The sequence below is a fragment of the Dermacentor albipictus genome, chromosome 1, assembly GCF_038994185.2.
Source record: "Dermacentor albipictus isolate Rhodes 1998 colony chromosome 1, USDA_Dalb.pri_finalv2, whole genome shotgun sequence".
In the NCBI taxonomy this organism is placed as follows: domain Eukaryota; kingdom Metazoa; phylum Arthropoda; class Arachnida; order Ixodida; family Ixodidae; genus Dermacentor; species Dermacentor albipictus.
This window is the reverse complement of record NC_091821.1, coordinates 381557245-381675757: the sequence shown is the minus strand read 5'-3', so window position 1 is coordinate 381675757 and position 118513 is coordinate 381557245. Positions and strand designations below refer to the sequence as shown.

The 118513-nt window shown below is 43.1% G+C and overlaps 5 protein-coding genes across 12 annotated transcripts in view; 2 read left to right on the top strand and 3 right to left on the bottom strand.

Moving 5' to 3' along the window:
• Window positions 1–1001: 1001 nt before the first annotated feature.
• Window positions 1002–4866, bottom strand: endos (endosulfine alpha). The gene is made up of 3 exons (XM_065429798.1): window positions 4656–4866; window positions 3911–4021; window positions 1002–2047 (listed from the first exon to the last, which is right to left on the bottom strand). The coding sequence occupies exons 1-3, from the start codon at window positions 4722–4724 to the stop codon at window positions 1865–1867; spliced, it is 363 nt and encodes a 120-aa protein (XP_065285870.1). The 5' UTR covers window positions 4725–4866; the 3' UTR covers window positions 1002–1864.
• Window positions 4867–5043: 177 nt separating this feature from the next.
• Window positions 5044–7495, top strand: LOC135900314 (uncharacterized). The gene has a single exon (XM_065429793.1). The coding sequence runs from the start codon at window positions 5334–5336 to the stop codon at window positions 6264–6266; it is 933 nt and encodes a 310-aa protein (XP_065285865.1). The 5' UTR covers window positions 5044–5333; the 3' UTR covers window positions 6267–7495.
• A 3649-nt stretch (window positions 7496–11144) lies between these two features.
• LOC135900308 (cytosolic carboxypeptidase 1-like) lies at window positions 11145–75441 on the bottom strand. 7 transcript variants are annotated; one of them, XM_065429779.1, is made up of 25 exons: window positions 75225–75322; window positions 73904–73965; window positions 72893–73011; window positions 69596–69663; window positions 68101–68170; window positions 63520–63657; window positions 60489–60620; window positions 58418–58546; window positions 56651–56824; window positions 55710–55922; window positions 46784–46887; window positions 41167–41274; window positions 41007–41092; window positions 39902–40036; window positions 37424–37643; window positions 35409–35565; window positions 32992–33200; window positions 28754–28880; window positions 25454–25525; window positions 20240–20348; window positions 19224–19353; window positions 17970–18086; window positions 15719–15895; window positions 12614–12750; window positions 11145–11436 (listed from the first exon to the last, which is right to left on the bottom strand). In XM_065429779.1, exons 2-25 carry the CDS (start codon window positions 73915–73917, stop codon window positions 11334–11336), a joined length of 3048 nt encoding a protein of 1015 aa, XP_065285851.1. In that variant the 5' UTR covers window positions 73918–73965; window positions 75225–75322; the 3' UTR covers window positions 11145–11333. The 7 variants fall into 7 exon arrangements, with proteins under 7 accessions (XP_065285851.1, XP_065285852.1, XP_065285854.1 ...); XM_065429780.2 differs by lacking the exon at window positions 75225–75322 and adding an exon at window positions 75121–75166; XM_065429782.1 differs by lacking the exon at window positions 75225–75322 and adding an exon at window positions 75035–75054.
• A 117-nt stretch (window positions 75442–75558) lies between these two features.
• On the top strand, window positions 75559–99133 carry ThrRS (threonine--tRNA ligase). Of its 2 annotated transcripts, none has more exons than XM_065429785.1 (17): window positions 75559–75676; window positions 76048–76086; window positions 77191–77372; window positions 78616–78731; window positions 81063–81310; window positions 82045–82188; window positions 88598–88744; window positions 89487–89585; window positions 90479–90574; window positions 90663–90733; window positions 92285–92447; window positions 93943–94080; window positions 94171–94248; window positions 94414–94514; window positions 95227–95328; window positions 96135–96322; window positions 98951–99133. In XM_065429785.1, exons 1-17 carry the CDS (start codon window positions 75620–75622, stop codon window positions 99091–99093), a joined length of 2112 nt encoding a protein of 703 aa, XP_065285857.1. In that variant the 5' UTR covers window positions 75559–75619; the 3' UTR covers window positions 99094–99133. The 2 variants fall into 2 exon arrangements, with proteins under 2 accessions (XP_065285857.1, XP_065285856.1); XM_065429784.1 differs by having other exon boundaries at window positions 75666–75798.
• A 5388-nt stretch (window positions 99134–104521) lies between these two features.
• Window positions 104522–118513, bottom strand: part of LOC135900340 (uncharacterized) — an 18807-nt gene continuing 4815 nt past the window's right edge. Inside the window, exons 3-9 of the mRNA XM_065429826.2 lie at window positions 115852–115938; window positions 114011–114139; window positions 112688–112712; window positions 110254–110384; window positions 109413–109460; window positions 104767–104795; window positions 104522–104627 (exon numbers count right to left, since the gene is read on the bottom strand). Coding sequence (XP_065285898.1) covers window positions 104547–104627; window positions 104767–104795; window positions 109413–109460; window positions 110254–110384; window positions 112688–112712; window positions 114011–114139; window positions 115852–115938 — 530 coding nt within the window. The 3' untranslated portion in view covers window positions 104522–104546. The remainder of the gene's footprint in view (window positions 104628–104766; window positions 104796–109412; window positions 109461–110253; window positions 110385–112687; window positions 112713–114010; window positions 114140–115851; window positions 115939–118513) is intronic.

Genomic DNA, 118513 nt, shown 5'->3' with positions numbered 1-118513 from the left:
GAATCAACCCAGGTCCCTTCAGTATTCAGCACGTAAAAGATTTATTTCAACCCCAGAAGTCGCATTCACTAAATGCCACACACATCGACCACACCTTGAAGGTTGGCTCAGCCCAGTCTCCAAGTACAGGCAAATGTGTCGGAGCTGTCCTGGATTGATAAGACTTGACCCTACATCTACTCTCTTCAGCAGTAACGCTGAGTATGTTCACAATGCTTTTCTTAAGTGATTTGAACCGGCCTGTAGCGCATGATGCAAAGTGTGTTGGATGCTGGACACTGAAGCTACAGTGCAGTCTACATGTAACAGTGCTGGGCAGTTGGAAAATTAACTGTTATAGCATTGTTATACACAATTTCAATAGACAGTGCAGTATACATAGCTCTTTGTTATAGCTACTTATTGTCATGTGCATTAAGAACTATTGCGAGACTATGGAAGAGCACATGGCAGAGAAGTCTAGTTCTGATGACGCACTGTGGCCCAAATCGAAAGCACCAATATTCTGCCTGCTTCTGGCACCCACAGCAGGCGAATCTGCCTAGGTGGCCATCAAGAATGAAAAAAACAAATGGTGCATACTGTGCCATGCGCCACACATCAACACTGCGTTGCAGCCTAGAACTGAGCCAACTGTTCACCTTAATATCTTGACACGCCAACATTTAATGCGAGCAAAAAGCTGAATCAATTGTCGTCCGATGAACTCGGCCATGGCGTAGTGCACAGATATAGTATATAGTAGGCACAGACTACATTTAAGGAGGTTTTCAAAATGAAGCCAATCAAATTTGTTTGCATGAATTGGGTGTCAGCTAACGTGAAGAAGTGCATCGCTTTATTCAGTTACTTTTCATTTCAACCAGACTGCTCTCAAGGCTACTTACCAAGCACTCATGTATTCCCTTTCATAAAACTCTCATATCGTAAGTGCACAGCACCGCATTTCAAAGTCACTTGTAAAGTTTTTGGTGAGCACTGAAACAGCAGTCTTGAGCGTGTGAAGGTTTGTACAGACTTTTATTTACATGTGTTTGGCTCAAACAGTTAAAGCAGCATGCTGCATGCTTGAGAAATGCACGGGAAGCGGTGTTAACAAGGTATGACCAATCAAGGCCATGTCATTTGTCAAATTCTAAGCTACTTTACCAACAAATGGCTTTATAAATGTGCTTGTATATGCAATGGGAAACACTTGGCAGCATAAACCTTATGTTTTGTAGTGTACGAAATATTTTTTTTAACCGTGCTAGTGCAGTTACTGGCACAACACACTGCAATGTAACTTTACTGAAATTGCGGGAAATATTTTTTAAGATGACACACTTACAAGTCCTTTGTAGTTCTCATCTGACTTTGTTTGGAGGCCTGTCATTGCATAAAATTGTTGTATTTAAAAGGAGGTGTAAAATAATTAAAAGACTGCACATTCCCAGCAGGTTTAGCTGCACCACTCCAACTGTTGAACGAGGCCTTTTGCGCAAATATTTTTACAGAAACTACTACAGGGGACAAATCTATCCAGTACGATACCTGTATTGTTGGTAAATTAAGCCCAAGCACGAGATACCGTCGTAAATTGACGGCTGAAATGATCAAAAGGGGCACCGGTACATTCAACTTTGAACTTGTAACAGACCACAAAACACCAGATGCTATTAAAGTTAGCCAAGTCTTGCCAAATCGAGACCGGATGATCTCGTAAGCACCTGGCCAGTTCAGATCCAATGGCCACTGTGCTTCCAGCAGTGAGCAGCAGTGCACCAACCGAGCGCCCCCGTGTGTTGCACTCAAGGGCAACAACAACAAAGGAGTTTCATGTCACCCAGAGCCCCGTAGGACGGGCAGCCCCACTTTGCACCTTCTAGGATGAAAGCCCTGTGGCCAGCTTGCTCTGTACCAGCGAGGTCTTGCGTGGCGGCAGCGACTCCACTGTGGGGATGGTCTCCCCCGTGGGGTTCTGGGGGACGGCAGGGGGCACCCGTGGAACCACTTTCTGGCCCTTAGCCTTAGCCATGTTGTAGTCTCCGGAGTCGAAATATTTTTGCTGTGCACACGCAACAAAAACAGTGACATATTAAGAACAATGTTTCCTTTTCGAAGTTGCACCCAAACCACAGCACCGGTAGATTAGTACAAACTCACAAATTTCAATGTCATCTTGCATTTTGCATCATTTTAGGCCTGGGCAGGCACAAGAAGCTAAGACGGGAACTCCAAGCTTACCTTTCATATATGCATCTCTTCTGGCTAGCAGTAACCGACGTTTCTGGCATTCCATAAGTGTTATTCACCAATATAGTTTTACTTAGCATTCATTTTTAGAGTCCCTTCAAGTTTTGCAAGTATGTGCAGATACCAACGTAAAAGAAAACATGTAGACAAGCTGAGAAAGAAGCTTAAAAATTAAGTTATGGGGTTTTGCGTGCCAAAACCACTTTCTGATTATGAGGCATGCCGCAGTGGGGGACTCCAGAAATTTTGAGCACCAGGGGTTCTTTAACGTGCGCCTAAATATAAGTACACGGGATTTTTCGCATTTCGCCCCCATCGAAATGTGGCCGCCGTGGCCAGGATTTGATGCCGCGACCTCGTGCTCAGCAGCCTAACACCATAGCAAGAAAGAAACTTGACTGCAGCATTTAGGCAACTATGCGACATGGTGTACTGCTTGTTAAACAAGCCAATTACTATGCCAGAAACTTGTGCTTGCTCGGAAGGCAGGTATTGGTAGACAAATGCATAGTCCATCTCCATTTGTTTCACATATGCTGCAGCAGTGCTTTTAAGTGCATGAAACTTTCTGCCAAATCGTAGAGCAAGCTGTTCGTAACGTTTTAGTGCTTCAACCTACATCAGCGTCTGCTTAAGCCTCACTCACACTAGGCAGACTGGACACCGATTTTTGTCTACCGACTGTCAGCAACAGCGTTTTTATTCCTTCGTGACGGCACCTCTGTCGCACTGTGCCAATGCCAAGCTCTCCTCCGACTGTTGGCAGATTGTCAGCGTTAGTACAGCGTGACAGACACACTGACACGAAGGAAGAAACGCTGTCACCGAATGTCAGCAGATCGAAATCGGTGTCGGGTCGGCCTAGTGTGAGTGACCCTTTAGCAAGACTTCACGATTTCATTTTGCCCGATATATAACCTGCGTCTACAGTAGCTGGTCATTATTGGCAATATACCATCATACCAATATCATATCAAATGTATCCAGTGTGATCTGGTACATAGTTCCTCTACTTGGCATCTTATGGTAGGGTCTCTGTCCTAATTTCTCTTTGTTGAACATGTCCAAAAGTTGGATTCCTTGAAGCCTTGATTCATCACTTGTTGCACAAACTCATCTTGAAGTCGTTTTTGTTTCACTGTTTTTCTCACTGCTTCTGCATGGACTTCACACTACTGTTTATGAAATGCTAAAACTCTTATGTGAATTCTCACAGCTTTGTCTTCACCCACTCCATCTTTGGCAGTTCGTTACACTAACTTGTCTCAAGTCCTTTAAATTTTGGAATGCACATCTATCTTGAACTCTTTTTTGTTCCAAATTTTATCCGAATCTCTTCCTATTTCCCCAAGATGATTCCTACAAACTGGCAAAATGAATGTATCATTATGTGCGTTACTTACAAAATCCGTTTCCTAGGGCTTCGTTGCTTATCCTAGTAAAAGCATCTGGTGCTAAAACAATATCTGCAGGCTCCATATGACACGAAGCTTTTAGCTTGACATAATTCAACATGTTTGCACTGGTTAACAAAATACAGAAAAGACAATTTGGTGGACTTTGACATGTCAAGATGTAAAAGCGTTTCGGACACTTCCAACAGCTAACGGATGCACTAAGTTCTCTAATCATCAGCCCCACTTTCTGAAGAACAAGTATGTTGTGCGAGTCTCACCCCTTTGTTCAGTCGTTTCTGGAGGAATAAAGATCCTCCGGGCCTCGCGTTCGCCGGGTACTTGGACTTGAACTTTGCCTCTTCCTCCAGTTCTGCTTTCCGCATCGTTTGCTGTCAAAGGACAAGAATATGTCGGTTGACTTGCGCGACATGTTTCGACGCACAGCTACGCAAAGCAGCACTCCGCGCAGGAAAAAATTCTGCGGCATTATTAGCTTTAGTCGAGTGCCAAGTCACTGAAGCTGGAATAAAACGGCGAAAACGTGACTACATGGGAACGCAGCGCACAATCCTCGATCTATTCCACAGGTCACTACCGAGATTTCGTCGTTTCCAACGGAAGCAGCTCAGTAACGAACCGAGCAAAAGAAAATCTACAGACGTGTTGAATAAAGAATGGCCAAGCGCATGTTAGACATAAATAACTCATTTTAATTCAGCAAGTAGCTTATCATGAAGCAGTATACGGGAGTACAGGAAGCAGCATGGTATCAGGCGGCACTGGTTAAGTAAGGGCATTCAATACAACGTTGCAACTACGCGTTAGGTCTGCCCGCTACAGCCGTGGACAGTAAAAGGCTAGACGACGGAACCCACTTCTGTCCCGCAGGAAAGATGACATGGCCAACAATACTCAAAGTCGAGAGTGACACCCGTGAGTTGCGTGAAATCCCCTTTGAAAGTAATAAGTAGACCGTTACGAAGAAGCCGTTATTTGGGATAAGCCTAAGAGCGACGCTCTCACCTGTTCATCTTTCTCTGCATTTTCGGCACTTGCAGAACATCCTGCGCCTTGACTGTCATCAGTGGCCATGGCTTTACCAACGGTAAGCGAAAGCCACAGAAAACTCGGCAAAACAAAGTCTTGCTGCTAGGGAAACACAAGCGGTCGGACCGGTGAACGGTGATAACGGCTAGAACGGCGATAACGGCTAGGCGGCTGCTTTACCACAGAACACCTACATAGCTTTACGGCTTTGGATCCAGTGACAAGGAGGACAGCCAGAAAGAGCCGGTAGCACGTGACCAAAATACATTCATAAAAAATTCCCTTGTTATAAAGGCAGAATATGTAATAAACAAAGTAAAAGTCAATTAAAAACTCTGAAACTATGTAGTTAAGCCACAGACCGGGGAAAGCATAGCACAACCGCGCTCAAGCTTGCAGGCATTTTTGTGACGTGATCGACAACATTGAAGCACTCTAAAAACGTTCTTTATTCCATGTTCGAACGCCCGCGCACGCGTTCTTTTACCTGTTCCACTACACCATAGCTGTTCCATGTAGCTGATTTGGTTTTCACTTTGCCTTTCCTTTTTCTTTGTAAGTGCGGAATGGCCTGCCGCAACTGGTAAGCCACCACTGTGCGCTATTGTTCTCTGACATCAGATAAGGCTCTGAGGTCAAAAAACAAGAACGATAATGCCAAAGGCCCCAAAGGCACGGAAAAAGCTCCTGCTGGCTGCACCGGTCTCGATGCGATGGCCGACAGTTGACGACGAGTGTCGTTCCCGACTGCTGGAACGCTTCCGAAACATGACTGGAACCTGGGATTCGAAGACGCAATCTCATCTCGTACTGGGGCTGAACGCTACTGCTCGAGCTCTTGAACAGACCCATCTGTCAGCGCTGCTATTGAACTCTTCGGCGGATCCCCCAAGGCTCTTGCATGGACTCATCAGGCTTGCACGAAATCAAAATACGCCCGTACTCTGCGTCAGCGAGCTGCAGGAGTGGGTGCCCGGTCTAAATTCTTTGCTGGCGTTGGGTATGCGGCAATCGGCGCCCCCTTCGAAATCGGTTGACGATTTCTTGAACGCGGTGCGGCTGAACGCCGGTACTTGTTCCGAAAAAGTGTCTGGAAATGGAAGCACTGTGGAATCAAAAGATGGAAATGAAATCGTGGGCGAGACTGCAGTAACATCCGCAGCCTCCGAATCCACGAATGCCGAGTCGGCCATTAGTGCGAAAAGAACAAGTGAAAGCAAGAGTAGTGAGCTGTTCTCGGAAGATGCGAAAACTGCCAGCACGAAAACTGAACACTCGTCTGAAGCACAGACCGAAATATTACATTCAGAAACCTGCGCCACTAAAGATAGACTGACAGCATCAGTTGCTGTAGACATTGAGCTCTCTGAAGATGGTGGTTTAGGATTTCCAGACTATGAATGGGAATGCGGCAGCCTTGTTGAGGTAGTAGAATCGTCTTCGCATGCACCACAAAAGATAAAACCGGTTGCTGTGCATTCTGCCCACCAAGCGTCATGTTTAGCCAAGGCTAACATCAAGCAAGTTTTCTCAAAAGGGAAGTTGAAGACTAAAAAAAAGCGTGGAGTACTTAAGGCAATCAAATAAGTTTGAAGCTTCATCAGTGTGAACAGCCTTTCTGGTGTGTACATGTGCATTTGGTCACGAGTTAAGGCACCTCAGAAGTATCATTTGTGGAGGAAACAAAAGTTCTAATTGCATGCCGCCAAGACATAATAGCGACACAAGTGTGGCATGGCTTATGGCATGAGAATATAGAGTGATGTTATTGTCGATCCAATGATGTCACATAGTACGATGCAAAAGAACTTGTGCCCACTCAAGAAACCACAGGCGAGTGTAGAAAGCATGAAACCATCGTATCATCCGACTATGGTGCATCGGCTATAAGTGTACATGGGACTGTGTGTGTATGTTGGTGCTTCTTTTTTCTCTCCCCCTCTCTCTTCAGGGTTGTCTTGTGAGCCAGTAAATTAATGGCGTCATAATGCACTGTCATTTATTGGTACCAGAGCTGCAATAATGTATAACACCTTGTCATTCCCAATATTGCATTGTCATGAGCTAATCACAGTGGTTGTTGGTTCTGTATTGACCATGGTCACTGTTGTCCACTCAAGAAATGACAAGACGGCAAAACGTATTGATGCGAGGAGAAAGTCGGCACATGCTGTTTATTTCTTGGACACTACACCAACAGCATGGATCACAGCAGATTATAGATTATGCTTACAGATTGCAGTAATACACTGAGAATAACATCACTGCAAGATAAAACACGGGGAAAGCGAGATGGAAATTCAAGAGGATCAGCAAAACAAGAACAAGGTAAAAGCGGGAGCCATCATTTCAACGAATAGACTTGCCAAAAAGTTGGCTCCCACTTTTACCTTGTTCTCGTTTTGCTCATCATCACTGCAAGACTCCTTTCCAGTATTTGCATTTTCTTTATTCTGTATTAACTTGAGTGTGGCAACTACAGAGAACTAGAGGACACGTAAATAAGAGGACAAGGCTTTTTCTGAAAATTTTATGTCCTGCGCATGCTGTGGCCAATGACTCAAGACATTTGTTTACCTGTAAGCAATTTTTTCTGAGAGACTGCATGCCTTTTTTATTATTACTCAATGCAGAACACCAAATAGCTCACTACCTAAAACACTGATTTTTGGCCGAAACACATGCTAAAATTGCAAGTTTGAAAATCGTGTCAATTTAGACATGTTAAATACAATGAATGCCTAAATATGGTGAAACATTAAAGCGTACAGTGTGCACAAGATATTCACCATTGAATAAAAACAAGTGTACATGAGCGTGAAGGTTGTCATGTCAACTTACGTAGAGTGGGACAATGCACATCTTGAAATTGTGCAACAGTGCAATCTGTACAATGCATAGAGCAACATTCTTAAATGAAATTGCATCATGAGAGTAAACAGGGCACCCAACAAAGCACGACTGAGTGCTGAGGATCACCAGCATTACAAGAGAACAGCATTAAATGACTGTGGATACAGAAGTATTTGTGTCAATAGTGCTAACAATTGCTCAAGGGTTCTATGCAAGTGATAACATTCAGCTAAATTTGGACAGCTCCAAAAGCAATGTTGTGTGGTATAATTTTGATGTGCACCTTCTCACAAATATTTTTGAAATGAGTGAAGCAGCGCAAATACTTAAAGGGTCTGACAACCAATTTTCATGGTACCATGTTTCTTTTTTTTTCTTTTCTTTTTTTTGTGGAAAGCTTATTAGAGTGTCTACTCATGAAGTGGCAATGCGGACAACTCCGTGGAACAATTTTTATCGGAATTTTTCTATCTGCAGTGAGGAAGCAGTACATTGGAAACATGCTGAAAAGTAATAGGTGAGCACAATAGCAATTATATGCCAGCATTGATGGGAGGCAGATGACAAATGTGGCCGTAGCTGCGAGAATGTATTGTTCTATTTATCAAGTCGATGTTCCTGCGATTCATGCTCTCTGAAGTGTTAAATTTTTCTCGTATAATAGATGCGTGTTTTCGTGGTTTCCTATCCAACTGCTTTGGTCACTGAACAATCAAGAGTGTTTTTTAGCTTTTTAGCCAAGCCAAGTTAATTTTTTGTAAGCAAAACAATGCTTTTACATGTAATACGTAGTTCAGCATGTTGCTGCAGCCACGCATATGCTAATATTGTAGTGCTGGTACCCATTTACAGCACAACTAGTCGATCGCATTTTGTATCTCACAGGAAGACCCCATAACCCTGTGTACTTACTTGCAAACTCGCACGCATAGAACAGCATATGTTCCGCCACGCATTGTGGGACACGTGCGCCGCTCGTTAAAGGCACACGGATATGAACTATACAAACTGCAACTTTAAGCCACAAGTGTGTTGTATTTAATAACGGCTGACTTACGTACAGTAATCGTGTACACTACATCTGCTGTAACAAGACTTAACTGCCCGGCCACACCATTAACTGCTTTTTGTGAATTCCTTTGCCACTTTAAAATTGTAATTCCTGCTTAAATTGCAAACAGCATGATGGATCCTACCACTGTAAATCATGGTCATTTCATTTCCATGAATGTCTTCCAACACGTTCTGGCCAGTTGTCAGTCCCTTTAACATTAGCATGCAGCCGAAGCGTTGCGCTCCACAGGCCTTAAGTTCAAGTTCAGAATACACTTCTATAGTAGACTGTGTGCTTATGTTGCCAGGTATGCAAGCATTTTTGCAGTTTACTTATTCAAGAAAGCTTTTCAGGGCGAGTGTACTTTGCCACAACTAAAGTATCCCCAAACCTCCAGTGCAGAAACTTGAATGAAGACTACCCATGATACAAAAAGAACAAATTTGGTAATGCCAAAACACTCATGCATATATGCACACAACTGCACTTGCTATTGCTATTAATTATCCTGAGCATACCATCCTTTACTCCAAACAATTACATCATGGAAGTAATGGAAAAACTGTGCTGACAAAATTTTATTACTCTTCATGGTCTAAAACTGTGAGCAAGCTCCAGCTGCTGGAGATGTGGGCTGGTATAATGTAACAATTCTTTCTTTTTTTTTTTACTTGATTCCATTCCATTATTCACGATTCCAGTCAAGGCGGCCGATTTTGGTTATAACGTAGGTGGGTAGCTGCTCTTGCAAATGACTAAGAATGGAAAGAAAAAGAATTGTTGCATCATTCCGGCCCAGGTTACTTTAACAAATGCATGAATTGATCAGCTGATAAGAATGGCTGTACTAATGAAAGACGACATTCAGCAACAACTCACTAGTTGTACCATATTTGCATGAATATAACCTTTTTGTGTGTGCGTGTGGAACCACTAGTCAAAGTACACCTCAAGTTTAATATTCCAGACAGTACTCTCAATATAATAAGATAATTTTCACAAACTTTTGCTCTTCAAAATGCAGCACACTCTGCCACTGGGCAAGTAATCTTTGCAAAAAAAGCCACCCTCATAATGGCAGAGGGCGAAAGTGTTAGACTGGCGAGTGCACATGCTGAAGGGATTTTCAGGCCAGTTACAGTAATATAGCTTATCTGGCCACATTAGGTCCAGTAGCCCAACTCACTTTAACAATTCACATTCATGCAGCCTTGCTGGACAACACAACTGTCCTGGTGTGTGCTCAGCCAGCTAATGAGTGAAGAGCACTGTGCATTTAGAACATGTGAACCATTTTAGCATAGCATGCTGTGATGTGTGATGTGATGCACAGTATAACCCATTTGCACAGGCCCCAGCATATGTGCTGGTGCTTTCTAGGCAAGCATTGTGCTAATGATTTGCCAAACTGTCCTATTATAACACCCATAGGTAAAGGTGTATAATGCATTGTTAGTTCATGTTTGCATTATAGTTGTAAGAGTACAACATTTCTTCATCTTCTAAGGCTTAAGTGATGCCTCCTTATGTTATGTTCATGTAAATATGGTGGTCTTGTACACTTCTCATAGTATTGTGTTTGTTTCACACTGTTCGTTGAATAACCTTCGCGAAATGATACTGTTGGAGCAATGCAGAATCAGCAGTGACATCATAAACGCATGCAGTTATTATGGGATAAATGAACACAAAAAGTTTCAGGCTGGTAATGTTAACATGAGATGAAGTGGCTATCTATAGTATTGACTACACCCGAGTCGTGCCCCACTCTGATAGAGCTAGAAATATAACTGAATGCCAGTTTTGTTTTTTGGAATGTCACTGAGGTTGTGACAAAACCAATGATAAATGCAGTAATGGCTTAATGAACCAGTCATCTGTTTCTGTTGCACGTATTTTAATACAGTCTGCCTTTGTATGGTAGGTGTTTCCTGCTTTTTGTACGTAAGAATGTTTTTAAAATTATCAATTATTTCTTTCTTGTTTGATTGCCATTAGTCCCAGCAGAAGACTTCAATTCGCTGGCTTTCAGTTATTTATTTAATTTGCCTCTAAAACTATCGCTGTGATGTTATTACCAATACTATGTGGAGCTGTTTAGCTTTAACATAATTCACAGCTAAAGAAACATTTGATCACTATGGACAGGTGCATTATTACTCGTCTTGCTTCAAAATTATACTTTACTGCTGCAATGCACAGATAATAAAGACATATGAAAAAGTTTGCTAGTAAAGGAATCAGAAGTATTGAAGAATATTGTTACCCCAGAAAAACTTAGTATTGTAAAATAGCTACACTTGGTGACTAGATTCTGTAAACTGACTAGCTGCGCACACTATGTGGCCTTTATTGTCAAGCTGTAAGCACTCGCAATCATTTTCACACAGAAATATGTTGCAAATAAAACCTTGCTGATTGGATACACTACAATAAAAGCGCTACAGGTAATAATGTGCTGCCAACATTCATGGGTGCTGATCACGTGGAACCCACTTGCAGATTGGCAACACACAGTGTGCGGCAGAGCCAGCAATACTGCTAGGTAAAATATCATCTTGAGTTATGACCAAGCTGATCTTGTTACTTTATGAAAAGAAAGAAAGAAAAGGAACAGTGCAGACTGACAAACTGTCTGCAAGTCCAACAACCATTTGATAGAAAAGGAACAATCTTGAGACAGTGCTAAAAACAGTCCGCGTAAAATGACTGTGTAAAATGTAGTAAAACAAGTGGCACCAGGCAAGCTATGGTTTCACAATGGGAACCGCATCCTCTTCCTCATCTTCGTCAATGAGCGAGTCTGTGCTGCCACTGCTGCATGGAGCACGCTTCTTCTCCCGGACATGCCTGTTGCAAGAAAGGCAGGCCAAAATGAACATCCGGACACCTTGCAGAAAAGGCAAAGCAATCGCTTATATGAAGTTTTTGCAGCCTTAGCAATTGTGTTTTTGTGCGGCGCTCACTCGCACAAGTAGGGTTAAGAAAGTCAATCCTGATGCAAGTGTCGTTCATGTTTAAACTTGTTTGAATTCATGCACAAGTTTGTTACAGAAAATTATATAACTTACGTAATTACAGTGCCTTGCCAAATGTTGCATGAGCCACTCTGTATGCCGACTAAATCAAGCGCAGGAATGATGGGCAGCATGTGGGTTTCCCCAAAACTTTTTGCTCAGGCTTCAAATAGCTCTGTCACTTCTTATATTAACCTTCTTGAAGTTGACATATCATTGCAAGTTTGTTATGGAAACAATTAGCCTCACTTAGCCCATAAGCACTAGTACTAATCTGTCTTCAACATGTTACAGCGAAAAGCAAATGTTTAGAACATGAAAAATTACCCAACGGTGAATGTTTCTGCCAAGGATTCATCTAGTTCTAAGGCGCACCTACTCTAATCACTTATTTTAGGTACAGAAAGTGACGTGCTCACATGAATTAGCAGTTTAACTAGTCTTAATAATAGTTGCTAGAAAAAGAAAAAGCATAACTAAACCACAGAGAACAAAATATTAAAGCAGATCCCATCTCACGATGACGGTCGACAATAACGCACTAGCTTTGAATCAATATAGCAACATAATCTATTGCCACCATCAAAATGAGGTGTGTATCAGACGTGTATTGTAGTGGGACTCCTCTTTTGCACTTCCATGAGAACACTCGGCACCATCTAGTGCCGCCACCACAAAGCTTGCGCTTGGCCTCTGAAATGCATGGCACCTGAGAACTGTGTCATTTAGCAACGGGGCTCCTTTACTGCACTTCTTTCTGAACACGGTTCACCACCTAGTGGCACTGCTGCGAAGTCCATGCATGGCCTCCGGAACGAGAAACGTAGTGCACTGGTGCCTGCAAACGCTGAGAATTGTTCTGTCGCTTGCTGCACACTCAATGGCACTCAGTAAACCAAGTTGGTGGAAGGTTCATTGAAAAGCAGCACACGTCTAGTGCGTTCATGGCACGGCTCAGCATTGGCCTGAAAAGCATTAATTGAAACAAGGGTAAATTTGAAAAAGCATACCGCCGACACACATCCAGTAGTTCAGCACAAGATGGGCCCAGCTGCATGTCACCTTCAGCTGTGAGTTCCAGACGACTAAGTCCTTCACAAAACTGTGTTCCCAGCTCCTCAAGCTGAGCCACACCTAGGTGATAACCCTGCAATGAAGGAGCAAATAAATAAAAAATAAATAAACCATACTTCCATAAACCATAAACTTCGTTTCTGGCACTTCTGGCAGTCGCAGAAAAATAAAAAGATGGTGCAGGCTTCACCTGATTATTAAGGCAAACCTTTAGAAGTAGTACAAGTGTAAATATGGCTGAAACCTGCTAATCAGTTAAACTTTGATATAACGAAGTCAGTAAAATCGGCAATTTGCTTCGTTATATCGAAATTTCATAGCATTGAAATTCGGCCTTTTATGAAAGTAAGTACAGTCGCTGGTCAAACTGCTTACATGGGAAGGGGTCGCACAATTTTCCGAATTATCGGGCAACCGAAAAATGCTAACTTGAATCGGAAAACAATTCCCTTTGATAAATTTAGGAGTCGGCGACAAATTATACAGTTTCATGCTACGTACGCTGACGATATCTTCACATCGGCGGTACGAATAAGCAAAGCCAGCCACGCTTTCGCGTGCACTCTGCCCCTGCGGCTGATAGCGTTGCCCGCACTGGGGCGACGCTATCAGGAAAAGCGCCGTCAGTGGGGAGTGAATGCTTCGTCTGCCTCTCGATCCATCCAACGAGTCACCAAAACTCGAAATTATGCAACCTCCAATACTAAAAGGGCGGGAAGACAACTTGCATGGTGCCACGTCATCTCGGCATGCCCACTCTTTGCACACGCGGCAGATTGCCTCTAAAGCATAGTGTGCAGTTGCGTATGCGCTAGGCTGCGCTTAGAGCCATGCGCAGCCACGACCGACACGAGCGCCAACTTACCCGCCACTCTGCACTCCCCCGCTTCCTCACGCGCATGCACTTGATCGCATTACCATGAGCGAGCTCCCCTCCCTCTGTTTCCCTTTGCTCGCGCAGGAAGGCGTCACTCGTGAAGCCACCATCCTGTCACCCTCGCACACTTTCACTAGCACCTAAAGCACAGGGCGCGATAGAATCTTATCGCACTTGGACTTTATACGGAACATGATGCGATTCCACTTAGGCGGTCGCAAAAGGTGCGTTTGCAAGTACCCGCTTTTAATTCAATAATTTGACCATCTGCGTCTGTGGAAGTTTCCATTTTGTCTCTGCATTTATTTGCGGCAACGGTTAAATTTCGTTATACTGAAATTGCATACAAACACTTTGTTATATTGAGGTTCTAAATACATGATGTTCTATAAACAAGAGGTTATGAAAAGTTAAATACTTTGTTATATCGAAAATTTAATTATATTGAAGTTCGTTATATTGAGGTTTAACTAGGTTCTTTGGTGATACCTTTCCCTGATTATAATCTTTTGGAAAGTTCAGACTCATAATGGCATTAGCATTATATGCTTCCCAGCTGCTACTATTTATTCCTGTAGTCATGTGAAAACAACTTGGAGCATGGTGCACACCTTGCAGAATGCAGTGATAGCTGAAGGCCCTTCATGCATTCTTTGATGTCAAATACCACCCATCTATATGCATGGCAAACAAGTTTTTCAACTCAGTCTGTTGCTTTAATCATAATAGTCATCACTTCAGCAACAGACATTGATCATCTACAGTAAAACCTTGTCAGTGCGTAGTTGGCAGGGAACGTGAATCAGGTATGCACTGAACTATACTACTTAACCAACAATGGCAGATAAGTGGCTCTAAACTAAAGAACTTCGTCTTCTCACTCAAACACACGCAGACAAGTTTCATTTGCAAGCAGGGAGCAAAAAAATCTGTGGTTTTCACTTGCCGCTACGGCGGCCTTGCAGCAATGACAGCATCCTTAAACTCAGCAAGGCCACGAGCCAGTTTCTCCATCAGGCCCCACTTATCTGCGAACGCCCTCATGACGGTCAACGCACTAGCCGCGTCGGATACGAAAGCAGGGTGTCTACCAACCGGGAAAACCGGGCATTCTCAGGGATGTCAAACAGTCTGGAAGTACTCAGGGAATTTGTGCTTCTATCAGGGAAAATTAGCTATAACTTTATTGAAAGGGAACGAAAGTAGTGCAAATGCTGGCATGAGTAACAGAGAGAAATAATAACGAATCATCTTTGACACCGTGTCGTTGGCTGGATGAGTAGTCAGTGTACATTCAACGACCGCTCTTCCAGACGCCTGATTTTTGGGACGTGCCCGATAATTTGGACGGCTTCAAGGCACCACCACGTGCCCCACAGAGTCCATGCATAAGAACGTATGAGATTTTGGACAAAAGAAGCCTTCGCCGTCTGATGTTCTGGCCTTTTCGCCGTGACCGCAGGTCCGAAACAGCATTAGTCAAAGCCATCACCGCCAACATTTTCATCATCTCGCCGCATTGAACCAGCACCCTCGCACGGAGACGTTGTCATCTCCTGACTGTAAGTTTACCATTATCATTGAAAAGGAAGGTGTACAATCGGTGCATTTTACTGGTGCTGACATAGGGGGTAGAAACTTGGAGACTGACAAAGAAGCTTGAGAACAAGTTACAGATCGCGCAAAGAGTGATGGAACGAAGAATGCTAAGCATAAGATTGAGAGACAGAAAGAGAGCGGTTTGGATGAGAGAGCAAACGGGTATAGCCGATATTCTAATTGACATGAAGAGAAAAAATGGAGCTGGGCAGGTCATGTATTGCGCAGGTTAAATAACCATTGGACCATTATGGTTACATAATGGGTGCCAAGAGAAGGGAAGCGCAGTCGAGGATGGCAGAAGACTAGGTGGGGGGATAAAATTAGAAAGTTCGCGGGCTCTAGTTGGAATCGGTTGGCGCAGGACAGGGGTAATTGGAGATCGCAGGGAGAGGCTTTCGTTCTGCAGTGGACATCAAATAGGCTGCTGCTACTGCTGATGATGATGATTATTATAATGATGAAACTGGGCTCAGCATTGCAAGTTCACTGTATTGGTGACATCATAAAAGAGGTACTAAATCAGTGTTTGAGAAGGAATAATGCGGAAAAGCAGCATACTCACAGCATACATGCCCTGGTCACATCCACCTGTGGAGCACTCGTATGTGTAGCTTAGTCGAATACCAAACTGGCGCCAGGCTGTCACTCGGGCTGTTGACTCCTTACTCCGTTCCACATCAAAACAACATGACTCATACGTGAAAGCAGGGCTCACCTGGTGCAGGATCGCAGCTAGCACCTGCATGACACACAGCTGGTTGTTCTCACAATGCTTTGTGCAATCTACCAACCTTGCTGCAAATATATTCCATGTACACAAATGTAATGTGAGATTCTCTATGTTTTTTCAGACCTACTAGCCTAAGAAAGCACCTCACATTATATTCTAAACCGTGCTCCACATAAAATGTGGCGACAAGCTATACGTAGGACTGCTGCACACTTACATAGTTAAACCATCTCCGAAGAGAAAATAGTCTTAGCAGAGTTCTAATACCAAGTGAAAAAAGTGAATGAAAATGGGTCGCAACACACAACTAAGCAGGGAAGGCAGAATATGAGCAAAACAGTACCTCAAATAAATTACACAGCATGAAGGCCAGCAAGAAGGCCAGAGAGAAAAGCAACATAAAAACGTCTGTCAAGAAAAAAATAAGAAGGCATAGAGTTGTTCTGAAGTTTCTTCCATGCTGGCGATAGGGCTTGCTCTTCAGTTCATCCTGCCACAGAATAAATACGTAAAGCTTGGCGCACACATTCATAACTTTGCTATCGAAACTGCCTCTCCTATTGAAATTCCATCATTGGAAATAGAATAAGACTCTAGGACACACTTCATATTTACAAATGAAAACAGCAAAACAAATATTTTTGCAAGTTTTCAAGATACGATTTATCATTCACAGCAAACAAAAATTACCATCTCTGTTTTGAAGAATGTGTAAGCATGTTACCATAAAAACCGGAATAGAAGTCGAACTTTTTTCAAAAAACCATTGCGAAGAGTCGACCCTCGTCTTATATACTGAACACTGGCAGAAAAACTACGGAAGTCTTGCAACAATCGGCGGATGAAGTAAAGAGCTGCCTTCGCCATCGCCATCAGCAGTAGCGCGGCGTGGCGACATTGTGGCACCGCCATTGCATTTACATTGTCACAAAGTTATATTGGTTAAAGGCTGCTTTTTCACATTTTGTTTCAAAATAGGCGGAAGCCGACAGCAATTCACCGTCGCCTTCAAGAAAAAGGCGATTGAGTGCGTGGAAGCCCACGGCAACCTCGCGGCACAGCACAAATTTGGAGTATCCGAAAAGAGCATTCGGTACTGGCGGAGGCAGAAGCAGCAAACCAACAGAAAATGTCATTCCGTGGGTGGACCGCAGAAATGGAAGACAAGGATGCGGAGTTCGTCCGAGAGCTGCGTGTAAGATCGCTGCCTGTGACTGCCGAATGCATACGTTTGAAAGCGGTAGAGATCGCGCGTGCCTCTGGACTGGGCAGCGAGAAGCACTCATCATCCGACTCTAGTTCAGACGACTCTGATCAAAGGCATTGCTCTGATTAAAAGTAGTGCTTGCGCACTTCATGCCCTTCTGCGTACTGTACACCCGGCCAATTTTTAACAGTATCGCGCAACCATCGACCTGCGTGTTTGTCAGCACTTTATCATCACGGCACAGAGCGGCGAAAAGTCGCCGCTCAGCGCCGTCAATAAGGTGCTGACAAGCATGCGGGTCGATGGTCGCGCGATACTGTTAAAAATTGGCCGGGTGCACATGCGAGCAGCATTTAAATAAATAATGTTACTATTGTGCATGAGTCGCATTTGTTTCAAGGTAAGGGTGTCTTTCGGTACTTTTGCCATTGAAGATTTTTTTCATTTTTAGAATTCGTTAGTTGGGGGTCGACCTATATTCCAGTCTGACCTATAGTCCGGTTTTTACGGTATATTTCATGTTATGTCACTAATTTTCATTACCACATTTATCAACCAAACGAATGACTCAAATGCATTTCTTAGATTTTGTCGATATTTGTTGTCACACTTACACGAGGGCCCAAGCCTCAGTCACATTATGAATGGCTTGCCACATAAGGACAAGGCACTTTATGTGCTCAGTTTTACTTTTTGAGCACTTAGGAGGCACAAGACTATTTGTGACCCTGAAGGAGGCCTGGCTGTAACCTGTATAATGTCACTTACAGGTGCTACATGGTTAGTATGTTTCATTAAAATTTGAAATAGTACAAGAGCTACAGAATAGTATTGTTACAAGGCACTTCTGTATGACAATATATATCAAACACCTACCTCACATATATCATCATCTTCTTGCGGTTTGTCGTGGAGCAACCATGAACGAGACGGCGAGCAACCATAGAGGAATGCATTGAAGTGTCGTGAGTGGCCATGGAAGTCGCACATCACCTGTAGCATCGATGTAACACGGTCCACAGAATCACAAATGAGAATTTGTATCTGGCATCACAAACTTTTAGAGGTGAAAAGCATCTTTCTACAAAAATATTTAAATAGTCCATACACAATTTTCAACCAGTCTTATGCAACAGTAGCAGCTAGGTTAAGCTTTGGAATTTTAACGCGACAGCATTAAGGGCCCCGTGTCATAGAAAATCAGGTGTTGGCGCCGGCATCAGATGTTGTTTTGGCAAAAAGATTTTCAAACCACCCATACCCAAGCCCTCCATGTGGTGCAAGGAAGTTACTGAATTGTATTTTTCAAGCTAAAATGCGAAGGAAAATTGTAAAGTATGACTTACACACAACCTACAGACATGATAGCTCTCGGATTGTAATTTGAATACTATATGAGAAAACATAGCTACGTTGCACAAAATTTAAACAAACCCCTTTTCCAGCGTTTCTACCATCCAGAGATCGGCGCCAGCATCCGCAATTCGCGCACGCCGGTGCGTGAATATCTCGTGGTCCAGGGAGTGGTACGCCCACTTTCTTGAAATACGTTTAGATGGCGCTCGCCTCCACCGCATCACGGCCCACGCAAGAGGCCACATTTCTACCAGAAAGCCCGACTTTGTGCATAGCGTTCGCCTCAAGCATTTCAAGTAAGCATTACGGTTACAAGTGCTGCAGCTGCCGGGAAGCGTCAGAAGCAGTTGGGGATCCTTTAATGCTATCACGTTCCACTCTTAAAGGCAAAGCTTAAGCGACCTCCAAATTTTTTTATGGCGATTTAACATATTTCGAGGCAATAAAGCTTTAGCTTTCTTACAGCGATAAAAAACAGGAAACTGTAAAGTTGCACATTAAGTGAGACAGGAAACATGTTCTGTATGAAATGCATTAATAAAGGATATAATGAACACACAATGGCTCAAACCTCCCATGTGGCTTTTTATGACATCTTACTGACTGTTAGGCAAAAAACACATTCATGACGGTCAAATTTTATAGTGTTCCAACAATGGCAGAAGTGTGGCTTGAAATTAATACTCGTAGAGCTTGCCCACCAACTCTATTTCTGATCTATATTACCGATTACATAACCATATAAAGGGATCTCAAATTCACTTAACAACTGACCAGCGGAGTGTGTCCTTGGTGTGCCAAGTAGACAAGAAGTGCCTTGGTGTGATAGATTGTGGGGTGCAAGTCTGGGTCTGGGAATGACCACTGCCGGTTCAGATCTTGGCCTGCCAACGAACAGCGGTGGCTGCACAAGAACAGTGAGGAAAGATGCATTTATTGTATTACCACAGTCAAAATGCTTCGTTTCACCTAAGCTTCTTTTTTTGTTTTGTTTTGTTTTTCATTTCAATGAGTGTTGACTTTTTCATGGTTGTAACTATTTCTTGTGTGTAAATGGTGAACTTAGCTCATCTGTGCACTTTGGCCAGATAACACAAATTAGTTCAACTTTTAAGGCATTTTCTTCTTTTAGGCAGTGTACAACATGTCTACTGTTTTCCCACAGCTTTGGGTTTGCTCAAACCTGTCATTTCACTGTCCATGGAGACATAAGGAAATGTTCAGTACGGTTCACTCTTAGAGAAAACACATAATTTGTATATTTCACCTTCGCTAACGATTACAGCTGATATATGGCATGAAGGCCTGCAGGTCATTTTTGCGTGCAACGTACGCCTGCCTAATGCATCATATTAGCCACTTTTTCTTGAAAAGGTTCAAGAAGTGCTACGGTTATATTGCAATTACCATTTCGGTGCTCCCTTTAAGAATGAACCACACTGTACATGAAATGGCAGGAAATTTAGCTAGCCATAATGAAGCACCCACTATCATATACACATAACTTTTTTACCAGCGATACCTCTTTGTTTTTCTGTACCTAATGTAAATTAAGTGTAGTGGTACAGTAGTAATTAAGGTATAGTGTTAGAAAGTGTAGAGTGTTAAGTTAGCACACAAAGTTAGAACATTCATTTCAAAGTTATATTAAGTTAGAAGGTTAAGTCATTTCCATGCTTCCATACAATGATGTGACAAATATAAAACAGCAGGAACATGGTCACACTGCCATAAGACCAAAATGATCTAGGTCTAGATTGCAACATGAAGAAAGGAAAAGCCTTCCTTACCATCCATTGATGACACCATCAGGGTTCAGCATAGGCACCAGCTTGAACACAAAGGTTTCACGGACTCGCTGTGCAACTGGCTTGTCACTCAGAAGAAAATCTATTATTCCTGAAAATAACAAGAACAGCTGTAGTGGCCACACTTTTGCAATAATAACTAATCACTAGGATGACAGCACATTCTTTAAAAACCTCATTCAGGTTGCACTTTTTGTTTCGAGTTATTAATGGTGAAGTAATAACATAAAGGGACCCTGAAACGATTCTGATGATTCTCTACCAACGTACTGAGTCGTTAGACTAGGTCCTTCTGATCATTAATTGACGCATATAAGTGCTCCGCGTAAAGCGTATAATTTATTAAGTTTTTAAAATAACACATCGCTGCCGACATCAGCACACTGCTCGGCAGAATTTTAAGCCTTCCCTACCCATATGACGCAAATCACCCATATTCAGCGTCAGCAGAGCGAGCTATCCGATTGGCTGACCAGGGCGCGTGATAGATAATTTTTCCAACTTTATGGTAAACAAATGATGTTCGTAATAGTTGGCATGTTAGTTAATTTGTTTTTATAAAAGGAAAGTAACATAAAGGGAATGCACAAGAGCCATTTTTCAGTACACTTAAGCACTTCCGGCACACAGCAAGGGTCGTCTGCTTGTGTTACAACGTGCTCAGTCTTTGACGAGAGCTCCACCGTCAGTGTCGGTCTGTCTTTTCGCGAGCGCTGATTAGACTTTCTTGCATTGTGGACTGCAAACGTAGCGACTGGCAATATGTCAAGCTGTGACATCGTGTCCCTCGGCAAGCCAGTAGACGAGCGGACTGGCTGCAGCGCATCAGACTGCCGCTATCCGATCGACGCCAGGATTTGCGTGATTGCGGCTGTCACTTTACACCGGAAGATTACAAACACAATAGTGTTTCGCGAGTCCGGTGTTAGGGTAAATGCAAGCGCAAGGGGACAGGGCCTGGCCGTGTCCCCTTGCATGTCATTTCACGGGATGAACAGAAGTGCAAATGTGAATGGTCTGCAAGGTGCAGTCACCTGGTGGCATAGAGCTCAACCACACACAGTAGCAGTAACAAAATGTATTCTTCTTTGCTGCTGGTGTAAATTTTTTGCAGGAGTGTAATTGTTAACACATTGTTTTTGTAAATGTTTAAAACGTTTTAGACATGGTAAGAGCAATATTAGCTCTTTCTTTGGCTGGTTAAGCTCTGCGCCAACAGGTGGCTGGACCGTGGAGACTGATCAGGCAGCTCACGTACGTATACGCTAAAGTTCCTTCATCAGCTTAATTTTATACCACCACCGTTCCATCGAAACGTTCAGCTAGTGTGTGGTTACCGGAATACCAGACACGTTCAGTGCTGCGACAGAATGCTCACAATGCACGTCGCTTCGATAGCTCTCTCTTGGGTTCGACGGCCAAGTGGCTAGCGGAGAGGTTTCGCACGGGCGGGGGCAGGCTCCAAAACAACCGGAAGTGGACGATGTGACGTCGCATCATGACGCAGAACCAGTGCAGGCGGAGCTTAGCCCCTATCACTCGGCGAACGAGTTGAGGAGGAAAGACATGGCTAGGGAAGAGGGTAACTTGTAATTGCTCGTAGCTCCATTAATACATAATGCTTCACTTAAACTGTGATGCGAATGAATGTTCTACATAAGCTGTACCCTACATGTCTACAAAATTTGTCCGAACTGTTTCAGGGGCCCTTTAATAAGAACTGCAAAAGCATATTTTTATAGAAGCAAGCACTGAGACACCTAATGGCCAAAAGGCTACAAATGCAACCAAAGAGAAACATGCATATTGCAGTGAAACCTTGTTACTATGAGCACCAGATTAACGAACTCCTCAGATTAAAGAACTTTTCAGAAATCTCGCACTGACTGCTCATAGTTTCAACATAATAATGTGTCAGTATTGCAAACTTCAGAATACAGACCTTTTCAGAATAACAATCGTCATTCAATTTCCATGTCATGTTAACAATGACTCATTACTACGAATTAATATTCTAAATTTCGAGGATTCTTAGGTTTTAGTGTATCTTTCACTTCAACCGGAGTGCTAGGCTTGCAGACGACATGGCATAGAAAGCGGACACCCTGCATCTTGCTACTGAACACGGTGGAGAAATATGAGAGGTGTATGAACCGCGTGGTGGTGCCGTGAAGAGAGCATCTCCACAGCTCTATAGTTTCTGGTGCTCAGCCGGTGGATGTTGCGAGTACTCCGGGCCTGCGTGTAATGGGGGAGCGGGGGGGGGGGGAGGGGGCATCGTTTACATTGAGCTAATGTAAAAATTAGACCACGTGGTCCTTTTATGCGTGCTTTCTGAGAAATGTGTTCAGTTATTTAGTGCTTAACGGGGTAAAAATGCTTTGTTCCGCGTTGTACTACGAGGCACAAGTTGTGCGAGGAAAAGCCCTTGTTTTTTCCCACTAAAGACAGTGACCGTCTGAACAGTGCATGCAATCTGAATTCTGGGTCGATTCCTTCAACCACTGAATGGAGCAGCGGTCTGGATACCTTCACGTTTTGTTGATGCCCATTTATATGCCCCGAACAATTTTAGTGGTATAGACAGTTCATTACCAGCACTCAAAAAGAAAGAAAATGCATGAAAATTAATTTCGAAATGCCTTTTATTGCTTATTATACTTGGGTGTGCTTTCCTAATGCACATAAACCAAGCCGGAAAGAGCAGAACAGATGGCCCCTGCTCTCCTGGGCCATCACTCCCAGAAAGTGCACAACATTGGGCTTCTTCGATTTTCCACTTCTGGCTACCCGCGGGCTGCCAGAGCCAGCCAGAGCGTCTTCATTTTTTCTCGGGTTGCTTCGCCCACCGCGCTACGCACTTCCGCCGGGTGTTCGTTTTGCTCGCGCTGGACAGTTCTGGCTACCCGCGGGCTGCCAGAACCTGCCAGGACGATTTTGGTCTGGCTGCTTTCTGGAAGTTCTCCGGCTAGCAGATGACTAAAAGAGGCGATGGGCGCTCGCCGCCATCTTTACGGGGACTTCACGGATTGCAACGCGGGCGCTTGAGGACTTAAATTTACCTCGCTCAGCCAACTGTCTACGGTCATCTTCAGATTTCCTTACTTCTAGCGTTATCTTTTTAGGTGCTAACGCTCTGTTCCGCATCGCGAAGCGGCGTGATACGAGCCGTGGTGAACCGTTTGAAGCTTTTGTGTGTGTGCCTATGTGTCCCCTGATTGCTTCTTCGCGGCGGTGAACAGCGCACCGCGCTCTCATGCGAGCATGTTATCTGCATCGTGTTCCACACAAGTTGTAGACGATCATTCACACATTGCTGTACATTTTGGGTTCGTCTTTCTCTGGTGGCGTTCCTTTTCACATATTTCGCGTATGTATATCTCTCCTTTCTCTGCAGTTAGCAAAGGCTTTGCAGTTAGCCCGTGTTCGCTTCGTCTCTCCATCGTATGCTTAGGTGGCAGCTCGAAACCGATATGTGTTCGAACTGCAGGCCGTTTATCTAAGAATACACTGATTGCACTCGGTACATTTAGACACACGTACATCGGCTTATTGCTCTCATGATTGCAACCAATGTTGTTTTTCGTTTGAAACGCTTCGCTGGTCACAGGCGACGTGCATTTTCATGCGCCAGCCGCGTCCCCAGCTCCTTAAATGAGAAGCACCATCAGCCACAACAAACTTTCTGAAATCGAAGCCCAAGCAGGTCGGCGCGAAATTTTATGCGTATGAGACGTACCCGATAACCTGCTTTTTCATGTCTTGGGATGACACAACGCAAACTCATCAATGTTGCCAGTGGTCGACGTGATCGCTGCGAGCAGGGATCCTCCAGCTATCGCTTTCGAGTATACAATACGATTTCGCGTCTTGTCATCCGCCTCGTCGGAGGCCATCTGTTGCACTGCGCAAGGCGAGGTTGGCAGAGTACGCGTCCTGCGCCGAGTCGCGCGAAAGTGATCGTATTCCTGAATGCAACTATATATTTTCAAGCTGGCAACGCATAAACGGGCTGACTACGCCGAGCGCGCGTCGGCCTCGACGGGTGCTGCCATGCTGGTAGCATGTTTACATTTGGCCAGCTGTACCGGCGTTCGATTTTGCGAAGTTCGGGCAGGTTCGGGTTGTCATGGGGTCCCAGCCCACGTGACTTCCTGTTAGAACCGGAACTAGCTGGCTGCCGTCTGGCTCCCAGCGGGCTGCCAGAACTCCAAAAATCAAAGAGGCCCATTAGTGAGCCCTCTCTCGCTTGGAGGCCAGTTCTTACACCTCTCATATCCTTCCACCGTGCGCCTGAGGAGGCACGGCGCATGGGCTTGGAAAACCTGAGACTGTGCGCGACAGGAGAAAAGCGTGGGAGGGGACTTGTTTTTTCGGTTGCGGAGGCAATGACGTATTAGGTTTTACGAGCACCTAGCAACGAAGGCACTTATCTTCCTTATTTCAGCGTAACCTCCATGCTCACGGTGGACACCACACAGCCCGCCCTTTCCTCACAGTCTTGTTTACACATGCCTATGCTTTGAAATTAGTTCAGGTGTCTGCCTTGAGTGAGACAGTTGCAGCATCTGCGACAAGGAATGTGGAGGGCAAAAAAAGAACACTGCTTTGGAGGCCATACGAAGCTTGGAGGCCATACGGAGCTTCCTCCTTGTTGGTGGTTTTCCTGGCATCTTTTGCATGCACTACGGTTACTATACAGCGCTTCAGCGGAGCGAGGCTGGGTGGAATCTATGGAAATTGAAACACAGAATGGGAAATTTTGTGGCTTGCACTATAATGACCTTTCGGAATACAAACAATTTGCCACAGTCCCCTGAAGTTCGTTATACTGAGATTTCACTGCATTATGCTTGTCTTCTACGAAGTCATAGAAACAGCTGCAGTGTGCAAACCAAGAAAAAGCTGTTTCACTATCATTTGTTCATTCCTTCAACATGAAGGCTTACACTGCACTCAAAAAAAGAGGAAACATAATGGCATTGTTGCGTTACAAGTTTTGATGAAAATGGGTCGGCAGGCTTTTTTGAGACAAGAGCTCAAGATGAAGGGAATGCACAGCAATACTGTACAGGGTGTTTTATGATTAACAATGTATACTGCTAACATGTTAAAGAGATGTCTTCCTGGAAAGGGTGCCTTTTTAGTCGACGTAAAGGGGTGGTAACATCAGAAGATGCTCGGATTCATGCTCACCTTTCATTATCCACGAAGAATTTGTTTCACCAGGATGTACTCGAGCCATAAGCACAACGTGGGGCCTGGATACTGTTCACAGAATAAAGGAAATTGTTGGTAGAACATCTGTGCACAACTTAATGGAAGAGAGCACTGCAGCACCATAGAGGTACCATTTGAAACAGAAACTAAATGAAAGAACGCTTCATGGGTAAGATTACTTTTAATTATGTGTAAGCAGTTGTACAACAGAGTGAATGAATAGCTGAATAAATGAGTGAATCAATCAATCAGTGATTGATTGATTGATTGATTGATTGATTGAGTGAGTGAGTGAGTGAGTGAGTGAGTGAGTGAGTGAGTGAGTGAGTGAGTGAGTGAGTGAGTGAGTGAGTGAGTGAGTGAGTGAGTGAGTGAGTGAGTGAGTGAGTGAGTGAGTGAGTGAGTGAGTGGAAGTGCTGGAGCTCAGTTCCTACTTTCAACTCCATTCACAACAGGAGACAGCTTAATTAAATGTCACTGCAGAGGTTTTACGCATCTTCACAAGGTGATGGCTCAACTACATGAGTTCCGGTGGCATTGTAGTAATACAAACAAGGAAAATAACCCAACAATTCCAGACTTCCCATATCAGCTGCAGAGCTCGCAGATCACTGTGATGCATTTCATGTGATCAACACAGAGAGTGCAGAAAAATAGGCAGCCTTCTGCGATTCAAGGTCGGCCTTACAATGTATACAGTAATTTCTCCGACATGGAACTCACGATCAATTGACATGCGAAATTGTGGAACTCATCCATCACTTGAGAGAAAAAGGCCATGGTATCACTTTTCAATTGATACCAGGCCATTGCAATATCATAGGAAACGATGACACAGCTAAAGCATCTCGGACGTCAAACCAAGAAGACCGCTGCGTCCCCATTCTTCTCTCAAGGACAGATGCTGCGAGACAGCTTTGCGTTCTATAGGACGCACACTCTCTTTAGCGGAGTGGAACACATACAAGGTGCACCAGATTGCACAGACTCAACCCTTCGCTGCAACTCAGATCTCTGGCCGGACTGCACAGACACAAAGCGTCTCTTCTGTGTCGGTTGTGGTTGGGAGTTGCCTTCACGAAAGCTTATTCAGCACTCATTGGAATGGCTGAGAGTCCTGCATGTGACGTCTACAGCTGCAAGAAAAGCACTGACCACCTATTGTGCTATTGTCCTCAGTTTGAAGCACAATGACAATCTATGACCAATGAATTCAGGAAACTAGATGATCGTCTGCTGAGTGGACAGATAATACTAGAAAACCGTCCCCACCGATCATCGGCTCAGAATGCACTAAAGGCACTTCTATACTTTCTGAGAATGTCTGGCTTGTGCGAGCACCTTTGACTCTGTTCGTGGGTGTCTCTCTATCCTCACCTCTCTCTATCCTCATCTCTCTCTTTCTCTCCCTTCTTTCTATTCCCCTACTCCTTTCCCCCAGCATAGTATAGCCAACTGGACTCTTGACTGGTTTTATCTCTCTCTCTCTTTTTCACAAGGTGCATACTGCAGCATGCCAGACTGTGCTATTAGCATAAATTCAAACATAAACAAGCAGAAATTTATTCAAATGCATTGCAGGCATGTCCAGATTTGCCTGCACTTGTCATAGCATCTAATTCAATCTTTAAAATGCACAGTTGGTGCTACACCATGCTTATACGTCAGCTACAAAATGATCCCGTGTCGCACTTGTTACCACCACCACCATGTTGCATGCTGCCTATGCATCAAGCCAAGAGCCTATGGCTCTGGCCCAGTAACATGAAATAGCATCCACGTCTACAAGCATTCAATTCTGTTGTGCAAAGTCTCGAAAGCAAGTAAACAAAAATATGCACTGAAGCACGTCGCTGTATAAGTTGCACTAACAGCAATTAAAAAAAAAGGCTACTTGTATTCAGGAAAATACAACATATTACTGCATGGATAGTCCCTAGTACGGTAACATAGTTCGAAGTCTTCATTAGCTTATGCCCTTGTTACTCACCTTACATACAGTACAAAAACTGTGTCATACATATGAAAAACAGCTTATATATCAATGAGCTTATATTATTTTCTTTAAAATTATTAACTTATCTTACACTTGACACTCCGCATGAATTCCAGTTGGAACAAAGTGCTACCCTTCAGCAAAAGAGGTTACTGTACTTCACTAATGCCCCTTGGCAATTACTGTGCCAACATCTTGTAACCAGGCGCTTCGTATGTCTGCTGGAATTCAGTGGAGTGGATGTGCATTTGTCAAGCAGCTCCTCATCACAGGAATTGTTAAAGAGCAGCAGTCTTCAAGTGCAGTGTCTATTTCACCTGATGGGCAACAGTGTCCTATACATGAGCGAGCCTAGAAAATGTTTCGAATTATGGACTGCTTGTGGTTAACTCTTTTCGTACCGTGCCCATTGGGCATAGTTAGCCTGCTAACAATGGTTTAAAACGCCACTTTCGAGACCTTCTGTGCCGCTCATGGACACACTGCATTATCGCAAATGAAGGAAAAGAACTATATTTTTGTTTTCTATGCAGTTTCACCATTGTCAAAGTAGAAAGCAAAAATGGCTGCCTCTGGGAGTAGATCTCGCTATTCCGCTGCATCTGCGACTAATTGTATCGATAGATTGGGCAGCAGCGAGTCTGAGGATGCTGCCTTTTCGGCGGACTTTGACAGCAACGACAGTACAAGCCAGCACGAAACATCAGTGGCCACAGTCCAGCACATCCTACTGCAGTGCCTGCACTTAAATTTTTGTAGTGGAACACCTGTTCAATGAAAAATTTTCATTTTTTCAGAGATAGTGCCTATTAAACAGCAACACTTTTTGTACACTTCATAATTTCTTTTACATGTTTTTGCTTAGTACATACAAGTGTCTTTACAAATTTTGTTCAATTTCGTCCCACAATCTTGACTCTGGCAATTATATCTTTTTTATGACATATATCTCATTACTAATACTTTTATGCATGAAAAGTTCATTCATTCTGCTTTTTTTTGTTAAGAATTACATAAAATATTGAGGGCAGTAGTTCCTTCACAAGAAAAAATCTGGCATAACGTATAAAAAACATTTTTCCCATGGTAGGGAAAGAGTTAAACTTATTGAAATGGTGTTGCGGGCAAAATGTGTAGAAATATGAGGACACAGTTGATACCACATCTCGAAGTGGCTTTGTGTGTCTGTCTGCAAGTCTAATGGTCTCGCCTTCATATCGAAGTGCATTGTACAAGTATCCTTCGTATGATCGTTGCCATGCTCTTGTCAAGTGACTCACATTCCAGGGGCTGGGCTGTGATGGTCAACAGAGGCACGGGATTGCCAGCCATGGTCCTGCACAGTTCCTGTCGCTCCAGGAATATGCTGCTGCGGTCATACGAGCTGAGCCAAAGCTTAAGGTGTGCCTGCACATGTAGAAGAAGAAAATGTTTGTTTTGACAACAGCAGTTTTTCAGGTACAGAAAATGAGTGCCATCAGATTCTTTTGCCAGTTCTCTAGCAAACAGGAGAGAGATGTGAATAAATCGAATTAGGCTCCTAGCAGCTTATGATATCTGGCTGTGCTTTTTTGCACAGCCAAAAGATCTGCTTTAGGGTAGTTCTTTTAAGTGGAGTAAATGATGCCTTTGTGTTAACCAAAGACAGACAGAGCTAAGCACAAAACGAAAAGGACTCCTAATGGGCGTGAAAAGTATAAAATAACATGGTGGTTTCAGATAAAGGAATGGTTTTAAAGAAAAAATGAAGACGTTTGCACCTCATTTTTGTCCATCATCTACTGCACTGCAGGTAGTGACTTAGTATTAGTAGTGACTTGAGTAAGATTTTGTGAAAGCTCTGAGGATTTTTCGCAGCCACTTGTAGTATCATGACTACATGTGGTAGCATGACGCAGATGCAACGAAGAACTGGCCAAGAGATGCCTGTTGGGTGAGGGGATCAGTATCAATATTAAAATGATTTTTCCTGCGCTGTAGGCCTTGCTTGTCACAGGCATTACTGGTAGGCACTGCTCATCAGAGAGATCTTGCTGGGGGTTCTCTTTGGTGTGATGAAAGGTGAAGTCATCAATGACATTAATCAGGATGAGACTATCCAGACTAGCAGATTGCCTAAGCAGAGATATGTCTTTACAGCTTGTACGCACCAAGTTCCTGCAGTGTACGCTTACACTGGCCCACGGAATTTCATAAGTAACTATAGTATGATACTTTCTTGTAAAACAGTGAGTACTAACAAGGTGCCGAGGTACTGCAGTTCGCACCACGTTGTACACAAATTGCACCATGCATGAGCTAGTTAATTGCACAGAATGCGCAAGCAATGAACATTGCTAAATGTTCATTACCACTTTTGTCACTCTCTCTGCACTCACCCAATGTTACTGTAAATGGATATGCTTTCAATCTGGCTTAGTTGCCTTGCCTGTAGTATTTGCTACCACAAGTAAAATGGTTCCGTGATTTCATCACGCAGCCTTTTCTGACATTGCCCATTGCTATTACAATGGAAGCTCTCAGCTACTCTCTCATACATACTGTTTGTCTATTGACCTCTCTCTTGTTCTCCTGGCAATACTCATGCATCGTAGTCCAGATGGTTTTAATTGTGACCACTATGAAGCCACAAGTCAGGAACAATGCAGTGCTCCTCAAGGTGCATGAGCTTGCTTGACAAGCACTCAGAGTGAACATTACTTTTTTTTCCAACTGCTTTGAATATGAACTGCCTATATCTCATTATGTGGGGACTAGTCCCTAATGTCCTCGCGTGCAACAAGTGTGGTTTCAGGCTCCATCACCCAAAGCCACTTGGTAATGGACCCTTCTGAATAGTCATTGACAATAATTTTCACTTGGATAGAGTAACATCAGCCATCTTAATGATTAATGATTGCTGACAGCGGCTTCCCTGCTTATCTATCTAGTATATCTAGATTAGAAGCTGCAAGCTCTCTGATAACAAAGGACCTTGCCACAATCATAAATGTGACAATTTCAAGTCGCTGTAGCCAGTCATCAGCTAACACAAGAACTGTAAATCTTTCAATTTTTCGTGTTGGGCTACAGGCTGCCATATTGAAAATGACGCACTAGCATTAAAGAAATCACAGAGGGGTTGAAGAAGCTGAAAATAAATTTTTGGACAGATATAGCAAGACTGATGGCTTTATGTTGTTGCCCTAAAGTTTTGTACTCAAATACCTCACATGCCCAACATTTCACGCCTCTAAGGAACAAGGCAACCGGTGCTTCAAGTGGAACATGGACATAGCAAATAAATGTGCACTTTTACAGCACACTCTATCAGGCTATTCACTAACCTTAGCAAACAGGTTTCGTTTGCCTGGCCTCTGAAGCAACTTCTTGGCATGGACCACTTAGAGACAGGGTAAGATTAAACATGAATTCATTATGATGTAAAACTATGTAGCAATAACCTCCGCAAGTGAAGCACATAAAAGTTGCTTTATTCCAGCAAGTTTAGGTACCTACAGGTGAGGTGTCCACTAAAGTGAGAGAGAACCTTTGAAGTAAAACATGTGGCAGAGTTTTTGACGTTACTGAGACAACATACGGAAGTGATGTGAAGTGCTCATCTCATTAGCCAGACTGCATTGCGAGCACATAGAAATGCACATACAAAAAGCCATGACTTGCATTACATTGCATTAATATATCAAACTGGTACATCAATGTTACAAATAAGAATACAATGATTTCACACTAAACCTCTCCACAAAGACCCATCGCAAGAGAAGTATGAGCTATGTGCAATTGCTTAACGAGTGCTTTTACAGTGTAAGCTGTTATGTGCTCATTCCAACAACCATTTCGGGTGACGATGGTGTCTGCTGCTTCCACCGCCGTCGGTGGCCAATGGCCATAGCAGCTATCGCCAGGAATAAGAAAAAATTACCTAGGTCTCGCCGGGATCGAGCCCGGGCTTGCTGCGAGGGAATCAGCTACTCTACCACTGAGCCACACCAGCACTTGCTAGCACGCAGCAGAAAAATACCTTATAAATGCTTTTTAGAGTGTGAGGAGACACGCAATGTGACATGCTTGCCACGTAGCATCGATACGTGCAGATTTATGCATTGCAAATGCATATTATTACACCAGGTAGAACACCATGTAGCAGATGCACAGGTAGTGGTGTAAGGCAGTTAAAGAAGGTTTGAGGAAGAAAAAGAAGATTACGGTGATGTATAAATTTAAATTAAAGAAAAACATGTATGGCATACCTGATTAATTCAAACAGGCTAGGTTACTGTTTTTCACAGTCCCGTTCCAAAGAAAAAGCCATCAAATCATCATCATTATTACCATCGTATCATGCCATTTGGCATGCATGCCGCCTAGTGTCAATACGTACAAATTTTACATTGCAGTTCCGTTATATTCCATCAGGTGTCCTGACATGTAGCAGTTGCATATAGCAGTTGGATGCTGCATGTAGCTGGACTTGGTAAACTCAGGCAGGCTAGGTAACTATTTGTCACCATCCAGTTTCGAAGGGGATGCCAACAAACCATCATTATCATTATCATCATCAACAGCAACATACTGTGCCAAGGGTCAAGGTATGTGACATGTTCGCCACATAGTCTGGATACCTGCGTTTATTCTTCGGAATGTTATGGCACCTCCTCGCAATATACGAACCGCTGCTGAAGAAGTGAATCGTAGAGCTACGTGCACGGCTGCAACCAGATAACATCGGGCTCAGCAGACAGCTGTGCAGAGAGCAGGACAAGCTGCAGCACAAGCTACAGCTTGCCGTCGATGCCGGGCAGACAATTCAGATCGTTCTCGTGAAAACAATGCAAAGAGACTTCGCCACATAGACACTGTAGTATGCGGAGCCAAAAATGTAGCTCCTACGGAGAAGCTCCTCCAGCTTACGCTGTGACTATGCTGCGTGTGCCGCGCCGGCCTGTGACTTTTTTTTCAGCACTTCTGTGGCAATAGCTTTCAATAGCATACATTCCGTATCACCATGCTGCTAATTCATAAAGATCAACACATGTATGATATAGAGCTCTATATAGAAAAATTTTTTGCCTCGCATATTTTTTCTTTTCAGTTATCTCTGCTGCTAAGTGTTAGAACTAGATTATTGCACATTAAGCCCAGGATTATTCCCCATGGCCACAGAGCAGGACTGTTCTGATATGTAAAGTGCATTCATACAATTTTTCTTGCCATATCCTCACACTATAAATGTTTGCTGCATTACACTATTCCCAAACAGACACCCAGGTGAAAATGGCCAACTGATCTAAAAGGATTATTTTCTCATGCTACTAAAAGCTGAGAATTTGACAATAATTATGTTCCAAGTATTCAATTACTTTGGCCTAAGCGTGATAAAATTAAGTTACACATATGGGCAAGAATGACTGAAAGATGATGGTATTCAGTGCAACCGGGGATTACTGGATATGACGTATCTAAAGTTAGTTTCTACCAATGTAGTGCAACCAATACAGTAAAAATAATGGTAAGTTACCTTAAGGAGAGAGAAACCATAAGGAAAGCCATTGGCAATGTAGCACACATCTCCAGCATGGGGAAAACGGACAGTGAAGCTCAGTGTGAAGAGGGGTCCCTTGTCAGCTCGCCAGTGCAGGTTGCGCTGGTAGCTGATGCCACCACCCACACGACGCCAGCCACGGCCATTGGACGCATCCCTGACCGAGAACAGCAAGGGGCACTGGCCTGGAATGGCACATTCAGCAACTCAATACCAAATTTTAAATATATGGTCTTCACTAAATCATGTTAGCCTGCACTTTATTTCAACCTCTACCTGCCAACACTGAGGATAATAATTTCTAGGGATTTTTTTGTCCCAAAGTCACAGCGAGGCCATGGGAGACTGACTCCACAGGGTAAGGCTCCAAATTAATCTCGACCACCTGGGCATTTTTGATGTACAAAGTATACCAGCAATCACTGCATTCTTATCCACTCAAATTAGGCTGCTGCAGCTCAGTACTGAACCAACAACCTATGCCAGGACCCCTTAAAAATAATTTTAAAATGAAATAATAATAATAATATATTATTATTATTATTATTATTATTATTATTATTATTATTATTATTATTATTATTATTATTATTATTATTTAATTTGCTCAGGAACAACACTGAGGTCTGGGTGCTCGGGCACAGAAAAGAAAACATGGTAAAAATATAGAACAACTACGAGTAAAAGTTATGAGATAAAAAAAATAAATTCAATTATGGGATATGATTATGGGATAAAAAATAGAATGCAAAAAAATTCTAACACTGGAATAAACAGCTACGTAATGAATAGCAATACAACAATAACACAAAATTGAGAGAACATGCACAAAAGGAGATGGGAAACTATGAGAAATCAGGAGAGAAAGTGCAAAGCTTGGAACAGAAATAAGACAATACATTTAGAAAAATATCAAGACGGAGAAAACAACAGTTGTACAGATCTTGCATTCTGTGGAGAGGGTTAGTGTCTACTGAAAGAGACAGAAACGTGAAATAGCCTATGTTCCTTGGTGGTCTTCTGCAGAAACCACAGTGAAACAGAAGCTAGTAGATCAGAAGGTATAATATTTCCATGAATGATGTTGTATAAAGAGGGGGCATCGACACGACTACGTCTACAGCTAGGTTATGGAAGTGTGGGATGGTGTGTGAAGTCACAAAACAATGTTTACATATACTCATGAAGTTTTTCTGCACATGCTCAATTTAATAGTAATAATAAAATGGTAATGTCTGTTACTTCAAACTGTTGTCTAGAGATGTTTCTCAGGATACTGTGCTGTTGTTTTTAGCTGGGCATTACCTTTTCTTTAAATGTCTTTCTTTCTTTATTAATTATGCCCTTCTTGTAATGACCCTCAATAGAGGGTTAACAATAACGAAATAAATGTGCTCGAAATGCAACATAGCGAAGTCACACATACCACAAAAAAAGTTATTTAAACCACAAATTTAATTACATTGAGTTTTCTGTGTTTTAGCAGCAAAAATTGCTTCACAGGTTCTAGGACAGTCTTGGTAAATACAGAGTACCTTGTCAGGAAGCCTCTATAAGCAGAATGTCGCAAGAAATTTGGCCACTAATTACGGAATCAGAAGTATTGGCATACTGTGAAAAAGATTGCGTTGAGGGTTGCTTCTGTGTAAAGCATGCTACTGCTAGCTGTATGTACATGGTGCCATATATATATAAATATATATATATATATACAAGTGTACCATCATGATCACATCCCACCAACATTGGGCTACCATTGTGTTTCTTTACAATAATGGTATAGTAAGCCACGAGGCCCAGTTCACTGTAACATCATTGTTAATATTTATTCACAATAACGACGTAATGCAATGACAAGAAAATACATACTGCTGTCATCACCACGGGTTGTCGCCGCATTTCAGTCATGTGAGCTCATTCCAATTGGAATTTTTCTGTTACAACTGGCTGCTCGTGTCTTTAAGAGCATAGACCGGGCATGCTGAGTGTGGCTTCTATACCAGCACAACAGATGGCGAAGCAGTATATTTCATCTTCTACTCGAGGGTCAGTGTTTTTTATTTTTTTTTCTCACTGGTGACATTTGCATGTGAAAGTGAAAATGACTAATTGACTGTCTGGCGATGCTTTTCTTTTTTTACCCACCATACAGGTTCCAGCTGTGTGCAATAGCTGTAAACTTCATTAAATTCGGACTGCAGAACAAAATTATTTCATTAAAGTGCTTAAATAAATACACAGTGTTCAATGGAACTAACAAAAAGAGAAAAATTTGTTATATCTTAAATATTGTTAAATTGAAATTCATTATATCGAAGTTCAACTGAAAGTGCCAGGCTACCAGAGCACCTACCATCAGGCCACTGATCAGTTCAGTAGCAAGACTGGCTTACCTTCTTTGTACAGGCTTCCACTGCGGTCAAAGTTTACAATGTTGAATGTGTAGTCAACATCACTGCGCATGCCTGCCACTTCAAAGTAGAACCAGCGATGGTGGAGGCTTGTGTTGATGTCTGGACTCATGAGAAGATTGTACTCATATGGCCCAATCTAAAAAAAATTATGTTTCTGGTTACTTCTTGGAGCTGTAGGTAACACATAGTTCTTCAATAACACTAACAGAGTGCACATAACATCACAATTCTCCATAACAAGTTTGCAATAGACAGCAAAATGTTTAAGCTATAATGTTAACTGCATATATTTGTACAATCAAATCTCGATATATCGAACAGCGCGGTGATCACGGAAAAGTTGGATATAGCCAGAATTCCATATTGATGAATTCCATATTAATTTCTATTGATGAATTTATTTAAATACTTATTGAAATGTACTTCAATGGTGAACTTTTCATTCACTTCACACATTTTACAGCTAAATGGCAGTCATATGCACACCACAAGATCAAAACTCTGTAAGTACATAAAATAATGCGAAAAACACATAAAAAACTTCTGCAATTCAATCAGTGAACCAAGGGCGTGATCAAGGATCATTGTTTGGAGCGTGCATTTGGTTGCACCACACGCAATTGGCCTAGGCCGTGCCGACTTTGTCAGCCAGGAGCGGTCGGCCGGTTGTACCACACGCAATTAGTGCAGGCCGCGCCAACTTCATCAGCCACGCAAAGTTGGCATGGTCTAGGTTAATCGTGTGCGGTGCAACCAAACATGCGCTCCGAACAATTACCTGTGATCGCGCCCCAGTCGTGGCACAGTAAATACTCACTTGAAGCTTCACACAAAGTTTTTATTTATTTGGAAGAAAGTAGCGCAGCAGTAAAGCCTGCTTCTTATTGGCAGCCGTGTGCTTAAACGCGGAGTCCTCAACTTAGTCAAAACGGTCCACGCCCTCTATTGCGCCATAGTAGCGGTGTGGAAGGGCCAAAGCTGCTACAGCACCAGCTGCCCCAAGTGGGGAGCGGGGAAACATCAGCGCTTGCTGGATCAACCTTGGCAACGTCTTCATTTGGCCGCTACTTCTGCTGCGATCTCCACGTCGCTCAATTGAAGCATTTTGAAACACTGTCAATAACAAAGTAATAAGCAGCATCTGCTAAGGTGTCTATGAGTACGCCCAGTGAGCGCACACTGACACGTGTCTCTGTGGATGCAAACCGCCAGATCTCGCGAGGTGTGGCAGGCGTAGAGTGCGGCACCGAGGAGGAGTCAGTGCAACAAATGCAATGCATCGTTAACATTGTCGAGCTAGTCAAACCGTCGCATGCGTACGCTGATACGTTCAAATCGTGCCCTCGATGTGTGCAGTTATAGTGCGCAGCAGTCAGGAACGTCCATGGCACCACCGCTATCTTCGAGGGTGTTGCGAGAAAGCTCACCGCCTGTCAACAAAGCACACATAGTCTGGGGTGGCGGAGGTCAATATATCCACTACGTGCAACCCAGTTCGAAATAAAAAATAAAAAATGCATGCAATTTTCCAGGTGATATAGAACATGTTCGATACGCAATAATTCGATATATCCATGCGCGATATATCAAGGTTTGACTATTTCTGGCTTCAACAAATTGTTTTTAGAGTAATGCTGGCTTGCTAGGCTCAAATCTCACACAGACATTGCATTTTATAGATTAGTTTGTACGAGTTTGTAGTTTAACAGGAAAAAGAAACAACACAGGATGTATTAATTTAGCATTTGAAGGAGCAAGTTCAGTCAGCTAAGTGGAACAGTGTCGCCAACATTTGCAGAAGCCCTCCCACCACTGCCTCCTGCATTTTTTTCTTTCTTCATACTATCAGACACTTGACAGTTTTCTATTGATGAATTTATTTAAATACTTATTGAAATGTACCTCAATGGTGCACTTTTCATTCACTTCACACATTTTACAGCTAAATGGCAGTCATATGCACACCACAAGATCAAAACCCTGTAAGTACTTACCTGAACAGCCTTACGAAGGTTTCCACCTTCAAAGCGGGACTCAAACCACAGCCGCTCAGAGACTACTTCCTGAAGAGATCGTGGCACATCATTGTTCATCAGAGGTCTCGATGGAGGTAGGCTGTGCAGGGCTAGACTGTCATAGTCATATACAACAGGAAAATTGTTTGAATCCCTCGCATTCTCCAGGCGAATCCGCACTTCTTCAAGTATCTTGTTTCTGCATAGTGCAACCAGAAATGTCAGAAGCATCAGACTGAGTTATATTGGAACATATTTGTTTTTGCCATGCCGGGCTCCATTTAGAATGAGTATGGAGGTACAGTGAAAATTCATTCAACTTATCAGGAGTTTAGTTCAACAGAAGCATTCTCAATGTAGGAAACTAGTAAAAGGTCACTGAAGTGTTTAGTTTATCAAAGAAATGAGACTTCATACTGAAGAGAGTTTGTTGCATTTAGCACATGTTTAAATCCCACTGTCATGAAATGGGATATAATGAAGTCATGGATGTAACTAACAAAATAAATTTCCCCTTCAAAGAAAGAAATGAAATGATAAAAGGTGCCCTTCACCATAGTAGTAGTGCAGTGAAATCAATATTTCTCGACTAGCTGAATATGATGTAAAGTGGCAATTGTATCAGTTTCTCACAGTCATGCACACTGGTGCAATACACTGCAATATGTGTTGTACTGAGAAGTTTCGGAGGTCTACAGCAGCTGTAAAGTGGTACTTTCACTGTAGATCTCGAAAAATAGCCAGTCAAAAAGCAATTGCTCACTTCGTCCTGTGTTCTGTCCTGTACTCCTTTCACCACGTTATGTTTGCCAGTAACATGCATAGCGAAACTTACTCGGATGTGGAAAACAAACAAGCTTCATCAGAGAGCAAGCCTCATGTTGTCACAGTTACGATCATATTGTCAGGGTGTAAAGAATTTGAGGTCAGAGCAGTACTACAGCATGTACTGGAACACTGCAGTCGCTTCACGATGGGTCTTCCAAGACTGCCTTTCAAAAAGTGCAATAATTATTAATTATCCCTTTGTCACTATCAGCATGACAGTTCGAGGCTGTAGTATTAAAGTATGTGCTGGAATGTACTGTAATATAGTAACACACTAAAGTATTGTACTAAAATACTGGAAGCTTTGACATCCATGCATCACCCAAGGCTACTGTTCAAAAGGTGTGGGCATCATCTCATCATTTTCATCCTGTTCACTGCTAGTCTCACCATTTGGCTAGCTATTGCTGCTTTGAGGCCTACTTAGTGCTTTCCTAAGAGTGGCTCCTTTTTTTTTTTCATACAATAGACTTCCATTAATTCATATCTAGTAAATACAATTTTTCAGTTAATTTGATGCTGACCAAAGGTCTGGTGCCCATACATTTCTATGGGCCATAAATTTCAATATCTTGATCCCGAAATTGGCCCACATTGGATTATTTGAACTTGACTGGTCAGCATGCACATGCTCAATTGACCCCTATGATGACCTCAATGGCAGAAGCATCTGTCTTGGTTGTGCTAGAAGACAGTGGATCCATTGATGAGACATTATTACAGCGAAGCTGTTTATGGCTAGCCTGCTGTGAAATTTTCACGTTTGCAAGCGAAAATTCGGCACCCTCCCATTATTGTCGTTCAAAGCTGATGCGTGCCTAGTTTTCTTCTGCTCTCCTGGGGTGGCAGGTATGTCGCACGTGTCTACTTTGTGCCAGTGGGCAGTCCCGTCGAAATTTCATGTGTGCCTCCTTTCTGCCGGTTTCTCAGGACAGCAGCGCTCCAATCACGTGCATGGCTAGTTTCCTCCAGCTCCCCAATGTGGTGGTAGTCATCCACACTGGAGCACAATAATAAAACTAGCAGCTGCTGAGCAGCGCATTTCATTGAGCACGAGCCATTGGTCATGCATAGATTTGACACTGGCTAAGAACGTGTTCAACGTTGTACCCGAGCCGATTAGTGTGTACCATAGCGACCACAAAGCCATCGTCACCACCATCACAACTAAAAAATATTTACCCACCAATCAAGACAAATAATGACCACTGATCAAGACAGTAAGTGTGTGCGCGTACCTTTTGTCATGATGATCACCCATCAAGACAATAAATGAGTTCGTACCTTTGTTCAAAATTCTGTGTCACCTCTGTGTCGTGTGCTAACCACCTTCGCTGGTCGTCTACCTTCACAGAGTGGAATGGCTCATGATTTTTCCCACACCAATTTTCAGCCTGCTTTTGGCAAATATCAAAGCAAAATGGGAGCTCACAACTAGCATTTGCATATTTGCTCAAACCTAACGCATCCATTCTTTTCTTCCTAGAAAATTGGTCTGAAAATTACCTGTGCTGTTTAAGATAGAATGTGATACCAAAGCTGTGTTTAAGGTGTTAGCAACACAGGCTGCATAAGCAGCATTGACTGCATTTTATAAAAACCACAAGTTTGAAAGTCTTTGCCACTCACCTTGCACCAGAATTTTGGCATGAGTGCAGCCGCTCCAATGACTCAGTGTGCAAGTGGCCTAGCATTTCTGGAAAGGCAATCTTCACCAAAGGCACAAGACTCTGGGTGCTTTGCACCACAAGCTCATAGCTACACCTGTAATAACAAGAGAGAATATGGTGTAGTAATACAACGAGAGAGCTTTCAAGAGGCCCAAAATGATCCGATTGCTTTCTAAAAAGGAAAAGCAGGTTCATGCACAAAATTTGTTGAGGAAAAGAATAGGTCAGACCAGTTAGGCATAGTGTTAAAGACGACCAGCAATTCTCCTGAGTTAGGCATGCCATCCCATTCCAAGCTTGATATAGAATAGTTCTGTTCATTCTATTCAACAACTGCGCAGTCTTAAAGGGGCACTGCATTGACTTCAACATAATAATTCATAGCAGCCCTTATCACAATCTTCCCTATCTTCATCTTCCTCTTTACCCCGTGCCACATCTTCTGCCAAGTGCTGTTCCCAGTTCAAACGTAACAATATGATACAATTTTATGACGTGTCCAGAATGCATGTGAACACGTTCACTGCGACACAGGTGACGGGTGGGCAACAGTTATTCCTCCTCTGCGACTGTGCGGCACTTTTTTGCAGTGCACAAGCAAGGTCTTTATCAGAAATCAAAGGAGAGGAAAAATTCTTGTTGTTTCCTATTCGATGTGTCTCGGCACCATCCCTTGCAGCTTGAGTAAGTTTCAAGGGAGCACAACTCCCTGGTGACTCATTGTTACATTATGATGCACCAGAAAAATATGACAAGTGACCCACCTTAAGAGTGCCTTGTTTGGCTGGTTGGTACATGTTTATAATAAGAGAATACCAACAAACTTGAAAGTGGAAATAACTCCAGTCACCTTCCTGTCGCTTTGTGTTTGCCTCTCGAGTTTTTTCTTCTTTTTTCAAGCTTGCTGGTATTCTCTTAATATAAGTGACCCACCAGTGGGCCATATGCACAGGAATCGGGATTTCAAACATTCTTGCCGCATTTAACCAAGTCAAAGTAAATTAGGACTAATTTTGATTTGCCCACACTTTTATCGCTACTTCAAGAGGTTCAGTAACTCTTACTTGAGATTTGCTAAAGGATCTCCAACTTCTGTGCTCTTTGTCGTTGCAGGCAAGGACAGCTCTGCAGTGGTAACTGGGCCAACATCCTAAAACAATGACTTACATTGTTGTGACGATACAGGAAAATGCGAACAGGAAGGATAGAGAGGTGGCTACTCACCACAGTTCCCTTATGGTCCTTCAATTCTGGGAAAAACTTTGAATATGACTCTAAGTCCACTTCCAAATGGTATTTTTCAGGCAAAGGCTCACACTTTGTTGTGTCAGGCTGCAAATGAACAATGCATGTCTCATGCTCCTGTTGTATGGTTCAATCATAGTGTCGCTTTGTGCAAGTGTCACTTGGTAATATTGTCATTTACAGGTTGTTTATTTAAGAAAGTTTAATAAAACTTGGTGCAGAGTGCAATTGACAATGAGTGCATTTGGTGAATTCACTTTACTTCATCGAGCTTCCTCAAAATGTGTAGCCTCGACAACAATAGTGGTGAAAATAAACAAAAATAGCAAAAAATTAACAGTTCCATATACTTGCACCAGTATTATTCCAAATGGTTTTGTTTAATTCAATCAAAATAACCATATTGCATTTCAAATACTCCATTTCAGTGGCTTTCACTTGCATCTGACATGCAATTGTGACCTGATGTTCGGGTGGCCTAGCTGTGACTGGAGAAACCCGGACATCTATAGGAAAGGACTAGGCTATCAGGCCCACAAATGACAGCGGAACATGCCGACTCAGCTCAGAATGAATTGCACTTATTCCAAAACAAACTGACGTGGCCAATTACCACTACTACCAGGTGTGGCACAGCTCAACTAAATAAACATAGGCGCTGCATGGGGGTACTGCATATCAGCTAACAGTCGTCCTTTGCCCAATGTGCATTACAATGAATAAGTAACAATAACCATTGAAGTGGCTTTCAAAGTGGCTATGCTAGTGCCCATTTGCCACTACCATAGATACTGAATGACACTTTGTTTAGCCTTGTAACACCGACCAAAATGGCACTCAGTGAAGCGAATTGAACTAGCTCAAAGTGGCAATAAATTTGTTCAGTCTGGCTGGGACATAAGCTGCTGTTAGTTTGGGGCCAACAATTTTTATGTGTGCTGTTCTGCACAAGAAGGTTTTGCTACAGACATTGCCTCTCCAAAAGTATGTAAAGCGCTATTTCTCACTACCTGAGCATACACAGGTTGGTTCAGCGGCAACAGCTTTTATTGGCCAATATTCATGGCAGCGGTAAAAATCACAATTTATATTGTAACTTTCTAAGCACTAACTGATTACATTTCACTAACTTCATCAACTCACACATTGAAAGTGTAGATTTAAAGCCAATCACTGCTACGGGTATATATTCATAAAGTAGGAAGCCCAAGACCAGCACCAGTTTGGTGATAACCATCTTAAAACTTTAACCGAAAAATCCTTAGTGCTCTCAGCGTTTTTCAAAAAAACCCTCTTCAAGCATTATGGTATAAAACCATGTATAGCACCAAAGACTGAACCTTGTTGTCACTAAGTTGCATGCAACATGAAAATACACTTGAACTTGTGATAATGAAACGAGATATAACAAAATAATTGAAATAATGAAGTAAATTAGTTCCCCTTGATATCCCAAGATATCCATGCCATGTATATAAAACCTTGTTTTAATGAAGTGAAATTGTCCTGCCAATGGATTTAATGAACTAGATTCGTCTCCGAAACCAAAAAATACCCAAATGTTGCCCACCAAGTACATCGCTTTCCGCGTCCAATTTGCTGTCGAGCAACGCTGGTCTTTTTCGCTGCTGCTCGTACACACACACAAGCAGCGGCTCACAATCGCACTTCACCCCTGACCTGTTTCTTTTGCACGTGCATGGCTGTGCGAGCTGCCCCATGATGCATGGTTATACGCGGTGTTGTGAAAGATTAGTGCATTCACTTATACTGCGCGCCTGCCTGCACAGTGCACCATGCAGGCAGATGCAGTTGGGCATGGCTTCCGAAATATCCCCGGCACAATCTTGGGGGTCAAGTGCAAGCCTGCACGGCTAAGCGCAGTACTGCATAAGATTAGCGTATTCACTTCTTTCTTTTTCTGTGTTGCGCCGCGCAGTCATCCATAGCTTGGCCTGACTGCCGAGAACTCTCTGGCTAAACCATGGGGGGTCACGTCCAGGTTGTGCCTGCGCCTGCCCATCTGCCTGTGCTGGCCATGCCATGCGGTGCAACTACGCACAGCGACGCGTAAGATTTGTGCATTCACGTTTCCCTCTCCCTGCGGCGCGCAGGGCGGGCTGACAGTCAAGCATGGCCTCTGAGATCACATTGGCACTGGTGCAATCTTGGAAGCCATGAGTCAGCCGAGCCAAGCCGGTGCAGCGAAGTTTGCTTGCCTCCTCAATAACACAGAGCAGCGCTGTGTTGTGTGCCACATGCTGCTCGATCGCGACCAGCCAAGTGGAAAGTGGACGCTAGAGACCATCACAATGGAACAGAAGGCTGCTATCTAAAGGCTGTTGCATCAGGTGCTAAGAAGTCATGTGTTTCACACACCAAATATTCTTTTGTTGTTTCATTCAAATTTTATTGCATGTGTGGCTGTGTAGCAGTTTCGCAGGCCGCAATGCCGCCTTCTTGTTTTAATGTTTACAATTGTGCACCCCATTAAGCATTTACAATTAAACTTCAATATTCTGAACTTCAATATAACGAAATTCTCGATATAACAAAGTATTTAACTTTTCATAACCTCTTGCCCATAGCACACCATGTAATTATAACCTTAATATAACGAAGTGTGTTTGTATGCGATTTCAATATAACGAAATATTTCTTCAGTAGCAAAGAAATGCCGAGACAATAAATGCAAACTTCTGCAGATGCAGAAGGTCAAATAATTGAATTACAAGTGGCTGCTTGCAGACACACCTCTCAAATCGAGCACTGCGCAACGAGAGCAAGCCACATCATGTTTCGTATAAAGTCCAAGTGCGATAAGATCCTATCGTGCACCCCCCGCACTTTGTGCTTTAGGTGCGAGTGAAAGTGTGTGAGGGTGACAAGAAAGATGGTGGCTTCACAAATGAGTGCCACCTCCCCATGCGAGCAAAGGGAAAGAGGGGGTGGGTAGCAATGTCGCGGTAACACAAGCAAGTACGCACGAGGAGCGGGGCGGAGAGATGCGGGGTAAGTTGGTGTGCATCGTGGTTTCTGGCGTGCGTCTCGGCCATGGCTGCGCATGGCTGCAAGTGCCTGCAAGCGTGGCTGAGCGCATATGCAGCTGCACACTCTGCTTTAGAAGTAGTCTGTGCCGTGTGCAAAGAGTGGGTATACCGAGACAGCGTGGCATCATGTAAGCTGTCTTCCTGCGCGTTTAGTATTGAAGCTTGCGTAATCTTGAGTTTTGATGACCCCTTGGAGTGAAAGGCTAGACAAAGCATTCGCTCCCCACTGCCGGCACTTTTCATGATAGTGTCGTCCCAATGTGGATGACGCTATCAGCCGCAGTGACGGAGTGCATGCGAAAGCATGGCTGGCTTCGCTTAATTCCTACCACCTATGTGAAAATATTGCTGAACTGGCATGAAACTGTATCATTCGTCTCCAACTCCCAAATTCATCAAAATGAGTTGTTTTCTCATTCAAGTTTGCTTTTCTTGATTGCCCGATAATTAAGAAAATTCTGCGGCCCTTTTCCAGGTAAGAAATATTGATTGGTGGCTGTACTTATTTGAATAAAAGGTCAAATTTCAATGCAACAAAATTTCGATATAACGAAGCAAATTGCCGATTTTACCTACTTCGTAATATCAAGGTTTAACTCTATTGCAGTAAACTGTAATAATGGATATAACAAAGAAGTAATTTCGGCTTCCCTTTCCACTTAGTTATAAGCATACACATTGATATCGGCAAAAAAGCATAAGAGATCATGTCTATGTGATAGAAACACAAGCGTGATGCCTCTGATGAGGCAGCAAAGGGCCTCCTGCAGATTTTGATAGAACACTGGCAGGTTATCCTGCCTAGACATTGCATGGGCAAAAGATACCAACAAAATGAAGCGATGCTCCGTATAAAACTTCGTACGCCTTTAAGGTTACAAAATAAGGCAATCGGGTAAAGGAAATAGCCTGCTGAGTGTCATTTCCATTAATCAGGATTGTGTGGGGGCGGAAGGAGAACCATGCGGTATGAACTGTCACAGAAAGAGCAACGCTTTCAACATTGGACACAAAGAAGAACCCACACATACACACTACAGTATGTGTGTGGTTCCTCCTTTGTCTCCCGTGTTGAAGCGCTGCTCTTTCTGTGATAATGAACCAACTAGACACAAAGAAGAACCCACACATACACACTACAGTATGTGTGTGGTTCCTCCTTTGTCTCCCGTGTTGAAGCGCTGCTCTTTCTGTGATAATGAACCAACTAGCCCGTCAGTCAATCCTTGCAGGCATAAACTGGTCCTGCCAGTTGACATGTTAAGCGCCAGCAGTGGGTGACCGCCAAGAAGATATATCGGAGTGAAGGAGACGTTCTGCTTAGATTTTTATAAAAATACCTGGATGAAAAAAATCAAACCGGAAGGATATGGACTGCTGAGTCTTACAATTTAGGATAACATGACAGTTTCAGGACAGTGAAATTCAGTTTAATGAATTAGGAATGACTCTGCTAGCGACAATTCAGTTGTGTGCTTTGTATGAATGCTCAATGCAGCACTTGTTGTGCAGGTTATGTGCTGGCTTAAGGAGAACTGGAAAACCAGCAAATGGCATGCCAATGCTGGGGACTGGCAGCTGGCACTGTGAGGGAAAAACTGGCTGTGCCAGAGGAAAACTGCCAGGCAGAAACCCTAGGCACACAAATAACAATAAATTATGTACACACATCTTGCAGCATCGCTGATATGAAACCATACGATTGATGTGATGACATAGGATTTCCACATTGTTCCATCAGCTGGTGGTCTAACTAAGCCAAGCCGCAGGCCAAGGAGTGCACTTGCGTCCAGCATGTGCCATTTCAACATGTTCTTTCCTCCATGTATTTCACATTGTCTTTGCTAAGTATTGTTGCCAACCAATTTTTTTTACACAGAGGGGGCTGCACACAGACCCAACTCGGCTACTGCAGCCATCAAGCCTAGCCGGTGAGTATGATCTCACACTCAATTGGTGACGAAGACTGCTTCTACAAACATATTGATGCAGTGCCTTTCATGACAGATTGTCACCAGCAACTATGATGGCCTAGACTGCTACGCCTAACCTGTGGTGCTTGCACAGCGCTCAGCAGCCAAAGTTGCGCTTTGGTGCCAAGTTAACGTGGTGGCAGCATTGAAAATGAATATGTTATTGGACGAATTATAATGAGTGTCGCTGTTATGATTATTGCACAGTAAATGTTGTTATTTCATCTTAAATTTCTTTGTCATAATAATGAGGCTGTCATCATTGAAACACTTGATAGAAAGGACAACTGATAATCAAGTCATACTGATAATCAGTATATGAGTAGATGATAGTGCAACTGATAATTCCATGCTCAAATACACAAAAATATCTGTAAAGAAATGAACTACAGCATCATTTAACTGTTTCGACAGATAGGTGCACACTATAGAAGTAGTAGTGCATATGTCATGGTAAGCATGTGTGCATGTTTTCATGCATCTGATTTTATCCGTGCTTGACATCCATCTTCATGCAGATGCACATCAGATCCATGAAGCTTCAATGAAGATGCCTGGACATAATATACTCACTGGGTCATCTAGCTCAGCCTCGTGCTCTGATGAAGTGGCTGATTGGGAAGACTGCAGCTCATCATGATCACTGGAAGCATGAGTCCCTGGGACCTCCTCAGCCACTGCAACAGCAGCAAAGATAATGCAGTTAAACCAAAATGTATCGAACTTGGTTATATCGAATTATTGTCTATATTGAACACACAAATTATCCCCTAGAAGGTACTGTGTAAAAGTATAGGAAGCCGTACACTTGCATAAATCTTTTATTCTCTGCCGCATTCTATATATCAAATGTTGCGCCATGCCATGCCCCTGCAAGTGCACTTATTCTATCAACTAAACTTGCATAAAAGGACGAATTTCAATATAACAAAATTTCGATTTAATGAAGCAAACTGCCGATTTTACCGGATTCGTTACATCGAGGTTTAACTGTATATAGAACTATTTGACTATTCCCTTCGATTTCAATATACCCAGTTTCGGTTGTAATATGAACGTTGGGCCTATATGTAAACATATATTGCAATATGTATGAGATGTACTCAATTTCTCTTATACAATCGACTTCCTATAATTCGACCTTGGCAAAAGCGACGAAACTGGCCGAGTCATCCGGCGGGTGAAATTAAACAAAATACAGGAAAAAAAAACACCGAAACACGTCCTCAATACACTTTAATATGAGCCTTTAAAGTTAGCTTCGCCACAGTACAACAGCGTTATGCAGCGAAGCATACTAAGCAGGAAACTGTGTCATTATTAGGAGACTTAGCACGTGTTCCCGAATTCGCACACACACATGAGCCATTTCCAGTCAGAGTACGAGCATGCAAGAGCACCTAGACGCCTATAAAATGAGGTTTTCTGGCAGGCCTTCACAGTTTTAGATGGACCGCTGCTCTTTTGTTGACCCTAAATTTTCCCTCAATTTTCTGAGCTTTTCATCTTGCTGCCTTTCTTTTTGCTAGCTTTCCCAAAACACAGCTTGTTTTTCTCTGCTTCTCGGTGCACGGCGCGCGCGCATGTAATCAAGGAACGCGTACTAGGCACCATTAACGGTCTCATATACAAGAGATGCATGGTGGGTGAAACAATGGCTCAAATCGCTACAGAAACATCAGAAACAGCACTGAATTTCTACCAGTATGCTTACTTAGCATTGAGGTGCTCACACTGTAACCGGATACGGCGCGTGCATGCGTGTATAATTGAGGAACGCATACTGTGTCCCGTAACACCAGCCCTTTCTATTCTTGGTATGTTTCACCGCATAATATGGCTGTATTGCGGCGAAGCTGATTATTCAAGTTCGAATTATTTGGCGAAAGCCAATTTTGAGTTCAAAATAACTAAAGTGTGGGCGCATAAAAATATATGGTTGGGATCGAATTAACCAAAAAATCGAATTAAGCGCCGTCGAATTAACGAAAGTCTACCGTACACCGTAGGTCTACAGCTAAGACCGAATTAGTACTCGTTACCGCAATATCTTCTAATAGGTGACTCGACATTTCGTATACGATCATTTGCACTGTGTCTCCGTGTACTTTGTAGTACTGCTTTACATGATATTGTATAATGATCATTTGGTAATTTAGCAATTCACAATGCTAACACTTACGAATGCCAGCAGAAGTGGACACGTTCAGGCACTATCAGCTCAAGCATTTATACATTACATCATTTGTGACAATCTCAAGACTTAGCTTGGAAAGCAAGCGATCAAGGAAAAAATATTGCCTCATAGGCGACATAAGCAACACACTTGCCCTGGACTGCTAATAGATGTTGCCACATTCACAGCCTACATGATGGTTACCGTATTTTCACGATTTAAGTCAACCTATTTTTCAAAATGTGAAGATCTGAAGTGGGGGGGTCGACTTACAATCGAAACCAAAACATGGCACCACCAAAAATGCAAGACCAACGCGATATCAGGGGAGCTAAAATGTAGTTACAATCTTATGTTTGCATTATGGCACTACCTGTAGCTTTTCGTGATCCCGCACGTTTGTTCACTCTTCAGTAGGGTTTTTCAAAATTTTTTAGAGTTTTACGGTGCACACAACCCTCTTGGAGGGGTGTCGATAGTTGATGGAAAAGTCGCTGTTCCATTCACAGTGGCACCCTCAGAACGGTGGCGCTTGCGGGGAGTATCAATAGTTAACGGAAGAGCAGACACCGCTCACATGTTTCTCTTTCCCTGTAGCTCTTAGTTTGATGCGTTCGACTTGACTGCCGGCTACATGCTACTCCCATGATTCCTCAGTTGTCATGAGTGCTCTAGGCCCACTAAACAATCGGTGCTCATTCACAGCAGTGTTCAAGAGGGCTGCCATCCTTTACGCCAAAGAAACTGCGCAGCAGGCCGTAACTTCGATGTTTCTGAATGGGTGGTGCGAGAGTGGCGACTGCAGCGAAGCAAAATTTTCATTTGTGACGGCAAGCAAAGAATTTCCGACGGGCTAAAGTCTAGACGCTTTCCGGAGCTGCAGGCCAAGCTTGCGGCGTACATTGCTGAAATGTGTGATCAGTCCCTGCCAGCGAAGTGTGACATGGTCATGAAACAAGCCCGGATCTTCGCCTTTTAAGGACCTGCTCCGCCATGAATATGAGTGGCTGGCGGAAGAAGACCATGAAGGTACGCCAACCAGACCTGTCAAAAGAGCCTTCCTGAGGGGTGCATGTGGTTGGGTGCATTCGGCATGGGCTGCTGTGCCACAAGATGTCGTGCCAAATGTGGAATTTCGCTAGACGACGCGCTGTGGGGCTGTAGCAGCGATGACGATGGCAGCACTAGTGAAGACGAGTAGTCCAGTGACCATGTCAGCTACTAATAAATTTTCGTTATCGAATGCGCCCTTGAGTATGCTCTTCTTCGTTTTTTTTTTTTCTGTCACGCGATATGGGGGGGGGGGTCGACTTACATTCAAGTCGACTTGCAGTCGTGTAAATATGGTGAATAAAGCACATCTCCTTATTGCTTCTCTGCATCATAAAACGCATGCTGATATCCCCAAAGATTTTGTTTCTCATCATCAATGAAGATCGCGTAGCATTTCTTCTTACATGTCCACTTGTTCCCTATATGTTAACGTTATGGATACTAAATTGTAAGAACACTCTAGTTCAGGAGGGGCAACTATATTTCCTGGGGGTCCACAGGAGAAACTAAGACTGTCTTGGGTGATTGGACCAATCCGCTGAACTAGAAATGTGCTGCAGATAAGATTACGAAAATGTGAATAAGTGTATTGAAAATACAATTGAACCCATTTCACCAGAAATAAAAATGTATGTTCAATTACTAATCAACCAACAGTTACAGAAATAATGATAAAAAGTGCAACATACCAAGAAATTAAATTAATTTTATATAAAAACAATATGCCTGTAATTGTGGCTTCTTGCGCCTTCCTACTATTTTTTTCAATAATTAGTTGTTGTTGATCACTGAGAAAAGTCAAAATTTTCTTCGGTTTGAAAAAGAGCGATGAAGACAGGCTGTATGTCTGAAGTAGTTACAGTCGAGCCCGCTTATAACGAACCTGAGCGTTACATGGTGTCTGTTCGTTATACTCCGAAGTTCGTAGTAAGTGCAGAACAGCTCAAAAAGAAAATAAAGTGGCTAATCAAAACACAAAATTAATTTCTTTGCAAAGTTTGTAATGCTCATCTGTTTCTGCAGTGAAGATCCGATGAGGGCAGTCTCCAGTTTAATTAAAACAGAAGTGTGCTCTTCGCCGAGGCCCTTGGTATAGACATGTTGCCTGAGGCTCTTTATGTAGCCCATTGCTACAGGCACGCTTAACCCTTTCGCTGTCACGGACGTACCGGTACGTCATCGCGCTTTCCCCCCACAGTGTCACTGACGTACCGGTACGTTCTCTATCGTGCATTCAAAATTTCGCGCCAGAGCGCAAAGCTGGCGCTCCTGGATTGGCCATGCTATCCATTGACTCTTTCTTCAAGTTCGTATATTCGCCCCGACCTGTGTTACTCCATGTATTGAAGAGTACAGCGCGACTGCCACTCCCCACTTTCTCTTTGCTGAGTGGCGCGGTGGCTCCACGTTCGCTGAATCATGCGTCGCGCGCGTGTGGTTATGGGTTCAAGGGCTGTTCTGCCATCTCCGCTGGTTTGAAGGTTTTTATTTTTGTTCTGTTGGTGTATCTGCTATGGTGCGTCAAGTTCAGGCACACGTGCCGTAGCCTCTCCGAAAAAAGTGACTCGACTGCTGCTTTCGCTCTCTCGCCGCACCCTCGCTTCCGACTTGCAGCAGTAAACGTAAAGCCCTTCGAACTTTGTTTAGCCTTTTTCCATCTCCCTCTGTCTTCTTGATCACGCAACGTCCCATTTCTCTACGTTGTGCGGGCGGCTGAAAGCGCATCCTCCCTGCGCACGGTTGCTTTCGGATGGCTGAGCGCGCGGGACCTTTGTCTGCTCATTGGAGCGGTGGCTCAATTCCGATTCAGAATACGAGCCGAGCTCGGATTCGGACTCGGACAGAGTCGCATGCGAGGAAGAGGGTTTCGCATCGTCAGATTCGGATGTTGAATGGATTTTATAGTCAGGTTGATGATGATGATGATGTTTACTAACAACAGCTGCAGAACAATGAAATGTGCAGATTGCATTGACTATGTTAATTGTATACCAATCATAATCAGAAATAAATTGCTATGTTCATTCCCTGTTATGCTCGTTCCCTGAAACCAAGCCGACACTGGGGGTGCGTCACGGCCAGAAAGGTCCGACAGCGAAAGGGTTAAGGGTGCTAGCTCCAAAGTTTCATTGTCGTCCGATTCCTCTGCATCGCTCTCCGCCCGCACTTCGCAAGCAATGCCCTCGTCGGTGCACGGTTCCGCAATATCAGTGTCATCAGCAGAAATAAAGTCATCCCAACCAATGTCGTAGCCCCCCATGTCGGAGTCGACGGCGTGCTGCCACAAATCACCGCCAGATCGATCATCTTCGGAAGCATCAGTCTCGGCATCAGGCACTGCGTCGACGAAGCCAACCTTGTGGAAACAGTTCCGCATGCAAACGGCCATCACCTCCGCCCAGGCCGCTTTTGCCATCTCAATGGCCGAATACAGAGAAACTCGAGGGGGCAAGTTGGCGGCCGGGCGGTCAACAGTGATGAGCAAGCGCTCCACAATGCGGCGCCTATACAATGCCTTAAATGCGCGTATTATGCCCAAATCAAGTGGCTGCACTTTTGAAGCGGTATTGGGCAGCAGGAAAAGTAGAGTAACTGCTGTCGGAGAAGTTTGCACGTTGCACACTGAGCAGTTGTCAAGCATGAGCAGCATGCGTTTTCCTTGCCTCTACATGTCGCGGTCAAAGTCGTCCAGCCACTCTGCGAATAAATTGTGCTTCATCCACACCTTATTATTGCACCTGTAGCATACAGGTACACAGCTCTGAAAGCAACACAGCTTCTTTGATTTTCCAATTACAAAGGGCACGCGCCGGTCGCACCAAAGTACTGTAATGCACACTTTACTGCGCTTTCTGCCAGCACGAGTCGCCTTTTATAATGCGTGTCTTGGCCGGCAGCATCTGATAAAATAATGCAGGTTCATCTGTGTTATACACATCCTGCTCCATGTAGCTTGCAGTAATGGCTCGGTTTATTACAAGCTAAGTGGCAACGTCTTGGTCATTTACCGAAGCCGCTTCACCGACAATCGACTTAAAAACAATCCCATACCACACTTTTTATCTATGTAGCCAGCTATTGCTTGGACAGAAGTCAGGAAAATCTAGCAGAAACGCAAAGTTTTTGGCTTTACCCTGTATCATTGGTACGCTTATTGAAATGTTGCGAACCCATGCGTCGGCAAACCACTTAAGCAGCTCGTCCTCTATGTCCGCATAAGTGGCCTTCCGCAGGCGCTTTCTGTTCGTCGAGTCAGCGGCAGAGCTGGCAATATTTTCCTTGTTCTTCAGACTCGTCGAGATGTTTGATTTAGACACATTGTACTTTTTCAGCACCTCGCAGTTTTTAGCACCTTGAGGCACTTCCTTCAAAACTGCTCGCTTTGTTGACATGTTCAGGGCTTTTCATTTCGTGACCGCTGCAGGCATGGCTTTCCCAGCCACCATCCTGAATTACAACTCGGGTCCTCGAAGAATTCAAAGTGCGGAAGCGAGGAAGCAGTGAGACTAGTGTGAAGAGGCCTGCTTCGCGGTAACGCCCAGGAAACAAAACTTCTGAACTTTAGGCGGCACGTAGCATGCGCACCAAGACAGCGAGGGAGTCGTAAGAAAAAGCGAGGAGAGGGGAGCGGGGTTGTGAGGACGGGCAGGAGGGCGATCTTGGAAGCCACACGCTGACACTTGTGGGCAGCGTGTGACGGCGGGGAGAGAGCAGAGGGGCACAATGCGCCTCCGAGGAGGCTTGGAAAAACAGACCGCGTACGCAAAAGGGCCGAAGGTCATAATTATTTTGCATTACGGTGCTGCGTTTACGCCGTCCATTCGCTGTAACTGATCAGCAGGTCTCAAGGACGTTCTTTATACATGCGATTTTATGCCATTCAAATAATGTACACTTTGATCCTCCGGGCTCAATATTAAGCCCCCTGCTTTTTAACATTTATGTGAATGATTTGTCCAATGAAGTAGGTAATTATATATATCAATATGCCGATGATACTGTTCTTGTATCTTGTGCAACTAATTACTCTGATGCACTCAGCTCCTTACAGAATGAGGCAACTAAAGCTATGAACTGGTTTGCGGCTAATTTAATAAGCATCAACCCTTCTAAAACGCGACTTGTCTGTTTCTATAACCCCATGAAAAAAATCCTGCCTACGACACCATTATTCTTGCACACATCAGACTGTTTTGGATGTACATGTCAACCTGTTAAAAATGCATCTTCTGTTAAGTATCTTGGGTTGCTTTTGACTGTGATCTTTTATGGAACTCGCAATTATCACACATCTGTAAAAGGCTGCGCGCGGTCTCCTGTGTATTATACAATATGCGATGTCTTATGCCAATCTCCGTTCGAAAAATTATTGTGCATGCTTTAGCCTACAGTGTGCTACGTTATGGCTTCACTGTGTATGGCCATTGTACTCTTAGGTGGAGCTCAAGAATTCATTCAATTTTACGTTCACTGCTGTCAACAGTGGCTTACGATTTGTGTCCAAAGCAAGATACAGACGTCTTTAGGTTGTTGAATTTGCCAAACTTCACTTCTCTGATTATCGAAAGTGTTGTAATTAAACACTTCTGGAATAACGATTTTAAAACACGATATACGCCTGTCCGCTCCTTAAGACCGAAGGAACCCTACGTCATCCCCAAGACTGCGACAAAGTACGGAAGGAGAACACGGCAATACTATGTTCCAGCCATATTTAATAAATTGCCAGCGTCTGTGTTAGAAGCAAACACAAGACGAGAGATTAAGAAACAACTTAGAATTGTCGATGTTTGATGTACCATTTTGTATAACTGTTCAACATTTTGTTCCGACCCGCTAATAGCTAACTCTGCTATTAACCCTGTGCAATTTTCTGTGACCTGACTGTCAGGCACTGCCAGTCAAGCCCTCTGAGGCTTTGGTAGGCCTGCTATATGTACTTTGTTTTCCTTATGCACAATAAAGATTGTATTGTATTGTATTGTATTGTATTGATGGTTGCACGGCTCTCGTTCATTTTAAGCGAAAGTTCATCTTAAGTGGGGCTATTGTATTTGGGCTCTGTGTGCGAAGAATACCTGACAGGATTTCATCAAAAAGGGGAGATCTACCGTATTTACTCGCATAATAATCACACTTTTTTGTCAGAAAATATAGATGAAAATTTAGGGGTGCTATCAATACGCGAGTTAAATTTCCCGCGAAAAGAAAAAAAATTGTTTTTCGTCCCACGTTTGCTGTGGGATGCGGGTGCAAGACACCAAAACAAAAATGGCGGCCGGCGGAGCAAGCCGAACGCGCCGAACAGTATTTTTTTCCCCTTCTCGTGAGTACATTACGTGCATTGAAACAGTTTCTTCCGTATCAGTGATGAATAATATCGCTAATATCGGCAAGTCTGCGGCAATAACGTAGCCATGTCCACTTTGAGGGGATAGAAACAGATGGGCGCACTTAGCTGCCAGTGACATGAAAATGCATCGCCGGCGTGCTGCGGAAACTGCGCCATCCGTCTTCACTACTGTCCTAATATGGCACGTTTCCGCTAAGGGTGGGCAAATATCTTAGCTGTGTTATGAGCATCAGCGTATGAATACGGTATACTTTTAATGTATCAGTGTAAACGTGGGTACTATCATTGCCGCGCACGATTTGTTGCGTGCCCATGAGTGCAGATGAAAAGAATCGAAAGGTGCCTTTTTTGTTTTTGTTGACCACAACCATTATAAAGCCTACCGATAATAAAGGCAAGTTTGGTTGTACCTTTTTTTGTCATGGAAGTGTGGAAAGTGATGAAAGTAATGAAATGAGGCATCTACTTAAGAATGTTTCGTGCGTGCAATCCACTTGGCTTGTCTTGAAGAGTCGTTCGGGTAGCATTGGACAGACGGTAAGCACAGTCATTTTTAGCTAGACTTGGCACACAAAATATCACTGCGGCAAGTTCGGGGTGCGATCATTACACGGGAAATAAAAAAAAATGCAAATTTTGACGACAAAATTCAGGGGTGCAATCATTACGCGAATGCGATCATTATGCGAGTAAATACGGTATATTTGGATTTCAACACTGAGAATGACTACTCGCATGTGTACGTGGATCCAAAGAGAACCCTTATCTTCTTAGCCCACTTAGCACATTTTTGTTTTAGTCATCACCTCATCAGCAGGCTAAATAGTAGCAGGTGGCTGGCTACATGCGGCACACGGGCTGTAGTTTGCCCATGTCTGCTCTAGATTATAAATGGCTGTCAAGAGTTGCTGGTTTACCTGGCAGGGCCTCATTGCTGCCTGTACCAAGAGGCCACTGCAGGGGGCCATGGGCCTTGGTGATGGGTAGTGGCCATGGAGGTAGACATCTGTGAACCACCTGGCACACTCCCCTCGTAAGACGGTCGCCTTGCTCACCGAGGCCAAGAGATGAAGCCCAACGCCACAACAACTGTGGCACCTCTTGCTTCCGCAACTCCCGTCGACCAGCCTCTGCGCATTATTACACCTTAACACCTTAACAGTCTACACCTTAACAGTCCATGATGGACAAGTTTCATTTTCAATTGTGACCAACTTTTACGGTTAACCCTTCAAATATTTTGGATAGTTTGTTCAGCCAAAACTATTTGCCTTATCAACACCTTCTCTTGTATCCACACCATCATGGACAGCTAAGACTAAACAAAATGGAGAAAAGAGAAAAAGAGCATGAGGAAAAACAAAAAAGAAAACATTTGGATCTATTGTCTTCCAGGCTGTTTCCATGTTCCTAAACTTGAACTTTGCACAAGCCTGAACTCTGCCTAATGCTACGAATAAACAGAGCTGCCCAGCCCAGGTGACACTTACTGCCAGTTTAACTAATGAATGGATGATCGTTTAACAGCAGGTGACACATAAACAGCCACAAAATTCTGCTCATTTACTCAGCACACTTGGAGGGCTTGTAGTGGCCAAGCAAGACATCTGCCAATAAAGTTGAATTATTCATGGCACCTGACAGTGGCATAACGAGTTCAACAGCTGGTGAACACTGCTAGGAGTGATCCACCCTACTAAAAGCATGAAAAGGCATTCCCATAAAGGAACTTTTTCTTTATGTGAATGTCTGTGAAGCACATTGTGACATGTTATGAAAACAAGCAGACTCAGCCTCTAATATTCAACACTATTGGAAGGCACAGGAAAACATAAGGTGCGTAGAATTATGCACATACTATGCCTCGCAATGTTGATAAGACATTCCAGGTCCGCCCGCATCATACGATAGAGAAGCCTTTCCTTGCGGTTGAGGCCAGCATCCCCTCGAAGGGCACCCACGTTGCATGTCTCTATCATAGCCAACAGATGCTTCAGGTGGCCCCGCTGAACCAGCTCGAGCACATTGCGCTCTGCACAAAATGCAGCGACACGGTACATGGAAGAGTTCCTCACTACATGGTAGGACAATTACATTCACACTATCCTTTTTTTGCAAACATAGTCTTTTGCAATCTTTGTTTGCATGTTCGTTCATGTCCTCACTCACATGAAGATCATTGGATGTTCTTTTTGTTCATGAGCTCAATATTTCAATTTTCTAGTGTTTCACAATAATCTGTTGTCTCTGAACATTGTGGAACAGGCCGATTCATTGTATTTGCATAAATATAATGAGAGTCTTCTTTTTCTTCTCAACATCTCTGGTCTCAGAAAGCACCTCACATTATGTTTGGGTTTGTGACATGAATTATAAAAAGCTTTTTCTCTTTTGTTTCAGCACTTAAAATTGACGTGTTTTAACCTACTAGGCACCACCGTAATCGCTACCACATACGGAGCCATGTTCACCGCATTCTAATGTCCTGCAAGCACTCTTGAAGTGCTGCCTGTCTGATAGCATTTGTGGCATGGAGGATGATGCCATTCTTGCCAACAGTGACAAAAACGTCGGCAGTGACAACGAATAAATTATGCATGCACTCATCCTTTCACTGTATTTTGCGATGGCAGTTCACAGTAACAATGAGTAAAGTGCCCTGTGCGCATCTGCTTTTATGCATTGTTTCCCATTTCATTGCAGCATCATTTTGCATTATAATCGTAATATAGTGCAACCCCTATATAATGAAGTGGGTAAAATCAGCAATTTACTTTCTAATGTCTAAATTTTGTTATCTTGGATTTAAACGTTTTATGCAAATAAGTAGTCACCTATGGTTTTTTCTTACACAAAAGGGGCCGCAAAATTTTCCAAATGACCCCAGTCAATCAGGAAATGCAAATTTGAATGAGAAAAAAAAGATTTTGTTGAATTTTGAGAGTTGGCGCCGAAAGATACAGTTTCATGTGGAATTAACAATATCATCACATCGGCAGCACGAAGCGAAGCTAGCCATGCTTTCACATCCACTCTGTCCACATGGCTGATAGCATTGCCCGCAGTGGGACGATGCTATCATGAAAACTGCAGGCAGCGGAGAGCGAATGCTTCGTCTGCCTCTCGCTTTAATGTGTCTCCAAAACTTGAGGTTATGCAAGCTCCAGCACTAAATGTTCAGGAAAACAGCACACTATGCCACACCATCTCAGTTTACACAGTCTTTGCACATGCAGTAGATTACCTCTAAAACAGGATTCGCACCATTCAATCACAAGACATCAACCATGACAGCTTTACCTGGGAGCAGCTTCTATAACACTTCAAACATGTGCAACCAACACTGAAATTATGACCACTAGTATGGACAAATGAAACAACAAAACACTAACACAAGAAAACCACAATTTCGCTAATAAATTTCATATAAGGGTTCAATTCATTTTAGCTCACAAATAATAGTGTGTCACATAAATTATTCTGATCAAGCACACTATAACAGGTTCCCAAACTGCAACATAACCTTTCAATTTTGTTGTTCTTGTTTTAAGTTTTAACATATAATATTCACTTCTTCATGGCAGTACACACAAGGCACTGATTACTGCCACTGTAGTGCACTCACTCGAGCAGGTAGCCAGAGACAAGCACTCCAAGGTCAAGGCAGTCTGGAGGCAGACCGTACTGTTGCCCTCAAGCAAGTAGAACAACTCCGTCAGCAGACCCTCATTACCCAGAAGAGTGGCATTCTGCTCTGTGGGAACAAGAGGCAGTGACAGGTCACCCCAAGTGTGAGCAGCTATTCCTGTGGTCAATATAACTGGACACCAGAGCAAAATATTAGGTCAGAATAGATTGATAAGCTATTAATCTGACATGACAGTGTGCATTCCAGAAGAGCATTGATGTTCTATAATACATCATGAAGTCAAAAGACAGGTGGCAACAACTTTCTGTAGGTAGCAGTGAGCAGCTATCATGATGCAGGCTGCAGTCATGAAACGATGGCCACTGAAATGACAATGAAATGCTCCAGGCTGACAAAATCGCAAGCCTGGACTACTATCATGAGTTACTACATCGAAAGGTTCCTGCACTTTTGCTGTGACAGCCGGCTACAGTACACTACTATTAGTACTTTTTTTTCTTTCACTTTCCTTCTATCATCCCAATGCTGCTTTGACACAGTCTCATTGCGGTGCCACCTGCAATGGCCATTGCTGAGCCATTGCTGTTTCTAGCGCTCACACTTCACTGAGTGCTGCAGTTGGCAGGAGTGTCAGTTTTCAGAAGTCCTGGGTTTGATGCTGGTAGCTGCACCTTCCTTTCAAAAATCTGATATACAGTCTATGCTCATTATAACGGACCCGCGTACAACAGACTTTTAGATATAATGGACCATATTTCAGCCTTAGTTTGTTCTACCTATCTGATTAATGCAACGAAGTTTGCTTTTAACGGACTGCACAACAGACTATCAGCTACAGTGAATGTAATTAGTGTCAATTTTTGTAAAATATTGGGCATATAAAATGTACTTTTACCATGTCAACACGGGCTGACTACTGACTTGTGAGGGTCAGCCGACGATCGTGGCTCAATATTGTGCACGCGAGGGAGGAAGGCGGCGGAAATGCACCATCTTCTTTCGTGCGTGAGCGGGGGGGGAGAAGGTTCTACTCCGGTGGCTGCTGCTTACGGCACGGAAGCCATATCTTGAAAGAAATCTGCGATGTGAACGACGTGCGCGCCTGCGTGGGCCTCATCTTCAAGCTGATCTGTGTTGTGGACAAAGTGCGCCCAGTGCTGGTAGCTTCATATGTACTGTGCTTTCGATGTTTAGTTCGTGCTGAAGTGGGAGATAGTACGAAGGTAAATTCGCTCGCTGCTGCTACTGCGCTAATCTTGCTTAATTTGCTATCGCAATCAATGCTTCGCCTTTCGGGCAAAACTGCGACTCTTTTTGCTTGTTTTTTACTTTGGACGTTCGTCACTCAGTCACTCACTGTTTGCAATGAAGTTAATAGACATCGCGATGAAAGTTTCGGAAGTGGGGCATTTCAGAAATTACGAACTTTGGATAAAAATTACGTTTTTTGTCTGATTATCAGAGTGCGTTGTAATGAGAGTCGACTGTATTTCATTTTATCATCACCATTAAGGTACACAGATGATTATTTCTTGCTGCAGACAATACAAGGCTGAAAAGCTTTGGCACAAAGTGTGGTGCATATTAACAGCTGTTTACAAATGAGCTGCTTTATAATTGTCATCAGGACACAGTTATGGCCATGTCGTTGTAGATGAAACACAGCTGGAAACCTTTGACACAGCTTAAAATGAACTGTGCACAGCGGCAAGTGCTTACTGCAACTGATAATGCACAAGATGGTGGTTCGCATCTACCTTTAGGTAACCCATATTGATAGTTATTACAGGAAATGCTTCACACTTGGGCCAACATAGTGGTTTTTAAGAAGCCAGTAAGGTGATCTCTAATATGCACCGATTGCTGACTACACAGATATGTGAGCCACAAATGTAAACTCATATATTCACTTTTCAATACATCTCGTAAGCAAGAGCATATGAGCTAGAAGTCAAGCCAAAGGCTGCAAGGCATGTAAATTCCTGTTCCATGGTAAACGACATTCTAAGGATAAAATGTTACAGGCACTCATGCTGAAGTACTCAACTGTTGCCAAGCAGTCTTTTCAGCAGCAGCAAGATGGCAACCTTAACCTTGATTTTGACCTTGAATTTCCGAAGCTCTTCCAATGGAACTTTGTATGCACCCAGAACACGAGCCCTCAAGCAGAACTTTTGATCTGGAAGGTAATGCAACCCACATCAGGTGAAAAGCCACACGATATTCACTGCACCAAAGTACAACAACCAATAGAGCAATCTTATGATAAGTTTCACAATGCCATTGTTGCCACAAAGAATGACAGTGGTGGTAGTCCTTAGCAGATCGAAGGCCATCTAGGGTCCAAAGCATGTAGTCCTTACTTCTTTTTTAAAACTTGAAGAAGCCAGCTAACCTTCAAGATAGTGAAGCTGCAAGGTTGGGATAATATAAACTGAGCAGGTACAGTGTGAGTAAACATTTTATGGACTATGCCTGCAGTAATGATGCGTACTGATTGGATTGTGTATGACTTCAGATAGTGATCTGGAGAGGAAACCAAAGTACATCAGGAGAGGTTACTGTAAACAAACATCAAACCAGACATATAAATGGGACACTAAAGGCAAATATTAAATCAAGCTAAAGTGATAGATCAATGCCAGAGAAACTCTAAGGCATCAATATTATCACAAGCAAAAGTTTAGTAAATGAGAAATAGAAGTAAATGCAGGACATGATTTGTGACTAATCAGGGACATTCAAGTGCCAACCTGATGTAGGCACTTTAGCAGTCGTCCTGTGTTCCTGCTTGTCCCTGTGTCATTTTTTGCGCTATGTTTCCGATTCTGGACGTAGGCACTCCTGATTACAATTACGTGACTAGTACTCAACCTCTTCTTATAAAAGATCACTGCATTGCATTATAAGACGAAAGAAAATGCTATCTGATCACTTCTATTCCATGTTCGTAAAAAAACAAAGAAAAAGAACCTCATTGACAGTACCCTTGACAACGATGCAATCTGTCGAAAGATTTCATTTTCGCTCGACTCTGCACCGCCCGTACTTTCGCGTTTCAGTAGTTTTGTTATCGCATAGTGCTGCACTGGTTTTTCTGGCTTGCAGAACTCACACAAACTGCAATTAGCAGAGAATTCCACGTTGATGTAATGTCGTAGGATGCCCTAATGGCTGACACCATTTGACTGAAAGTAGCTGTAGCGGCAAATCCAACACCCTGTCTAGGCTTGGTTTCTCTATGGGCATGCATTCAACTTTTGCACTAAGAACTGTACTACCGTTTGTCAGGTGCCGTTTTACTCACTGACAGCAGTAAAGGGTGGTGATGGTGTATGCAATGTCGTCACCCCTTCACTCGAAGGCAAACGATTTGAATTGTGCTCAAGGTATAAGGACCCTTCAGGCGTGATTTTTTCTTAAACTAAGTCTTTTCTTGGCACGAACTAAGTGCTGCGAGGTTTCTGGAAGGCTGTTTTAACAGTCCAGGTTCACATATTATTCTTTCCTTTAGTGTCCCCATAAATATATTTACAAGTAGTACAGTGTGTTTAAAAAGGCTTTGCAGACAAATCGTGAAAGTTCAAATACAGACAATTTGTCATTCTGGTTGATTCGAACAAACATCAAAAGTATGGTCCTACTGCTAGTTACTTGATTGGAGGCACTTTGTAACTGCCTTGTAAAAATGAGTCACTCATGCAACTCAGACATTTAGCTTCCCCAGAAAAACTGTCATGTAGACAACATCGCTTGCATGGCCAGAGGTGGATTCCTAGTTGCCTTCGCCTGAATTCCCAGACATTTATCCGGCAATAAATAAACAAAACTGACTGAATGACAGAAAATTTCACTTTCAAGAATGCAGCTTTTTTGCGCACAAGACGAGGACGAGGCGCCTCTTCTTTGTCCTCGTCTTGTGTGCAAGAAGCTGCATTCATGTCCTACTAACATGTCCAAACAGTCATCTCAGTTCCCTTTCAAATTTGAAATGAAGTAGTTTGCTACAGGAAGCTTTTCAAAACTCTTCACAGCTGTTCAATGACAAGCCTTTCCGACAAGGCTTAATCAGCATTGAGTGTCTCTATCTGCTTTACTTTTCACAATGTGCAAAAGGAAAGTGTGGCAAACATGCTGTAATAGGGCAATATTAAGCACCCTTAATTCTAACTACCTCATTGCCTCCTGAAGATTGCATTGCAAAGAAAAGTATGCCAGTAAGTATGATAACAACTCAATTCTGAGCATGCTCCCATGATATTTAGAAAGAAAAAGGAGTGCTTAAACAGGGGTTACCATTATATCTTATTGTATACTCACAGCGCTTTTCTTCAGTAACATTTTATTAACCTTGGATAACTGAATTAGGGTAACTAAGCTTAGGGAAGAACCACGGAGCCAACATATTGAATAATTTATTATTTACTTTTTGGGGAATTTACACCAAGGTGAACACAAAGCAGATAAACTGCAACAACATAAAGAAGACTGGAAAGAACTTCGTTTTTATGACACTAAGTAATTTCGGTAGAGGGACCACTGAAGATCCCTTTCAGGCAACAGCAACAAGAAGTTATAACAATCAATCAGCCCCATCTCGTGCATTTTGAACATTTGTTTTAACATTAACCTACTATGATCTACTCACGGCAATGAGATGATGTTTGTGAAAGTGTTTAACAGCAAGACAGCAGGCATTTTAATTTTAGCACTCAACACTTTGTTTTCTTCATTTGCTCATAACTTTTTGCCCACAGATTTGGTTTGCAACATTCTATTAGTTTGTTTTAGCCCTTTAATTCTTCTAATATGTGTAACACGTAACAGACAGTAAATGCTCGTGGCTAAACATTTTTTACCAGAAATATGCAGTATAACTCTTGTTTTATGCTTAGTCACCACCACAACAATTAGAATAGGGTCATAACATTCTACTAGATTCCTTTCATCGTTTTATGGTCCCTCTGCTATGGTACACTTTTAACAAACCCTGAAAATTTGTGTGACAGCTTCTAGCACACACCCTTTAATTTTAGTGCATAAGGCCTTTTCCTTTTTGCTTGTTTTTAGGTCATCACCTTGTGCAGCTAAACGAGATAGCAGGTTGCAGAGGGCCACCAGAAATGCCGGCTCGGACAGACCCATGTCGCGGTGCCTCAGTAGAACTGGTAGCAGCACCTGAGTTGCACATCGCTCAACCAGGAGGCGAGTCCGACCTGGATGCACACATGGGCAAAAATGTGCAAGAATAACACTAAAGATATTATATATGAAGACCCATGATTAAAAGGTCCTCTTGCAAGGCTCCATTGCAAATTTTAGTTAATCACTGGAAGTTGTAGGACACCATCTAGGGGCACCTTACCACAAGAAATTTTCAAATTGGTTTGTTATTAGAGGTGATAGGCTAAACTGAAATGTTGCATTGCCATGCTTCCAGGAGGTGAACCTCTCTGCCTATGCAGACAGCCTCACTTTCAGCATTGACTACCATGTGCAAGCAACTTTTCTTTCCTGCTTTCTCCCATACCAGAGCTGAGAAACCACATCACATTCACATCACGAATCTCATCTCTCCAATTTTTATTTTCCCTTCCTCTTTTTGCTGCCTGGTGCACTCCCAGTTCCAGTGGCATTATTGTGCATTCTGCATTGGATGATAATCGATGACAATGCAGACAATGTGTCTTACATAGACTCATAGAAGCATTTGTGAATGTGTCCTTGACTGTAGTTGGAAGTGAGCTTCCTCGAGAGAAAGGGCATGCAGGCTTCTGCTTGAAATCTGTTTTTGCTGTTTTCACAGTCACTCGATACTTTGTAGACATGATTGCCGCCACATGATCTACTTGCCACGCTTATATGTTTGCAATGCCCAAACCTGGTGAGGAGCCCTTTAAAGGCACCTTGCAACACATCATCCAGAAGGTATGGAAATGTGCCTGGCATTGGGTTATCTCTAAATGAATATTTTACAGCAAATCAAAATGTACCTTGCTGCCGTTACTGTGACTTCCTTTCTATCATTACTATTACACTCATAGCTGTGCTGCCATGCACAGACAGAATGACACATGCCATGTTCTACCCACCATTGTGCTAAGCTTTTGCATAGGCAGGACTTTGAAATTAGGTGGCGTGACTTTTTATTGGGCTGCCTGATCTCGAAGGCTATTGTGTCAACACAGTGGTATTTTATTCCACCAGGTGCCAACTACAGCTTTCAATTTTCGACTCTGCCAGAAGCACTGTTTAGTTCAGCAAAATTTTAACCTGCGCGAGGAAGACAGGACATGAACAGAAAGATAGACAGTGTGTATGCGTATGTCTTCATCACGCAGTTTAATATTTAGCTAAACCTATGAGCCGACTAGCTTAACAACATGCCTTACTTCACTGTTTAGTCACCATGTCTAAAGGAAATCTGACCAATGGCTATCATGTTTCTAAGTGTAGGATGCAGAAATACGCATGAAAGGCCACATGGATTTCAGGAAGTTTAGACAACAGTCTTTTGAACAAAACTGCAAGCTCCTTGCTGTGAGTACAGGAATACAGTCGAACCCACTTACAACGATAAACGTTTTAACAATATATTGGTTATAACAAAGAGAAGCTGTTGCATCGTCAACTACTGTATGTTTTCTATGGTGAAATAACCCGCTTACTACAATGTCCCAACGTTACATTATCGGTTATAACGATGAAGTTTGGCTCCTGGGTGTCCGTGGAGAAGGGTAGTGAAATGCGAAATCCTTAAAAAGAAAAAAGAAAATGAGAAAATGATGGCCCGCTGCCCCAACAGCTGTCGCGTACTAATTTCCCAGCATTCTCCATGCCCCTCTCTCCCGTTGCCCTTCCAACCCTCCGAACACGAATGGGCTGTGCCCATAGCTCTACGCCACGCCACCCTCTGAAACACGAATGGACCGCGCCAACTGTGCTACTGCCAGATTGCTCACTGGCTCCTGATTCAGCGCAGTTCTGCAAACAGCTTAATCAGTCGCGTTCGTCTTTGTCGGCTGTGTCAAAATCGTTCCTGGCTATGCGGTTTCTCAGCCTTGTTTGACTCATCTCTGAAACAGAAGATGGCTGATCTGCCTGCTGATCATTGGCAATGCATGATGTTGCCAGTGAAAAGAAAGTGCATAGCTATAGATTTGGAAACTAAGTGCTTCTAACTGATGAGGTGATCATCGCGAACATTCTTGCATTGGATAGCGATGGCAATGACGGCAGCGATGACGTGGTAGGGCAAATTGCCTCAACATTGTCCTCACAGGAGGCCCGGCAGATGATTCAGTCCCTCCGATGCTTCGTTTTCATGAGGGACCTTCTGCTGCACCACGTGGAGCACCTGGATGCCTTGGAGAAGGATGTCGGCAAGCTTCGAGTAAAGCCTACAAGGCTGACGAACATAGGGTTTTCTCGTGCAAGCCAGTGAGATGCGTATGAGATGAGTATGTGGTGAGGTGCCTGTGACCTTGTGGATTTCTCAAGCTGGAAGGCTGTCGCGGCAACATTCTCGCATTTCTTAAAAGGCCCCTTTTGGGGCCACCAAAGCGATGCCTCGGTGGAGCTCGCATATCACTTGCCACCTGTAACCCTTCTTTGCAGTTGTTATAGCAGTGCCATTCTTTAAAGCCAACAGCCGTGGCTTGATAAATGCGACTGGAGCGCCCAGGAAGCATTTACATGAGTAAACAAAATCAGTAGCCGAATGGAAGAAGATGGTAGGGAGGGGCTCTGACCTCCCTGCCATTACAGTTTTCTAACATTAGCTTTGCCATCTCTCTATTGTGATTTTTTCATGGAACTCAGATATAACAATTATCGGTTATAACAATGGAATTTCTGTGGCACTTGAATATTGTTATAAGTAGGTTCGACTGTAATACTAGACTCAATGTTCACACCAGTACTGTCTAGCAGCTGAGGAAAGATTATTTACCACATTCATAAAGCACTGAAGGACCATTTAACATTTAATACAATGCACACATGCACAGCCTTCTATCAGGGTTCTTCCTTAAATCATGTTGAGTGACAACCACATGGCAAGAAACAAACAGTTACATGCACTGGCCCGAAGACACTAAGTTTATCTATAAGTCACTACTTCAATTCTTAAATAAGGATGGTCTCCACACTTTCATTTAAACGCCCTCATATTCTGAAGGGCAATATACTCAAATGAAATAAAAAACATTGTGTAGCATAAAAGTTGCCCTTAAGTACGACCAGACAGTGTCATAAAAGCCATAAAAACACAGGGTGACCTGGGCCTAGTAGTGTTTCTGAATATGAACCAATTAGCTAAAACATGTCAGCACCTTCAATAAAGCCTGAAAGAATGCAATGCAAGGATCCTGTCATATGTGTGATGGTCACACCATATGTAAGTGAAGGGAGATACCTCTATACCAATCGAATTTAGCTGCATACTGTGCGTCACATACTTTGTTTCTTAAACATGCTTCCCTTGGGGCCAGAACTCATGTGGGATAATGAGCATAATTAGATTGTTAATAAAGTTGTTGCAACAACAATCAATAGAAAATATCTGTGGCACTTGGAGTGTTCCGCTTCAGTCACAACGAGTGCCTTTCCTATATGTACCATGGAATACAAAATCTCACATTAATTTCAATACGTGGTCACGAATGCTATAACGATAAGTGATTAATGACACACAAAAATTCATTAGAGTCATTTGTGCAGACATGGTACTTTCTGCACATTTCTTCATACCAGGACAAAAGTGCTCATAATGTGTCCCCGCCCCTCCTCACTCCCCATTTCTGAACATGTGTGACCCTCTAGATCAATATGGTGAGCTGGGAGAGTTGGTAGGTTAACATTGTCAGAAACAAACAGCATGAAGGGCATAGAGGACGAAAAAATTGAACAAACCAACACTATGTTGTCCAATCCTTTTCTCATCTGTTATTTTTATGCTGTTTGTTTTCGAAGATGTCACATTCTGTATAGATATCTTCCTTGGGGTAAGTAATCTGAATTACTGGTGTCGAGAAACAGTGGGCTGCAATTTGTTATGCATATTGCTGCATTTGTATTCTGCTTCAGTAAATTTATAATTAAGTCTACTTATTTATATGGCTTAATGTAAGGTTTACATAATGATAGTACAACTGATTCTAGCAAAACAAACATTGCCAAGTGATCACTAGAAAAATTGGCTGTAGACTGCTTTGCATAAATCTTGTTACTTTGGCATTTCTGACTTCAAAGTACAAACTCAAATATTCTTTACAAATGTCAAGAGAAATGTTTACCAAGTGCAAATATGCTTATAAGATTTTTCCAAACGCTTTTGCACAGTCATAGGGTCAATAAAAAACTGTATAGATGACAACACATTTAAACGACACAACAATTTGCAGAAAATTCATACAGTGAAAACTGGATCATGTGAAGCTTTTTCTAGTGAATTTAATAATATCACTATTCCTGTCTGTTTGAGTGAGCAAGTGAGTCATCGTCTGTGTAGCTATTTGATGGAAAGCTGCACTACAGTGAAACAAGCTTTATTAATGAGCAACTGTGCAAGCTTGGTCTCACATCACATCTCATGAGCAGCAAGCTGACAAGAGTCATGCCATACAGACAAGTAAAGTTAGCACCAAAGGAGTACTCACCTTTCTGTTCACTCACTATTTCTTTTAAGGCCATGACCACATCTCTAACTACAGAAGAATTTTTAGGTTGCTGGAAATCAAAGAGTAAATGTAAAACAGAAGCATAGTACATAAAAAATATGTTTAGTCACTGGCTCTGGAGCTGCGCCATGTGAAACAATCAAGAAAACACACACAAGGTGTTTTTATTAGTTTTTTTCTGTTCTTTTATTGCATTTTTTTCTTTCGTGCTGGTTCATTGTTATATTCTGAGAAAGTTTCTACCTCTATTCATCAGACACTAGTCTTCTGGCTTTGATAAAACTGAGATGATAATAGTGCACCTATATCAAGTAATACAAAATGTAAACAGCAGCCATTGCAACACCAAAACTTCCAAGAAAACTGCTCGTCTGTCATCCTTCTCTTTGGCTGTGTGGGTTTAACCTCAAAGCACATAACTTCAGCTTCAGGTTAGAACAAATTTCCGGTTGTTGTTGTTGTTGTTGTTATTATTATTATTATTATTATTATTATTATTATTATTATTATTATTATTATTATTATAAACACTGAAAAAAAAACAGCATCACTCATAGACAATCTTTATGTCAGGAACAATTTGTGGCCAGTAATAATAAGGCTGAAAACAATATTTCCAGTGACACATTTAAATTATGTGCAACTGTTGCCAGAATAGAGAACCAGTGATAGCTACAACACAACACAACTTACAGCAGTATACGAAAAGTTGTGGAGCATATGGCAGCCATAAAAGAACTGCATTTCCTATTGACCCGCACATTCAACTTGGGATTCCAATGTGCATAGAGTAGGACACAGACACAAGAGTACAGATTTTCTATCAGCTATCCTTATATGGGGTGACTTTTTGATGAGCTTCTGCTATCTCACATTCTCACTCCTCTCTCAACTTCTTAATGTTAGGGAAGTTTGTCAACTTGGCCTTGTGACTTTTTCCTAAGCTAACTTTGTTTCATCTAGCCACAAGTCAATTTATACTGCCTTCTTGCCAATATAGCACTTGCATTTTAAATTCATGGCCAAACCATCTCAATCTTCCTCCTTTTCCTGTAATGCCTACAACTATGTTTATTTCTCAGATGTAGCCATCCCCAATTTTATATTACCCGTTCAATTTGCAGATTCGTCTCAGTATAAATATTTTAGTCACTTGCATCTTCTGATTGGAAGACTTCTTTATTGGGATCATTTAAGTTCCATGCAGGTCATGGTTTTAAAGGGTAGGGGTAGAAAACATGGACACAAGCAGAACTGAATGAACAACGCGAAAGCATTTTAATTCCTCTTCTGCCCGTGTTTCTTTTTTTTTTTGCCTTACATTTCAAACCCTGCATCTTACAAACTCTGTCAGCTTTCTGACATTTCAAGTACCATGCAGGCTGGCTGGTCACACATCTGTCTCAAACTATAATCTGACAGCTCCTGTGCACAGCTGTACTAGTGCAAACTTAAAATTGTTGTAAGGACGTACTTCCAATAGTGCAAGAAGCATTGGGATGCACTCGTCAATCTGTGCTGATGTCAGCTGCTTCCTTTTCTCTGCAGAGAGACAGCACAAAATACATGGCACCTTAGTACATGGAAGAGATACATATCATACATGGAGAGTAGGATTGCCCAAGTATTTCAAGAAAAAAAGAAAACTGATAACATCTTAGAAACGAAAACAAGAAATAGTAATTGCACCTATTTGTTTTCCAAAAAGTAAATGCTAGCCCCTGCCAAACAGGCACGTTTAAGCATGTTTTTGCCAATGCAGGCCAAGCAACGCTATATGTTAATTTTCAAGGGTGCTTCAATCCCATCGCACACAATCCCACATCCATGATTTGGCAATAACTGAAAAGTTCAGTGTAGATAGACTTTGGTGAGATCCAAGGCGCATATGTGACAGGGGTACAAATAAAAAAAAAATTTTATGAACTTTGATTAAGAAACTTCAGTTTTCAGACACAACAATGTTTTTCTTCCCTCCAACTCTAATTTATGCAGAAACCATGGAGATTATTTAACACTGAAATCAAGTATTCAGCACCAATTCAACATTTATCAAAGGTTAATAAAACTATGCTTTCTAACATGACAAAAATTAATGAAATGCAGAAAGCTTTGTCATTCTGATACAGGATTAATAGAAACGACTACAAAATAAGTTTCGTGATGCAAACAAATGCCAACTGCTGATACTGTAAACAACAACAGCTAGAGGAGCATTTAACGGCAGTGTAATATTACAACTACAACAACGCTTAATAGCTTGCATGTTTATAGCAAAACTTACCGAACACTGCATACAAACATCTTTGAGTTGTATAATATGTGCTTTATTTAAATTATTTAAAATTTGTACATAGTAGGAAGATGTGTTAACTACATTATTAATGCAACACCACAAATATTCAGAACCAACGTAGATCTAGTATTCGGATCGAATTGGTATGTAAATATTTTGTACCAATTATTTGCTGACTTTATATTCGAGCAGTGACTAGTCCCTCTTTTTAATATTGCCCACTGTCTGAACCTATGATGTCTGTCTGACTGAACTTTGTTGATGTATTTTGTCTGTGTATATTGTGCAAGGGGGCCGGGGCCCTTGTCAGGTGCTCTGTCGCCTTTAGCCTCGGCCCCCTCTTAGACTGTGTCTGAGGAAACAATAAAGAAAGAAAGAAAGAAAGAAAGAAAGAAAGAAAGAAAGAAAGAAAGAAAGAAAGAAAGAATTCAGATCTGAAAAAGACTTAAATTAGATCCTATATCTTGAACATATGGAGACAAGTTGAACAAAAAAAAAAGTAACTTTCCTGGTGTAAAATATATATTCCTTGAAGATTTGAATCACGAAGGTGCTTTTGAATGATTGAAATTTTTGCTATTGCATGAAAATTCAGCATTCTGATTCTGCAACGTAACTGGATAAGAGGTTTACATATAAATGATCTCTGTGATTAAAGATGATTACCAGTTCAGATCATTCTAAATAACAAGAGAAAAATCAAAATAACCCCAAAATGCTGTTCTTCCTTCACTCCACATGAAGCCAGCAAATCATGAAGTGTGAATAATATAAATAACAACAGTACAGCTGCACAACGATGCAAACATTACAATTTTCTCATGTTTACATAGATTATCAACAGCTATAGTGATATCTAGGCAAAATCACCACACACAACACCTGGCCATGCGATTTTTGTGTTACTAGCACACGGATGACTGTAAATAAAACAGGCATGCACAATTCAAAATGTTACACAAAATGTGACGTTGCAGGTCAAGTGCAAGGTTTAAGGAGGTTGAAGAAAGTGTTAGTTAGGTCAAACACATGGGAGTGAATTAAGAGCAGCACACTGAGAAAGCGTCCTACCAGCATCCATCGCAAACGGTGTCTCTGGAGAGGATGAGCCTGACGTCTGAACATAAACCCAGATCCAAGGTCTTGACAGCAGTGCAAACGTGGGAAACAGTATATTTTTTTTAAAGCAGCCACTTCATTTTGGAGCCTTGCCTCGTTACGAAACAACTTTCATTTAGATTAAGGACCATGCTATGATGGGAGCAACATTTGGCACTGACACTGAAGGGCTGCCGCGCCGCAATGGGTCAAAAGAGAAAAACAGCTTAGTTGTGCTATTTTTGGCTCTGCTCCCCTTCCTTTCTGCAGAATCAACAGAATGAAGGCCGTGCAGTGATTCTGACACAGCAAAGAGCACAGGACAAAACAACTGTGCACGTCATTGTATGTGTGGTCTTTGGAAAAAGAAAAAAAGATCAAATAAATAAAAAGAAACATCTCGAAAGGGACCAGAGCCATTCGTTGAATCCCTCCCACACACTTCCAGACAAGAGAATAAGCCAACAGAGACTATCCCAGCTGCTATTGCATGTCTGGTTAGAGAAGTCACAAAGTGAGAGTGTGCATCACAAGCTCTCTGAGGGTCAATGAAACTGAGCAACATAAAAACAAATAACTTGGCAGGACATCCTGCTTGAAGAAAATAAGTGTCCAGACGCTTAGAGCAGGGAATGTCTCAATGCAGGCACAAGGAGGCTGCCTTTATTTTCCTGAGTGAGATTTTTCCATCTGCAAATACTTTCCTCTTGTAGCTATTAGAGTGACATACCCATAAGCAATGTTTGCATTCCGACCTACATGAAATTTCGGTTGAATGAGAGATAAGTAGCTTTGTTTGTTATATGGTTTGATTAATCAGTGTTGCTGTTAAAATGTAACTAAAGATACCAAAACACATAAATTACTTTCTGAAACTGTTTTTCGTTATTTTTTTCAGTATGTTTATTTTATGAAAGGAAGACAGGTAATGTGTCACACTGCTCACTGACTCCATGTATCACAGTTATTGCAGTACAGTTAAAGCAACTTAACACAGACAATAGTAAGTTTGCCATGTTCATATTTTATAATCTTGATTTCTTTTCTTAAAGAGAAGTACACTGTCCTTTTTCTCACGCAGCACAATTGGAGGATATATCAAGTACAGGGAGGAGCCTTCAACTAGCATTAACGCAAATGTAAACAGGTCTAAATGACAATGTGTATTTAAATTTTTCATGCTGATCACTGTGTAGCAACATTAATATGACTCAGGGCAGAAATCAGAAGTTTTAGAGGATGAAGCCTGCTTCAAGACCGGCAACACAGCAATGCTATCTTGTACCCAACGGTAAGCTTGTCCATTTTATTCTCCTGCTTTCATGTTGATTTAAGTTGGCTGAACACAACAGCCTTTTCGGCAGTGTGCAAACTCACCAGCGTGTCTTAAAGCAGTCAGCAGTGAAGTAACTTGTGGCCCCAGCATCCCACAGGGGTCGGGGGGGCCACCCAGCACTGGCAACACTTGGCGCAACCTCCACAGATTCTCCGCATCTCTGCAAGCAGTGTACCCTTCTCGAGATCTCTCCCACTGGACAGCGGTTTCGGAAATAGTAGTGGAAGCCAGAGAAAGCCATAGTCCAGACACAACCCAGATGCCAGAAGCAGTCAAAAAGAAGCTAACGTGCATCTGACAAAGATCAGAATGAAAATTTCTGCAAGTGTCTGGAACAATCATGGAATATGCTACTGCTTTACTCTGTGCCTGTTAAGAGATGTACATTGAATGGAAGCTTTGTATACAAGTGCTTCATCAGCACCATTTCAGGCTGTTTTGCATAACTGTGAATGCAAATGAACCACTGAGCAATAAAATTTCTGCAGACATCAGCCTACAACCACCATTTAGGGAAAGAAAAATTGTTCGTTTGAAAGCACTCTTTATAAGCAACATAAACATATTCTACTCAAGGTCACCAAAAGATCAACTGACTTACTTCATAAGGTTGTGGGGTTAAAATGACAATCCCATTTTGAGCAGCCTATGCATAATAGACAGAAGATTAGGAAATATTGTCATGAACAATGGCAAAGACGTAGTGGGGCTGGGTCAGAGTCTCTCCTGTTGGACTGAAAGATCTGCTAAAACCTGCGTGCCCTGTGCAGTCTTGACCAGCCAAGTGCTAGCCATTTACTGTTGAGTGAACACTCCCCGTAACAACCTTGACTGAAGGCTAATAGAAGAAATACAGCAATGAGATATCTCATTGCATGAATGAGTTCCTATAAGCACTCTGCAGTAAAAACGGTCTTCCTTGTGCTGTAACTGCAGATGAATTCATTAGAGAAATTCACAACCAAAACAAGTGAGTACTGTGTTAATGCACACAGGATCATGCACATGCAATGTAATGTGCAAGACAATTATGTATTTTTGTTCAAGCTCACGTGGGCGCTGCCATGGTGCTGGCCTAGGCTGGGCCTGCTTTTTGCACGACTGCGCCAGTGTCCTGTGCAGAATTTTAAAAAATGAATATTGATAACATAACATACAGTATGCTTTCAACAAAGTGTAAATTAGCAAGCACATATATATGGCATATGAGAGTGATGCAAATATACTAGCTGCGTATGACATGTAAGTCACCTTGTTGAACGTTGATCGCAAAAGATGTGGCAAAGCATTGATAGTTTTCTAAGATTCCACACAGAGGCCCTTACACGTTTTAGTGTGTCATTAATGACTAAGCACACTTCACTGAAGCATGGCAGAATTTTGCACACACAAGTTGCAATATGCTAAACACGTTGCCAAATTATTTACTAAGAAACCGTATTGCAATAAACAAGTAAGTAGTGACATGTGCGCTATAATAAAATATGATGGCAACCTTGAATGTTTTATTTTACAATTTGAAGATGCCCATAAGTGCATCCTTCGAATGTAATCGTATATGCCTGAGTGGTCCCAGCTCTTTGTCATGAAAGTTACTTTAAGACTTCAATACAATACAAGTACAACAAATATGGTCGGCTTTAATAAGGACGAGTTCGACCAATGACCGCTCTAAATGACATTGCGCGGACAGTGCGCGATAATGAAACCGAAATAACTTCCTGCGTGTATGTTCTGTGAACAAAAAATAGAAACGATCGCTTTTAAGACAATTCATTTATTCAGTCTAGAATGCATTGCAGATATGTTCAACTCAAGCTTAATGCGCGAAGGGCGCACTTGATTGACAAGCGTATAAACAAAACAGTAAATCTTAGCGCGAGCTAATTTCACTTGAGAGATGCTTGTCGGCGAAATGGCTGGTGCTTTTTTAAGGAGCACGAGAAAGTTTGGCTAGGAGCCAGACTTTGCGCTGCAAATGACCCAGCAGCAAACAGCTGATCCTCGGCATTTCTGCACGGCAATGGCCTTCACGGCGATCGCTTTGTGAAAAGTCCGCGCCGACAAACGGAGGTCATGGAAACCTAAAGCTGCAAAAAAACTTACGTATTCCGGCTAGATCAATTTAAACACAATTTAAGCAACAATTAAGGTCGAAGAACAGTAATGCATTCACACTGCACCTAAGAGCACTGTCATGAAGACATTCGACACAGTAACAACACAAAGACTTTGTAGACGCTACTTAATTGTCTCTTCGCATGCTTACTGTACGAAAGAAACTGCGCGTGCTGCTCTCCAACGGGCGTCGCAAATATGACACCAGCTGAGAACAGCAGCTGATAATATGGAAAACATATTTGTTTAGCTCACCCGATGTCCTGCACGCGAGCGGCGCTCCCTGTGCCCTCCGCGAAAGCGCACCTTTCCTTCTCTTCCAGATGCGGAGGATTGGGCATAAATGAGCGCTGACGAGCACTTACCCACTCCTAAACTCTGCGGTTCTCGAGGTCGTAAAAACGACGCGAGATTATTACGTGTGTGCGAAATGTGTTATTATGAATGGTTCAGTAGAGTTGATTGAATAGAACCGTTCGTCAAGACTGCAAAAGCTTGAAGCTGTTGCGGCGGCCGAGATAAACGCCACGAAAACGAAACTGAAACATTATGCGGTTTGTTGTCGACTGTGAATCGGCTTCGAGTTTTCTGGCCAGGCAAGTTTTAGATCCTGTTTCGCACCTTTCGCACGATGTTTTCTCTTTTGCGTCATGGCGGCCAACGTGTCGGACCAAGTTGAAGCGATGAGTTTAGGCGACCACGAAAAGGCACGAACAAACTAAACAGTCACTTTATTCCTCTCGTGTTTTGTTCGACAATGCGTTTGCCTTTGTGTTTCCGCCTAGCGAAGCGCTGTGGTTATCCTGCCTTGGTTCGTACGAAGAGCAGGGTCTGTGATGTTCCCTATCGTCACACGACTAACTAAACATTAGTTCATTCATTCGTGCGGCGCATGCCCGCGGTAGTTCTTAGCAGTGTAAACGTAGCAGGCATTTTACATTTTAAGGCTCCTGCACTTAGTTTTACTTGGCTACGATGCGAATGTCTACCGTGTTAACGCAATCTTGTATCGGTATTGCCGGAGTGCGCCGGCACCCTTCGTGCACGTATTGATCGTTTACTTTTGTTGTTTCTGCAGGTTGCCGCAAAAGCGGAATCGAGAGCTCCTGTCGCAGAGGTAGGGTTTTGGGCTAATTTTTATTTTATTTTTTCAATATAAGCGACGCACTGCGCCCATGCGATCAGCGCTCTTCGACATGGCATGTGTTCCCAGTTGATCGTTCACTTTGCTATCTTTTACAAAAATCCTGCAAAATCAATCATTGACAGAAACGTCGGTAGTTGGTACTGAGGTGCGCTTTTCTTCTGCTTATATTTCAGCTGATATTACAGCATTCATCTGCAGATGTTTGCTTCTAGTATTTAAGCTGTGTAAAAAACTTTTGTTTGAAGCAAATCTTTTTAATTTCTTCAAACAGTTGCCTTTCTTTTTTGACAGATAAACCCACTAATGTTGCAGATGTTGTAACAGTACTTCGAGAAAATATCGGAACTCTTCGAAAGAGCTGACGTAAACGTGCTGTGTTGTCGTTCTTCCATGCTTGCTGTTATCTTTGCAACTGTCAAGAAGCATCGTCAGTTCCATTCAGTCCTGAGATACTCAAGGGAGCTCAGCAACCGTACAGTTTTCTGCTGATGGGATTGTTTCTCAACAATCAAGATCTTAATGTTTCTTTGTTCAAGGTTGCAAATGTAGTAAAACAACAAATAAAATCAAAACGTCCAGCTCGAAAGTGACATTGGTTTAGTGTCTAGAAGGAATTTATGACGTTTGGGCGCTTTAAACACAAAAGAGAGCAGTATGCTACCCTAAACTTGTGGATATGCCCTCTTCATTGCATTAACCCTCAGGTGAGAGAATGCAAGCACCGTGCTGTCTACCAGCTGCTTCTGAAACTGCTATATTCAATTTCTGCCTAAACTTCCTTTTTTATTCATAATTTAGAGCTATTCTTGTAATGAAATTGTTTTCTGATAAAATGTCACCCTCTATGCTTCTTATGGTGTATTTGCATTATATCAAACCCCGGTCGTGACGGCCACATTTCGATAAAGGTGAAATGCAAAAATGTCTGTGCACCATGCATTGGCTGCACGTTGAACAAACCAAGGTGGTCAAAATTAATTCAGAGTCCTCCACTACGGTTTGCCTCATAATCAGATTATGGTTTTGGCAGGTAAAACCCCAACAATTAATTCCTTTTTCTTTTCATTATGACAGCTGAAGCCATGGCCAGCGTTCATTGAAGAACGCATCCGGCTGTGGGATGAACTGAAAGCACGCTATGATAAAGAGCTAGCAGCTAAGACCAGTGTACCCATCACAGTTACACTGCCTGATGGAAAGCAAGTGCCTGCAGAGTCATGGAAGACTACCCCATACCAAGTTGCTGCTGGCATAAGGTACGGTACATGCTAGCTATTTATCTAACCACATTGAAATGCAGCATAGCACAACATTTCTCTAGAAGTGTTGTCTGTCTTTATGCTATCTGTTTGCTTTGTATTCATTGCTAAAAGCACTAAGGCATGTCAGTTTATTAAAAATATGGCATGAAAATATAAACAAGCCTTTTAGTTAAATGATTAGGCTGTCATCATAACTGATTCACATTTTATAGGCACTTAAGCTAAGCTAATCATTCTTTTGTTTGCTTTTGTTAACATTTTTGGAAATGAAATTAAAGAAAAATAAACATTGGGCAGTAAACGTTTTACATGCAACTAAGTTCAAAATCAGGAGCATGCTGCTGTTCTTTCACGAAACCTAAGTATTTCCTTGTTTTATTTGGAGTGCATGGAACATGTTTCAATTCCTTGCCTCATGTGCAACAAAGTGTAATTGTTTAATGCATAGTGTGCAAAGTTCACATAGTTAATCATAGTGTGTTGAAGGCTGAAGAAAGGAGATGGTTTAGGTGCATTTTGCTTGCATGTACTTATATTGTTCATTTTCAAGCCCCCACTTTGACCTTCACTGGGTTGTGCATATGTTTTGATAATGCAAAAGCCGAAAAGAGGAGGGGGGCAAAACACAATTTTATTGGAACTACAAAGATGTGATTGGCGAAAATCAGCCTCGTTCTAGTGTCGGTGAAAAATCCTTAGACGTTTTCTCAAATGATTGTCATGTCATACCTTCCAGTGTTCACTTCAGTCCAGTCTCTTGCTCACAGCTGTGTGTCGATGCTACAACCTGTCTTTTCTTTTTTCTTCAATTCTGGACAAACACCCCTTGTGTGTCTCTTTTTTTTTCTGTTTCACTTTTTGTTATTTAGCTAAGACCATATAACATACCTGCAGCTTACTGTGAATTTTTAGCCGTGCAACAATGTCGGACGTACGTGGTTAATGATGTCTGCATGATTTCTGTGTTGTTTATGCATGGCAGATCTGTCCTTATTAGACAGTAAATTTGTTGCACCCGTGATAGGGAGATTTAACCAGAAATTGAAAGTGATATTTTGTCATGTTTCTGAAGATAGCTGCGGCACGTTTTTTCAGATGTTTCCTCTTGTAAGGACACATAATCACATCTGTGTCATGTCGATGAGGCCTACCAATTATTTTCATTGCATTGTTTAGTTATTGCTGTTTTACAAAGAGTTGCCATTCACAATTTGCCTTTCTGGCTTTCCAACTGCAGCAAGGGACTGGCTGACAATGTTGTTATTGCAAAGGTAAACAAGGTCCTTTGGGATTTAGATCGTCCCCTTGAAGAGGACTGCACCTTGGAGCTGCTAAAGTTTGATGACAAAGAAGGTGAGTGAACCCTGAGATAAAAAATGCTACTAGTACATGAGGCAAGATTTACAACAAAAGATGCCAGTATGTATACATTCGGTGCAAATTTGGTCAATGTTGATTTGGTGGTTACACAGGTACGAGGGCTTACCTGAACTCTTGGGGCAATATCCACTATGAAAACATTGTAGATGAAAAAAATATGAGATCTTGTTTTGTTGGCAGTAGAAAAAGAAAAGTTAAATATATATTCCAGTACATCGGTAATAATATCTAACACATGTTTAAAGGGTCTAATCTGTAAGTCATCTGTGTCACAGCAGGTGCTGTTTCTTTACAGACAAGAAAGCATTAACAATTTCATTGGCCGCTGTTGACACCAAAAATGCGCTTTCAGGGGACTTATCAGTTAAGTATGTAGTACAAGCTGGATTGTGCACTTTCTTTGGTAATGATACAAAGTAGTCATTAAACACATATTCCAAATTTGCCTTGCGGTTAGTGTCACCATCTAACACAAGCTCACTAGGCCTGAAGTCATCACTGCTATGGCCAAGGAACCTATTCTACTACAAGCTAATTTTGATTTATTAATTACATCAGTGTTGAACAGGTTCTTTAGGTAGTTTCTCTTTTCAAAACTTAAGAGACTGTTAACTTTATTCCTTTCAACTTTGAAATGCTTTAATGTGTCTTCGTTCTTATTATTTAAGAGAGTTCAATAATTTATTTTTACATTTTATTTCCTGGAGGCAAGTCTTAGTCAACCTAGGTTTCTCGACTCTGTGCGCATGCTTCAATTGTTTATGCAGAAACCACTTCTTATAAGCCCTTTTGAGTTTATCATGGAAACAATTATACACAGCCTCCGATTTCTGCTGGTAAAATACGTCTTAATAAGAATTGTATTCCCATTTCAACCTGGAATGGTTGCTCTCATGGCCTTACTACACTGCAACTATGCATATAGTTAAATAAATGTTCTGACTGTAGCACAAATATGCGCAGAAATTATTCTTGGTTGCCGTAGCAGGGCGATTCCCATACTTTGGGGTACACAACTGACTTTTAAAATTTGCAGGGAAGTGCTGTGACCCTATACATGGAGCCTTATACATGAAGCAAAAAAAACAGATGAATGGCCCCTTGAGCAATCCGCATGAACAGCCTACAAATTGTTGTAGAAGGTTCATTCCACAAAAATAAAAATGCATATTCATGCAACAGGTGACACACGCAAATGATTGGTAGTGTTGCAGCGGTAGAAAAATTTGGCAAAGAGGAGGAGCACATGGCATTAACTTGTATGCTTTCAAACCGCACAAAAATAACTCTGTAGAAGCCAGTTTTAGAACCCTTGCTTTAGAATGACAATAGGGAGCACTACACAGGCTTGGAATAGGTAAACAAGTTTTGAAGTGGGCCTGGGTTGGGTTCAGGTCCGGCTCAGACCTTAGTTAGGCTTGTAATAGGCCCAGATATGCTATTTGGTCTTTCCTGCACTGTGCCGGAGCATCTCAACTTGAGGGAGACAAATAAATAGACTGCATTGTATGTGCCATGCATGCAATGTGCTTAACACTCTACATGCTGAATTAACAGTAGAGAAAGCCTACATTCACTTCTATTGCAACTCACATACCACTGTATTTTATAAATTTATATTACTACCACATTTATTGGCTCAAGTTTTAGCATCGTACGTTGCGATGGTTCATTATAGCACTTATTTTTAAGGTGCCAAAAAACCACACACAGTACACGAGAGAACAATGGGATAGAGCATCTGTATAGGTATAATGAATCAATACCAACTTGCCCAGCACGAAGTTCTCATTGCAGTGGTTCTTTTGAGATTCAAAAGTGAGCTGACATGGCTAGTGGTGCGTGCATGAGTAGTAGTCACCTCCTTCGCTATATATTGCGGTGATATATATTTGGCAATATGTGTGGGCCTTCATAATGTACTGTAACACGAAAGCTTAATGAATAGACAATGTATTTTTTTCTAATTCGACTGTTCATTTGTCAGCAACAACTTTAGCAGAAAATTTGACATAGTCAGATCTACCTTCAGCAAATAATTGTGTGTGGCTGGTGTCTTAACATAAACCCAGAACTTGATTATGGCTTGTTTAGGATGAAAAGCTGACTGGTCCAGCCGTGCCTGGTTCGAATTTTTTGAGCTTGGGCCAAATGGGGGCCAGCTGTAACACTTTGGGACTGGGTTTGGATGGGATGTGCATGGCACTTTCGGGCCTGGGCTGTGCTTTAACAACAATAGACAGGGCACCACTTGATTTGTGTGTAAAACCATCTATCATCTATTTTTTGCCACTGTTTGTGCAGGAGAACAGGTGTTCTGGCACTCCAGCGCTCACATTCTGGGAGAGGCATTGGAACGCCTGTATGGAGGCTGCCTCTGCTATGGACCACCCATCGAAGGGGGCTTCTACTATGACATGCACGTAGACCAAGGGGGTGTGTCGGCAGTCGACCATCCATCAATCGAGACACTTATGCGCAACATTGTCAAGGAGCGGCAGCCCTTTGAGCGGTTGGAGCTGGCTAAAGAAGACCTGCTCCGTATGTTTGAGGTCAGGCTGCACGAAGTGTAGACATCTTTTTTTGTATGTGCTTCTGCTTACCAAGATGCTCTTTCTTCAGTCATTGCCCAATATTTCATTGTTGACTGCCAAAATAACAGGAAAAGCTCATTCTTCTATTCGTATCTGTCATCATTTTTATAGCTTATTATACTTTGATTTCGTGTCTTTGCCCAACAGGCTTTATCAAGCCTTTGTTTGGCAACCCTTGATAAGGCTGACAACAAGCTACTCCCGAGTATGACTGCAACTTCTGTTGTATATAAAACACATTCTTTCTGAAGTTTTCCTTACACGAGTCATCTGTAATGTTTACATAGCCTGACATGAATGGTTTCTGCAGTCCAGTCTCTTTCTTTCTTTGTTTTGAAGGCAATCATGTGAGGATATTGATCGTTCCAAATGTCCTTGCCATGAGCTAGTTTACCTCATATGGAAAGTGTTTACAAAAACGAGGTGAAGGCTGCAACTGCATGCCCTCACAGTGCAGGCTATTCTTTGTTACTCAGGGTGTTATTAGGCTTCTGGAAGGTTGTAAAGCTTGAAGCAGTAGCTCTGGCAGCATTCTTAAATTAATAGCTTTATGCCGCTGCCGGTTAATATAACTTTGTGAAAAGTTTGCGAAGCTTTACTTTTGTAGTGCTCTACAAAACTTGTCTAATCATTGGCTACAGAAATGTCATTTTATGGCACTGTTTGACAAACCGGCTTCTGTGCGCATGCAGTACAACCCATTCAAGGTGCGCATCCTGAAGGAGAAGGTGCAGACACCCACCACGACTGTGTACAGGTGTGGCCCCCTGATTGATCTCTGCAGAGGACCTCATGTGCGCCACACAGGAAAAGTCAAGGCACTTCAGGTCACAAAGGTGAAAGCCCATGATCGGTGTATGCAGCCATGTTCATATCTCCTCGCGTGTTCATTATTTTGCTGGCAATAGCTCACAAAATGTGTGTCTGTTTCAAACAGATTTAAAAAATTGCCTGTGGCAGATAGGGCTGAAAACAGCAGCTCTTACCTGCATCAAAAAGTTGGAAGTGTTCAGTTAATTTCCAAGGCATCATAATTAACTTCATAATTAGTTTCTTTAGTGCTCATGTGGTCAATTTCAGAAATGGTGCTGGTTTGTATGCGTTCAAATCCAATTAGCGCAAACCCTGGAAGTACCATAATTTTTTAATTATGTTGTTCTGAATGTGCTTTGAAACACATTAGTGTCATAGTCAAGATAGCTTTTCGGAACCCTCTTTGGCATAGTGCAGGAAGAAAATTAGAATGCCAATGTAAAATTTGGCAAATTTTAGGGATGAATATTTCAAAGCTAAAGCTGATCTTCGGATTTCTGCTTAGTGGATGCGACTCCGTTATTATCCAGCTTTATTTCTGCTGTTGCAGTGTGTACCATAATGTAAGTGATTAAATAATAGATAATGAGAATGTAATAATTAACTAAATGTACATTGGGATTTGTTCTGCAAGTAATGTTCACTTCTTGAAGTTATCCACCTGCTTGATTTTCATCTTTAGCAAGTGTACAGCAAACCATAACACAGCAAAGCATAGCATGGCCAAGCAGCCCAAGTCTACTCTCAGAGCTGTCACTTTTAAGAAATTTCTTTTCTTCTATGAAAGCATCTGTGTGGCATAAATGTTTACTGCAGAGCCCATCTGCCAGCATTCCTCTGAATGTTCCATGTGAAAACGGGCACTGCAGCCCATGTGCATGACTCTGCACGTGAGCCATCCACTGAAGCACACATGCGTCCTATCCTGGTGTGTGTCCTGAATTAGGGCTGGATGGGGACATTGAGATCCAAACTATAATATCAAAAGAATGAATATATCAGGAAGATCCACATATGATATGAGTTCTTTCTCCAAATATTCAAATGCGTGTTTCCCTTCTCGTATTATATTCCGGTCGCAAGACTTTCTGCATTGCAGTTGAATCCCGCTAAACGAAATTAACGGGGTGTGCGAAAAATTTCGTTGTTGCGGAAATTCGTTGTGATATAATCAAATGCATAAGCAACACGTGAGTCGCTTATGTGAAAAGCAAGCTTTGATTCCAAAAATTGGTCAGCTTAGCTTGCTTGTGCTTCTTGCCAAGTGATGGCACAATGCGACTTTTGCATGCCGCCAGCTGAGCCATTGCCTCCTCCTCGTCCTGGAACCCAATGCAACGCTTCATTGTATCGAATGCATCCATGATCTCTGATGTAGTCGGTGGTTTCGGCTCATTTTGCGCGGCTGTTTCATCATCATCCGATGGAACACAGTCTTCCCAGACGCCCTTCAGGATTTCTTGGTCTGTGAATTCTTCGCACACTACCACACACAAGTCAGCTTGGATATGCTCGTTGGAATGTACATTGGTGGGCACATCTCCACTTTCCTGCAGGGCTGCCCACACGGCTGTAACTTCATCAGACAGCAACCCGTCTCCATTGCTGCTTTCGTTTTCAGAGTCCACAGTCTCTGCAGTCTGCGCAGTGAACCCAGCATGGCGAAAGCAGTTGCAGATTATGGCGCTTCTCCTTGCGCACCACAAAGCGGCAATCATTTGGAGCACCATAAAGAGGTCCACTTTTCTTTTGAGGCCCAACTGCATGTTCAGAAGCAACTTTTGAATAAGGTGCTCATGGTAGGCCCGCTTGACGCTCTAGATGACCCCTTGGTCGAGGGGCTGAATGATAGAGATGCAGTTCGGTGAGAAAAACTTTACGTTTTCCAGATCAGCATTCTCTATAATGTGGGCAAAACAGTTCTCTAAAAGTAGACAAACCTTTCGGCCTTGCTTGCCCATATCACAGTCGAAAGATTCGACGCACTTTCCGAAAATAGCCCGGGTCATCCATGCCTGAGTGTTAGCCACATCCTTCACGGGAAGGCTCCGATCTCCTTTAAAGCAGCGGGTTTGCCACTTTTTCAGATGACCTAAAGTGGTCGCTTGTCCGAACTGTCCGTATTAGCGCGCAGGACCGTGTTTATTCTCTTCTTACTGTGCTTGCCTCTGTGGCAGCGCACCCCCTTAAAATCCAGGGTCCTGGTGGACAGCATCTCGTAGAAGAGCCCGGTCTCATCGGCATTATAAATATCTGGTGGTGCGTAGTCTTTCAGGGTGCCTACGAGGCTGGCTGAAATCCATGCAGTGGCGCTGAGGCGACTTCACTGCATAAAACTTTGCCGATGATGCTGTGGCGTGACTTGAATCTGTTCAGCCAGCCTATGCTGGCCTTAAAGTCATCCATTGCTAGCGTGCAGGCATAATACAGCACTTTTTGCTGCACAATATGACCACTAAGGGCGATTTTCTTGGCCTGCGTGTTCACGAACCAGGTGTAAACTGCCTTGTTCAAGGCCTTGTGCACTGGTTGAGTCACTTTCTTGTGCTTCGCTGACGTCCTTGAAGCTAGCGCTTTGGCTATAGCATCCTTGCTCTTCAATATTATCGAAAGAGAGCTCGCCGGAATTCCACATTCTTCCGCAATGACTGGCATTTTCTTTTCAGCTTCAGCCTGTGTGATAACTAGAGCCTTCTCTTTTAGTGTCAAAAACTTGCATTTCTTGGTCAGCTGCGGCATGCTTCAGCTGACAATCCAATAGCTTTGAGAGACAGTGACCAAATAGTGTACAATCGTTCATAGTCAAGCTTGCGTCGCCCGAATACCTCGTTGCACCCTACTGGGATTTCACCTCGCAACTGCTACTTCATATAGTAATTGGTGTTGTACACCAGAGCCATTTTCACAAAACTTTGTATGGAATGCATGCATTACTTTCGTGTATTTAGAGCATCACAACATTGCAATACACGTCTCAGGCCAGTAGAAGTTGGATGAGCTGATATATGAGATGCGCTGGCTTCTCATTACGTAGGTTCACTTGTTGTCTATGCGGAATATCAAATGCTCTGGATGGCACAGATGAGCATCTCTAGGTGGAACTCTTCAGCTGTGCATCATTGGAGAAAAGTGAAAGTAAATGAGCCAGCTGCATGGTTTTAATAAACACATGCTGCATAAGTGAGAATATTGTTCAACCCCTGACCTAGGAAAGGGGAAAAGGGGAAAAAAATATTTGGAACTGTAAAGTGCCAAAATACTCATTTTTATTTGCTGCATTGCTCGTCCGTCGTCCAAGCTCCAATATGCGTGTCTATTTTCGTATGAAAAGTCTGCATATGAATGGCACAAGTCTCATTCGTCGGATCTCCACTTTCATCAGATGGCTACCTCTCGCTTTCAGCTTCCCACAGAGTGTTGTCGTCAGTTCAATCAAGGCCATTGCTAATGGAGCACTTTTCTGAAATGCCAAACTGGCACTCAGCAGCCATGTTGCTGTTGGCTTCAGCATACTCCAGAATTTAATTTTGAAAGCCGCTGAAAATCGGTGATGCTTTCCACTACAGTAAAACCTTGTTAAGGGAGCAAGGTAAGCCCTACACTTGCCATGTAATTTAGGCAATGTTTATGTACATTTTTCTCTGTAACCGTAGGAGTTACAACAATTCTTATAATATCATTGTGATCAGAAGCTTTTCCTCTTTTTACTGTAGCAGATTTATCACTTAATATTGCCATGCACTATCATCGTTAATTTTTTGCAGCAGATGCCTAATTATCACTCAGTACTAGGCATTAAATTTTGTGTTGAACAAAAGTGTTTAATTATACAACAATAATTCTGCTACAGTATATTCCCCAGTCTCTGATCTAAATACTGGCTGAAAATTACATTCTTAGCACCTGCGGTTGCTAAGTTTTGAGATAATTGCATTTACAGTGTAAAAGGGGCTTTAATACAAAAGTACAATGTAAGAACAGCAAATTGATGAACCGTTTCAATAGGCACCAGTCAGATACTCGTCACCACTATCACTTTTTGTGGTCTGTGACGTCTTGCCTTCCGAGCCTCTTTTGTCACGTGCTGTGCAGCCCTGTCAGCGAAGTACTGTTGACGACGGTCAATGTCGCGTAGCCCCTGCGTTGTGTGGTGCCATGGTGAAATTCCAAATGAGTTAGCACATTGACTCAGGCTATAGTTCAATCATTAAATGTGAGCACAGCATGAAGCGTGGATATTTTCAGTGTTTGATGTCCAAGGAAAACATTTCTTGGAGCGTGTTCCCGCGTGACATTGTTGAAAGACTTGTTGGGGTTTTGCATTTTCTCATGGAGGCATTTAGCAAGTAGCTCAGGCTTAGCTAGCCGCTGATAAATGGGCTTCACAGCCTCAAGAACTGCTGCTAGAAGGTGTTCCATCTGAACATATAGCTCACCATTCAAATGGGCTTTGTGGCATTTGCACCAGGTGTCAGCATCCTTCAGGAAAAGGCCGTGGGTTGGATTGGTGTGCGTTGATGCTATGTGAAAATATGTGGCCGAGACAGCCTTTCGCATGTCCTCTAAACTGCCTGTATTTCTTCTACTGACCAAACCATAGTAGTTCTCGAGCCTATCAATGAATGCATCGCTCAGACGTCACTGGCTAGATATGCATTTCCCTTTTTTAGCTGCGGCTAGAGCTTGATTTGGCTGAAAAAGCATTTGTTGCCAGACAAACTGTTTTATTCCTGCTTAATCTGTAAGAAATGTTTGGCTTCACTGTTTCAGAACATATTTAGCTGCCTGTGAATACATTCGGCAGAAGGCTAGGAATGGGCGCGTGGTGGGCCACCATATAGGTTTCGGAATATGTCATTTTTTTTGTGAAAAGCAGTCACATTGAGACAAATTAACGATTGATTCTTGTTCAGAAAAGGCTGCGGATTTAAAGGTTGTGCGAAAAACAAAAAAAAATTTTTTTTTCGATATTTTTGCTTACCCTGTTCCCTTAATACGTAGTTGGCGGGAGACATGGATCAGGTTCGCACTAAGTGGTGTACTAGTTAACCAACATGACAGATGAGCAGCTACAGACTTCCTCGCCAAAAAAAAAAAAAAGTGTTTGGTTCTCACTCACACACACACGCACAGACAAGTTTTATTTGCTCTCATGCATTGGAGGCACATTACCTGGTTGTCAAAATTAATCCATAGTTCCCCACCGTGACGTGCCTCATAATCGAATTGTGGCTTTGGCATGTAAAACCCCAGAATTCAAGTTTTATTTGCAAGCATGTAGCAAAAGATCTGATTTTTCACTTGCCACTGTAGCAGCCTCGCTGTGGCAACAGCATCCTCAAACTCGGCAAGGCCACAAGCCAGTTTGCTCTGCAAACCCCCTCATAACGGTCAAAACACTAGCCGCGTCGGTTGCAGAAGGGCCACCATCCATGTCGTCATCCATGACGATGATGTGGAAGTACTAGAAGCTATAGGAGCAGGAAACACATCATGGCTACCATGTTTTAACGTCACTATCAATGGCGATGGCAGTCAGGGAATGGGCTGTGCGCTGCAAGTTCGCTATCTATGGTCTGCACACACGACGTTTTGCCAATTCCACACTTGTTCAGGCTGAAAAACAAAGTTCGTTTGGCATGCATTAAGCAACTATGGTCAGACAGTACATTAGGTTCAATGGTGACAGGGTGTCGATTTACTGCAACTATATTTAAACCAGAATTACACATTAAGCATGTACGTATTAATCATGTTTTATTGTATTCATCTTGAATAACACGTGCTAGAGAAGATAAATGCCTCACTGACAAATTACACAGAAATGGCAACGTGAATCAACGTGACATAATGTGGTTACAATGTGGTCGGGAGGATGTGGCCATGGCTATGTGTTCACGAATGTGTGCGCAGCAGCTTGCCATACAACAGTTCATAATCTGCTAAGTGCCGCTATATAAGCCATTTGATTTTTCTCTTCCTTTCTCTCTCTCTCTCTCTCTTTGTGATGTTCACTTTCTTTCACTTTCCATCAGCATGTCAGCTGCCAAGCCAGAAACCTTTTGTGGCTTTAGCAGGGCCTTTTCTTTATGCTTCAGTGCAAAATAATAATTGCATTATTAATATTATTATCATTATTATTGGTATTATGCAAGTGTTGCTGGCATGTTAGTCACAAAAATGTGCGTGTTAGCTAGTTGCTGTTGTATCAGAAGATGTTAAAGTTTTCTTGTATGCTATTGGTAACCTCCTAACATTTACGTTACAAGCATAGCTGAAATGTCCAATACAGCTCTCGGGTACCGCGGTGACCTTTCAGATCGGTTGAATATCTCTTGTTGGAAGCAGAATGACGTTCATGTTGTCTGCCAGATAAGTATGACTTTGTGGTTGCACATAATGAAAAAAGAGATGCTCTCCTATCCTGTCCAGAATTCTTCAGCATACTGGGAGGGCAAGGCAGACGCCGAGTGCTTGCAACGAGTGTACGGCATTTCCTTCCCCGACACTAAGCAGCTCAAGGAGTGGCAGCGTTTCCAGGAGGAAGCCGCCAAGCGGGACCATCGCAAGATTGGCCGGGTTCGTGGACTTTTTGAAAGAGCCTTATTAGGTTCACGTTGATGTTGTTTCCTTTTTTCTTTTTAGCACATATTGTTCTGAAAGTGTCCTTGCGTTCTGCTAGTCAAGTGACGAGCAACAGCCACATAGCTTCCAGTGCTGGCGGGCATCATCTTAACTTCACGCCAAAACCAATAGCCAGTTTTAGAAGCTTTGTCATAGAAATGCTATAGGGCAGGAGTTAAATTTAGTGCTGTTTAGTGAGAGCATGGGACCAGCGCTTTAATTGCAAAACTTCATCTATTAGTTATTAGAAATCTGCACTAGAAAAATGTTAACGTAGCATCCCCAAACGACTTTGCATGACCTAAAACCCAAAGTCCATTGCACGCTTTTTGCATTCTTTTGTACTCCCATCCAATAGTGTCCCCTGACTTTGGGTCCCCTAATTCTAAAGCTCCCTATCTACACTGACACTGGGAAAATTTGATATGAAAGCACTTTTTTTTATTATTGGTTATTGCCAAGAGTCAGTCCATTACAGTGGTGCAGTGTGAAAAAGAATGCTTGCTGAGCAAATCCAACAGTGCAAGTGCTACTGCACTTTGGCATCTTACAATGCCCACCACTCTGCTAACATGTTGTACGTTGTCTTCCTGCCCAATTGTTTTTGCTCTTGCATAAAAGTTTGGCATTGTTCATAGCCTCCTGCCTCTGTGGTGCTGGGCAATCTTAATTATGTGCTCACGGTTTTCCTATGTAGGAACAAGAGCTCTTCTTCTTCCATGAACTAAGCCCTGGTAGTTGCTTCTTTTTGCCCAATGGAGCACACATCTACAATACCCTCGTGGATCTGATCAAGGTGAGTCCAGTGACTTCCTGCATATCTTGACACAATACACGATAAAACCGTTTTGAAAACATTGTGTTTACAGCAGTTATAAACCCTGCTCACATTCACAGACACACACTTTTTTTTTTGCTGGCATTGGAGCTGGATGCGCTTAAATATCAGTTACCTTATCTGCAAAAATACGCCGCCTCTTTCATTTTTTTTTTAATTGTGTGTTTGCTTATGTATTTGAGAAAATGGTTCACATTTTTAGTTCCCAAATTTATGCCTCAAAAATGCGACAGGCCTGGCCATGAGGCCAAAGTCATTTTGAAAGTACACAAGCATGCATCTTGGTTGGTGCTATTTGTGTCATTCCTTATGGCAACTCACTTTTACTAGGCAGAGCTGAAATGCACTGATTGTTGTATTTGTATTATTGCTTGTACTTTTTGATAAAGAAAGGTTTGGTAAAAATTGCCACGACAGGTGTAGCATGCCTTACTTCGTGGTGTCAGTGCACTAGGGCAACGGACTTCTAGGCTCCCCTTTGCTTAACATTCATTGTAGCTATAGACAGTCAACCTCATCTTATTATTATTATTATTTTGTTCAAACTAGTTCAATATTTTAGCTGTGTCTCTGATGCCAACAAATTGTTTACTTAAAATTTTCCTGACTGACCAACCTCCTCTCTACATAGCTCTTTTTGATTACATGCGATAGAACAAAGCAGTGAAGGGGACATGTTTGATGTTTTGCTTTTTTATATATAGCATTGTTACTTCTATCATTCCATGCTGTTCAATACTCCATTTTTTTTAAAAGCTATTTTCCTTGTTGAGCATTGCTTGGAATGGAGCTAACTGGAGCCTTTTGTGAGTGATAGATTAAAAAAAAACCTTTCAACTCCTGCCTTGCAGTCTGAGTACCGAAAGCGAGGATTTCAGGAAGTTGTCAGTCCAAACATCTATAACAGCAAGCTCTGGCAGACATCTGGACACTGGCAGCACTATCAGGTAATTGTGCTACACTGCAGCTGCCTGCTCATATTGTGTCTTGTATAGATTTCTTAATTGTGTCATCATTATTGTGTTATTTTTTTAGGACAACATGTTCTCTTTTGATGTTGAGAAGGAAAAATTTGCCCTGAAACCAATGAACTGCCCAGGGCACTGGTAAGAATCCTCGCTTTCCCTTTTTTACATCTTTGTAAATTTTTTAAAGTTCAGTTTGTTTCAATTTTATACAAAGAGTGGAGCAAGAGCTAAAGGCGTGGGGCCTGACATTGGCTCTTCTCTTTCCACAGTAGCAAGTCGGGCCAATTTGTTGGTAGCCATTCACAATAGGTGACACAACCTGAAACAGTCATATCATAAGAAGCCAACAAACACTTACACCAAGGATAACACAGGGGAAATTGCTTGTGCTTAATAAATGAAATAAAGAAACGATAAATTAATGGATTAATTGTAGAAAGGGTAATTGGAGATCGCAGGGAGAGGCCTTCATCCTGCAGTGGACATAATATAGGCTGATGATGATGGTGATGATGATGGTGGTGATGATGATGATGATGATGGAATTAATGGAAATTAAAGTGGGTGAAATAACAACTTGCCACAGGCGGGGAACAATCCCACAACCTTCGATTTCACAATCTTCGTTAACCGGGCGCCTCGGTTAACCCCCTTCCTTCTCGTTTACAAGCTGTTACAGGTGGCAAGAAATGAGTCCGTTTCCTATGCCCTTTTTTTGTCGTTGCTTTCCAGTTTGCGCTATACATCATGGATACAAACCTAAACAGCAAAAAACAGAGGAAACCAAAACAAAAATAGAAATTGAAGGATTCAGGGCATGATAAATAGCTTTTCTCTTCATTTGCCCTGCCAAAAAATAAGGAAGAGTGTTCAAGCATGCAAGTGGCAAGAGCACAGGTTTTCCCATGCTTCACGTCCCACGCATGGTTGCGAGGCCTTAAGATGAGAAAACATATTCGGTGTTCATCTAAAACCAGGGCTCTGAATTTAAAAACACTTTTCAAACATTTAAAAATTTCATAGGTTTTTGTATGGGTACTGTGCTTTGGAAGTATATGTGTAGTGGCAGAAATGTAAGTTTGAGACTATTCCAGCCATGGAGGCCGCAATTCAATGGGGTGAAATTCAAAAGCACCCGTGTACATAGATTTAGGTGCAGGTGGCCCAAACTTCCAGGTGGTCCAAATTTCCGGAGTCCCCCACTATGGCGTGCCTCATAATCAGATTGTGGTTTTGGCTTGAAAACCCCATAATTTTTTTTTTGTTTTTAGTTTGAGACTGGTGCCTTTAAAGCTGATAACATTATGTACATTGCACTACTGAAGCATTCAAAAGCTCCCGTAACAAGTATGGTGCCGACCATAAAGGCCAAATTCATCCCAACTGTTGTGTTCCTTGAATTTGTAAGGGCTAAGTGGTGTTGCAGGCTTTCGCACCGAGTCATGTCTCAGGCAATCTGCAGGTAATAAAGCACCAGTCATTCTTTCTTTTAAAAAGAAAACGATTTCTAGTGCATCGCTAAATTGAACTTATCGGGCTACAAACACACAACAGAGTAGCCTTCGCTCCGCATAAGTAATGTGCAGCGTATTTATTGTTGCAGATATTTGTCCATTTTCTCAACCTCAGTCACATTAAGGCATCACAGCCATCCTTTATTTTACTTTTCTTTTTTTATCTCTCACTCAGCCTTATGTTTGATGTACGTCCTCGTTCGTGGCGGGAGTTGCCACTGAGAATGGCTGACTTTGGCGTGCTGCATCGCAATGAACTCTCTGGGGCCCTGACAGGTCTCATAAGAGTGCGGCGTTTCCAACAAGATGACGCTCACATCTTCTGTGCACCCCACCAGGTGTGTTCCAGCAGCACATTATTTCACCAAATGCAGCCACGGCCACACTGCTCTTGCCTTGTTGGTGCTGTTTTGCGATGTTCTGAGATAAAGAATGAGTGGAAAATGGGTAAGCTAGTTCAGTTGTCACAGGTAGGGAAAGTAGGGAAGGATCGGCATCACACTGTGTACCGCTTATCCTACCTTTTCAAGGCACAGGTGTCCTTTGTCTTGCTGTTCAGGTTGCATTTGTATAAAATCTTAAACGAGTCTGAAGTAGATTTACAAAGTTCAGATTTGCATAAGTTCAACCAATTTCTAGTAAGGTGGGCCTCAGAATTGTCCTGTGCCTATTCAAGAATTCTGCAGAAATCAGTCATTCATTCGCAATTTGCATTAACTTATTGCAATGTTAACTGTTACCAATAAGTAGATTGGCTTAAGTACAGTGTGCTTCTTGATGAATCAGGCTGAAGGCAAAAAATCCAGATAATTGCCATATTTACATGATTCTAATGCACCCCCAAATTAGCATGCATCCAATTTTCATGTACTTAATTAAAGTAAGAAAATAAAACTGCACCTGAATGTAACATATGCCTGAATGTAATGTTTCCCTGTTTTAAAGAATAATAATACAACATGGCCCTTCATTCGCAATAAAAAAATCGACACAAGCAGAATTTACTTTTACAGAGAAAACAATGCATTGTCATCGCCATATCCACTTCATTGGCCACAAATACCAAGCACACGACATAATTCGCGAGTGATCACTTTTATACATAGTACTACTGTCACTTTGCAAAATTTTACGTGGCTCTAAGCATAGAGCTTTTTGAAATACGGGACCAAGAGCATTCCTGGCACTCTGCACAGATAGCGAGCTTGGCACGGTGCCAGAAATACTGGTGGCTGTGCAGGCCGATCCATCTGGTACCAAGTCGTGCGAAACCATGCGCAAGTTATAGCAGCCCCGAAAGTGATCATAGTCGAGCACAAAATGACAGCAGCCTTCAAGAAAATGTGCTCTGCCACCATCTCTTGATGGTGGCGACACTGTGTCCGATGACTCTGACAGTAAGCTGTTGCCAATGCCGTAAACTCGTCTTTGTTTCGTATCCAATGTTTTTTTCCCCTGAAAGAAAGGTGTGCTTTAGATTTGTGTAAATACAGTATATCAAAGGGTGCAACAGAGGATGAATGTGACAAATTTATATTCCACAGTCTGTTTTAACAAATGCAGAACGGCCATCTGCACCAAAATGTAAAGGTGGCATTTTGCTGTAGTTGTAAAGCATAACTAGAACATTTATATTCTGTATTTGCTTGTGTGTTTAGGTTCATGCATGATTACAGCAAGAGATGTAATGAATGTAATTAATTTTTTAGTGCCCATGTTTGTTGTATTCAGTTGTAGTGCATGCCAAACGAACCATATGTGTGTGTGTAGCAACTTTTCTTAAAAGCAACATAGCTCATAATGGCAATATGATATAACTTTTTTTTAATGCAGATAGTTACAGAGATGAAAGGTGCATTGGACTTCCTGAAGCACATTTATTCTATATTTGGCTTCACATTTGAGCTCAAGCTCTCCACAAGGCCAGAGAAGTACTTGGGAGACATTGAAGTCTGGAATGATGCTGAAAAGGCAGGTTTCTTGCATCGCTATAAATGTTTCTTTTTTCTGCTCTGTAGCTAATTTTCTCATACTTTGGTGCCTTCTCATCTTGTGTTACAGCAACTAGAGCAGTCTCTCAATGAGTTTGGTTATCCTTGGACCCTGAACCCTGGTGATGGAGCATTCTACGGTCCTAAGGTAGGCTGCATGATACAGAATTCCTTGTATGAAAGGTTAAACTGCTGTATGAGTAATGCTGAGTGGTAATGTATGAAGGAATAAATTGGTGGTTACTCTTTTTTTGGAAGCTTCTTTATTCCTAGTCCTGTACATGCTTACTAAATTGGTACACTTTGTTTGCAGATTGACATCACGATCATGGATGCTTTGCGACGGCAGCACCAGTGTGCCACCATCCAACTCGATTTCCAGTTGCCCATCCGGTTTAACCTGAGTTACATTAGGTAGGAAATTTAACTGCTTCAATTGTGGTTTCTGTGTGGAAGCTAGCAACGTTTCGGCTGTTTGTGTACGTCTTGCAGATTCATTGCACTGCAGAGGAAGCTGAGATATAATTTATAAACAGCTGTTAGGTGGAGAACCATAGTTTACTGGTTTGATTTTTGAGCGTCCATTATTCTCAGTATAAGTGAGTAAAAATAAAATGAGGGTGACTGGTGAGGGTGAGAGGGTGGAGACAGAAAGCGAACAAAAACAAATTTAAAAAAAAATGTTTGGCAAGTTTTGATGAACTGCACCACATAAAGCATGCTGCTTGAACTCAGCTGCAGTGCCTTCCGTAGAGTTTTGTTTGAAGCATACAGTTGACTATAGTATGGAAGTTCTTGCAAGTTAAAACTTATGCTTCTGAACATATAGGTTGTTATAATAGTACAGGTTATATTTGAGCATACAGATTGTTAATCTTCCCTTAATTGGGTGAGGGAAGGTTTGTCTGGTGGTGATTGGATGGGAGCTTTTTGAGTGACAATTGTTGACAATTATTTTTATTATATTAAGTTTCATTCAGGCATACGGGCCATTAATTTTATTTGTGTTACTAGCTGTGATGTAATGCGCCAGGCCATAACATTACTGTGCTGTTCCATTGTTCCGCATGACTTGTCTACTTGGACGGTTGAAGATAAGTTAATCATTGTTTTCTCGACTATGCAGTGAAAGTGGTGAGAAGATGCGTCCAGTCATCATTCACAGGGCCATCCTAGGCTCTGTAGAGCGCATGATTGCTATCCTCACCGAGAACTTCGCTGGAAAATGGTGAATTCCCTTATCCATCGTTCATTTGACTAATAGTATATGCGAGTCTTACATAGTCAGAGCTCTTATTTGTTACCATATGAATTACCATTACTTGCATATTTTATTTTCCCACACATACGACACACCTGTGTATAACCTGCGCTCCCTGGTTATAACCTGCACTTCACTGGTTATGCAGTGAAGAATGCTGTGCTTTGATAATCGAAGAGCAGGCGATGAGACAACGTAAAAAGCAAGTGTAGTGAAGTAAATGAGCAAAGGTTTCTATACATGCATGTTGGATAAGATAAATCAAAGCAGCACACACTGTCGGAAAATGCATTATGTATTTGCAAAAATGGCTGCCAGTGGCCTTTGAAATTTGCAGCATGCTATGCAAGCATGCTTTACAATTCTTAAAAATCCATTATATAATTTTAAAAACGGAATTGAGGCTTTTATTTTTTACAACAATGGGCACAGCCGTTGTTGAAGAAAACAGCTCTGTCATAAGCAGGTTGCTAATGTATTTGAATGTCATTCTTTGTGTTCCAAGCATCACAGAACAAAGAACAATGCTGTTCATTTATGTGATGAATAACATCATTTTAGTTCATGGGTGCTCATCATAATGTAGCATTCAGGATTTACACTAGCCCAAATGTGCTGTTGTGAGCAGTGATAAGGGAAAGAAACAAACAATGGGACGATGGACAGACTGACAGTGGTGTGGCATTTAGTCACATTTTTGTGCTCACGTGATTGATGCAAAAGGAGGAGGAGGAGAAATTATGTTCATGCTGAGTCACATGCTTCGTACACAGGCCTTTCTGGTTGTCGCCACGCCAGGTCAACCTGGTGCCCGTAGGCTCTGCTTATGACGAATACGCACTTCAAGTCAGAGACCAGCTACGTGAGGCTGGTTTCCGCTGTGACGCTGACCTCGACCCTGGTTGCACACTCAACAAAAAGATCCGCAATGCCCAGCTTGATCAATACAACTTTATCTTAGGTGAGTTTTTGTTGTCTCAGTGCTTGCATCTCATGAGAATAAAAATAAAATGTTTCAATGGCTCCTTTCATTAGATCTTCTTTTAATTATCTTATCGCCATTAACTCTTTAAGTGCCATGAACGAGCCTTACTTGGTTGCATTTTTTGCTATTTGGTTGCATTTTTTGCTATTGGTTGCATTATGCTATTTTGCAGTACCAGTAATTGGCCAGGCAGCTCCAATACATTTTAACATTCTGGAAAGTTTCCTCCTTGGTTCGCTAGGTCGCCTACAGAGTCCATTCGTCCAGCAGCGATATTATAAATCGCGGCTGCCAGTCGCGTGTTGCTGCCCCCTTAGGCGTGTTCGTTCTTCAGAAATAAGCCTTGCTTGTCTGACAGCACTTTGTGGTTTTTAATCTGTCTACAGCAGGCAAAGAATGTCCAAACACGGAGGTGTGTTGTCTGTTGCAAAGGTCAAGGCAATGCGGGCAATGAATTCCACAAAGAAACACGCTTATGGTGCAAGGAGCGGGGTGTGGGACTTTGCCTTGTGCCATGTTTTGAGATAATACGAAAGCAACATTGTAATCCTCCATAACCAATCTTAAAGGAATTTGACTTCTGGCATCTAAGAGCTTTTCGCAACACAGGTTTGCTCAAAATGAACCTGTAGCATCGAGCGGTTGCGATAAAGCTGAACTCCTATCAACTGTGAGATTTTTGGTCAGCGTACAAGTTTTTGTTATTTCTAATTTTCAGGCACAAGTTGTAATTTACTACCCCTGTGTTATATATATATTTCACACCTGCAAAAAACTTTCTATCCAGATGTGAAAAAAAAGAAAAACTTGTCATTTCCTGAATGCCTTTTCTTTGTATTTTTTGCCTACACTTAAAGGGTTAACAGCAGGAAATACATTTCGAATCCCTTGTTCCCCGTTTCCAGTTATCGCCATTTTCTTCTACACCAAACAAGCATTTGTGTCGGCAGAAAGCGTTATAGAAAAAAGAATGTTTTAAAATGCCTATGCATTGTATGGCCACATAATTGTTTGCAGGAGTTTCATTTTCTGGCCTTGCATCATACACTTTAATGAGCCGTAGTGCAAAGACAAGCTTCTAATTGCATATATTTGGGCATCGTTGAAGGTTCTTCAGCAGATGCTGCTCTGATGCCGCTTATTTCTGGACAAACACTACACGTTATCAGAGTGGGATAAGAATTGCATGTTTGTAGAGCAAGAGATAGCTGTGCTACTTTGACTTAGAGCAAAAGGTAATTAAAAGGTTCAATAGAGAACGCAGTTCTGACTTGTTTGTTATACATTTAAACCTCGATATAACGGAGTATTTAACTTTTCATAATCTCTTGTCCATAGAACACCATGTATTTAGAACCTCGATATAACGAAGTATGTTTGTGTGCAATTTCAATATAACGAAATTTCACTGTCGCTGCAAGGGAATGCCGAGACAGTAAATGGAAACTTCCATGGACACAGATGGTCAAATAATTGAATTACAAGCGGCTGTTTGCACTTCTTCAATTGCAGCCGCTTGACAAGAATGACCACGAAAGTGGAGCCTCATCAAGTTCCGTGTAAAGTCCAAGTGCGATGGGACCCTATCGCGCCCCACGCACTTTGTGCTTTAGGTGCGAGTGAAAGTGTGCGAGGGTGAGACAAAAAAGATGGTGACTTCAAGAGTGATGCCTTCAGGCGCGAGCTAAGGGAAAGAGGGGGAAGGCAGTGAGCTCGCGGTAATGCAATCAAGCACGAGCGAGGGGGCGGGGGTAAGTGGAACGCGTCTCTATTTCTGGCCCACGTCTGGGCCATGGCTGCGCATGGCTGTAAGCGCGGCCGAGTGCATATGCAGCCACTGCCGCGTGTGTGAAAAGGGGGCATGCTGAGATGGCGTGCCACCATGTAAACTGTCTACTCGCATGTTTAGTATTGGAGAGGCAGACGAAGCGTTCGCTCCTTGCCGGCGGACACTATCATCCATGGAGGCGGAGTGCATGCGAAAGTGTGGCTGGCTTCGTTTAATTCGTACCGCCAGTATGAAGATATCATCGATGTACATTGCATAAAACCGTATCATTCGTCGCCAACTCCCAAATTTATCAAAATGAATTGTTTTCTCATTCAAATTTGCTTTCTTCGATTGCCCAATAATTCAGAAAATTCTGCGGCCGCTTTCCGTGCAAGAAAAATTGATCAGTGGCTGTACTTATTTGCATAAAAGGTCGAAATTCATATGAGATTTTGTTATCATGAAACAAATTGCCGATTTTACCAACTTTGTTAGATCGAGGTTTAACTGTATTAGGATTATCCTGTAAATTCATGTAAACCTAGGTGGTTTTTAAGCAAACAGTATAACTTGTGAAACTGCAGCTGCACTAGCTTTGACCCTTTCATTAGCACATTTGCTTCAAATGTGTGCTTCCAAATTTACTTTAGATGTTCTCTTAGACACATGGTGTACAAAGCCTGTTGCAGAGATTGTTTCTATCCTGCTCCATTCTTCTCTCTCTCTCTTTTTTTTTGCATACTTACCTTTGGTATGTACTCTAGGTTGGTGTACGGTAAGCAAGGAGCTTTCAGTTATTCATACTTATGTAACTCACTTATCATTATTTGCAGTTGTCGGTGAAAAGGAGAAGACATCTGGAACAGTGAATGTCCGTACACGTGATAACAAGGTGCATGGAGAGTTCTCTTTGAGTGACCTTGTGGAACGCCTCAACCGCCTCAGGAGAGAATTCCTCCCTGATGACAAGTTTTGAATAAGTCATGAGTGGCATTAAATGCAAATTTTGTTGTGAACCGAGGAGTGCATGTTTGCAATCTTTTTGACACTTCAAGCTATAATAGAGGAGCTTATTCATAAACTTTAAAAGATTCCAGATTGGCAGCAGTCTCAGAGCAGCATGCGTTGTTCGTACGCAGAGACATTTGCTTCCTTTTGTTGCGTGATCGTATCGTGTATATAGTGAAGATTAGAGCAGCTCCTCAAAGAAACAAGTCTTGTAGGATGAAGTTCTGCTTTATGTATACTGCCACATGCTTTTGACACCTGCCGTGGCGGCCTAGAGGCTATGGTGTTGTGCTGCTAAGCACAAGGTCGCGGGATCAAATCCCAGCCACGGCGACCGTATTTCCATCGGATAAAGTGCAATAATGACCATGTCCCATGCATTGGAGGCACATTAAAGATCCCCTGATGGTCAAAATTTATCTGGAGTCCTCCTACTATGGCATGCCGCATAATCAAATTGTGGCTTTGGCTCGTAAGACTCTAGAATGCAACTCAACATGCTTTTAACAAAAGCTCCTTCTGTGTGTTTCATAGGTCGCTGCTTTTAAAAAGCCTTTTTGCTTGTCTTTTACGCTGCTCGAAAAGCAAATGTTACTATTCCGACAGTCCACACCATGATGGAACTACTGAGGAAAGGCATGACAGAGTGTTGCATGGCATGATGGTTTATTTAATGTGCCAGTGGGTTTAGGGGTTCTGGTCGGTTACTAGCATTTCAGCCTACCTATGTACGTATTGCCATTTATGAAGTACTCAAGGTGTAGGCATGAGCGGTATGATATTGCGATGTTGAGTTCAACTGGATTGCAGAAAACTATTATTGTGATAATCAACTACATGCTAGTACTTAGCTGCTGGCATAAAGGTGTCACCAACAACATAATCATTAATCTTTTGTGGGTTTCTTTCTATTCTTTGACAAGAACAGTCGTGCTTCTTGGAGGGCGTCAACACTTTGCAGTCGAACAGAGCCCTGGAAGAAAAATGCTACCAGCAATGCAGCTCTCACTTTTCTCAGTGTTCTCTTAATGTGGAGTGGCTAATACACTGCTTTTCATTTCAGCCACACTTTGAAATAGTCTTTAGGTCTACTTGGTAGATGTGCTACTCTCTAGCCCACTTCTAACAGCACCGAATGCACAAGGTGTCCCCGCTATCATGCACCAAGCTTTAAAAAAAAAAACCATGTGGACGAAACCAATTGTCTATTCTTAGCAGTAATGTGAAGAAACACCTCGTATTTTTTGTGTCCTGCCCAATTTGCACAGCGCATTGCATTTGCACTGGTTCTGAAGGTAATTCCTTTAGAACTCATGAGCTGTATTGTTTCAATCTATCTACCAAGCTCCCATTATGACAGTGATCAATAATCCAAAATGCTGCCCGATTTTTTAGTTCGATTCTCGTGCAGCCACGTTCATGTGTGCATTTGATTTTCTATTGTGCATCATTGGCATGCTCTGCCTGCTTAGGACCAGCTCAAACGTGACGGGCTGTGCGTGGTATTTTAAGCACGAAGCATTCTTTTTGAGTGTAGCCCAGTTTTTCCTGCCATCTATCTATTTGTCTTTGCGATGAAGCTAGAGCTATCAAATGCTCAAGTAGCGCCTGAAGTGTGGGTGAAATCACTTATCGCTTGGCACGTTTGCTCTCGGTTTCCCGAAAAAGGGCGCCGGTGTTCTTCCAAAACTGCAGATTGTTAACGTTAGCCCTAGTGTATAGTGATATGAGTGACAATCAATGCTAAATGCCCTAGGTGCATGTAAGTTAACGTCAGGACTCCCTATAAAAGAGAGGCTCACTCCTTCCTGCTTCAGTGCATCGTGGAAGTTGTGTAGTCTCCACATCACTCTACAGGACCGATTCCAACTAAAATGCCTTGTGCCTAGAAGCTTCTCGCCCAGCTAAGTTTGAGAAATGTAAGCGTAAGCGCGTTGGAGGTTGCTTGTCATCGTTTTGCGGCTTAGACAGCTGAGGACCACACTGCCCTGCTAGAATGAAAACGGATCACTGAACGTGAATGCTGTGCTACCCAGATGGAACAAACAGAGTTACTTTGATATAATAATATCAAGGGGACACATACTAGTGCGACGAGGAAATAAAGGCTTAGTAGGAGGGAGTAAGAAAGAACAGAGTGAGGTCTAAACTTCAACTGTTCATTCATAGAGCGAAGTCACGGGAATACAACACCTCCACATGCTTGCAGCAGTTGCGTTGAAAAAGTTGCAGCATTGTGTCGGACAGCTGGAATTAGTTTTCAGAGAGATAAACAGATGTATTGCTAATGCAGTTTGTGCCACTTTTCTTAACAGACCGTTTTATTGAGGGCGCTGCCATTTTGCGATCACAGTGCCGTCTATCGTACGGTGCCATGCTGGTATGTGGGATCGCTCTCGAAGGTGCACGGCGAGCGTGCTGTTGTCGACAAGTGGCAAGTTTTTGTGCTAGCCCAAGAGGTGTTAACAAGTTGTTTGGATAAGGAAACTTGTTGGCATGTTGTCACTAAGCTGTTAGCTTCAATGTCGCCATAATATTGAACGGCGACGAGCCTGGAAGTGCTCCCACAGCTCTGCCCATGATTTAAATAGGAGGCGAGTCGAGTCTGAACATTGACGATACGTAATGTATACATGCAATAATGTGTTATTATTGTATGTCTTACCATGAACTCTATTAAGGTATCACTTAGGCGACAACTATCAGAGTTGTCTCCATGTGTCATGCGCTGTGCCTCACCAGCGTATATCCCAATCCAGCTAACTGCGAAACTCCGAGGAAACACATTTTACTAGCTTTCGTGCTCCAAAATTTTTCACGTTACAATTTTCTAAACATTGTTCATCTGGCACCCGGGAATCAAGCTTTACGAAATGAAGAACTCTAAAATAACTCGATCAAAAGGGCTGTTAACATGGATAAAATAAGCTTATGATAGTGGCCTCAAATATGCCATGACCAACCAGGCGCACGCGACGCGTTGAAAGAGTATGCACTCTTAGGTCTCCAATGGTGCGTGCAAGGGCACCTCACCTACTCGAGAGAGCTGAAAAACGAACTACACTTTGCGACAGCAACTTTATTTTCTGCAGTAAAACAGCGTGCAATCAGCAGTGTCGACAGTTTGCCTGCGAGATTCGGAAGCACAGGAGAACCCATGTGAACTAGGGCTGGCTGACGCACGGTAGGCGTGGCTTTGGTGACAAAATGGTCAAGAACGCACCATTTGTTAGTCGGCACACGTTTTCATAATACGTCGTCAGTCAAATTCCACCAGAACGTTGGTTCCCAGGCATGATAATCTTAAGGCATGTTTGAACAGAATAATTTTGATGTGCATGCACAAAAAAAGTACTTATAACTTCATCCATTTGCAATAGTTGACTGACTCGAATACGTGCCTTTCTTTCCTATCACAGTTTAATCATCGGTACCGAGTTCAGAGTTCATCGTCAAGCGCTCACTGGGAGCAAAATGTTCCAAACATACATGCAATGGCATCAAGCTCTTTATGTTAATGCTGGCGGCAATACAAAGCAGCGGCGGTTTCCATGAAGTCGCCGTGGCTGAAGACGCACTGCACGCTACCTCCCGAAAGTTATTTTTGCAGCCAAATACAGCAGAGTGGTAGCCTGGCGACCTTGAGTCATCTGACATCGCAGAAATACCGATGGAACACGTTAGAATCGCACTAATTTGCAATTAAATCACTACCATTGCATGCTACTGCTGGGAGAAAATGTAATCTGCACATACCAGTGCGAGGAGGAAAGTGGCGTGGCACGCTGGTTCGAGGCTACATTGCTCCTCGCCTATAAAACAGTCTATATGAGAAGACTCAACAATTTTCGTACCAACGTGTCACGACTTTCATTACATGAAAGTAGTGGCACAACAAGATAATTTTTACATTGGCATGAGAAGTAGTCATATTGAAAAAGTAATAATACTGTGACATTTTTAACATTAATAGTGCATGCATCTGCAGGTATTGTATTTCTGTTACTTCTGGACAAACACTAAACATAATCAGTTGGGGTAAGCATCACATAATTGTAGAGCCAGAGCTAGCTAGTGCTACTTGGCTTAGAGCAAAAGGTTTACGCAATTCTTATTATTATTCAATTATTACTCGGTTATTAATATTGTGGGGTTCTCACACCCGCTCTTGGGACAAAGGAACGACAACACAGTACTGCAAACAATCACAAGGGCATTTATTGCACCTTTCGTAGATCAATGCCTGCTAGCCGAGTTGCTATCCAAGAAACATGCCGACGGGCGCGCGACAAATCTAGAAGTCCGACTCACCGCGACCGGATAACGAGCGAATCGCCCCATGCTGGATCGCAACGCCTGGTCGTTCGCGTGTACGGTCGCACGAACGGTGGCGCGTTCGAAGGCGGCTACGCGAGACGGTCTCGCAGAAGTATGGATCGGCGCACGCGCGGCACGTCCGCGGCACTCGCGGGCCCGCCGCCAAAGACCCAGCGTGTTCTCCCCTGCGCCCCCAAGTAACCCCGTCGTGAGGCGGCGTTGGCAGCGCAACACTCGCGCCATCTCTCGTACTGCGCCTCAACCAGACCGACTGCCGCGGGCGTCACGCAGGCCACGCGGCGAAGCGGGATTGCAGGAGATGGGAGCTATGCGAGAAAACAACATATCAGGGGACGCGTGAGAGTCGCGCATCCCCACAATATTTACTTGTTATGTTCAATATTCTACTAATAATGTTCTTTCCAACATGCCTAAAAAGAAGCCATGCTAAAGTTAATGTGCTGCAAACAATTGCAATTGATGTTGTTGAAGGATTTCTAACACACAGTAATGACATATCTGCTGTAGTATACTAATTAAAAGTTAATTATTGAAAATCATTTGATGAGGCAAAACAATAAATACAGGATGTTTCATCAGATCGCAGCTAACATGCATTTGGTTTTACCTGTATAGGAGGCTTCACTTTTCTTTTAAACTTGGTGGACGAGAGCTGGGACACCGTGCATATAGCTGTCGTCTAAAGATGCGGCCATCAAAGAATATGAGACATACAAATGTCCAGATAAACGAGAAGAAAGGGAGTTAACCGAGGGGCCCGATATTTATTAGTCATATAATGAGAAGCCAACAAACACTGACACCAAGTACAACATAGGGCCCTATGTTGTACTTGGTGTCAGTGTTTGTTGGCTTCTCATTATATGACAAATGTCCAGATAGTAACGAGAGTTTAATTCTAGTGTGTCTGGGAACATGCGAGTGTAATTTTAGTTAGTTTAGCTATGGTTAGTTTTTTTTATTACATCTTAGGCTCTCTATTCTTTGTACATGCATTGGGAATATAGTTCCTAACGCCAGCTTTAGAATGGTTACATGAAGGCAGACAAGGAACTCCATTTGTTGGAAAAGATGAACTGAGTTTTACTTTAATTTGTAAAGGACATCGATGTCAACTGAGTCATCTGTACTGTAGTCATCAGGAAGACCAGCTTCGTACCGGGCCTGCATAAGAATTATTTTTGTCAGGAATGAGAGAAATATTGGCTGGCAGCCTTCACACCATGCTACTTGTTCAAGCTATCGGAAATAAAACCTGTTGATCAATTGTAGTATGTTGAAAAGTTAGAGTATGCAGACTTACCTGGTGCTTGATGGTCTCATTTTTTGTTGCTGTAATAGGAAAGAAAGTTAAATAGATGCACCCCTCGGCAGCAGTTACAAAAATGCACAGACACAGTGGCTGCAAATCATATTGACCGCAAAAAAGACGGGGACATAGGAAGAAAACACATAAACAGCACAGGCAGTGGCTGGCCGTGGAGGCAGAGCTATATTTAATTTTTTTTATTTAACAGTTTTCATCAACGTCCATATTGAACACACTTAACATTCAGTGCTGAATCATTACGACACAAAAGCATTCCTGCTTACTCTCCTGAATTTTCTGCTGAGTTTATAACTTCAGGCCCTTTCTTCGATTTTATTATTGTTGCATAGTTTTATGAAAAATTCTGTGCATGAAAAAAAATTGCCGCTCATTAGTCCTACGACCACACCTTCGGATATCTTCCGATTTTGAAAGGACACCAGAGAAGTACATGCTTGGAGCAAGTTTTCTCAGCCAATTGAGTTCCTATAGCAGGCAATATTGGCAATGGCAAGATTGCTGAAAAAGTTATTGTGACCTAAAAAAAATGTGTTGCTTATCTGCTCTCTACTGATCCAGACTTGCTGTTGCTTGTGTGCTGCATCTAAAAGTAAATCGTAGTTAATAAAGCGCATATGTAACCTGCTACATGGGTGTGTTTGGGCCAAACTGGAGAAAATGAAATGTTTCTCCCTTGCCCCAGCCGTCCACGGTATTGTACCTATGAGTTTTTGTGCCTATTCCTTATTAATAAGCTGCTGCCAATATTTAAAACCCAGCTCTGTGCATAAGCATTACCGTAAAAGCCAGATGCGGGCTGTATGCAGAAACACTTGTGTATACCTATAATAGGTACACATTATAGGCACACATTAAATAAATTAAGTGGTCAGGATGATAGTTGCTGTTCCAATATACAGTGAGCATTAGTGTTGTATATGACTGGAGCCCTATGCAGGACTCCATTCAGGATTAAGGCTTCTATGTATTAGAGAAGTCGGAATATGCCACAGAGAAATACAGAAGCTTTAGTCAGGATCAGAACGCTGGATTAAAACCCCTTTACTTTGGGTTAAAGTCCAGGGACCTTACTCTGGGTCAATCTGGAGCGCCCCACTGCGACAGCTATGTAGCTCACGTGTTGCCTCAGAACATTATCAATCAAATTTCGTGAAGAAATAGCTACCGATTGAGCCTCCCCCTTTTCAATATGAAAACAGTAATTTGAATAAAATAGTATCGTATGCTCGTGTTTTGGCATAAAGCCTGATCGCCGAACTACAAGCGAAGAACAACATAATTCTGGTGCTACACTAAGCCCCAATAACCCAATATGAACAGATGGGGGTCCCATATAAAACCCCACATGCTCCCATATAGCACATAGTGGTGTCTCCAGTATATATGGGAACGTACGGGTTTTGACATTTGACCCCCATAATATGCATACGAGATTATTGGATATGGGGCTTATGGGTTTGCTCATTAGGGTAGTTTAAACTATATGAACAGCCAACATGGTGGCCTGTATCGGTGCATGCGTTGAGTGCGTTTTCTCGAAGGTGTAGATCTCACTGACTGCAGCCCAAGGGTGCACCGTGGCATGCTGCCAGTTTAGTGGGTAAACCAGTGCCTCCTAGATAGCACAAGGCATGCGCACTTCGATACATGACATCGTACTACCTTGCCCAATTGCCATAGAATCTAATGCGGATGCTCTCGAGCAAGACTGATTTTGACGTCACCGCTTTCGTCACGCTGAGCTTGGTATTGGAAGCTTCGGTTCAGGTAGAATGACATTTCTTCAACATTTGGTCTAACATGAGAGTGGTGAGTTGATGTTAAACGTTACATTGCGTGCACCACTGCTGTTTGTCTGCATAGTACACAGAACACACGGAGAGGTGTTTGCTTGAGGCGTTGTTGTGCGCCATATTTCATAACCTCCGAGAATGTTGAGCATTGTCACTGGTGAGTGCCTCATATGGCACATCGCATCGTGGCAAAAGTATTAAACTTGAATTGGATTATGGGCCTGTACGTGGCAAAACCACAATCGGATTATGAGGCACGCCGTAGTCGCGGACTCCGGATTAATTTTGACACCGTGATGCTCTTTGACGTGCGCCAAAATCTAAGTGCACGTGCGTTTTATATTTCGCCCCCGTCGAAATGCGGCTGCCGCGGTTGGGATCAAGCCCGCCACCTCTAGCAATGCCATAGCTGCAAAGCTACCGCGGCGGGCACAGAAGTGTTGATTTGACGATTGACCGCTTCCGTAGTGTCGCTTGGACCCTGGGGTTCGCTTTAATTAATGCGGCTCTGCTTTTGCACGCCCTGCGTAATTTGTGCGCTTGACATAGTTGCATGGCGTTTATCTTTCATAAATAGCTGGAACGTACGTACTGTACCGTGCCTTAAACTTAAAGGGCTCCTCGCCAGGCCCCATAGCAAATTTTGGTTATATGCTGGAAGTTGTTACGTCTCCCCTAGGGAGCGCTCTGCCGCAAAAAATTTTTCAAGTCGGCTTATTAATAGCCGAGATAGAAATATTTCAGTGCCGCGAGCCCATGATTCCAGCAGGCGGACTCCACTGCATAGCGAGACTCCCTCTCCACTCGCCCCGTCTAGCCTTCGCAAGGGAAATTCCTTCCCTGCGTTCTCCCATTCCGGACCTCGAGGATCGCATCACACATACGTCACGGGCATCGAGTACGCCATCCTCCGGATTGGAGCGCGGCGGCCGCGAGGAGAAGGAAGAAGGGCGTTCGGTTTGTAATTTCAGATCTTTCCGCGGCGCGTAGCGATGTAATACTTTGCAGACACGCTCGTTCTCACGCAGTTTATGCTCTGCGCTTGTCAGCTCAAAATGGTCAGACCTGTTGAGGGGCGCTTTAAGCTTATCCATTTTCCCCGCAACCGTTGTGTCTATAGTAGTAGTGTTTCCTTGCCTTCTCACGTCACCTTCCCTCTCCCTCCCTTGTATGGGAACTGCCTATTCCCCCCCCCCCTCTCCTCTCTACAGTTATATCTACGTCCCCTCTGGACTTGCACGTTAGTAGAAAGGGAAGCGCTGCAGTTTCTGCAATGCTTTCGAGGGGGTTCACGGATAATTAGAGCTGTCGAGAGCCTAATGTGGCGACACCCAGGGAGCTCCAGAGGGAATTGTGCACATTCGACGCGGTGGGGTCCAAACGAGTTGCTCGTGTCGCCTTTCCTCTCTCTCTCCTGTCATGTATGCACACGCTCTAAACCTACCCCCGACGCGGTGTGTCAGACAGTAGCAGCAGTGGGAGAGCCGAAGGAAGGGGTAAACAAAGCTTCGCTTTAAGAAGTCGCAGTTTCGCCCGAAAGGCGAAGCATATCAATTGCGATAGCAAATTAGTGGATAGCTATATGAAGTAAGGATAGTTGTTTTATCGGCCGTATAAACTTGTAAACATAGGCATACTAACTAAATTAGCAAGCAAGGTCTCACGCGCGCACAAGCAAACACGAACACGCGTATCAGTCGATGACCGCGGAGACTCGCTGTCAAAACGCTGGAGTGTGGAAGCGCGGCAGCAGCAGCGAGCGAATTGACCTCCGTGCCGCGTCTCGCATCAACGCGAACTAAGCGGCGAGATCAGCGTGCGGCGGACTCTGGCCCCGTCGCACGTAGGCTTCAAGATACAACGGCCCGGGCGCGCGCGCGTGGCGGCCCGGAGTAGAGCGCCCTCCCCCCGGAGCTTGGCGCGCGACGGAAGACTGCACGCTTCCTCCCCGCTTTCCTCCCTTGCGCGCGCGAGATTGAGCCGCGATCGCAGGCTCACCCCAGCAAGTTTTCACTCGCACACAGAGCATACGGCGCGCAACAACAATTATTAGCGCCCTTGGGCTTTATACGGAACCTCATGGCGACGATAGAAATGCGCCTGGAGTGTCCATATTGCGATATTATATTGAAAAATAAAGGAAGTAAGCGGCGCACGTCAATTAGTCAGATTTTATGTACAGTTGTACAGTTCAGGGAAAAAGTGTGCCGACCACCTGCCGCATCGATGTACCTCTGACCTCAAATAAGTTTGCCTTGTAGTGAATGTCAGGGGATATAACTGAAGTTCCTTAGCGGCCTAGCCTACGCACGCGCGCCTCAGAGTCTAGTACAATGTGACCCGAAGCTTTGTACGCAACACCACATTGCAGACTTTTCTGGCTGTGTACGTAAGCAGCGACGATATCTGTCTCGTGAACAGATCTTTGCGACATATATTCAAAGCGCGTGGTCACCGAAAATTCTGCTGATAGATATAAGGATGTGTTATGATAGCCTTTAACTGCTGCGTTATGATTAAGACATTTCCTATTGGTCTAGCGCATATAGTGTTTATAGAACATAAATTCCTTCTGTGGAATGACATTGATCGTAGAAATAATTTAAGGCAATCAGTTATTCACGTTTATTATACTGCATCTGGGCATTGTATACGTATATGGTATACTGTAATGTATAATGGCCTAGGCTGTGATACTACACACAGATGCGGAGGCAACGGTATTTTAGATAACGGTCATAGCAACATAGTAAAGAACGTCAGCAAGGTTGTGTCATACAAATATTCAACATTCCAGTTTCCAGCATGCACGCATATTATACGTACGTATTGTGGGCTTCTTGGTGACGTTTGTGACAGGCGGCACGTAGGACCCTGCCAAGACCAGTTGATTATTACTTCACGGAAAATTCGAGAACTTTCTTTAAATTAAAGAAACAAAGAAAGTTTTGTACATCCGTAACGCAAATAAAAAACCTTTTCATGTGATTTTTTTTATTTTTGCGAGGCCGTTCAAAGAAGGAACTCGATGGTGAGTCAGCTTGTGCAGCGACGTGGGTACCAGACTGCGTAAATTGACCGTTTATACCATGGCCTCCGAGATCGGGCGGCTCGCGCACACCACGCGTAACCAAATCTCGGAGCGTCATGACGACGTTTTAGTGTTGCTTAGTGATCTATAAACGGTGGCTTAGTGGCGTCGTTCTTCGGCGTCTCGCTGCGTGCTCTCTCTTTGCATTTTATTAAGGCACCCACGGCGTAGCGTTTTTTTGCTTTCCGCCACTTTCGCAATGCGGCTGCCGCGACCGTGATCGCACCCGCGACCTCGTGCTCAGCATCGCAACTGGCGCTGAGGTATAATAAAGAGAGGCATTAGTAAGAGGCGATTGGAGGATTGGTGGAAGAAAAAATAGGGAAACGACAAAAAAACGGAGATGTACAAAAGCACAGTTCGCAATAGGGGATCAGAAAATTTGGTTGGGGGAGTTCATAGTGTAATTTTTTTATTGTTTAACCTGGGTAGGACATTAGCCAGTATAATAGCAAGAGCTTGGTGGCGCAACCCACCGCCCCGTTCCAAAGGGGACGCTCATAATTTCCATCCATCTATCCAGAGGAGGAGGCAAGCAAACGGGGACGACGGTGTATGTATGTGCGTGGGTCTCACCTGGCCTGTTGACGTAGTAGGCGATGAACAGCACGGCCAGCGTGAGCGAGAACATGGTGAAGGTGAGACAGACGAACCACGCGATGGACGGCGGGTTCATGCCCAGCTCGCCGGGCGTCACGTCGAAGTGCCTGCGTGGAACGTTATTTTCTGCAGCAACGAGCCGCACTCAGCGAAGCGGCTCTAAGACAGACTCAGGGTCTTTGACGCCATCACACTCAGCGCAATGGAGGTATTTTCAACCAATCAGAGGTGCCGTGGCAGCCCTGTGGGCCAATCGGAGCTGAGAAGATGTCGAATATGGCAACATAGGGAAATTTGACGGTGTTTACTGTCTGTCACCACGGCTAAGCCATGGCGTGTATAGTGTTAATAGTAGTGTTAGTAGGCTCTCGGCTATGTTCGTGTGAACGGATTAATGTAGCCTCGCTGCCAGCGTAAAACTAATTTTCCAAGATTGATCGTGGCGCCTGGTCAACGAACAACACGTTCTCGTACGACGTATACAGCCTTGCACGTCGCACGTTGGTTGAAAGTGTTGACGCATCCTCATGGCGCTTTGTCGCACTGTGTGTTTCAGTGTGCTGGTTAATGTGTGAGCTAATTGAGAACAACAATTTGCATAACTACGACTTAGCTGTAGGGCACGCTGTTGGTACAAATCGGCGCAGCCGGGTGTTCACGTAGCCATCGATGCGCGTTGGCTTCAGCGACCACCTGGCCCCTGCTTTGAACAGTCAAGATTTTGTTTTCTTAAACTGCACCCGAAGCCATGGTTTTCTTTCTTTGTGTTTCGGGTGACGTGAAACAGAGAGCGAAAGAAAATGTGCCGACTCTCGGCGTGCTTCGCCGCAAATGAAGTCTATAGGCACCGCCCATAGTATCGACGCTGCCTCGATAGCAGCGTCGAGGTACGTGGTACTATCCATGGCATAGATGTCAGTTGCAAACTAATAGCAGCGATACACTGGTGCAGTTTTTGTTATGTACAGTCGAACCCGGTTAGAATGAACAGGCTTACGCGCTAAATATAGTTCGATGTATCAGGAAATAAACGTTGGTTTCTCAGCGTGTGTATAGCCTCGGAATCGTATAGACTCCGCTTCAGTCCCTCGTTTCGTCACAGTGCCGGCGCAGCACATCCACTGCGGCAGCAACACTGAACCCTGCGTTGCCTGCATGCAAGCGGCTTTTATGGCTTCTTGTTGGGATGCCCTGAGTTGGATATGTTCACTGTCCGGTTCGTTAGGAGGCAGTAATTTTACGCGTATAGTTTCCTACAATAATTGTATGAAACTCGATGATTTTACGTGGGTATCGGTCCGTAAGCTTCGCTTGTTCTACATTAAGAATAATTCGCTTTATCAAGCTTTGCTATATTCAGGTTCGGCTGTACTGCAGACGGCCGCATTCGCAGACATAAGCGTGACGAGTTGTTTCTGAACGCAGGGCCTGAATTTTAAGACGAGATACATTTATTGCCCATGTTTTGCATGCGTATTGTAAAGTTGCGCGCTCTTCTATTCGTTAGGCATGTCTACGTCGTCAGAAATGCAAAATTCCCGAGTGGGAAGACAAGTCACTTAGCGTCTGCAGTCAGCTGCGACGCACTGCGTACAGCGTCTGCATGCACATTACGTCGAGCGTGGCTAATGCGTTGTCCCTCTTCTGCATAGAGGACGTACTAGAACTTCGCGCGCCAGCTGCTGCCCGTATTTTCCGCAAGATTCATCAAAATAGATGGAAAGTAGCCGAAGAAGCACTTGCAAAATTGGTTAATTACAACAGTCGTCCGGCTCCAACATCTCCGTGAATAATTCGCTGCGTTTGCATCTGCTTGTACACGGCAGCTAAACAAATTGTTTATTATTCAGCCTTTTTTTTCATGAACGCTCGTGACGCCGTCGATTTGGTGAAAAACTATGATGCCGCGTGAACTCGTCAGAGCGGTATTGCAGAATTGCAAAGCGTCATTCCATACTCGTGCCGTCCAGTGAATTGCGATAATTTTCGTCAGCCGACAAAGATGGTTGGTGCGAGCGGATGAAAGAAAATAATCCGACAACGAGAGTGTTTTGTTCACTAGTTCATGTATACAAAACTAATGCGCATAATCCTGAGAAAAAAAAGAATATATATATATATATATATATATATATTGCCATGCGCTAACGCCTGATCGTTTCAGACACCGTAATCCTAAATGTACAGAGCATCCGCGAGGACACAACAATTAAGTGGGGAGCAGTGAGCACATGGACGGAAGAACCCACAGCACAACACTGCCTATCGTCGATATAGTGCACCGCGTTCTCTTTTGCTTTGCTTCTTGCTTTTTAATCAAATCTTAAACCTCAGCTGGCATGCTTGGGAGTGAGCTTGTGGTACGATTTTCTTGTCAGTCTTATTGTACAAAACAATGTTTCCAACTTACACACGCCTTTGCTGCTTCTTCGGCTCTGAAAGACAAAAGCAACAGACAAGCAAGCCACGATTACCGCGTTGGAGCCTTTAAGCAGAAATCGTGTTTTATGACCACGTCCAATGATGTCAACAATCTCACCTTAATGAACAGCGAGAAAGGTAGCCAGATAATGCAGAAATGAGGTACAGGTTTGGACAATATGTCGACGAACGTCTGTTTCATAAGACTTCAGGATGTGCGACGCAAGCGACTTCTACTTTAGTAGGCCCTGTGCTGTGAGTCAATGACTCAAGCAACTCGCAGTACATATGCGAAGCATCAGACGTACCTAACGCATCTTGCAGGTCCCCTTTGCGGACCACTGTATATAAGCGCTCCCGTCACAAACCCCGAACTTTTTCCTCCTCTTTTCCTTTCTTTTTCACCTTCACGCGTGATTTGCAGGCTAGCATATTGGTCTGTCATTGTAACTGCATGTAAATGTCATATTACCTTCTGGATAACCATGTGGGAGAGCTGCAGTCAGCACTGTATAATTGTGACTGGCACCAGCTCGAGCGAGCGTTGGCACTTCGTGCATCCTTCGACACGGACCAAAAAAAAAAAAATTGTGAGTTTTCTGCAGCATAACAATAGCACTCAGTGCGTGGCTGCTGCTGTACAATAGCGCGCATTTCTCCCGCCACCCTTGCAATACGTCACGAAGCCGCAGTTCACCTTGACGCTATAGCGTTTTCTTTAGAGTAGTGCAACTATCGAAACCACAGCGCGGGAAGTAAGGAAAGACAGAAACACGCCATAGCAATGAGCTACCCAATATACGGGACGAGTGAGCGAGATCACATCGCGGTCGTTTCCGTGTTCAGCGATGTCAAACAAACGTTTTCCTGTTCCAGTTGCACCGCTTTCGCACTCCACGTGCATTAAGAAATGAAAGTTATTTATTTATTTATTTATTATTATTATTTTTTTTTTGCTTGACGGGACTAAAGACGACGCACTTACAAACTTTCCGCTTGTCCGTGTTTCTGGGGGGAAAAATGTTTGGAAAGCCCCTGTACATTCGGTTTCGCCACGCATAGCTAGATTAGAAACACCAGGGTCCAGCCGCATGCTCCGAGTTACCAAAACAGGTGGGTGCCTCATACTGACGTGGCCGAGAGACGTGGAACGCGACGGCGAGTTCCATCTAGACCAGTTTTTTCCTCCATTTTTAACGTCTCCTATAGCTCCTAGTTAGAAGAGCTGAAACTTTTTGATCCCGACGCGCCGAAGTCACTTTAGTAACTGCTGTAAGCCCACAGATTTCGCGGCCAGTGGGCGAATGCTCACTGAATCCGGCGAGGGCGTCCTCGAAGGCCTCGGGCTTGAAGACGGCGATGCTGGGCCGTCGGGGCTGCTTGGTCGGATCCCAAGTCGAACCTCCTCCGGGGGGCGGCGGCACTCGCGAGCCGAAACCCTCTGCATCGGCGGTGGGACGCAGCGCACGAGAGGTGCCAATGTTACCACGCCGTATTGCTATAGGCTGCATGCTGAAAACTATACAGGCGTGTTCGCGAACATTTACCGTGTAAAGCCAAACACAGTTCTACATCAATTAAACAACAGTTTCTTCACTTCGTTTCTCTTGCCATGGATAGTATATATATATATATATATATATATATATATATATATATATATATATATGATAATGAAATGTTACACGCGTGAAAGCTTCATTAGCATAGTAGTTGTTTACTTATTAACTTATTAATAATTGATTTGCTGAATTATTGACAACGGAAAACTCGCTCCAGCGTATATAAAATTGCTATTATAGGCTATGGGTTAAGTTTCCCGTGTTTAATATCAGACTTTTGAGGTATCAATCTCAGCGTAGTATGTATGATACTTTGGGAATTGCAGAGTTTATAGAGTAAAGAAATCAACGCCCCTTCACCGAGAAAAGTTGCGAAGCGATTCGTGAAGTAGCATATGCGGTAAGCGTATAGCTTCGTGGCCGCAGCAATTCGGCCCTGTTGGTATACCATGGTGAAAAAAATTTAACAGCGCAAGGACGTGGGCGCTATATGCCTTTCGTTGTTTTCTTTCCATGTCCGTGTGCTATTCGAAATAATCTATCGTAGCTTCGTGGGTGCAATGCGCGAGTGCTCCGCGAACACGGGCTCCAAAGCATGAACGATGGCGGCGCCGCGCGTGACTTGCGGCCATAGAGTTTCTCACTACATTACCTAGAGGGAAATCTGGCGCTGCTGCGCTGTGGTATGCATGGGATTGCCGGTATATTGTGGATTCGGACTGGCATCGTTCTCGTAGAGACAGGACACCTTGAAAACGCGCTTGGCAAGTACCGTTCCGTCTGTCACAATTATTCGTTTTCTACTAGAACAGCACGTGAAAAGCTGTTTTAGCTTTATTATTACGCGAAAACATGTTTTGTTTAATTATGAGAACTTGTTATTGTGTGTACGACTACGTGTTACGTAAAAAGTATCAGCGGGCCGCTAAAGTTGGAGGACAGACGACAAGGTTCGCGCTCGCTTTGAAACAGTTGGTCGTCGGTCCTTGCTTTTCTTCGCTTGGTCATGCATCGTGGGTGAGTAAAGATGTAATATGCGTGAATGGAAACATTTTATGAAGATTTTACTTTGAGAACGCGTTATTTGCGTAGCCATATCCACGTTTTAGAGGAAGCCTCTTACAACACCAGCCAACACGAGCCTCGCAGACATATATACCGTCATTCCCATAACGGCACGGTGGCCCCTTAAGAAACTCCCATAGACGGTGGCGCCAGATTACCCTCTAGGTGTTATAGTGAGAAACTCTATGCTTGCGGCCACACGCAACAGTCCAGAGAGCCGATGTTCTCGCGCACCGATGGAGAAATGTTACGAGAAGCATCTGTGCTTCATACTCCAGACGAAAACTAGACGCCGCACAACAGAGGAGCTTAGAACGACAGAAAGCTGAGCTAGTTAGTGAGGATACATAATGTAAACAAGGGGTAAGGCGTGCAGACACGGACCCAAGAGATGTATAGACAACACGAACGTCGACTAGTGGTCGGCGTTCGTGTTGTCAACCTCTCTTCTCTTGTGTCCGCGTCTGCGCGCCTTACCCCTTGTTTGCATCATGAACAGAGGAGTCATCGCGTCCGCGCATCTCGCCTGGGGATTCCACGACCTCGGGCGTCGCCTGCGCTGCGGATGGTGGCGCCCCCGAGCTGGAGGCCGCCGGCTTCGGTTTGTCCGCATCTGCAGGGCGCAACACGTGAATTTCGGTGCTGCCACAGCTACTCACTTATCAGTAGGTCTTGTGACACTAAAAGGCGCTTAACATTTGCCGCGCACGAGCGATTCATTATCTTTTCTTCCGGGAAGGGGGGGAGTGGTGGCGGGGCGTAAGCGTAGTCTAATACACGCTGAACACTTCTTCAAAGTTCAGATAGCAGAAGTCATCTGAGACTCCTCCAAAACTCAATTGAAGGTTGGAACAGGGCCTCTTTTAAGTAGTTATGACGCTACAGATACGCTGTGGGCCGTGTGCCTTTTCAAACCACGCCCTGCGCTAGGAATGTTGGAGATCATCGTATTGTGCTACTGCTGCGAAGATAGCACACTGTAGAACTAACAATAAGCACTGGACCCAAAAACTACATATAAAGTACTACTTTCGACAGCATAAAGGATCTGCTGATTTCTGTTAATTTTCCGAGCAAAAAATCTACTACCACATTATGATGACTTGGGCCAACATTGCGCGGGACACCAGTGAAAAGAGAACCGCCATTATTCCTCAAAACGAGGCAGATGCTAGTGCGGGCTGTAACGCGTAACGTGCTTGTCTCGGGAAATTCAGCTTTGCTCAGGAGAAGATAATAACACGACAGAAACACGCGGTTCCTGCAAAGTATCGCTTCTCTATGTTTTCTCGTCTGCCTGCGGCGTTCCGCCGAAAGTCGCACGCAGACGAGCGTTGATAGGCTCTTGACAGCGGGAGCTGCAACGTGCCAGGTACAGGTCAACATGAGGCTCGAATGTGGTTAACACGGAAACAAAACACTGGTTTTTGCTGGAAGCGCTCTTAACAGATGATGCTGTTATACAATTAGCTGTCTACTTAAAGCATGCCAAACAACGCTGTGTAACCAAGGCTTCGTTATTATGCCCGTTAGCGCTTCCTTTTCCTCTATGTACAGCTAAAGCATGGATACTCGGGTGGGCGTGTGAGCAATTTTTATTCAAGAACAAAGAAAATCTGAAGCTTGTTTTTCGCAACAGCGACGTAGAGTTACTCACGTATAACAAATATTTTTTTCTTGCCACTTTCGCTCACGCGCTGTAATAGTTTGTCTTTCCCTCACAGGTTATAATAGCAAGGAAAAGCACGCTTTACAGAACAAGAAAAAAATTGCAAGAGCGTGTTACGTGTGCAGTGAGCAGTGAGATAGATAGATAGATAGATAGATAGATAGATAGATAGATAGATAGATAGATAGATAGATAGATAGATAGATAGATAGATAGATAGATAGATAGATTAAGCAATCAATCAATTATTTATTAATGATATACTTAATTGATTGATTGATTGATTGATTGATTGATTGATTGATTGATTGATTGATTGATTGATTGATTGATTGATTGATTGATTGATTGATTGATTGATTGATTGATCGGTCGCGATCGATCGACCATTCTGGCATTTCAGCCTTGCCGCGGCGTAGGGGCCTGTGCAGTACAATTATTATGTGAACGCTGCAGTATAAGGACACCCAGCACCTCACGCAGGTTATGTATTCGAGGGCCATGAGGAGGTATCATCTCCTGGAGGAAGCGATGGGATACGACTCTGGCGCTTACTCGCCTTGCAGCTTACCCCTATGAAGGCGACATACGAGACATACTGAAATGGCTACCTTTGGGGCTGCTGAAGGTTGGACAAAGCGATTGAACTACGTATAATGAACAAGAGTTCCCTCTAATATAGTAATAATAATATTTGGGGTTTTACGTGCCAAAACCACTTTCTGATTATGAGGCACGCCGTAGTGGAGGACTCCGGAAATTTCGACCACCTGGGGATCTTTAACGTGCACCTAAATCTAAACACACGGGTGTTTTCGCATTTCGCCCCCATCGAAATGCGGCCGCCGTGGCCGGGATTCGATCCCGCGACCTCGTGCTCAGCAGCCCAACACCACAGCCACTGAGCAACCACGGCGGGTCCCTCTAATATAGTGCACTGTAGATTAAACATCAACAATAGCAACAGTAGCACTATTCCTCGGCGTCACTAGTGTTACGATTAGCCAGCGGGGACAGTGACCTTCTAGCCTCTCCTGCTCCGCTGCAACGAATCGCTTCGTGAAGCCAACAATACGTCCTCTTTGAACAGGCGTGCGGCGACAGTAAGGCGAGACATGTATGACGGACCGGGTATCGTTTGTTGGTTCACTGTCGCCTTTACGCGTCAATAGGAGCAAGAAAACTCCTGGAGAAGGCTGTATGGCTGTTCTAAGGCATTTCCTCTCGAACCTCGGTAACCGCAATGGTCGTTTGACAAACGCCCCATCTAACTCCGGAGTCATCCCAGGAACCAAGACGCGCCAGCTTGACTCAAGCGTGACAATCCCTGCCTACGAGGCTCCCCTCCTTTCTGTGCGTTCAGTGAACAAAGGTGCGGGAGTGAGTGTGTGAACACTCGCCCTCAACGCGGGTCCTTCAACGACTTCGGATGCTCCGACTGGAAGAAGGTTGGACGGCAGTTTCCCTTGCCTAGGGATCTATGGAAGACAGAGGGGGTTTAAGCAAACGTTTTCGGCTC

Excerpts from the sequence above, each read along its gene's own strand:
- endos (XM_065429798.1), bottom strand. The coding sequence starts at position 4,724 with ATGGCCACTGATGACAGTCAAGGCGCAGGATGTTCTGCAAGTGCCGAA. Across the intron at positions 4,022-4,655 it reads ATGCAGAGAAAGATGAACAG|CAAACGATGCGGAAAGCAGA; the intron begins GTGAGAGCGTCG and ends GTCCTTTGACAG. Across the intron at positions 2,048-3,910 it reads AGAAACGACTGAACAAAGGG|CAAAAATATTTCGACTCCGG; the intron begins GTGAGACTCGCA and ends GCGTGTGCACAG.
- LOC135900314 (XM_065429793.1), top strand. The coding sequence starts at position 5,334 with ATGCCAAAGGCCCCAAAGGCACGGAAAAAGCTCCTGCTGGCTGCACCG.
- LOC135900308 (XM_065429777.1), bottom strand. The coding sequence starts at position 75,209 with ATGTTTTCCATATTATCAGCTGCTGTTCTCAGCTGGTGTCATATTTGC. Across the intron at positions 63,658-68,100 it reads AATAGTGAGTGAACAGAAAG|GTCGGACTCGCCTCCTGGTT; the intron begins GTGAGTACTCCT and ends GTGTGCATCCAG. Across the intron at positions 15,896-17,969 it reads AAGATGATGATATATGTGAG|GTGCTAGCTGCGATCCTGCA; the intron begins GTAGGTGTTTGA and ends TGTGTCATGCAG.
- ThrRS (XM_065429784.1), top strand. The coding sequence starts at position 75,727 with ATGCGTTTGCCTTTGTGTTTCCGCCTAGCGAAGCGCTGTGGTTATCCT. Across the intron at positions 90,575-90,662 it reads GACACTGGCAGCACTATCAG|GACAACATGTTCTCTTTTGA; the intron begins GTAATTGTGCTA and ends TTATTTTTTTAG. Across the intron at positions 94,081-94,170 it reads TCTGGAATGATGCTGAAAAG|CAACTAGAGCAGTCTCTCAA; the intron begins GCAGGTTTCTTG and ends CTTGTGTTACAG.